Genomic DNA, 108308 nt, shown 5'->3' on the forward strand with positions numbered 1-108308 from the left:
CGTATGGAGAAGAAAACAAAGAAAAAAACAAGTTATTTCGGTTTCATGTGTTTTTTTATATGTCCACTCCAACTCCTTAAATAGGGATTATAATTCTTAACCCCAATCTTTGCCCATTATTCATTTTAGACTAATCTACCTTTGAACTATCTATCTAATACCCCTTAACCCACTCACACCCCAATTTTCCATTTACCCTTAGGTTGACTTACATCATCCCAAATCCATGTCAAAACCTAGAGGTCCAAAACTTACCACTATGAGTAACGGACCAACCAAAATTTTTAAGTGGAGGAAAGGCATAGTGCTGAGAGGAAGTAAGAACGTTCTATCTGAAAAACAACAGAGAAATATGAATATATAAAGATAAGTATAAGAAGATGCATTATTCCAAGCTATACTAAAACCCTTTAATACAAAGGAAAACCGTGTTCATTTAAAGGTGGCACAAGAGGCAAAGAGAGAGAAATCACCCATATAAAACCATGCAAGGGTGATGTCCACCTCATCCACTCAAAAAATGACGTCCCCATGCATGGTTCTAGAGAATTAATCCTTTTAATCTCTCACATGTGGGTCCCACTATATCCAACTCAAGGATCTTCTACAAATCATGAACCAATCAATCAATGAGACAAATTATCTCAAATTACTCAATCAAAGAAAGAAGATCAAAGTGAACAAGGAAAACAAGATTAATAATCAAAGGAAGAAGAAATGAATGATTGAACTCTATTTTGAATTGATTCTTGTAATTATGTAAAGACACTTAGGTTACAACTTGTAAGAGGAATTCCTTGTGATTTATATCTCCTTGAAGGTTTTTTTGAAAACTCATATAAACACTTGTAATTCTTCAACAATTCATTCAATACACATAAAAAATTCGTCCCTTGGCTCTCTCTCTCTTGGGTTTTGATCTTGAATGTCTTGAAACTCTTTGTTATGGTCTTGGGTTAAGTACATATGTTTTTCGCTCCTAACAAGTCGGTCTTTTGGGTAATATTGGCTAGGTGCTTAACATTTGGTATCAGAGCAGGCGCTACGTTGCGAGTTCGAATTCCCACGGCATGAGTCCTAAGCAAAGGGGGTGACCTAGCAGAAACTAGAGTGGGCCATCGCTAGAGTAGGCCGTCGCTAGCGTGTGGCCGCCGCTAGAGTGTGGCCTTGGCTCTCTCTCTCTCTCTTGGGTTTTGGTCTTGAATGTCTTGAAGCTCTCTCATTCTTGCACTCATTCAATCACCCATTCATGGAGGCTTAAATTTTCTCAATCCTGAGGAGGGTGATCTCATTCAAAAAAAGTAGGTACTCTTCCATTAATTCCATATCATATTCTTATATTATCATCTTTTTCATAAATATTGTCACTAAATTCTTCTTTTTTTCTTCTTGAATTCATCTTCTTCTTAGCACTTCAGTCAATTGTCATAGTTTTCTTACTTCCATCTCTTATTATAATCATCATGAGTACCAATGCTATCTCAATACATTCAAATCTGTCTCTCATGTCAATTACATCTATTGTGACACTCATTTCAATTAAATTCTCCTCCAACAACTATGTGTCATGGAGAAGTCAATGGATTCTGGTTTTGAAATCTCAACGCATCATGGGATTCATTGATGGATCTTTTACGTCACCATCACAATTTGCTAGGGATAATTCATCTATGATAAATCCATCATTTGAAGAATGATAGGTTAGAGACTAATTACTCATTAGTTGGTTCAGTGCTACAATAACTGAAGAAGCTCTTTGCCATTTGGTTGGACTCAAGACCGCAAGGCATGAATGGCAAAAATGTGAAATCATTTTTGCAAATCACTCAAAGGTACGAGAGATGCAACTCTGTCAAGCTCTACAAACAATGAAGAAGATAGAAGATCAAACTTTGAATGACTATGTCACCAAATTGCAAGGAATATGTAACGCTTTAGTAGCCATACAAAATCCTATTCCAGAGGAGGACAAATCTTTTTGGCTTCTCTATGGATTAAATGCCTTGTATGAATCGTTGGCCACAACAATGCTTGTTCGACCTCAATTGTCAACTTATGAAGAAATTCTACCGATACTCTAGAGCCATGACCTTCAGATAAGTTAAACACTTGGAAATTCATTTTTAGCCATGATTGTGAGCAAGGTTTTTGCCAACAAGTCATCAAAGGTAAAAAACAACAATCGATTTTTCAACAAAAAATTAGGTAGGTCCCCTAAACATAACATCTTGACCCAATCCAAAAATAATACTTCCAATCAATTCCACAAGAATAAATAACCATCATCCACTGCCACATCAAATGGGATTTGGTATCAAATTTTTCATAAACCCAATCACACTATTGATACATGTTGGCATCGATTCAATCAAAATTACCAAGATGAAAATATTCTCAGTGTTTTAGCAGCTCTCACCATCTCCGAACCGAAAGAGGGCTCACAGTGGTTTCCTGATACTGGTGCTACAATACGTATAACAAATAATCTGGGTATGTTCTCAAATTTATCCCCTTATAAATGATAAAAAAAGATTACAAGTAGGAGATGGTAATGCTCTCTCTATTGAAGGAAAATGACATATTCAACTACCATCCTCAACTGGTTCCTTTTACCTTAATAATGCTCTTTTAGTTTCACAAATAAAAAAAAAATCTCATTTCAGTTTCAAAGTTTACAAAAGACAATAATTGTTTTATGGAGTTTCATCCAAATTATTTTTATGTGAAGGACACACAAAATGGAATAATTCAGGCCAGTTAGACAATGTCTGATGATCTATACTACTTTCCTCAAGAAGAAAAAGTTTTTGCAGTCACAAAAAAATCACAATCTATGTTGTAACATAGAAGACTTGGTCATCCATCTTCAACATTGATTTCATCCTTAGTTAGAGAAAAACCACTCCCTAATTTAAGTTCTTTTTAGACACTTTTGTTAATTGTCAAATGGCAAAACAAACTAAATTGCCTTTTGATCATATTGAACATAAAGCTACTAAGCCACTTGAATTGGTTCATTCTGATTGTGGAGACCTTTACCATTAATTTCTAACTTTGGATTCAAATATTATATTTTTTTTATAATTATAGTAGATTTATGTGGATGTATCCTCTAAAGGATAAGAATGAAGCCTTTGGAACATTCGTTAAATTTTGAAATTTGGTGGAAATTCAAATTTTCTTGCAAGATCAAGGTATTTCATTTAAATGGAGGAGATGAGTACATAAACTCTCTTTTTAAAGATTATTTGATTCAATATGGAATCTTCATCATCTCTTTTGTCTTTATACTCCAAAAAAAAAATGGAATAGTCGAAAAAAAACATAAACACATAGTTGAAACGGGATTAACATTGTTATATGAAAGTAATGTTCTAACTAGTTTTTAGGTTGAATTTTTTCAAACTACATTATATCTGATTGATCGGCTTTCTACTGCTCCCTTACAAGGTAAAGCTCCTTGCCTTTTACTTCTAAATGCCTCTTCTACTTACAATCACATTCATGTTTTTGGTTGTCTGTGTTTTCCTTGTTTACAACCTTATAACAAAACCAAGTTTGAACCACGATCTATGCCCTATGTTTTTCTTGGATTTCATTGTTCTTATAAAGGTTATCAATGTTTTTGTCCATCTTTAAACAAGTCTTTATCACTAGTCATGTTGTTTTTAATGAGTCATGTTTCCTTTATTCATCACCAAAAAAATATAAAATTATGACTCCACTTACTCTTAGTGTAAATTTTTTTTTCGACAAATTACAAAAACCACCTACCACTTCACCTCCTCTTTCAACTTCTGATGACATTTAAGTTCAAAATCCTCCAAACTTATCCTTTGATTCTACCACAACACCTCCAACCTCATCTTTTACTTCCTCACAATCTTCCTAAGATAATGGTCAAATTGGAATTATTCCACCTACTCCCCCCATCCCATGATGACTAGAGCAAAGAGCAAGGCAACTGCCTCAACACTTCAAACTCATATGATCACACATATATATGAGCTTACTTCCTAAAAACTCTCTTATACTTCCTCAATGGTATGATAATATGCAAGATGAGTACACTATTTCTCAATGAAACAATACTTGGGAACTTGTCCATAAGAATTCTCTATGCATGTCGTAGGGTCTCGAAGGGGTTTTAGGACCAAGTTCAATACTGATGGATATGTCCAAAAATAAAAAACTCATCTTGTTGCTCATGGACATCGTCAACTTCATGGGATTGACTATGATTAAATTTTCCATCTTGTTGTCCAACCTCAAACAATTCGAGTAGTACTCACCGTAGCCCTTCACTATAATAGGACATTGCTTCAATTCTATGTTAATAATGTCTTTCTTCATGGATCTCTCAATTAGGAAGTGTTTATGAGACAAGCACCAGGTTTTGAAAATTTTGCTTTTACAAACCATGTATGTAGGCTCAAAAAAACTATCTATGGCCTCAAACAAGCCCCTTGTGGTTGGTATGTTAAATTTAATAACTTCCTACTTCATTTTGGTTTTCAAATCAGTAAAACGGATCTCTCACTATTTTATTATTATTCTTCATCTAACCATCTATACTTGCTTCTTTATGTGGATGATATTATTCTCACTAGGAATAACTCCTTGCTTCTTCAAACTTTTGAAACAACGCTAAGTGATACTTTCTCTTTAAAAAGTCTAGGCACTCTAGATATTTTCTTAGGCATTCATGTATGTAGAAGTCCCACTAATCTTTTTCTTTATCAAAGTCAATAACTAAACGATATATTAACTAGAGCAGGGATGAAATCTTGTACAACTGTGACAACTCCTCTTGCTACCAACACAACTTCATTTTCAAAGTTCCCCTTATACTAACCTTCTCACTATAGAAGAAGTCTTATAGGAGCCCTTCAATATTTAACATTAACACGACCTTATATATCTTACTCCATCAATCTTGTAGCCCAATATATGCACTCCCCCACTATTTTTTACTTTACACTAGTTAAAAGAATTCTTCGATATCTTAAAGGTACCATGGACTATGGTTTAGTCTTTTCAAAACCCTTATCACTAGATATCCTTGCCTTTTCCGATGCAAATTGGGGTGGTTGTTCACTACCAAGGCGATCTACCACTGATTATGTAGTCTTCCTAGGACCCAAGTTGTCTCTTGGTTTGCAATGAAACCACCCACTACATCTCGCTCCACTACTGAAATACAGAGCCATGACTTCTACATGTGGTGAAATCACTTGGCTTCAGTATCTTCTAAAAGATTTCCAACTTGACCTCCATCTCTTCTATGTGACAATTTAAGTGCTACTTACTTGGCTCACAAGCCTTTTTTTTTCACTCTCGCACTAATCATATTGGTATATACTATCATTTTGTTCGCAAGAAAGTTACAATGCAAAGTCGTCAAGTTCGCAAATTCCCTATGGGAAATATAAACATACAAAGACAAGTATAAGAAGATACATTATTCCAACTTATACCAAAACCCTTCACTACAAATGAAGACATGTTTATTTAAAGGTGGCACAAGAGACAAAGAGAGAAATCACCCATGCAAAACCATGCAAGGGTGATGTCCACGACATCCACACAAAAGAGGATGTCCCCATGCATGGTTCTAGAGAATTCAATCCCTTCAATCTCTCACATACGTGTCCCACTACATCCAACTAGAGGATCTTCTACAAATCATGATCAAATCAATTAAGGATACAAATTATCTCAAATTACTCAATAAAAGGAATAAGATCAAGGCAAAATCAAACAAGGAAATCAAGATCCAAAATCAAATGAAGAAGAAAGGAATGATTGAACTATATTTTGAATTGATTTATATAATTACGTAAAGACACTTATGGGGGGTTAGTCCACAATGAACTTGAATTGAAGTGAAATGAATTGATTCAACTTCAATTTATCTTTGGGTGTTAGTGTAGACGAGTGCAAGTGGTTGGAAAACAAATTCCAGTGTTAGTGCCCTCAAATGAAAAGTATGATATAAAGAAGAGAATGAGTAGCCTTTTATAATATACTAAATAAAACATATACCTAAACATATAATTAACCAAAATAAACGTGGTTACTGAACTTATAAGTGATTTACCGTGTAGTCCACAATATATTAATATCCTAATTAATGAAAAATTATATTATATTACTTAATGATTATATTTTATTATAAATTAAAACAATAATTACGTGTGACTAGAATAAATTATACAAAATTAATTAAAAAATTTAAAAATAACATAAGAGAATATAATAAATAAACCCAATGGTTTAACTAATTATAGCAATTGGATAATTTAACCAATTAATGATTACAATTTATTATAAATTAATATATTAATTACGTGTTACTAGAATAAATTATTTAAAATAAATAAAAAATTTAAAAATAACATAAGTGAATATAATAAAAAAATAAATTATTTTGTAATAACATCAGATATAGTTTAAAATTAAAATTCACTATTTTAATAAACAAATACATAAAAAATAAATAAATATATTAATTTATCAATAACATAATATATATTTTAAATATTATTAATTAATAATATATTCACACAAAATGAAAAAATAATGGTTAAATTATATGGATAATTAAACCAATTAATTATTTTTACTTATTAATAATTAATAAAATATTAACACAAAATGTAAAACCATTTGTTTAATTAATTATAGCAATTGGATAATTAAACCAATTAATTATTATAGTTTATTATAATTAATATACTAATTACGTGTGACTAGAATAAATTGTAAACACGTGAAAAAAACATATAAAATAACAAAAACGAATATAATTAACGTAAATTATTTTTAACAACGAGTTCGTGCGTTTAACAACATCAACTTACTAGTTTAGTACATACGAATGACAATATACATGTTCAAATACAATAAAGTACAACTACTAATAATCACTCCACATGCTAGTTGCTATGGCATCTCGAAATTATGCAACTCTTATGGATTTTAATGCACGATACCTCTTGCATTCCTATTTTTATCTTCCATGGAAACCTACAAATACAATCACCACAACCACAATGACGACTACAACAATAATTCTTGTTTCTTCTTAAATGTCATAAACACAAAAACATACCCTTATCTTCAATCACACCTATATAAAACCATCTCTAATCAAACACCGACAATATTCATCCACACAATAAGAACACAACAATCATGAAAACCCAAATCTTAACCATAATAACATTCATAATCTATCAATGATATGTCTTATAAAGTCATAATTAAAAAAATATAATTAAACTTCAAAACAATCATCCCAAAATACATAGTGTACTTAAAACTATTGACTACATTTCACCAACACAGTATTTAAGCCAAATAAGTCGCTCACCAAAATCTCCTCACCACATGACAAGAGCATTTCATAGCACTTCAAACATATTCGACAACATTGTAAAACATTTCAAAATTAATCGAACTAATTTCACTCCAGATGACTAGAACAATACAAAAACACACTCTTAAGTCCAAATTCACCGAATACCCTTGGTAGAGCCCCATATGACTTCACAGTCACTATGAACCGTACATCGTCAGTGATGGGGGTCGGGTTTCGTTGGCTAATGGACGCCTGTGTAGGCGACTCAGCCTTGTTTGAACTGGACCATGTGGTGGAAACCCTAAACTCCAAAATCTCATCACCACATGACAAGAGCATTCCATAGCACTTCAAACATATTCAACAACATTGTAAAACATTTCAAAATTAATCGAACTAATTTCACTGCAGATGACTAGAACAATGCAAAAACAAACCTTAAACACTAAACCCTAAACCCTAACCAAATTAAAATATTCCCTAAACCCTAGTCCTTAAAACCCCTAGCCCCAAACCCTAAACGCTAGTCCAAAAAACCCTAAAATTCCTAAACCCTAGACCTTAAAACCCCTAAAAGCCCCAAACCATAAACCCTAGACCTTAAAACCCCTAAAAGCCCCAAACACTAAACCCTATTTTTTTTTTAAAAAAAACATAAACCCTAATTTCAGACCTAAAGACTAAACCACCTTAAAACCCTAAAATTCCCAAACCCCAACTGTAATCCCAAAATTAAACCCTGTAAAGACGAAATTGAACCCTAAATCCCACAATTAGGCCACAATCAACATAAATTACACACAAAAATTAAAATTAAATCAAATAGAACACTAAATCAGTTTAAAAAAACTAGGGTTTCGGCTTATCTTCTGAAATTTGGGGCAAAAATCTAAGCCCAATCGAAGAAATCGACACCTAACTGTCGAAAATTGAAGGAAATTGAATGATATCGCAACCGGAATAGGTAAAATCGAAGGAAATTGGGGGAGAAGGTAAGGGAAGAGCAATAACGAGAAGGGAGAAGGACGTCGAGAGTGAGAAGAGAGGGAGGCCGAGAGGAAAAAGAGAGAGGGAGAAGGAAGAGTAAGGCCGAGAGAGAAACATAGTGGAGATGCATAGAAGAGAAGAAGAAGATGGGGCCAAAAAAATCGAGCGATGACGAGAGAAAGCAGAGGCACCAGAGAGAGCGAAGACGAGAGGAAGCAGATGGGGCGAAAAAATCATCGGGAGACAAAGGCCGAGGGAGAGGGAGAGGAGAAGAGAGCGAATGAGAAGAATTTTTTTGTTTCGGGGGGAGGCCGAGGGAGAAAGAAGAGATGTCGTCGTGCGTGGAAAGCGAATGAATCGCAAAATAGGGGGGAAACAACTTTCCCCCATTTTTGCCTGAATAAAGTGGTGTAATCTCACTTCAATTAATGTCATTCTATACTAACGCCATAAGTGGGATGAACTAGGTAATGCAGGGGGAATTCATTCCACTGGATTGTAGACTATCCCCCCCCCCCCCCCCCCTTAGATTACTACTTATCAAAGGAAGTCTTTGTGATTTATTTCTCATATATAAACCCTTGTAATCCTGTCATAAGAAGAATGATGGTTGGATATTTAAGTTTATTGATTTTGTTACCTGCCTCACCTAGTGGTTTCATGTCACTGATTTGAAGCTTTTAATGAGTCTAATATTTTTCAAGAAATTAAAAGTACTTTACAAAAAGTGTTATGTAGTGAAGCAAAAAGTCAAACACAGGCAAACTATTCAAAGACATTAATAGTAGGGTTAATTAGTTATGCAAATATGTATTTACCCTTAACATTCAAAATTCCATAAAATGCCTCCATTAATAAACCCTGTGCTTGTCTAGAGGTGGTTGGAGATGTGTTAAACGGTGAGAGCTGCTAAAGAAATCTCTCCTGGTCTCTATCCATTTGACTCACACGTAAGCTTTGTTTGATTCTTGACGACGAATTCCATCTCACATCACCTCATTTGTCTTAATTTGATTGTTCCCAGTCCAGATGTGCGTAACAGCACCAAGCAAATCACCACAGAAAATTTCCAATTTGAGGTTAATTCTACTTTTTAAGCAACTGTTCATGAGAAAAAGAAGAAAAAGAGGAAGTTTCTCTTGATCGAATTGCAATACAATCATGGAGGTGAGTCGTTAGCCAGAAAACAAAAAACTGAACACCAACCAGCCTTCACCAGCTATAATTATTCAGACGCGTCATGCGTACCTGAAATCCTTGTCGGTTTCCCAAAACCAAGATCGCGACGTTCATCTCCTCCTTCCTCCTTCCCTGACCTGCCGGAAAAAGCAAAAAAGAGGGTCCTCCCCCTCCAACCATCACATTCCCCAGTCTTGAATCCCCATTACTGTCGATGGTTTATTCATTATTGGGTCTCGATGATTTAAGTTTCTGAAATGCAGTTCAGTGTTCTGATCGTTTTAAAGGATCCTGAGAACCCCAGCTCGTTGCCAGCTGAGCTTTCTCTGGAGGAGAAAATTCGGTTCCGACTGATTTCCTGAAATCTTCGAATGTAAGGTGGTTCAGTCGATGACAACGAATCACAACTGGCCTCAATCTTGACCGCCTTAAATGAAGCCTTCCTGGGCTGTAAATACTCGTAGATTTCGTAAATGATCCGCAAATTGCTCCGAGTATTTTAATGGAGACAAGAATCTTTCGGGGCATTCCCCATACAAAATATTAAAAAACGAAAAATTTCACCGATGTTTTCTGGGTTACCGATCGGACAGAAATCTGGAACAAATAAGTATTCTAATCTATTCTCCGAGCGGTGAGAAGGAATAGATTGCTTTTTGTTTCTCGCAGATGGAATCAGAATACGATTTGGTCTAGAATTTAGTCGTGAAAGGTCATTAAGACAAAAATATACAAAAATCAAACGGCAAGGCACCTGAACATACAAAAATTAAAAAAACCGAGTAGAACGCACACAGATCAGAGTCCCTTTCCCTTCACGTCATTACATTGATTATCTCCTTAATTAACTATTCTATTAAAAGACAACCTCTCCTTTCGGCGATTTACTTTTCTTTTTTTTAACATAAATATCTATTTTCCTAAGAATAATCCTATCTTATACCTTTGTTAAAAGATAGTCTTAACGAGTATAAAGATTATATTTATTAGTTGACAGAATATCTTATATTTATTAGTTGACAGAAAAAATTTCTTGACAAATCATTTTAGGATAAAATCTTAGACCTAATTTAACAGAATAAAATTCTTATATTTGTACATCCACCTAAATTATCCACGTGCATCTATCCAAATTATCCATGTATCTACCCGTGATGAGAGTGGATCCACCCAAATTATCTACGTATCAGCACGTGAAAGCATCTATCCAAATTATCCTATGTGTTTACGCGTGTTGAGAGTGGATCCACCCAAATTATCTACGTGTCACCATGATAAAAGAAGTTTCCTAAGTTAAATCTTATTAATTAAAAAACCCTAAAACATTAAGGTTATTATTATTTATATTATATAAGGAACAAAGAATCGTGTGCTCGCCACATATTTACAGCCAAAAAAACCAAAATCCATTATTGGCGCGTGCGCTGGAGCCTCGTGCCGATGGTTTTGAGTTCAAACCGCTTGACGAGAGCCGCTGTGCCTCGCAGCGTCTGATCCAGGACGTAGGGTACGCCCTCGTAGGTGAGCTTCGTGGTGTTGATGAATTCGCTGCATGGGTCCCGCCTGTACGAGATCGTTCCATGATAGTGAAAGTACATGATCTGACGGTAAGTTTTGTGCTGGGTCCTACCTACTACGTTCTGGGACATGTGGACCCCCGTCGCGAATACTTTCCTTGGCTGAATCGCGTACTTGCGATCTCGCCGTATTCCTCGCTTCACGTCTCGGTATACCATCTTCTCCATCACCCACATCCTGCAAATTAAATCTCAACCGTTAAAATTGAATATCGCCATATTTCTACGAATTTATTGGTTTTAATTTATTTTTTCCCTTAGAGAAGCGAATTGAGGAAGGAAATCATTGGGAAATTTTCTTGAATTTGAGAGAGTTTACCTGGGAGTTCTTCCTTTGTCGTCGGCGGAACAGAGCTTGCCGGACATGGGCATCTGTTCGATGGTGAACTGGGAATAACTGGAGAGAGAAGAGACGACTGAATCGATGGTGCTCTTCCGGGGAACGTAAACGAACTCGTCCACATCGAAGAAGAACATCCATTTCGCTACGAATCTGTACCGATGCAAGCAGTCGTTCACCACCATGAACTGGTTGTGGTAGTACCCGTCGAACCTCTCCTGCTCCCTGATATCCTGCAGTGTCACGAACCCTTTCTCTATCCACGGCTGGAGAACCTCCATCACCTCCCGATGGACCCCCCCAGCATCGTGGATCACGAAGTGTGAACGCCGACCGAACAGCTTTACATGGTAGGCGATCCATTCCCGGATCCTCTGCGGGCTCAGGTTCCCGTACAGAGACGAGCCGCAGTAGAGGTAGTCGTAGGTCGGCTTGGAGGTGAAAATCGCCGGGTTTAAGCTTCCGGGCTTTTCTATAAGAGCTACTATCTCTTCTGTTCGGATGTCATCTGGGTGTTTCCCGCCGGAGGAGGCGATGAGAAGCAATTTCCCGCCGGAGCGGTCGGAGCCGACGTCTGTGGAGAAAGTGCAGTTAACCACCACGACGGTGTAGACGCGGCCGTAGCCCCAGTCGGGAAGGATACGGGTGCCGTTGGCGGAGGCGGTTGGGTGGGTGGTATTTTCCGGGACCCATTTGCACTCGAATAGCGGGCGGCCATAGACGTGCAATGGCTTAGAGGCTAAACCCGTAATGGCAAAGGTGTTGAGGCCGCCGCGGTAGGCGCCCATCTGGACGAAAAGATAAGCAGCGGCGCCGTACGGGATGAAGGCTCGTTTGATAACTCCCGTCTCGGTGACGGATTCTCTTTGCTGAGTGGTTGGCACAGGTAAGACCGGATCCTCCGTAGCAGAAGGCGCGGCGGCGACCGGAGAGGAGAGATTAGAAAGATTGGAGAGGCAGAGGCGGAGATTAAGGGGAGAGAGGGCGAGTCTGGAAGGGATGAACTGGAGGAGTGTGATGAGGGAGCAGACAAGGAAGAAGAAAGTGAGGAGGAACTTCATTTCCGCACAGTACCACACTACACCGACAAACATCTTTCTCTCCTTATCTCTCTCGGTCGCCATTGGAATTCCAATACGACGGAGGGAGCTTCAAAAGGGTAACAACGGCGATGCTTGCGTCGCGTCGCGTTCCGCCCTCTCCTTTTTCCTTTCTTTCGTTCCCAGCTTCTTCCAGTTTCCAGTCAGAGAAAACGAAGAAACAGAAAAACAAAAAGGGTGAAAAAGAAGAAGCAAGTAAGAGACACTGACAGAGGCAGGAAGAAGAACAGGGAAAGAAGAAAGAAGGGTATCTAACAACGAGGGGAACAAGCATTTCGGCTACTTTTGATGTTCTCCACGTGGCATTCAGGAAGATGCGTGTCCGGATCATCGCCTGCCATTAAGGACTGTGGGCCCCACTCACCGTCGTGAAACATAAATCACATTTAAACAAACTTTTTAGAAACTAATTATAAAATTTAACTCCGTGGGCCCATTCAGGGAAAAGGAGCCGTTTAAGTGGGCCCGCGTAGAAAGAAAGGCGGTGCTACGTGTCGACGTGAAAAAACATTTACGTAGAATTTAACTTTTGAAAGTAAAAAGAAAAAAGAAAAATGTAAAAAAGTAAAAATAAAAAAAGGGAGGTAAATAGTATTAACGTAACGGAAAAGTTGGGAGGAAATGTGAGTGACGCGAGAGTGGGCCCGCACACTCTTTTCCTTCTCTTTTCTGGACGAGTTATCGTAATCGCCGTTGACAAGCGGACCACCTGAGACGGGAGAGAGACAGGGAACATTAGGGAACACTCGCTTTAGCATATTGCCTTTTCCATCTTTGTCACGTAATAGCTCATCATTTTGTATAAATACATTAAGGAAGAAGCTGCCATGATTAGCAATGTAGAGTTTTTAGGGCTCCATATATTAAACTTGGGTAAAGAAGAGGAAGAGAGAAGAGTACACACGTTTGAGGAGAAAAGATACGGAAGAATAAGGTTATGGATGTCAAACGCCTAACCAATACAACCCAAAAGACCGGTATGTTAAATGCAAAAAGCCAAGTATCTAACCCAGGTGGACCGGAACCACCTAGATCTTACAATGGACGTAATCCAAACCCTCTCTCTTAAGCTTCATTTATAAATGTCAAAAGTATCAATATTATAATTATACTCTTTATTATAGTAAGAATGAAGAAAAGACAAAAAATATAAACTAATAACATTAATGACACTCTAACTTATTCATATCTTCTAATAAGAAACTTTTGTACAAACACATAATGATCAAAAGTAGTATTCTTGTAGTCTTTCTTCGTTATAACTGACTTAAATTTTTTATACCACTATTTAGGTTGGTGTTTCATTTACCACCAATTCATCGAGAAGGAAAGCAGTATTCACATCCATCTACTCAATCTCTAAGTTCATTAAGGCTGGTTGTTAAGCGAGAACTACACGAATTAAAAACATCTTCACAGTTGGAGAAAATATCTCATACAATTTAATGCCCTTTCTCTGACTAAAATCGATAACTAGTCCTTCATATCGTAGCAGTGAAGTGTGTTCTTCTTGATTTATCCTATAAACCCATAGGTTCTTCAATGCTCTTTTGCCTTTAGGCAATTTTACCAGTTCGACCTATTATGCCTTATGCTCATCTTCCATGACTTCTTTATAACACTTGAACTCTAGCCCATCAGTAAATAATATGTACTCTTGGAGAATATATTACTTAGAAGGTTGTAGTTCTCTAGGGCACCTCCTAAGTGTAGTAGGAAGTCCTTCTCTATGAGATCTATATGTATCTCTTGGTTGAATCTCTGGTGAGGGTAATTTGAACAAGAGACTCATATTTTGTATCAGTTTGTAAAAGAGTATCGACATCATTTGGGGCATGTTGGTTAACTTCTTCATCATGTTCAACATTGACAAGTCCCTAGGAGAAATTAGGTCTAAGTCAATTAAACCATTTGTATATCGAGTCATTGTTTTCTTTGTCTTCTCCATATCTTGAATGATTTAATCTTCCACAAACACAATATCTCGACTTCTCACAAGTTTTTTTTTCTCAATGGGATTACACAATCTATAGCCAAACTCATCTAGGTCATAGCCTAGAAAGATGTATTGTAAAGTTTTATATCGAGCTTAGACCTCTCATCTTTAGAGAAACATACAAATGCTTTACATAAAAAAAATATGTAAATGGTCATAAGAAATGTCCTTGCCAGTCCCAACTCTATCTGATACATCAAACGATAGAGGAACACATTGTGAGATTAAGAACATGTGCAACCGTACTCAAAACCTCACCCAAATTTTTTTGGTACCTGTGCCTATGAAAGTAAACATCTTACTCTCTCAACCAGTTTTTTATTCATCCTCTCAACTAAACTATTCTACTTAGGAGTCTTGGGAGGTGTTTTATTTTTTTTATGTTAAATACCCTATTTTCTATAGTAATCGTCAAAAGGACCAAAGCACTCTTCCCCATTATTTGTTCTAATAAAATTTAGTTTTTTTTTCTTTTGCTTTTCAACTAAAGCATGATTTTTTTTAAAACACATCTAATACCTGGTCTTTTTTTTTGGTATACACCCACAACTTTCTTAAATGATCATCAATGAAGGTAATAAAGCAAAGTGAGCAGCCAAGTGTTCTCGTTCTCGGATTGCATACTTCAAAATATATCGAATCAAATATTTTTGGCTTTCTTGAAAGAAGGGAACTCTTGAAAGAAAGCTTATTTTATTTACCTTCTAAAGAATGGGTACACTTGTTCAAGGTTGCACATTAATGATGCTTTTAGAGAGTTTTGCTTACAATATATATTAAGTTGAGAATTTCTTACCTCACTTTTAGTAAGCTTCCACCAACCATTCCTAAAAGTGTTGCAATACTCCTCATCATTTAGTTTACTTGTATAAATTAAATTGAAACAATGTCAGGAATGTATTTAAAATCTTTAAGAAGAAAATTAGTACCATTTTACCTATCTAAACATACATCTCCCACACCAATGATTTTGGCCAAAACATCATTGCCCATTTTTAGTGTCCCAAAGTTACCGACTGTATAAGATGTAATTCCATCTTCTCAAAATGCAGCGTGAATAAGCCACCACTATCAATTACCCAACTGGCCTCATGACATGTAACATTAATGACATCATCATCATAGACAATGAGTCGGGCCTAGAATCCCACTATCCCTTCATTTGGGCTTTGGCCCCACAAGCACTTCACTGAATTAGCGGTCTCTACTCTGCATGAATAAGTATAACTATAATGGAGTTAAGGAAATAGTCCCATGTCGGTTATTGAATATCGTCTCCTCTCTTTCAGTGATTAGGAAACAGCAGTAACGGCCCCAAATCTGAAGAACAAGTGCCTCGGTCTACTTTGGCATCCATTGATGCTACTCAACTTCCATGTCTTATCTGCTCATGTAAACTTGAAGGATTAGTTGTTTTCGGGGAGTATCATGAAGGATGTTCAAAGCCACTTATGATCATCCAACACGGACTACAAGGGTTTAACTTTTGTCGCCATTGTTGTCAAAAGTGATGAGAGCATTTCGAGTGTAGTGTAGCTCAAGTTTCGGATTGTTTGGTTGGATGACGAAGGAGAGGGAAGCAATAATGGTTGGAAGCAATAAGGATTGTTGTGGAAGACTCAAGGTTGGAGGCCACTACGTTAAAATTTACAGACGTGTTCAGAAAGTTTGGTCTTTATGCTCTTGAAAGAGACAAGAATTGGTTTCAACATTTTACGACTCGCTCTGAAAGGTAACTCCTATCAAGTTATTGGTATTTGCAGCTGATATCTATGCTTTAGTTAAGGAAGCTGGATTTAATCTATTGAAGCAAAAATAAGAAATCTTGATTGTCAAAAGTCTTCCTCCATTATAAGAATTTGACATCTTAAATATAATATATATTAGGTAGTGAGAGAGTTGTCCAAGTACTGGGGATTAAACTACCTCATGGTAGAGTAGTTCTTAAATATTTTTTTCCAGTCTCTTGTCCAAAGATTCAAGTTAAAAGTTGGCTCCAATGGAAATTTAAACTTCTGTTCAAAGAAGCTAAGAGCAACCTTCTTTAAAAGCAATACTCTTTGGAATGGCAATCAGCATAGTATGTTTAAACGTTAAATTCTAATGTTATTGAAAGAAAAGGAAGAAATATCCCTATTCAATCTGGTTTGATAATCAGAAAACGTCCTCAAGAGCTTATGGGCCTACACGTCTAAGAGGGTGAAAAGGTTTGCTTGGGAATGGATCATTGGCATTCTATACAGTGAATCTCTAGAATAAAATTTTTATTTAAATTATTTATTATTTTATGTCTGATTGGTAAAACAATTTAGGAAAAAGTATGTATTTATTAATATTTTGTGAGTTTATTATTATGGCTAAAAATTTTAAACTTCTAGAATGGGAAAATCTAAAAACTCACTGACACTAAAACCCAAACCGTTTGATGAAAAAATTTCAATAGATGATAGAAACAAATGGAATACTGGATAATAACTCTAAAATTGTTCTATGTAATTGTGATTGCTCCATTAGTTAGTAACACAAAGGACCATAACCAACAAGATAAAAGTGTTAAACATAAATATGAGAAAAATGATTATTGCTGTGGTCTTATTGTTGAACACAAAAGCAACAGTTTGTATGACTTATTTTCATGCTAAAAATGTGAAAACTTAGTAAGAAACTGAGCCTGGACAGAAGTTTTTCAAAAAAGAATATTTCAACCACACGATAGCAAATGGAAAATCAGTGATCAATCAAACACACATCAAAATATTGTTGTTAAGATTATGGGATTTAGTGAAATTATCACCTCTTCACGTAAACTTCTGTACTCAAATCGAAAGAAACAAAACCCGGTTCATGTTAATAATAAAAAAACTCATTATTCTAAACCCAGGATTAACCAAAATTTTACGAAACAAATTGCCTTAATCAGAGTTAGATTAGAACGTCTTAGGGTCAGCACTGCAGCCAGACACGTTGACCTTCGCCCATGCACCGTCGCCTGGTTAGGGCCCCTGTAGCTATCATTGATAGACGCACCACATTTATTATACAAACTTTAAAACGACGTCAGTCAAATTCAATCCTGCACAGAGATGATAACTCAGATACAGCAAAGTTTTGGGTATAAACAACGGAGATTATATGACATTTGAAGTTGTAAGAAATAGACCTAAATCACACAATTCGATTCGAGTCTCTGGGGTTCGTATAAAAAAAGAGTGTCTGCAAAATACTTCTACCAGTAGTCCGAAAATTCTCCACCTCGAGCTCTGATTCCAGAGCATGCTGGTAAGAACCATACAGACCTCATAGTTAGGGACCTCCCGTCCATATCTTGACTCAACCTTGCTCTTTTTCCCTCGTCTGCCCTCGAGCCCCTCGTACACCTCTTCCACGTCCACCGCGCTGGTAATACCAACATGAACCACACATCAGTTTAAATCCTCAATTATATATTTTACTTCTTTCTGAAGTCATATACTGAACATACTACAAGTTCCAATTACCAGATCAAAATTGCACAACGAATGACAAAAATAAACAAATGAAGCACTAGGAGCCAGCAATAATATGTAGAGCACGAACTCACCTTCACTAGTGTAGGAGCTCTCCCACGACCTCTTGCTGGAGTAGGAGTCGGTACTACTCCTGCTCCAGCTCGTCGAAGTAAAGCATTCTCTCTAGCTCTCTCGCCCAAGTTTACAATTCTCCTAACAGGTTGAAGTTCCTTATCCTCTGTTTCCTTCACAGGGCTTCTGGGAATGGACTGTTTCAGAGAAAGACTCTCTGAAACAACACTCGAGGATGCTCCCCCCCCACCACCAAAAGAAACTTGTTTGCTTTGCTGAGAAGACTTCAAGACAGAACTGTTGTGGTTATTGCTTGGTTTATCTTCACTGGGCTTATCTGTGCCTTCATCTGCCTCTTCAGTTGCCTCTCCATGCACATTCCTCTCAATTAGCACCACTTCGAGAGGTAGCATCTCAGCAGTAGAATCTTCTATAAGTGGTTCAACCAGGCTATCTCCAGCTTCCATGTCACCCAAACTACTGAAAGTATCACCGCCCTCTTGCTGCTCTGCTCCCTCAAAGACAAACTCACCCTCTTCCTTTTCACTCTCCACTTCTGCAGTAGAGTGCTGTGGATCTGGCACATCAGTGCCCTTAGGATCTCCACCAGGACACTCCTCTGCTTGTCCTGGCTGCTCTACTAATAATTCTTCCACTATTGACACAGAATCGCTTTCTAAGTCACCTTGATGTGACCCAGCTAATGGATCTTTCACATCCTCCATATCCGTTGACTCCTCCATTGCCTCATCTTTTGCAGCATCAGCTATCTCCTCATTTGAAGCTGGCATTATATCAGTAGTGGCTTCACCAGACTCATCTGCAGGTAAGGAGCTTTCACCAATTTTAGAAGACTGGATGTTCAATTGGTCCTCCATAAAAGCACCTTCTGAGGGCCCCTCCATACCTTTGGTCTTCTTTGCAACAGGTCCGCCATCAGTGCTCTCTTGCTCAGGAGTTCCTTCTCGAAATTCCGAGGCAGTGGAAGAGGCCTGGCGCTTACGTGCAGACGGAACATGGAGCAGAGCAGTAGGATCACTTTGTGCCTCTGGTTCATGAGATGGCCGAGGCTTTGTCTCCTCGACTGTGGTCTGCCCTTCTATCACAGGAGGGCCTTCCACTTCTGGCATCTCAACATCATTGCTTGGCTCTTGAGTACGTTCCAGATGAGGCCGGACTAACCTTCTTCCCATTTTCCGAGTTTCAGTACTAGGCTTTGACACAAGAGGCCGTTTCTCTCTTTCATCTATAGATTTAGCTTGCAAAGAACTTGTAGGTACTGCAGCTGGATTCTGGTTAATGAGATTTTGAGGGCCTTGATGACCTGCAGAAAAAAAAAACGAGGTTGATGTCTGTCCTTGGAAAAACCTTTTTTTTTCATGTTTCAGATACATGCTTTACATCATAAATACCCACAGGCACTGCTGCATTTATTCATTTGGTGTCTCAAAAAACCATCATTACTATTTGAAGGCTGCCAAAGTTCTCTATTGGTTTATATGTTTAATGAATTTTTTTATGTTAGTATATACTTAGTCGATAGGGTATTTGGCTTAGAAAGAACAAAGTTTCAAACCATTGTTGTTTTACCCCCTTGAAATGTTTATATTCAGGTCTTCACTTCAGAGACCTAACTAAAACTAAGAGATGATAGGTCCAATAATCAGGGCAACTCTGGACATCCTCTCTTTCCCTCTTTCCCTTTAGTGTGCTTCTATCCTCTTCCTACTTTCTTTTTCTTTTTTCATTCTCATTTTTTCTCCACTAACTAAATTCTGCATCTCCCACTTTTTTTTTCTAATTTATTTATCATGAGTAGCAAGTTATTATAACCCTGATTAATGATTTCAAATCCTTCCTATCGCTCCCAACTGCTTCCTAAAAGTATCTTATATATCTTTATTCCCTAGCATTCAACAGCACTGTGGATATACAGAAAAGAGAGATACAAATTAAGTGTAGCTGAAAAAATAGGACAACGATCAATATAACAAATAAAAAGTAAAAAGTGTAGCTGAAACAATAGGACAACAATTAATATAAAGGATACTTAAAACTACAATTGATATCTGATAAAAAAAGACATACCTGCAAGCCCTGCCGAGATATCCACAGGAGAAGCCACTGCAGCATCACTTAAAGCAGATTGTGCTGCTTCTTCCAAGTCATCTACAGCTGACATATATGCAGTTGCTTGCTCATTTAAGCCAATCTCAACAGGAAGCTCAGTTGCCAACGTTCCACTAGTCTGTGTGTTAAAAGTTAGCCAGATCAGAATTTCGGATTAAAAAATAGGCCAGTTTACAAGCAAAGATACACTTCATAGTAAGCTAGCTTGACAACCACTAAAAAGCATGTGAAAAGCCCAAAGAAATCTACAGGAATGAAAAATATGAATCTGATGATTACATAAAAATTTTACACAGCTTTTGCAAGAGAGATTAATGTGAGAAATAAAAGAAGAGAATAGGGTTTGGTACGATCATGTTGTATTAGGTTGTGTGCAATATTGATGGCTGATTTGTTGTCTCAATATATAGCCTCATTGGACCTTCCCACCTGACTTTCAGATCCTCCAAGATTATCGTTAGCCATAGCAGTTCACAAATCCCAAGGGCCATTGCTCTAAATTCAGTTTTTGCGGTGGACCTTGTAACCACATTTTTTTTTTTTTTTTTGCTTCTCCAAGTTACCAGATTGCCTCCTAAGAAAGTGCAATACCCCGAGGTCGATCTTCTATCAACTATGGAACCTGCATATCCCTTCTCCTTTCTTAAATAAGATTCCTCTGCCGGGTGTACCCTTTGAGTACTGCAGGATTCTATACACTGCTTTGAGATGTGACTCTCTAGAATTGTGCATAAATTGATTACGGCATAAGCTATATTAGGCCTGGTATGTGACAAATAAATTAGCTTCCACAAGTCTTTGATAAGAACCGTTATCCACCATCATCTCCTTTGAAGCATCACAAAGTTTGTGGTTCGACTCTATGGGTGTCTCTACTGGCATACATCCCAGCTTTGCCTGTATCAGCCAATAAGTCTTAGCACATATTTTGTTGGGGTATAAAAATCCTTCCAAAGGAACCACTTTTTGAGGGCGTCAATTTGATTGCAGATAGCAGTGGGGCAATGGAGGAAGGAAAGGTAGTAATTGAGGATGTCAACCAGGGAAGATTTGAGGAGAGTGAGCTGACCAGCCGAGGATAGGAAGCACCCCCTCCAAGTAGTCAGTCATCGTTCCAGTTTTTCAATAATTGGGTTCTAGAAATGATTTTGAGGGTGTCTGTCAAAGAGGAGGAGGGCCCAGGTGAGTCATGGGGAGCATGCCGATCTTGCTACCAAACTGAGACAGAGTGAGTTCTCAATGTGGTAGTCAATGATGGAGGTCTCACTCAATTAATTCTCTGACCAGATGTGATCTCAAAGAGGTCGACGAGGGCCTTCTAACGCTTCACTTCATCTAATAATCATGTCATCGGCAAATTGAAGCAAAGGAATGTCAAATTCTGGGGGGGGGGGGGAAGGGGGGGAGGATGTTGTAGCCAGCCTGATTCCTTGGCAGTATAGATGAGTCTTGAGAAATATTCAGAGATGATATTGAACAAAAGAAGTGAGAGCGGGTCTCCCTTACAAATGCCTTTAGCAGGAGCGAATATGATGTGGATGAGATGCAGTTGTGTGGATCCAAAAATGCCATCAGTATCTGAATCCTGTCTTTCCAAGGAGGTTGTCTAGAAGGGACCAGTTCACTCGATCAAATACTTTTTCCAAGTCCAATTTGAGAACAAAACAAGAATCATTAGCCTTCTTGAAATGGTCCAAGATTTCATGAGTGGCCATGGCCAAGTCATTGATATTGCGCTCTCGAATGAAAGCACACTACCTCGGGTGGATGACCATTGGAAGGGCCACCTTGAGACGATGAGCAAGGCAAGGGGCCAATATTTTGTAGGTGCTGGAGATGAGGCTAATAGGGCTGTACTCTCTTGGGTGTTCAGCCGAATTTCTCTTTGGAACAAGAATGATTAGGGTCATGCCCATGCTTTTGAAAGTAATACCTTGGTAAAAGAAAGAGTGAACCACAGCAGAGCTGTCTTTATTTAGGATTGGCCAACGTCGATTATAAAAGTCTCTATTGAATCCATTAGGGCCTGGGGCGCAATCAGCAGCGAGGCCCCAGGTGGCCCTCTCAATTTCTTTCTTCGAGAAAGGAAGCTCCAATAAAGTGCCCACTGAGGTGAGAATTTGGGAGAGGTCAATGTTGGAGCTTGGGTCAAGAGGAACATTCCTCTTTATAAATATCTGCAATAAAAAAGTAATTGATGACTTGTTTGAGGTCACAAACCCGTTGAGGCAAAGGGAATTGATTCGATTGGCTCTTCTTCTTTCATTGGCAATGGCATGGAAAATCTTGGTATTTCCATCATCCTTTGATAGCCACTTGAAACAAGCTCTTTGTTTCCACCGAATTTGATCAGAGTGGAAGAGGACATGATAGCAGGATTAGAGCGTAATCTTTCAGTGAACTCGGGTGTGGAGAGAAGGTCAGTCTCTTCTGTGGAATCAAGAGCAGCAATTTTGGCAAGAAGGGAAGTTTTCTCAATGTTGTCAGAGGCTGGTGATTTGATGTCCAAACTTTTAGATGAGGTGTCAAAGATTTGAGTTTCATACGGAGGTTCCAACCCGAGATATCCGAAGTGGGGAGGTTTGGCCAAAGACCACCAAAAAATTGATCAAAGTTCGATAGTTGGAGCCAAGCCCCTCAATTGCCTAGCTTGGTATCGAAAAGGATGGGCTAATAGTCAGAACAAACCCTATTGAAGATCCTACCAGTGGTCTAATGATAGATTTGCAGCCACTCACCATCAGCGAAAAATCTGTCTAATCTTGATAGGATCGGCCGGTGAGATTAGCCATTTGACCAAGTAAAGTTCTTTCTAGTGAGGGCAATCTCCTCCAATTTGCAGCTGCCTATGAAGTCAGCGAACCTTCTCATAGATGTTGTGAATAAGGGGGTGAACCTTCTCAAGGTGGTCGGAACTCTCCCCTTCACTTTCGTTAAATAACTCTCTTGGTTGCATGCACAATTACCCTTTCACATCAGCTGTGCTTGAGACGCTAAGTAGTTTAAGTGACCGAAATACCCTTATTGACACTACAGTGCTTCAAACAGAAAACTAATTCAACTTAAAAAATACAAAATGAACCATATGATAAAATACCTGTTGCTGGTTGTCTTTGGCTAGCTTATGCTTCTCAAGCTCTTCCATCACTCTCTCTCTCTCCTGCAAGTGCTAAGATGACTTTAAATACAGATAGGTGTTCATAGAATAAACATTGTCATTCCAATAGCATAAATCCACTAATTGTCTCTAGGAGTTTAGAACATTGAAACTCATATGTATCTATTAAACATGAAATATACCATTTTTATATCAACATTTAATAGAAAATAAATTAAAATTTGACTTGAAATAGAGACAACCTTCTGAACTTGAGTCACTTTAACGAAAACAACTTGCTCAACCTTCACCCGCCTTGCTTTTTCCCTTTCAAGGGTTTTCTCTAATATCTGTTGTGTAAGTGTCAGTGTAAAATATATGAGAAGTAAGACAAGTGACTGGGGACTTTGAGATAACAAGGTAAGAGTACCTGTATCCTGGTGTCCTTTTCTTTCATTGCTTGTTCACTGCTGGTATCTACAATGACCTTCTTACCTACACAGTTCACCTATTGTAAGAGCAAAGGACAGCATTGCTCCCGATATTATGCTACATAAAATCAGAAAGATGTATTACTTGATCGAGAATCCTCTAACTGTTTACTCAGAGATTGCTTCTCCTTGACTACATCCTCCATCTGTTTAAGCAACACTTGTTTTTCGTTCGTCAAATCCTCCAACTGTTTTGAAAGGGTTTGCTTCTCTTTGTTACCTTCTTCTTTTTCCTTTGCCAAGGCATCAGCTTTCTTCTGCACAAAAAAAGCATCTTTGATTCAGACGTTTTGAAATGTAACTGGATCAAATTAGTGTTTCAAAGAAGATTGCTTAGAGAGCGAGACAAGTTGCCTACACCAAGGTCGCCAAACTCAGGCAGGATGTGAGAATTCCATATACAGGACAAGTTTCATACTCAAAAGAATATCCGACAAAAAGAACAACAACAGGACAAGATTTCTTGGTATAAACATGCAAAAAAGAAACAAAACTAACTGGGCCTGGTATAAGTTTTAGTAGTAATATTAACCCTAATTCCAGGAATAAAAATTTTCCTTCTATAAAACTAACTACACTTCCAAAAAGATTTTTTATGCCCATTAAAATAAGGATATAAAAAACAAGCAACTTTTTCCTGAATTTCAGACTTTTATTACTAAACTTTTGTCTTCTCTTGCTGATACACCGAATGAGCTAATGTCATTTTGTAGGCAGTACACAAGATAGTGGGTCAGTTTTCGTAACAAAGGTCTCAATCCAGATCAGTCGATAAACTCAAGGATTTACTTGAACTAGTAAAAAGAAGTACTTCATAAGACGATAGTTTCGGATTCCTCACAGGACAAGTTTCATACGGAAAAAATATCCAGAGCAATAGAATAGCTAGGTGAGCATCCGGATTGGAATTTACTGGGTCTAGAATAAATTTCAGGAGTACGATGTTTTCTCTAATTCAAAGACTTAGATAAGATTAAATAAGAATTAAGTTTTCAATAAGAATGTTTATGCTCATTATGTTTTTTTAATACACTAAAATTTTGATTAAAGAGATAAATTACAATAAAACAGAAGGCAAAGAAACAGCCCAAAAGCAATAGTCATCCCGTATCTTAAGGGAATCAATCACCCAAAATAATATAATGCCAATCAACCCCCAATTGAGCTAAAAAATCTGCATTACAGTTCGCACTCCATAAAATGTGAATCCCAACAAACGTCATACCCATACATTATGTTAAGCCTGTAAATAAAAGGCAACATTTTACACTTTTCCTGGATTACAAACTTTTGTCATTTTTATTTTCTCTTGCTGATAGCCTAAAGAGCATGGTCATTCTATAGGAAAACACAAGCTCATGGACCAATTTTTATAACATCGGGCTCAATCAAGCCCCCAGATGAACAAAGCCGAGGATTCACTAATTTTTTAAAGGAATAAGGCAACGTTGGTTCAGGTTTGGAAAACGCCTAAGATCACTACTTGGGAAAATGCCTCCTAATTTGGGCTGGTGATTTTGGGATTAAACATGAACCCAACATAACATTTGGCCCAGTCAAAAAAATACTCAGTGCACCATGGTGATTCACTCAGCTCTAAATGGACTCCAGTTGGTCCTAACAGGCAAACTCATCTAAGTTGGTGATTTGTCATGTGGGTTTTTAGAACATCTAGTTGACACTATACAAACAGAAAATAAGACAAAGAAACTGTAGCAGTTTACAGACCATGAAGTTGGATATTATTCTCTACCGTTTTTCAAACATCTAATCTCATTGTTCAAACAGAAAATAAGAAAAAAAGACTGCAACAATTTGCAGACCTTGAAATTGGATATTATCCTTTTGTGCTTTTCAATTTCTGCTCTTAAAACTGCCTGAAAGCAAAAACAAAGATGATGATCATCCATACAATTGTCACTAACCTGTGTCAACATTTAATCAAGTAAAAAAATAAACATTAGTTGAAAATACAAAAAAAACCCACCTCAGCTTGGAGAGTATCATTTAGCCTCTTCTCTATCTCCAAAATTCTAGATTGGCTGCTCGCAAGGTCTTCCTCCAATTTAACTATCATTTCTTCTTTCTGATTAATAAGCTTCTTAGACTCTTCCACCTCGGCTTGTTGCTCTCCAAGTTTCAACTGAAAAATGTAATTTGACAAGCTCATGAAATATAAAGACCTTAAACCCCAAAACAAAACATACAATGAAATGCCAAAACAGAAAGAAAAAATAAAAAACCAAAAATACCTGAATGTTTTGATAGTTATCCTTCAATAGATTATAATCCTCCACATCAAAACCTTTGGTCTTCTCAAGTAACTTCAGTAAAGAACATATTAATTTTCTGGGAAGACAAATGAAAAGAACAAAACAAACAAACTGTTGACTCTAAGAAGCCATCCAAGGAATACCTCAGAAATCCTGTTCTCTAAGTTAGCCCTTTCTGCATTGAGCATCTCAGCTTTTTTTCTAGAAACATCTAACTGAGTGTCCTTCTCTTTCAGCAGGCTATTCAAGTGGTCAGCTTCTGCCTTAACCTTCTGAGCAGTTTCCCGTAGTTTCTAAGAAACAAAAAACAGTATTATCTGATGAGACAACAAGTTGCATTCACTGTGCAACACCAGAGATATACAAGATGAAATACTTCTAAAAAACACAAGAGTACATTTTTTTCTCCAACTAGAATAAACATTGGATACTAATTGCATTTCTTTTTTCCTAAAATTGCAACAAATATTTGGTGTCATACAAAACGAACCTGGCATTCTTCAAAGTTGTGTTTATTCTCCTCTCGGATTTGCATATTGCTTTCACGAAGCAAATTCAACTCATTTACCTGAAAATTTGTGTTTAAGAAGAGTAGAAGTTATTGACATGCATCAGCCAACTAAAACTGTTGCTGTCAAATTCAAATTTCTGCTTAATACTATGCTGATGTCATCCATAAAAAAGTAATAAATTAAAAGAAATAGAAAAGAAACAAAACTTTATGGAAGCTGAAAGAAGTTCTCTTGAAAAATAAAAAGAAAAGTATGTTAAAAAAAAAAGTAATATAGCTTGTCTTTACAATGAAAATAATGCAATTCATCAAGGAACCCCTGTCCAGGACCACTTGTGCCCCTTTTGCCAAACTTCTCCTGAAACAGCCACCCACATCCTGTAACACTGCAATTTTGCTCACACTGTTTGGACGGGCCTCCTCAACAAAATCGGTTCCAAACAGTGTGAAGCAAAATTGCAGCCTTCTATACATGTTACTTTTTTTTTTGTTGTTGTTGAGAAAGCGATCATTTTTATTAAGTAAGAAACAAACAACAAACAAGGCTAGGGGAGCACACCCTTTACATCAAGGGATTGGAGGGAGGTTCCCTGCTTAGCAAGAGAGTTGGTTACAGAATTAGCAAATCCAGGAACATGCGACCAAATACAAGTTACGTGGGGTAAAAGATCCATGATAGCATAAAATACATCCAAGTGTCGCCATGGTGGGGTGGAAGGTGAGGAAAACCAGCTAATAATCACTACACAGTCACCCTCAATATGGAGTGGGCTGGAGAGATCATCCTAGAAGACTTGAGGCCGTTGAGAAGGGCTTGAAGCTCAGCAAAAGTCGAGTCGGAGATACCCGTAGGGCTAGAATAGTGATCTGGTTGCCATCGGAGTCACGAAAGACACCACCAAATCCGCCCTTGTCGGGGTTACCAAGAGAGTTGCCATCAAAGTTGAGCTTGAGGTAGCCCGGCTGGGGGGGCTGCCACTCTTTAAATAGTGGAAGATCTAGCTAGGGAACCCATCTGAGTGAGAGCACACCAATTGTCTCTAAGGGGAAAGCCCATGAGAGAAGAAAACTCTTTGGTATGAAGCAGAGAGGAGACAAAGCCAATGATAGAGGAGGTGACCCTCTCTAAAGACAGAGCTTTGGCATTGAACCACCAATTGTTGCACTCCTTCTAGATACCCCAAGGGATGAAGGCAATGCAGGCAGAGATAAGTAGCTTACCCATCTTGGGGAAAGAGACCACAAGAAGCATGCGACAAACAAAAATGAGGTCCAGAGGCAAACCTAACTGAAGGCTCACCTGGCTAAGAATGTCCATCCAAATTGACCAGGAGAAAGGATAGGAGAGGAGAAGGTGGCTAACAGTCTCCTCAATACGGCAAAGGGGGCAAGAAGTGCACACATTATGGTTACCACGACACCTGAGATTGTCGGCAGTGAGAATCTTATTGAAACTGGCACTCGAAAGGAAGAACTTGGTCTGAAGGGGGGCGCAAAGGCACCAAACACGTCATGATCAACAAAGCACGAAGTCCATCCCTTGATGAGGGAGTAAGCAGAGGAGATCGAAAAGGCAATAGTTGTCTCCAACCACCAAATCATTGAATCAACCAAGGAATCTTTGGGTCTGGAAGGAGAAAGAGTCTCCAGGAGGCGAGAGGCAAGTAACACATCCAAGTCATTTAGGCTGCGCCAAAGGTGCAGGTCCCAAAAGCCAAATCTCAAAGTGTTAGCGACTGAGAGACTACTCTGAGTGGAGGCTTGCCAAATACTGCTGAAAGAAGCACGAAGCAATCCTCCCAAAACCAAACCAACTACTCGTTACCAACATGATATCGAATGCCCGAATTGAAGAATGAAAGGAGGTAGATTGCCCTCCAAATTGGAGAGAGTGCACATCGTCTACCACCCGAAGTCTACCAATGCCCATGCCAATGCAGCTTAGAGGTCATCAGCTTCCAAAGGTTGTTAGAAGTGGTGTTGAATTTCCAAATCCACTTGAGAAGCAAGGTCACATTCGTATCTTTAGTAAGCTGGATCCCCAAACCGCCCCGAGATCTGGGGAAGCACACATCAGACCAGCCAATGACATGAAATTTAAACTCCGATCTTGCAAAGCCAAAGGAACCTCTTCATAATTCTGTCAATATGATGGTGGGTAGAGACTGGACAAGGTAAGAAGGAGAGGTAATAGTTTGGAATTCCAGCTAGGCAAGATTTGAGGAGGACGAGCCTTCAAACCTTCGAAAGAAAACGACCATACCAAGTGGCCAGTCGGGTCTCAAGTTTCTCAATCACGGATTGCAAAGATCCTTGCCAAGGCACGAAGTGAAGACCAAGGTACGTAGTTGGGGGCGAGGATAGGTAGCATCCCAATATATCAGCCATAGATCGAAGGATATCCGAATTGATGTTGAAACCCAATAACATAGTCTTCTGCAAATTTACCTTCTGACCAGAAGCCAGCTCAAAAAGGCCAAGCAATGCATTAATCTTCATAGCATACTCAAGAGTCCCGTCGCCAAAGATGAGTGTGTCATCAATAAATTGAAGAAGTGGAATATCAAATGCAGCAATGTTGTTGATCGAACCCGGCCAACCAACTTCCCTTGCCTTGTAAATCATAGAGGAAAAGAATTCAACAACAATATTGAATTAGAACGGAGAGAGCGGATCGCCTTGCCTTATTCCCCGAGACCCTTTGTAGAAGCCACAAACAGTACCATTAATCATAAGAGAGAAACACATCGAGGAGATGCAACTTTTGATCCAAAGACGCCATCAGTCTCCAAACCCCATCTGACCCAACAAATTGCCCAACAATTCCCAATTCACCTTGTCAAAGGCCTTCTCAAAATCAAGCTTTAGGGCAAAGTGGGGGGCGCTAGAACAAGAGAAGTGATCAAAGAGCTCATGTGCCGCCATGGTGGAGTCTAAAATGTTCCTCCCACAAAGGAAAGTTCCTTGCCCGTGATGGATCACCAAGGGGAGGATAGCATGCAACCTGTGGGTCTGCAGCCTAGTGATGATCTTGTAGGAGCTGGATATGAGGCTAATAGGACAAAAGTCACCCAACTGTTCCACGTTAATCTTCTTTGGCACAAGAGGAATGAAACAAGGCCCCATACTTTTGAATGTGATACCCTTGTTGTAGAAGCCCATAACCATAGCAATCACATCCTACTAAATAATAGTCCATCATCCTCTACGATAAAAGTCACCATTAAATCCATCTAGGCCGGGGGCCGATCACAAGCCATGCCAAGCACTACAAGCTCAATCTCCATATTGGAGAAGGGAAGTTCCAAGAGGGAAGCAACGGTGGCAAAGATTTTGGCAAAGCAGAGATCCTGAAATTTGGGTCTACAAGGGCACTCCTAGGAGTAAAGATCTGCATAGAACTTAATCAACACATTAGTGATGGAGGATCTATCCGAAGTTACCTCATTATCAATGCATAATGAAGTAACTCAGTGAGTCCTCTGCCTTGCCAAGGCGACGACATGAAAAGATTTGGTGTCGGCGTTCCCCTTCGCCAACCACTAGAATCTGGCCCTTTGCTTCCAATGCACTTTTTCCTGATGGAAGATGGATTGAAGCTGAAGTTGAAAGGTCATCTAAGAGGAGAATTCAGCAGGTGAGAGAGACCTTTAGTCCTTGGTCAAGTCCAAGACCTCAATCTAGGGGAGGAGGGAATCTTTCTCAGCGGAGAGTGAGGAACAACGAGCAAGAGCCCAAGCCTTCAGCTTGGCCTTTTGGAGTTTGAGTTTCTGGGGAAAGAACCAATCAGCAATGCCATCAATAGAAAAATCCATCATTCAGCCAAAAGGCAATCAAATTCCTTGTCCAGCAACCATGAATTTTCAAAGTGAAATGGGGGAGGAACGCTTCTTCCAAATGAGGTGGATAACAGAATTGGCCAGTGGTCTGATCGCGCCCGATTGAGGACCTTGCCCAACGAGTTGTCGTAAAGGTGAAGCCAATCAGCACTAGCAAGGAAACGATCCAACTTTGATAGAATAGGCCGCCTTTGGCCATTCGACCAAGTGAAAATCTTCCCTGAAAATGGAATTTCCTCAAGCTCAGCCTCCAATGAATTCAGCTTTCCCTCAAAGGCGGGTGTAGGGGCAATGGATTGGGGGCCTTGACTCAACCAGGCGATGACTCAATCAATGTGAGTTATTGGAATTGAAGCCTGTTGAGTCAGGGGTTGTCATCCCTCTTGTCGGTGATCAGAGCAATCAACGGCGATTCATATTGTCAAAGACGATCTTCTTCCAGAAGAAATCCTCACCCATCGAGAGCTTGAGAAAGGTGTGTCCAGACCAATGCTTCGTCGAAATAATGAAGAGCTGGGCGACATCCATTCTGGATTGTCGAGAAGTGTTCCGCACCAGCTTAAGAGGTCATCCAAAAACAGCAGCAATACGATGGAGGGTGCAGTCTGACCACAGCTCCACCGGAATTCCCCAGACTAAGATTCATTGTCCGAAGTGATTTGTGGGAGTGGAGGGGTCCCATTCCGTAATTCTAGACAGAGGTGGCTGGTAAGAGGAGACAAAGCAACTTCCTTGTCAGTCTAGGATTGGAAAGAGACGAGCCAAGCGAGAGGTTCAAGATAGGGGTATAGTCCAACCAGAGTCGGGCACTGAACCAGGGGGCGAGGCTGGAGCTATTCCAGTTGGAATCGAGCATGATAACCAAGGCAGCAGAAGTGAGGAACTGTTAAGGAGTCAGAAGGGAGGTTAACGGCCAGGGAGGAAGGCAAGGGGAGATAGGGGAAGACAGTCCTAGACACATTCTAAATATGCTTCATATTTTTTATTCTTTGCAACAATACTTTATCTCATGTTTTGTTTTTCCCAGATTTGACCAATATTTCCATAAAGAATGACTCGTATTACCACCAGGAAAAGTATTTAACTATATATACTCAAGAGAGAAAACGATCTCAAGATTCCAAGACTCTCTCACTAGAAACACCAACCCCTCAATCCAAGATGTGACTCTCGATCCAGATCTTCCTATGACATAGAGCAATGAACTAATCCATCACCAAAAACTATCACAAAATTATTCTGGTCATCAATCATCCTTCATCTGTCATTTCCCAACTTCATTTTGTCCTGCTTATCATCCACTATACAAATGCTTTTTTGCTTTTATTGCTATCTTGAAATTGTCATGAAACATTTCTTTCAGTTAGGGTTCATAAGTAATAGTCCTCAGTAGGAGGATCTTTCTGCAATAGATTGACGAAGAATCATTAGCAGTTAAAATAACTCATAGAGATCAAAAAAATATAAAATAGTTGGAAACTCAAAAAGTGACCAGAATCTGAATCTTCTAGATTCGAAAATACAGAACTTGAGCAGAAAACAATTGATAACCAAATGTTCAGATCAGATCTGAGCTTCAATACCATGTGAGTTAAAAGAAAAGAAGAGAGAAGTTGAAAGAAGAGCAAGAAGTGACAGGAGAGAGAATGAAGACAAGGCTTCCAAACTTCTATTAGACTACATTTAGAGATTATATGGAATTCCCCTAGGTAAGTAAACAGATAAAAGATACAAGCTAAGAGACAAATTCAGTCTATTATAATCAACTCTATCCTTGGGCAATAGGGACATCTATACCCCTTTACGGTGGCAATGCTATGCAGACACTATTGTTTCAAAATAGATGTTATAATATCATGCAAAAAAATGAAAAAAAAAAAAGATGGGCATAATTAACATCTACAATTCAGCACCTTCGGCTTGAATAGAGAGTTAAACATCAACTGTTTCAACTAATCATTTAGCGCTTCCAATTGACTACTTAGTAGAGAATCAAAAAGTTGCTATCTATAGTAACTAAGCAATCTTACTTATGGATACATTGGCCATTGTTATTTCCATGCACTAATAAAAGCTAACTATAAATCAGCATCATTTCAAAAAAAAAAAAAAAAAAAAAGCTAACTATAAATCAGCATCATTTAAAGAAAAAAAAGAAAAAAAGCTAACTATCGTGACAGTTCACTGGATCAACTTCTTCACTCTTGTTTCCTCTATCTCGTTCCTATACTCATTAACCTCTTTCTCTTCATGTTAAATTAATAAGCCCTTACTCTCATAGCATCTGATGACTATTCAACATTTAAAGAGTACTTCATACTTTCCACAAAAGAAACCATTCAACAAGTGAATTAAAATAAACCACACAATTATGAAAAAATGCTAATTAGAGAGAGAGTTGCACCCCTACGAAAGAAACATACCTGAAGCTTAAGAGACTTGAACTCTTCATCTGTTAACAACATTTTTCGAGAATTTGCACGCTCAGTATGAAGTATGGCTTGGGCAGTGTCAGACGCTTTGAGTGCACTTTCAAGCTAAAATTGAGAGAAATCATTTTTTCAGTACATTCTTTCCATGCTCATATTCCCAAAAGAATGAAGAGAAAACAGATATACATGTTCGCAACTGACAAATGCCAATAACACGAAAGAGCAAAAACAATGACTATCAAACCAAGAGAGACAGGTTTACTTGAGATTGCAACCGCAGCTTTTCTTGTTTAAGCAATGACATCTCACTTTCTGCCTGCATTATAGACAGAAAAAACATTATATGTGGCAAAAAAACAGCATAAGACATGCAAGAAAAAAGTGACAAACAATCTTACTATCTCCTTTGATCTCCGAAGGTAACTAACAACAGTCTGCAGGCCATCACCCGCTTGCACATCCAGATCAGAGCTTGCAGAGGAAACTCCAGCAGAGATTCGCTCCTTCTCAGCCAATTTAATATGCAATGCTTCTAAGTGACTATGCAGAATCTTGTTCTGATAGGTGAGGCGTGATGCAGCAGGAGATGTCAAACATCATTAAAATGTAAAAACATACTAAAAAGTGGCAATTTTCTACACTTCTATAAGAGAGGCAGAGAAAGAAAGCAGATCCATAAATCCTAGAATATGAGTTGAATAACAAAGTTCTCATAAAGCAAAGGGAAAAACAACTAATAATAAATTGCAGTATCCGAATAAACATTGCCACACTAGCCAATCGAAGGAGGCACACCTGTTCATTTATCTCTTCGTACTTCTTCTCTGCCTCATACTTCAGTTTTTCTAATAAGGTCTTCTCTGTTTCCCATGTTGCTTTCAGTACATCCTGCAAGAAAGGTCTCATATATGCCAATTAAATCCAAAGAAAACTTTAAAATAAGTCATCAAATAAGATTCCCACTGTTATTATAGTTTCCTAAAGTAATTTAGTCCATAAGACACAGATGAGTCCTTAATAGCAAGGTGCCTCAATTCGATCATTTAGAACTTCATACTGAAGTAGATTGCCTCAGAGAAAAATGTGATGAAAAACCCATTTGATAGTCTCACTTAATAGTTGGATACTTCTAATTTTTCAATGTGGGACTTTTTCCCACTCAATAGACAACCATAGGTTGTGAATAGCTATTATCTATAATCGATTGTGACTGCAAAGAGACGACCAAAGGATGGCCAACTCTCCTTGGAATCATTTACATACACACTAGACTGTCAACCCCTATCCATTAAGCTGATCACGTGCTTTCAAAGCAGACCAAACAAAATGCATGATTTAAGAGAGGGACTGACCAAAGATACTTCAGCCACAACATAAGGAAGAAATTCAGAATCTATAAAAAAGATGCAACAGTAGTTCTATTGAATTATATAAATAGCGTATTATGGTCTTTTTACCTTCTGCATATTATCCCTCTTCCAATTCATGTAATAGTTAGTTTTTGGACTTCAGCTTTTTCTGCCATTTAATTAGAGAGTCAAGGTGTATCGAGTATCGAGGGGTAACATTGTCATTGTGCTGTAATTACAATTAATTGAGTCATAAAACAGGTTAAGAGGTAGTGTTTTGACCTCTGACGAGAGCTGCGTCTCACACAGCCTCCTTCCTCTGTCCCTTTTCTTCTCTCCCTCTCTCCTCTCTTCAATAATGATACCAGAGCAGAGGGATCCACTTGCTATGGAGCTTTTAATCTCAAGCCAGCAACCTGGGGTAAGTTTCAATTTTATCTGCTGATGAACCTTAAAGGTACCTCTATACTTGTGCCAGAGTCTTCGACGTGATGGCTTGTGCTGTAAATAGGCAACTTTATTTGTTTTTGTGGCCCAAGAGCATTTTCTAAGGTCAAGTCCTAGACCTCTGCCTGTACAACCTGTCTAGGTGTGCGTGACTATTTGTGCAATCATCCTGTTGCCTACATCATCATCTAGTTGGCTAAGATGAGTTTTTTAAGTTCAAGTTTTAATTATTTGGTGGCTGGTTCTTCTAGCGTGTTGCTGTTCTGAGTTAATTGTGCCCTAGTTGTGATACTGTGCAGGGCCCACTTGATGATGTTAGGTTACTCATATTCTACAAGTAGCTTCCAATTTTATAATTCATTGAATCTAAACCACCATGCTGTGTCAACCCAATGCAAAGTTGAAAAACGGATCCAAGATAAGACTTTTAAAGGAAACTCCTAACCTTAATTGACGTTGTGCTAGATGGCGACAGGTCATGTTTTAACTTCAGAAAGAATAATTATACATTCTTACAATGCTCCTATTCCTACCCTCAAGTTAAATCAACTCAATGCTGCAGAGTTCTTAATGACCATGAATCATGAATCAGGTAAAAAAGTTAACCAAACAAATAGAACACAAAAAATTTGACATTCCTGCCAATATAACAGGAACCTTTAATCAAATAACAGTACAGGAGAAATCAAAAGTACGCCCCTTCCTTAAATTCTTTAGTGACTGATTTTATTTTGAGAGGGGCGGAGAAGCACAACCTTATCCTGGAGGGGAGAAGCAAAAGAAGAAAATAAAATATAGAGAGGCAACTTAAGAATAACCCTGAAAATTCTAATGTTTTAATTAATTGTCGTCTTCCAGAAATGTAAAAACAATGACCCATGGCCGGAACACAACTTACAATTTCACTTTTTTGTGCATCTGCTAATTTGTGCAGCTTTGAGTTTTCATCTTGCAGTGCCGCTAGTGCCTGTGAAGTTTTTGTCAACTCTTGAATTGTCTCAGATTGGAGTGTAACCTGTAAATATACTAACATCCATGAGCTGGTTTATCCATTTCTTTTGCAAACCAGTCTATCCCCTAAAGATCAGAAAAATCTATGACATTCGTTTCATAATCAAAGCCTTATCCCTACTATGTATCTTTGTTATATCAGCATGCAGGCAATATTTAAATTTTATTTTTCATCTACGGAAGCCCTTCAAAAATAGAGATCCTAGTCAACATTCAAATTGTATTCTTCCTAGTTAAATAAATTCTTCTGTTGTAATAAAAAAACAGATGAAGGTAAAACATAAGACATGTATTGGAAGGAATGATGTTCTTAAAGCCGAAATTCAAGATCTTCTTCAGAGGGTCAGATTTTATGTTAAGCATTATACAGCTCCACTGTTTGTGGAAGGCCACTCATTTGTTGTTATATCATGGTTATTGGGATCCTCTATTCCTATAAAGTTAACGTGTTTTTCTCGAATCAACACCTCAAAATAAACTTCAGTTATTATGGCATCATCGTCATTGTTATGACAAAATTCTTCATTTACCGAATGGCTTTAGTGTTGCTTGGTACCATGTTTTACAATTAGCTAACCATTAGCTGATAGGTTAGCTAAGTCAGGTGTCTACAGATTTTATTTTTATTTTTTTGTAGAGGACTTTGTCCCCCCTAGGGTTTGAGGCTCTCTCCCCTTCTTGTTATATCATTTTAATAAAATCCAGCCATGTTCCAAAAAAAGACATGCTAAAATATACTGAAAGACAAATAGAGTTTGAACAATTAAATGACCTGTCTTTCATAGTTATCCTGAGCAGTGCGCCAACATTGGTGCTTCCTCTCCAACTCTTCCCTGAGAGATGAGATTTGCATTTCTAACTCCATAAGCTGGGATCTGAAGCAAGCATAACCATTAAGTGTCACCAAGGTCAGACATTTTCGGAAGAAAACTATTTTTAGAAATGATCATCATTACAGCAAATCCCATACATTTTCTTAGAATTTTCTTCTTTGAGCTGGTTGATTTCTGAAAATGCAGAATAGAGGTTTTCTTCTTTCTCTGAAATGGCCGAGGAGGCTTCTGCTGTCTTGGAAACAACATCTCTCTCAAGTTCAGAAACCCTTGTGTTAAGAGAAACAATTTCAGCCTCTAGTGAACTCTTCAGCCTTTCTGCCTGAGAAATATGGTAGCAAATAAAAAAATGTATTTACACATTCAACAAGCAGAAAACAAGAACCTTAAAAGTAAGTGTGATTTGATAAGCATACTTCAGACTTGAAATTTTCATGAGCAGACTCAATCTGTTTCAATGCAACCTCGTTCACTTGCACAATTTCTTTATACTGCAAAACATCTTACAGTTAACATCTCAAGCTTTATTGCTTATGCAAATTGCCTCCATAGCTTAGTTAAAAGCTACCTGAAGCATGTGATCCTTGTTAGATTGAGCTTCCTCTTTCATTCTTTCAATTTCTTCTTTTGCTTTCTGGAAATCTGCAGCAACCTAGTGCAATAAACAATTGATAAACTTCATATTTATCATGAAATATCTAAAGCAATCACATTAAAGATTCCAGAGCAACAACCATGTATATTTAATTTTGCTTCTCTTTAAAAGTTAACTATTTGTTGAGAAACATGAAGAGGCAGAGTAAAATTGTACTTAGATAATATAAGCAGTACTTATCTAAAGGTAGATTAGTCACTCTGTTTATAAGTTACAGGTTTGCAGTGGTAGATGAGACCACTAAAGTCTTTTGACTGTAACCAGTGTAATTAGTTAGATAAGGGTCGATGTCAAAGAGCCTAATCTCAGTTCTGGAAATAGAGCAACAGTTCTGTCTCCTCTCCCATTTCAGGTGACTTCTTTCTGTTCCCAAATCTCCAATTTCACATGGAATCAGAGCTCTGGGAGATTGAAACAGGTGCTGTCTGACCTTCCTTTGTCCTATATCTCTTCTTTCTCTTTTTCTCCTCTCTAGTTCATCTGCAATAACAAATAGCCAGGTACAGGTCTGTTAAAGACCTTCAAGATTCAATTTTTCCTGTTATATCACCCTTGGGTGATGGACTGAGTATCTTATTTCTCATTAGATGGTTATATCCTACTGCCTACCCTCTCTAGGAAAGATATGAGTGATGGACTGAGTATCTTATTTCCATCATTAGATGGTTATATCCTACCGCTGCCTGCACTAGTAATTTTGGATTGTTCCTCTAGATGGTTATATCCTACCGCTGCCTGCACTAGTAATTTTGGATTGTTCCTGCTGATTTTATCCGTTGTCTACAAGTGGTTGTTGCTGGAAATTGTGTTCTGATGTCTATCTTGGGTTTGAATTAAGTTGTGACTCTCAATTTCAGTATTTGCAATATCTCTGCATACAACTACTGTTGTTGTGAGTGATCTTACTCTCAGCTATTTGTGCTTATTACTCTGTTCCTAGTTGCTGTGTTGGCTGTTTTTCAATTGCATGGCGTGAAATTTTCTGCTGTGGTAGAGAATGGCTGATCAGCATAATGTTAAGCTACCCAAAGGTGAGAAAGAACAAAACATTTCTCAGATTACATCTGTAAACTAAACTCCAGCAACTATCTGGCGTGGGCTTTAGTGATGAAGGTTTTCTTAGGGTCGAAAAAGAAGCTCAAGTACATAACCTAAGATTCCATCAGACACTAAAACAGAAGAATGGCAGATCTATAAATACACAGTTGTCTTGGTTATTTAATAGTGTGGAGCCCCAGATTTTAAACTAAGTGATCTTTAACAAAACCACGAAACGAATCTGAACATCACTACAAAAGCATTTTCTGAAAAATGGGATATTTCTAAGGTTTATAACTTGTATCTCATAGGACTTTACCTTGCAGCAAGGATATAAGTCCTTAAAAAGAGTATCTTGGTGAGATGGATAGAGTATGGCAGGAGCTTCTTTTGTATCATCCACTTGTCCTTCATCAGAAAACATTGAAATTTGGAGATAAGAAAGGTGTTAGCTTATAGAGAGGTGTATTTTTTTAAGAAGTGTGTAAAGAGATTAAAAGAGAAGAGTAAGTACAAACAAACCAAGGTCGGAGGGTCTTCCTCCACAACAAGGTGTTAGAGTGAAATGCCTGCAAGGCCTGGGTGTCTCTGCCAAGTGATTGGCAAAGCGAGGAATGTGCTTCCAATTACAATTCAATGAGAAATTAAATTACATATTTCTGAATGCATATCCCAATAACGTTAGGGGGCCTGATGGATTTTGCACACCCAGTTGATGACCACCTTTGAGTCGCCTTCAATGCAGAGTGGACCTGAGAGATGATTTCAAAAAATTTTAATTCCATTTAGCAGTCCCAATAATTCAGCTATTGTGGAATCAGAGTTTCCAAGGGGGGCCACATAAGAGAAGAGGAGATCGCCATTTGCATTGTGTATAACTCCTCCGTAGCCCACAGAACCAGGGCAACCGAGAACACTCCCATCAAAGTTAAGCTTAAAGTGGCCCAATGGTGGTGGGATCCAAATAGCCATGACAGGTGGGCGAGAGGGCTGAGAGAGACCTGCAAACAACTGCCAATTTTCCATGAAGTTGGTGCCACTAAAGTTTTTGAATTGTTTTCGATTAAGGAGCCAAATAGATACTTGGCCCGATATTTGCTCAATCAAAACTTCAACTGGGGAGGATTTGAGTTTGAATTTCCTCATGTTTCTTTCTTTCCATAGTACCCATAGGATATGACCAATACAACATGATATAATCATCTTTCCTAACTTTGGGAGTCTGGAATCAATAAGTGAGAGGATAGTAGTTGATAGATTTGCAGCAGCACAGTTTTGGAGCCGAAGGAATAGCCTGGAAATGAACCCTTTCGAAGAAAGGGCGGACTAGCTGGCATTCAGAATATATATCTGCAAAAAAGTTCACCAATGACTCTGAAATAAGGGATCGATCCGAGGTAATCTCACCATTGACACTGAGCATAGTGATGCGATTGGCTCTTCTCAGTGCAGAGGCGACTGCATGGAAGAATTGTATAGGCATCCCCATCAGCGAGCCACTTAAATCTTGCACGCTGCTTCCAGTGCACGATCTCACTATGAGCGAAGGACTGCATTTGCCCCTGGAGGGCATATCTTTGGGTTACTTATGAGGAAGAGAGGCTTCTAGATTCCTCTTCAGAGTCGAGAGTGGCAATCTCGGTTGAGGAAGAGGCCCTTGTCGCAGAGGCCCAGGATCACAGCAACGGCTTCAACATCTTGAGCTTGGCTGGGAAATTCTACCCGCTCGGGCCAGCCACGACCATCCTCTCCCAGAAGGACTGGATAGAGACGTCCACCACTTACAGGTGTTTCTCTCTAACCTCGCGAGGAGCATCTCAAGTTGCAGCCCGAGAGGTTAGAAAGAAACACCTATAAGTGTGTGATTTCTCTTGTAAACTATTTCATCTTCATAGTGGATTACAGCAACGGCAGAAGACAGGACGTAGACTCACCTTGAGGCGAACCTGTATAAATCTTATTATGTTTTTCCGTGTTTGATTTTCCCTTCTTCCGTGTTTATTATTATTGCTCTCGTTAGTTTGGAATTAGGGCATCTAATTCCTAACAGATGTGGGTGAAGACACTCATCGCTGAATTTGGTTTTGTTAAAGAGGAACCAAAAATGTTTGTGATAATCAGGTTGTTACATTTATAGCTAGTAAACTTGTTTTCCCAAAGAAGGAGTTCATTATCATGTGTTACAAGCATGCATGATATCTATGCTCCAATTTGAGGGGGAGTCTTGAGAGATGTGAATAAGGGGGTAAAATAGTAATTAGTTAGATGTTATAACCTGGCACTTATCTAAGGGTAAGTTGGTCAATCTGTTTATAAATTTCTGGTTTGTAGTAAGCATTGTAAATAGATAGAGCCGGTCAATGTTTAAGACCGGCTCTATAACAGTTGGGTCTTCTCTCCCAACATTGTGTAACTTCTTTCTCTCCCAAAATCTCCAATTTCACACAACTATTCTAACCAAAGGAAAAGAACAGCTGAACATTATGGTCCTCAACAGCTATGTCTCAAAGATATTAACATACTTGAATTTTACCCACCTCATTTGTATAGTGCATTGAAAGATCAGATCCGCCATTGACATCCACAATCTAACAAGGAAAAATCATATGTAAACTTATGAAGTGTAGAAAAAAAAAATTCAGTATCAAAATATTTGCTAAAGGGATCTGATTTTTGTCTTCAGAGAAGTGAGCAGAACTTCAATTTGACATGCCCATGTTAACATGGGTGAACTTGAGATACTTTCAGGTGCAGAGGGAGAGACAGAAAAGACAAAAAGACTACCTTTCTCTCAGACGATTTTATGCTTGTTTCAAGGTTTGAGCAGCGAGCCTGCAATACCCAGTGATTTAGAAACGTGAATAATGTTTTATCTTTGAAACTTTACTGAAGGAAAAAAAAAAACCTCAGCAGCTGCTGCCCTGGCTTCAGCAGCAGTAACAGCATGTAGAGCATTTGCTAGTTCTTTTCCTTGTTGTTGAACTTCTCTCATAGCATCTTTAAGTGTTAGTTCCTTGTCATGTGTGAGAGTTCGAACTCGATCCCTTTCTTCTTGAAGCTCCTTTTTAGCTTCAGACCATTCTCTCTGCACAGAGGAAAAACATCACTATTTTCATCATGCCTCGAGGTAATCCAGAAAAAAAACAAAAACACTAAATCACAATATTTAGTATTTCCTTTTGTAGTAATCTCACAACTAGCAGGCAGACTTAATGATAAGGACAGAGCACAAATCATAAAGCCAGGTATAATCTTTCAGCATTGCATGTTATTAAACTATTTATTCAGAAAATCATCTGAAGCTCTTTCAGTTTAGTAAGTCTTTTAAAAATCTGCAAGGGCAAAAGGGAAATAAAACAGAGTACCCTTTTCAGCTTATACAGTTTTCAAAAACCGCCTTAAAACTTTTTCATTAATTGACTTTCTTTAAACCAAAGGACAAAAGGGTACTAACACACCCTACAAGCTGTTCACCAAAACACGGTCTGACCCACATCCAATGCAGGTAGGGGTGGGCCAGGAACCCAACCTGATTTAGGCAGGTACAGGTTTGACCCCTAATTCTGTGGGTAGGGGAACGGGAGAGGAGAAAAACCCTGTGCGGGTTCACTTTGGGTATGGGTTTCCCCCACATGACCAGTGAAACTTTATATCTTGTTATATATTTGTTTCAAATTTTTACCCTTTTTATAAGGTTATGTTAAAGATTGACTGACTTGTGGTCCAATGCAGGATGGGCTAGGTAAGTGGGGACATGCAGGTTGGAGTAGGGGAACAGGGCAGGAATGGGGTTGGATTTCCAATCCCATCAAAGATTTCCATGGGAATGGGTTTTAGGGTCAGGTTCACAGGAAGGGTTTGGATTTTCAAAAAAAACAACTCCAAACCCAAATATGCCGACCCCAAAGGGTTTTTCCTGACCATAGTCACAGGCTGCCTGGTAAAATTTCATCCTTGTACCCACTTAAAGCAGGGTGAAGCTGGAATATTTCACTATTCAACCCACCTAGTTTTGCCATCCCATCCAGAAACCTATAAGAACTAATAGTGAGAGGAAAAAAATCTAAAAGATTCAACAAACGAAAAAGTTACTTTTGTTCAAAATACTGGAGAACACTTAAACATGTAAATGCAGCTTTATTTCCACCATTTACCACCCTTTCTATCAGGCATCTCCTTGTTCAGTTTAGTACTCAAAGAAACTTACTTCAATCTGTTTTACATAGTCCTCATGCTTTCTCCTTTCCTTAGTTCTTGCTTCCTGCACCGTTGGTGTATCAGCAAAAAGCAGAAACGCTCAACAAAGAAAATACTGGAAATGAGACCACCACATGATAGGGAAAATGCAAACAGACCTCACGAACATCAGCTGCACTTTGGATTGTATCAAGACTTGCCTGCATATAGGAAGTGCAATTAAAATTACCAATGAAAACATACAAAATTTCTTTTCTCAATTTAATGCTGAAGAAACATTTAACTCATCTACATCATCATAACATAAACTTTTTTTACCTGAAGGTGGTGGACTTTCTCAGTCAAACTATAAACTTGATCCAAAGCTCTTTTTTCAGATGTTGCCAAAATATCCTTTTCATGTTTCAGAACAGACACCTGTTGGGTGAAATAAAATAAATAAGATGGAATCCAGCGCACAATTTCTGGTGGATAGTGTAACTTCAAGTTCCCATTTCCATTTAAATTTTCGGTTTTTTTTTCCAGTAATTCTTACCTCCATAGATAACTTTCTAGAAAGTTCCTCAGAGGCTAACAATGAATCAGCACTATCTCTGAGTTTCTTCTGATAATCAACTATTAATTGGGAGAACTCCACATTTCTAGCCCGAATTCCATTAGTTTCTTCTCTCTGGTACATAATATAAAATGCACATTAAAATTCAAGTGCACCAGCAAGGAACTAACCCTTTCAAACAACTACAACAGTCTCCAATTACGAGTAAAAACGACAACCCAAACATCTAAGTGCAGCACAAAACAAGCCTTCTCAATCTAACCGGACACTTAATACTACAAGAACATATTACTGAATCATTAATGAGATAGCTAGGATCAATATGTGGGGAAGAGAGGTGGCTCTCACCATATCATTTGAGACACCAAAGGTGTCAGCCAGGTACATGGTCAATATAACTAAGAAAAAGTCATAATGATCGAAGAAAAGAAAAACTCAGTATTATGTTAAAAAAAATGAGAAAGAAAAAGAACCTGGTGCTCTGATTCCTTCATAAACCTTTCCAACTGTTCACGTGCAAAATTTGCTTGCATAATCAATTTATCACGCTCCAAGCGCAATGAAATAGCTTCATTCCTAATCAGTTGTACAAACATGATGCAAACAGGATTCAATTGAAAGGCAGAAGTGCAACCTCAACATACAAGAAACGGAAACTGTGAACTATGAATTTCTTGAAAGCAATTGCTTCATACTTAAGACATCAACTGCAGAACTCCCACAACATAGTTAAAAGTTGATCAAGAACAACTAAAAAGTAATAAATAGCAAATAAGAAATTAAGAAAAGTGAATATTGTTGATTTTCAGGACTCCATGATTTAGGTCACGGAGAAAAATGAGAGAGACACCATTGGGAGAAAACTGGAGGTTATGGACTTTTTGAGGATTTTCCATGAACTGGCTCATAACTCCCACAGCAAATGAAATATCAGGCCTAGTAACTGTAGCATAGATCAGTTTACCTACTAACGTCGGTATTAAATTTTATCCTCGAGTGTAGGACCCTAGGTGTCATGTAGATTATGATTAACTTTCATGGGGGTGTATATAGGTTTAGCACCTAATAAACCATATTCCTGTAACATATCCAATATATATTTTCTCTGAAAAAGAACAATACCTCGCTTGCTACGAGCGACTTCAATGCCAAGGAAGTACTTGAGAGAGCCCAAATCCTTTGTCTGAAAATGTGTGGCCAGATATTGTTTAACTTTTGTAATACCATCAAGATCATCACCAGATAACACAATGTCATTCACATAGACAACCGAAATCACCACACCAATCTTCCTTTTAAGTAGGAACATAGAATGATCACAATGACTCCTATAGAACCCAAATTGTAGTACTACATCACTAAACTTTTCAAACCAGGCCCGTGGACTCTGTTAAGTCCATAAATAACCTTATGTAGCTTACACACCTTTTTTGTCTTCCCCTGAGCAACATACCCAGGAGGTTGCTCCATATACACTTCCTCATGTAGATCACCATATAAAAAGGCATTCTTCACATCGAGTTGAAAGAGAGACCAACTCTTATTAACAGCCACAGATATTAAGATACGTACTAAAGTCGGGCCACAGGAGAGAATGTCTCAAAGACATCAACTCCAAAAGTCTGCGTATACCCTTTTGCTACCAGCCGAGCTTTGTACCATTCAATAGAACCATCAACGTTATATTTGATAGTATAAACCCAACGACACCCCCACAATAGCTGCTCCTGCAGGTGGATCACATAGATTCCATGCTCCCCGAGACACCAAAGCACTCATCTCATCATCCATAGCTTGTTTCCATTCTAGAGAGCACAAGGCTTCTTGCACTGAACAAGGTATATGGGAAGTAGACAATGACATAACAAAGGACTTGAAGGATGGGGACAAAAAATCAAGTGACACATATTTAGATATCGGATGAGAAGTACAACATCATTTACCTTTTCGTAGACTAATAAGCAGGTCCAAATCAGAGACAACAGGATCTGCAAGCAATGAGGAAGTTGGTGGATCATGAGAAGAGAGCTCTGTAGAGGTATCTGTTGGAGGCACTGCAGGAGTACGAGAGCGACGGCTGTAAACACGAAGAGGCAATGAAGAACTCGATGACGCTGGTACATCCAAAATTGCAATAGGAACAAGACAGTCTGAAGGAGATTCAGGTGATACAAGAAGCTCAGTAGATGATTAAAAATATGGAGCTTGTTCAAAAAAGGTCACATCGGTTAACACATGTTTTCCGTCGAATAGGATCATAACATTTGTACCCTTTTTGTCGACGAGAATATCCCAAAAAAACACATTTGACAGACCGAGGTGACAATTTATCGACCGAAGTTCCAAGCATATGAACAAAACAGGTACATCCAAAAATACGAGGAACCACACCAAACAATTTACAATTGGGTTTTAAAACCTGAAGTGGAACTTGACCACTCAAAACAGTTGAGGGCATACGATTAACCAAGTAGCACGAAGTTCGGAACATTTATATGCAATAATAATGTCCTTGTAACCTCAAGAAGATGTCTATTTTTACGTTCAGCCACCCCATTTTGTTGTGATGTATAAGGGCAGGAAGTTTGATGGGTAATACCATGAGAATCACAAAATACTGAAAATTTATGGTTAAGATATTCCAAACCATTGTCAGTACGAAGTACATAAACACGTGCACCAAATTGATTTTTCATTTCACTGAAAAATTTGAGGAATAGATCAAATACTTCGGACTTCTCCCACAGGAGATACACCCAAGTGACTCTATTGAAATCATCAATGAATGACACAAAATACTAAAAACCAAATGGGCTAGGAACCCGACATGGACCCCATATATCAATTCTCATTATTTTGCCTTTTCCTGTCAAGTCTTTTCTCTAAATCTTTTCATGTAGCATGCTTTCCATTCGAGAAGAATCCCACCAACGGATTTATGTTGCGGGAGTGGAATAGTTGGTAAAGAGGTTTCCTAAGTTGGCTAGTCATTTTGGTATACGTGTCTGGGTCACGAGTTCTATGCTGGCTCCTCCCACAACTCGGCTATATTGGTCTATTATTTGACTCGGTTCTCGGTCTCCGATTGATTATTATCGTGGATTATTACCCGGATTTGGTGCAACTTCCTTATTTACTGATGGACTCGCTGCCAACTATTTCATGTGTCCTTATTATTCTTAAGGACCACTATTATTTACTGATTATCCGCTACTATACAACTGTACATATGGTGCATGGCATCTGGGCATTAACCCATTTCCGCTACTGCTATTGTGTCTCTTTGATTGAGATATTATTTTTGAAGAAGAACTCCTTGGTTGCTTGCCTTGGGTTCATTATTTGCTAACTGTAGTTGGCATTGGTTTGTTTGATGCAAATTTTGAATTTCGTAGATAGATAAAAAAATAAAAATAAAAAATAAAAAATAAATGCCTTGGTATCAGAGCAGGTACTCATATGTGGGCCTACACCTAAACTATCTACTTGTAGAGCCACAAAAAATGGCCTACACCTAAAACTATCCACTTGTAGAGCCACAAAAGGGGAGAATCGGATTGGTATTGGTCGCGCGCGGGCTGCCCCAGCTCCCAACTCATCTGGAGAATGAATTGGGCCCCTGTGTTGATGATCTACTAGTTGATTCAAGATCTGGGTGATTCACCCCATTTTACTAGTCCCGAAATCGGTCGGGAATCCGAAATGACGGCACAGGCCTACACCTAAACTGCCTACTCCTAAATTATCCACTTGTAGAGCCACAAAAGAGGGTCTACACGTGAAGGGGAGTGTTAAGGAATAGTCCCACATAGATTAGTGAGTACAAAGATCTTGAGTTTATTAGTTGGTAAAGAGGTTTCTTAAGGTTGGCTAGTTATTTCTTAAGGTCCTGGTCGACAAGACGGGAAGATCTCTCCTCACTGGAGATCTGGAGTTCCAAATCCACACACAGTACCACAGAGGGAAACTCGAGTGCTCCATCACGCAGCAGTGGGCAAAAAAAAACCATGGGTATGCTATTTCTTCACCAAAGCCCCACCTCCGACCTGGGATGAAAAAATTCCGCCTCTCGCTCCTACAAATCTTACAAAAACAGCCCCTAGCAACCACCATCACCGCCTTGTGGCAAGAAAAAGACGACTCTCCACCCCCCATCATCTCCCTCCAAAAAAAAACACACCTCAACCGCCGCTCATACTCCCTCTCCCTTCACAAAACCAAGAACCAAGCCCCACACTTCCGCCTCTACCCACACCACAAATTAGCCACCATGAGAGTCATGCCTCCCTGATACTTCCGAACCAAGCCCTAATCGAAGAACTAAGCGTTTGCCCACGTCAAAAGTAATTTCAGTCCACCCCAACTATAACTCAACCGAGTAGATTGGAGCCTAGATCTGGAGCAAAGTCGATGCTCTCAAGCTACAGGCCATCACCCGCATTCAGGGGAGAACATGGCTCATTGTTTTCGGATCAAAAGAAGATCGAAGTGCACTGCAAAGTATCCGGAGCGAAATGAACTCTCCAGTTCTGCACATGGAAAACTGGGCTCCCGGCCTCACAACCACTGACCACTGGGTGACTGCTCGAGGCATCCCTGCTCCGATGTCACCATACCCTGGAAAGTCTGGCGAACATCTTCGGCAAGCTCGCTTGGACAAAAGACCAACCGATCAACCTCCTCTGGGAAAGATTCTTCCTCAAACCTAAATCTCCAGTAAGTGGATCTCATCTAATTCAGCTTATTTCCGGAGGTTTTTCTGCCTGGATCATTCTGGAGTTCGAGGAGATGGTTGTTCTCCCCTCATGATTCTTGACTAGCAAGAACATGCACTAAGTCAAACTCAGTCTAGCTCAACTCTGGAGAATGCTAAGTCAATCCGAGACCAAGCCAACACTAAGTTAAGGAAGGAGCGAGTCCCCCCCCCCCCCCCTTGTCCTTTCTCTGCCAAGCCCACAAATTACTCCACCTCACATAAACCAATCATCCACTAACTTGACTAGTCAATCCCCTCGACTGACACGCCTTCCCTTACCTCGTGCAAAACATCATCCATATGCCCGCCATCAGGCCTACCGCCGACTCCTGCCCAAGCCCCGAAAATTATCCACCCTCATATTCCACCCCTTGAGATTTTCTCTACCCTTTCCTACCTTGAGCCTAGCGCCCAACAGCTCATCCCACCCATCCCCTCGCTAACACCAATCGGAAAAACCAGATACTCACCCCTCCGTCTGTCCAACCAGTCCAAAAAATCACTTTTCTATCCCCCCCACCCTCCACTGTCACCCATCAGCAACCTAATCCCAAGGGATCCTAACTCCCTCGTTTTTCCCACAACTCCCTTGGAAAGCGAAATTTTTGTGCCAACCAATACCTTTCCCTCCAAGTACAACAAGTCCACTCTCCAAGAATCATCTATCCCTATCAACCCCCAAAAATACATCCCAAAAATCAAATCCTCAAAAAAAGCCAACGTCAACTCAACCCCGCTTCGAAAATGTCCCTTATTTCGAAGGCTCCTATTATGATAGAATGGACTAGACCTCCTCCTGGACACTTTAAATTAAATTTTGATGGAAGTGCTTTCGGTTGTCCGGGCCCAGCCGGATTTGGTGGAGTAATTCACGATGATCAAGCAAATCTTCTCTACACTTATGCGGGTCCAATTGGAGTATCAGACTCTACTTGTGCGGAATTACATGGCTTGCTCAACGGGCTGAAACTCTTCAAACAAAAAAAGGACGGTGCTCTCTTGATTGAAGGGGATTCTCAAGTTATTATAAATTGGTGCTCCAAGCCTTCAAAACCTCCTTGGCGTCATTGGAAGATTTATGATGAAATCTGTAATTTAACTTCTGATTTATTATGTACTTGGAAACATGTACCAAGATCTGCTAATCATTTAGCCGATGTTCAAGCTAAAAAAGGCGTTACCCTCCAACATCTTGTTGTGGAGGAAATGTCTTTTTCGTTTTTTAGTTTGTATTTTATCTCTTTTGAATGCATTTACAACTCTTCTCAAAAAAAAAAACTCAACCCCGCTAACAACCCCCAATCCATCAAATCCCCCACCCATCCCTCTCGATCTATATCTACTAGAACCTTCTTTTCAGTCCCCCTAAAAAACACTTCTAAACTTGAGATCTTCAGAAAACCCACATCATCAAATCCTATGTCTTTTCAACCTCCCTGCCACACCTCTAAGTCGTCGTCCTTAAACTGTGAACCCTATAAATGATAGCCTATCTGATATGTCCCGAGAACTCTCAACCCCATCCCCAGAAAATCCAAAGCTTATAAAATGGCACAACACCCCTCCAAACAACCAATTATCTCCCTACCACACGCCATACCTACCATCCTCTGTCCAACCCCCTTGGCTTCAATGAATCCCACTTTCAACAAACCTCTAGTGACCTCCGATGTGGAGTCCTCCAACAGATCATCCATCACTCCCTTTCCCCTCACCTACTCCCGCAGAACGTCCAAAAAAACACCCTCCCGCTCAATTTTACTCACTTACTCTATAAGAAAGAAGAAAAATTAAGGAAAAGGACCTTGCCTCGGAACAATCCTGCACAACTCAGAACCTCCCCTCCCCTCCTAGACCCCAATGGCTAGATAGGTTCCCTATAATCTCTCGCAGGGAGTGGCTTGAAAATATGAAACATCATCACCTAGTCCATGCGGACAAATTCTCTCCACATGACATGGGAGTTCTTCAGATACTATCATGGCCTCTTTTGCTATTCGAAAGAAAATATTCTCACCATCACTCCGATGCACCAAGGTCACTCTCGTCCCTGAACTTCTACTCTGAAATCATTTAAATTTTGATCTTTCAAATCTTCTAAAGAATGAAACCATTCACTGGAAACAATAGGCCAGATTCCGTTGGCTGACCGATGGGGATGGAAATTCCAAATTCTTCCATTCCGTTGCCTCAGCCCGTAGGAGAGCCAATCGTATCTCCTCTCTTCGCAATGAAGACGAAGAGATCACGGATAGCATCTCCATTGCTAATGTTCTTGTGAAGTTTTTTTCAGATCTTTATACAAAGTCATTCAACCATCCTATTCTTCATCAGCTCGAGTTTAAGCGTATCTCAACCTTAGAAGCTGAATTATTGGAGCGTCCTTTCTCTCCAGAGAAAATTGATGCAGCTGTTCTTGGCCTGCCAAAGGACCAAGCCCCCGGCCCAGACAGGTTCAATGGTGAATTTTATCACAAATTTTGGGGGACAATCAGGACTGATGTCCATGCCTTTGTCAATAGCTTCCATCAAGTTGGCATCAACCACAAATCCATCAGGGTTTCCTTCATTGCCCTAATCCCAAAAAAGCCAACTCAGCCCTCCCCCAAGATTTTGACCTATCAGTCTTACCACCAGCGCATACAAAATCTTAGGCCGAATTCTTTCCAATCACCTAAGAACCATCCTCCGTGTTATTAACCCATGTCAAAGTGCCTTTATTCGAGGCTACAATATCCAGGACTCAGCAATGGCAGCCCACGAATTACTTCTCTTTCAAAAAATCAAGTCAACCAAGAGTTGTTCTCAAACTTGATTTCGAAAAAGCCTTTGACTGGGTTAACTGGAAGCGGATTGACCACGTTTTTGGTGAAATGGGTTTCGGCACCCAGTGGAGATTCTGGATAAGAAACTGCATTTTATTTTGTTCTTGTCAACGGTAGGCCATGTGGATACTTCAATGCAACTAGGGGAATCAGGCAGGGAGACCCGTTGTCACCTTTCATCTTCACCCTTGATGGCAAACATTTGTAGGCCATGGTTCGACTAGCCAAAAGATCGGGATGGCTCAGCCCCATATCCCTTGATCCTGCTCAGGACATCACCCTCCTACAATATGCGGATGACACCATCTTCTTCTGTGAAGGCTCTTTGAAACAAATCCATCACATTAAAGCCTTGCTCAATCTATTTGAAATCTCCTCCGATCAGAAAGTCAGTTGGTCAAAGTCATCTATTACTGGTTTTAATATTGAACCCCACCTATTGAATTCCATGGCCAGCTACCTTGGATGTAAAACTGAGATGACTCCATGCACGTATTTGGGCCTTCCCCTGACCCCTAGATTACCCTCCAGGTGCCCCTGGCACCCTGTTATTGAGCGCCTGGAGAGTCACTTGGCTTCATAGAGAGGAAAATTCCTCTCTAAAGTTGGTAAGTTGGTTCTCATAAAATCTTGTCTTCATGGAATCTCTGGTTACTTTCTGTCTATGTTTTGGTGCCCTGCCTCTATTAGAGATAGAATTGAGCTCATCAAAAGAAGATTTTTGTGGGGAGGTCCAAATGGTGAAAAAAAGTATCAATTGGTAAAATGGGAAGAGGTCTGCAAACCAAAATTCCTTGGTGGACTGGGTATCCGAGATACTGCCACTACAAATTTGGTTCTTCTCCAAAAATGGATCTAGAAATTCAATCTTTTCCCTGATCTAATTTGGAGAACTTTAGTAGCTGCCAAAGCCAACAAACATTTGGGTTGGTGGACTGAAGGGGGAAGGCACTACTGTTTGTCCCTGCCTGAGGGGGGAAAATATAGTCTTGCTACTCCCAAACTTCAAGAAAGATATTAATTGCTACGTTGCAATGGGACCTCCACAAAATTTTGGTCCGATTGATGGACTGGCCAATCCAGCCTCAACATTAGCTATGAGTCTATCTCAATCCTGGTAAGAAATATTGATGCCTCTATCTTAGATCTTTGATCAGAAACAGAGGGCTGGAATTTGAACCTTAGAAAAGATCTCTCGGATTTTGAAGCCATTATGGCATCTAATCTCCTCTCGAGCATCTCCACAGCCAAACCTAGAATTAACCCTAATACATTGATCTGGACACCTTATACAAAAGGTACTTTCTCAACTGCTTCAGCCTACAATTTCCTCAGTAACCCCATTTCAAATCAATCTAATCACCCTTCAGCCTCCACCTGGAACCTCCTAGTCCCACCTCGCACAAAAAAATAAATTTGGAGCGACTACAGAAATAAAACCTCACCTCAAACTCTTTAATTCGATGAGGAAACTCCGTCCTGGATCCCTATTGTCCTTTTTGCCAAAATGCCCCAAAAACAGCCAATCACATACTTTCTCTATTGTGATTCTCCAAGAGACGAAATATCAAAAGATGATAGATGCCATTCCCAGGGAGTTGTGGGCATGTCCTTCAATTAAGTGGGCGGTTTTCCATGCCATTGGTCACTCTGGTGGCATTCTTGTCGCCTGGGATTCTACTATTTTGGATGCCCTCAATGTTACTGAGGGTGTTTCCTCTCTAGGAATCTAGTTCTGAGATCACTCCTCAAGCAATATACGGTGTGTTAGTGGAATTTATGGCCCGACAAGATATCATGAGAGAAGATCTTTCTGGGATGAGCTTGTAAAGTTTTATCAGCCGTGGAATCTCCCCTAGCTATTTGCAGGAGATTTTAACGCTATCCAATTCTGCAACGAGAAGAAGCATCCGTCAAACTGTATATCTGCCTCAATGTTGGGGTTTTCAAATTTCATTGGCGGGTGTAGTCTTGACGAGATATCTCTCTCCGGGAAAAGTTATACCTGGTCTAATGGCCAGCAACAATCTATCCTCTCAAAATTGGACCGATTTTTGCCCCAGCCAGATTGGCTACAACTTTTCGGTAACGTCTCTGGTAGGGTGCTTAATAAGATGGGTTCTGACCATTGGTCTATCATGCTCTCTACCTCCTGTGATAAATGGGGGCCTACCCCATTCCGTTTTGAAACTCATGGCTCTCTAAACAAAGTTTTGAATCTCTTATTAATGGTTGGTGGGGAGAAGGTCCGAGCTTTGGCAAAAGGGAGTGGACTTTTCCTCTAGAATTGCGATTTTTAAAGGAAAAACTTAAGGAATGGGCCTCAAGTCGTCGTGCCTCTTCAGTTTCCGCGAAGACTTCTCTCCTCTCTCAGATTGCTGATATGGACCAGGTGGAGGAACAAAGGTACTTATCCCCTGCTGAGTTCTCTTCCCGAAATTCTCTGAATTCTGATTTAAATAAAATTTTGCATCAAGAGAGGACTCGATGGAAGCAAAGAGCAAGATTTAAATGGCTGAAGGAAGGTGATGTATATACTAAATTTTTCCATGTTGTCGCATCGGCAAGAAGGAGGTCCAACAGAATTACCTCACTATGTATTAATAATGAGGTAACATCATGTCGGACCTCGATAACTAATGTGTTGATTCAGTTTTTCACAGATCTATATTCGAAGGAATGTTCAAATAGGCCAAAAGTTTAACACATCAATTTCTCCCGTCTCTCCCCAATGGCCGCCTCCCTATTAGATTTTCCCTTCTCTGCTGCTGAAATCGAGCATGTCGTATTAGAAATCGAAAGTGATAGGGCCCCGGGCCCAGATGGGGTTAATGGGGATTTTTATAAAAAAATTCTGGCCACGCCTCAAAGAGGATATTTCTACTATGCTACATGGGTTTTTTTAAGAATGGTATCACCTTTCACAGCATTGGGGCATCTTTTATCACTTTGGTTCCGAAGAAGGCCTTTGTTGAAAAGCCAGAAGACTTCCGGCCTATCAGCCTGGTAACTAGTACATACAAAATCATTGCAAGAATTCTGGCCCATCGACTAAAAGCACTTCTCCCAATTGTCATCCACTGCGGACCATGCGTTTTTCTCAAGGGGAGAGAAATTCTTGATTCCACAATGGCAGCCCATGAAATCATTGATCGCTTTAGTCATAGCAAAGATCCAAGAATTGCCCTCAAACTTGATTTGGAAAAGGTTTTTGATCAAGTAAATTGGATTCTTCTAGATGAGCTTAAGGAGAAAATGGGTTTCGGTGCAAAATGGAGATTCTGGATTAAGAGTTGTGTGAGTTCGTCTTCCTACTATCTCATCCTTAATGGCTCTATATGCGGATATTTCAAAGGAACAAGGGGGATCAGACAGGGAGACCCGCTCTGTCCTGGTCCTGTGGAGGAGTTATCTCCTCATCTCCTTCGCAGGGCCACTTGGAGTCTCCGACTCCACAACAGCAGAACTCTCTGGATTGCTGAACAAAATTAAAGAATTTATTAGCCGACTCACGGGCCCCCTCTGCATCGAAGAGGACACAAAGACTGTCATTGACTAGAGTGCAAAATCTATCAGACCTCCATGGCATCATTGGGATAAGTATTCAGAAATCTGTAATTTAATTTCTTCTTTAAATTTTAATTGGAAGGACATTCCTCGCTCTACCAATCATTTGGCAGACAATCAAGCTAAGACGGGTATTTCACTCCAACACCTTATTGTGGAGGAAGGTCCTCCTAGCTAGGTTTGTTTGTACTCTTCACTTTATTTAATAGTTTATACACCTCCATTTGTACTCTCTTAATAAAATTCAGCATCATTTAAAAAAAAATAGTTTTTACACCTCATTACAAAAAAAAAAAAAAAAATAGCAACAGAATAGTATATCCACCTTAACTTAGCTAATTCCTCTTCAAGATTTCTAGCACGTTCGACAACTTGCTCATGAGCCTTTTTTGTTGCTTCCTAAAAAATTATCAACAACAGAATCAAAATCAATTATAGCATCAAGTTGGCATATTCAGAAAAAAAGTTGACCTCTGCATACTTACATGAGAATCCTCGAACAAAAGCATAAGATCCTTCTTCCCATCCTCTTCATAAATGATGAAAAGTAAGTAAAAAATAATAGAGGTAAAAAGGACAATAAGTTTAGATTTTCCACAAAAGAAAGCAAGAAAACCTCGCAAAGCAATACCAGAGATAGGTTTGGCAGACCGCATTTTAAGTTCTTCTTCATACAATCTTTTATACATTGCTACCTACTCAAGATAACAAGAAATTATTTAGCAGGTCCACAGGACGTTGAGCACCTCAAAGAAAAATTTTCTTTCTGAAGCAGACTTACAGAATTGTGAAGTGCTTCCACCATGCGTACTTGTTCCTCTGACCTCTGTAAAACAGCTGCGACTTTCTGTGTGGCTTCGTCATTATGCTTCCGAAGTTCATCTTCAAACTTCTCCTAAAAGCGCATAGTGCATCATCAAAAGCAGCTTAAGGAATCAAACCAGTGTTGACTTATTTGTACCTCTATATTGAAATAAACACACCATGCTAGAGCCTCAATTTTAAACCAAATGCAATCGATTAAACTCACTAGCTGAACCTACCCTTAATTCTGCATCTCTCTGGTCTCCCTGGTCAGAAAGACTGCGAACAAGGCTTCGCAGCTGGACATTCTGTTCAACTAGCCCATTTATATCTTTATATGTTAACTGTTTCAATAAGTAAAATCCAACTATAAGATCAAGGGTTTTGCTGACCTCCGGCACAAGATGAACATATAAAACAAAATAGAATAATTATTTTTTGAATGATTACATCAAGTAAGCATTCAGAAGAATTTACTTACAAGTTGCTCTGAAATTATCTTCTCCACATCAGAATCACCATCTATCTCCAGAGCATCACTAGTAAGACAATCTTCAGCACCAACTACGCTTGCACCTCCACAGCGAATTTGTATATCTTGACATTCTTTAAGTAGAAGTGTCACCTGCACACCCAATTAGCATATAATGTAAAGAACTAGTAAGCTGTAATATCAAATGGAGATTATCCCATAGAATACCATATCACTATCAAGTTCTTAATTGTAAGCAGTGTTTTTTTTTTTTTTTTTGATTTTTGAGAAAGTGATGAATTCATTTAACCAGAAACAAAAACAAGAATAGGCAGGCATCCCCCTTACAAGTTCTTAATTGTAAGCAGTGTAGAATTGTATGATTGAAGGATTAAAGGAAGAAAGATGGAGAGGAAGAGAAGTGAAGAACTGCCTTGAGAGATCGCAGTCTCAAAAGCTGCATTATTACTCAGTAAGTGATTTAACATACAATGAACAAAATACCAATCACCACTACAAGACTTGTCAGCTGATAATAGGCTGGAATAAGAGGGAAATTACAGACTATACCCTTCTAAGACATAATGTAAACTAAGAGGGATATCATAACATAAATACATAAGTTTGAAATGACTAATTATACCCTTAACTTTCTACCAACCAGTAACACCTTTCCCCAATATTAGAATAGGATAAAATACATAGTAGGAACTAGACAGATAATGAAAACATGGAATGGGAATAACAGTATAATTCATAATATCTGGTATAAAGCGAGCCCTCAGTGGTTAGCTTAGAATGTTAGGCTGGTGGGGTAGTATTAATCTGGGATTCTAATTTGGCTCTTGCCTCGGACTGTGCTCCTGGACCTGACAGATTCAATGGTGAATTTTTCAAGCTTTGTTGGCCCATCATCACGATATATCGAAGATGGTTCATTCTTTCTTCTCTCATGGTTTATCTTATATAAGTATGGGAGCCTCATTCATTGCTTTAATCCCCAAAAAGTAATCCTGCGAGCATCCAAGGTATTGCAGGCTGATCAGTCTTTCATTCAACCCCTACAAAATCACTGCAAGGATCCTTGCCAATCGCCTTAAAGTAGCCATGCCGATCTTCGTTCACCGTTGCCAATCAACTTTTATTCGAGGAAGAAACTTCTAACTCAGTCAGGGCCTCTCATGAAATGATGGTCCATCTCAGCCGACTGAGAAGGCCATGCTTTGCTCTAAAGCTTGACCTGGAAAAAGCTTTTGATCGAGTCTACTGGTCTCATATTGGGGTTCTCCTGCACAAAATGGGTTTCAGGCCCAAATGGCGGTACTGGATTCACATTAGCATCTCATATGCGAGCTACTCAACTCTGCTCAATGGCACCACTTATAGAAGCATTTGGCAGGGGGACCCGCTTTCTCACTTACTCTTCAATATTGTGGTGGAATACCTTGCTCGGTTAGTTTGGGCCGCTAAATCGGCTGGATGGCTCCCACCGATCTCCTCTCAGGCTGACCTTGACATCCCACTATTACAATTTGCGGATGACACCATTTTGTTTGGCATTGGCAAAATTGAAGAGGCGTAGCACATTAAATCCTTTCTTGGTCTTTTTGAGTTGACATCGGGTCAGAAAGTCAGTTGGAGCAAAACATCTTTATTTGGGTTCAACATTCAGGAAAGCACCGTTCATAGCATGGCTGATCTTCTCGGATGTCAAATTGGAGCTCTCCCCACCTCATTTGGGGCTCCCTCTTTTCATCAGCAAACCACTCAAGCAACTTTGGAACCCAATAATTGAAAAGCTGGAGTAGTGATTGGCTACATGGTGAGGCCGTTTCCTATCTTCTGCTGGGAGGCTTAACCCTCCTCCGGGCTGCTATTGATGGAATCCCTATTTTCTTCATGTCATTTCTCCGTTGCTCAATGGAAATCTGCAATCAAATTGATTGTTCCGTAGAAAAATCTTTTGGCATGGTTCAAGTGATGGCTTCATCGACCACCTAGTTGATGGGGTGGACGTCTGTCAACCCAAAGTTTTTGGGAGACTTAGTTTGCGCCTAACTAGAGATATGAACTCGGCCAGCCTCCTAAAGTGGTTTTGGCGTTTCAATGTCCACCCCAATGCAATTTGGAGACATATGGTGGCCAAGAATAGCAGCCTTGAGGGAAGATGGTGGATTAGAGGGGAGGAACCAGCAGCACCTTTTGCCTCTTTGGCCCTCTCTCTACCCGTTGACCATGTCATTTCATGCTGAGAAAAACTATTTTGCAGGCAATGGCGAAACTATTCGGTTTTGGACTAACCCCTGGTGCAACAGTTTGGAATTGAGCAAATCATACACTCCTCTCCTCCCCATTTGTTCCTCCCAGAATGCCATGGTTGCTGATTGTTGGACCTCTCCGGGGTGCTGGAATTTCTTTTTCCGACGGGGCCTTTCGGATTCAGAGTCTATAATTGCCTCCCAGCTCTTATTAGACTTGCAAGAAATTGATATTCAACTTACTACTCTGAACAAGCTCATCTGCGTACCCGACAGCAATGGAATTTTCTGTCTCATCTGCCTACTTGCTCATCACAAGCAAGCTCGAGCCCCAGCCTCCTCATATCAGCTCTATTGCCTGGAAGACTTTGGTCCATCCAACGATCCAATTCTTCTTATGGAGTGCCCTTCACGGAAAGATACTCACGTCTGATAATCTTAGGCAAAGAGGTATTGTCACCCCTTGCAAGCTCTGCCCCCTATGCTCTCAAGTAGAAGAAACCATCCAGCACCTGCTGCTTCATTGTTATTTCTCATAGCAAATCTGGACCCGGATCCTCCATCGAATTGGCATAACATTCTGTATGCCTCAACAACTATTGGAAGTTGGCCTATTTCTCCAGCACCTCCCCATGCCCAAGTTGGGTTGTATGATTGCGTCGGCTTGCCTTGGGTATATCCCCTAGCTGATTTGGTAGGAGAGGAATAATAGGCGATTCAATTCCAAGCTCCTCTCAATTGAGGTGATCACGGAACTGATAGTGGGTCAAATCTCGGTATGGCTTCACACCAAGACTGATTTCAGCACGTTTAGTGGTTCCTCTCTGCGAACCAACTGGCGATGCATATCGTAAATGTCTGAAAGCCAGCAGCCTCCTGCCTACATTCCATGGTCCCCCCTCCCCAAAGTGTTTTCAAACTAAATTTTGATGGTAGCGCTCGGGTAGCCCGGGGCTTGCTGGTTTTGGAGGGGTTATCAGGGATGCTTCGGGTCGTATTCTTTTCTCCTATGCTGGACCGATGGGAGTTTCAGATTCCACTGCTGCAGAGCTCCGAGCCTTATATCACGGTTTAGCCACCTTCAAAAATCATCTTCACGGCCCCCTAATTGCTGAAGGAGATTCCAGCATTATCATTCACTAGCGTTCTGCTATTTCTACCCCTCCTTGGAGACACTGGCCTCTTTATCATCGTGTTTTAGACATTGTTGTCAACCTTTCTTTTACTTGGTCACACGTTCCCCATTCCGCCAATTCTTTGGCTGACAGGCATGCTAAACATGGGACCTGCCTCCCCGCAATGGTTGTCACGGAAGGCCCCCTTTCTATGTAATTTTTCTCGGTTAATACATTATCACTTTTATCAAAAATAAAATAAAAAATTCCATGTGCAGCATTTCTAAGATCACAAATAAATGGCTTCATTTGGTGGGCAGTCTCTCATTATGGCCCACTCCCTACTTAGGTCAGGTATGATTTTAACATGGTTCGATTCCCATCTGAACAACTCAGTAGCACAAGCAGACTAAACTCAGCAATTTTAATGCAGATGATTCCCTGGTTGATGTCCTATTATCTGGTGGGTTATAGACCTGATCAGATGATAGAATCCATATATGGAACAAGTTAGGTCGTTCTAGCCTCTCAAGAGTGATTAAATCAGTTTCATACTAGTATTCTTGCGAGACCTGCATCGGATCATTGCCAAATTTTATTTGCAAAAAGATCCATTCATGGGGTCCATCTCCATTTAGATTTGATGTTCAGTGGATCAAAGAAAAATCTTTCATACAGTTGTTGGAACAGTGGTGGTCTAAATGTGCTGCTTCCGCTTCAGCTTCTATGAAACTTTCACGAAAGTTAAAATCCCTGAAAAGCAAAATAAAAGAACTGACCAGATCTACCAAAAACAGTCGTTACCCAAGGAGTGTATTGGAAGCAAAGAGCCAGGTTTAAACAGTTAAAATAAAGTGATGCCAAGACCATATTTTTCATGCAATAGCATCGCCTCACATACGATCTAATGCTCTCACTCATTATCTATTGCCAGAATCCAGACCACTAATCTGGAGATGATTACCCGTGCATATATTAACTTCTTCAAAATCTGTTTAAGGATGATAGTTTGGACAGACCATTTGGCTGACTATGTCTCTGCTCTGTTCTGAATTTCCCAGATTGTTTAACATCGTAAGTGTGAAATGATGAAATAAAGAACATTGAAAGGAGAAAGGAAGGTGATAAAAAGGGGAGAGGTCGCTGCTGTAAAAGAAAGCAAAGGGATAGCTCTCAATAGGGATCAGAACTCGATCAACAACCCTTCTTATTTACTTAGTGAAACATGTGTACAATGATAAATATACCCTCATAAACTTAAACTACATATAACTCCCACTCTACACCTCCAAATTACATGAAAATTGGACCACAGGGATACTTAAGCATAAGTGAATAAGATAGCACCCTCACTAGAAAATAAATATCATTTAAAATGGCCAAAGTGCCCCTTATACTGTTTTCTAACAGTAAGAGACAACAATATCTCTGTTCAGCAATCAGTGATGAAGAATTCATTTCCTGCAAGTTGTTGCTTCAACATTTAGAGCTCTTTTAGATTCAGAAATTTCAGAACTGAACAGACCTCGCCAACTCCTTTTTTTTTTTTTAAATGACGCTGATTTTTATTAGGCAAACTCCTTGACACTCTTTTTTATTCAGGGTCATGTGTCAGATCTTTCAATTTTGAGTTTGGAGGCCATGAATCTCTTTACTGCAGCTTCTTTTTATTTGTTTTTAGCTGGAACTTCAAATGACAGCAGCAGTACAAAGGTCTCTTAAGTTTGGAAGCTCAAGGCCTCTCCTAAAGTAATTTATTTGTTTTGGTTTGAAGCTCATAGTAAAAATTTTAACACCTGACATTGTTAACAGTCTTATGTACTTTTCGTGGAGTCATGGAAGAATGTGGAAGAATCAGCAAACCACATCAGGTTGCATTGCCCTTCTAGTCAGAATGTTTCAAGTTTCATATGTAGCAAGAAGTTTGATGTCCCTGTATGCTTCTCTTTCTCAATAGCAGACTTCACGTCATAGTTTTGTACAGCTCATTTTCTAAAAAAGGGACAAATTTTCTGGCAAATTTGAGAAAGAAAGGAATTCAATATCTTTCATGAGAAGTCAGCATTTGGTTGGAAATGTAATTGAGAAAGTGTTTCATTCTATCCTTCATGGATTTTCACTTTTGGGCTTTTTGCTTCTTATCAAAGATCAGTAGTCAAAAAAAATTGGACTAATTTAGCAGCTTTTCACAGTTGTTATCTGACCACTTTGGCTTATGTGCGAACCTCCTCCAACTGGACACTAAATTAAATTTTGATGGAAGCTGTCTAAGTAATCCTGATCCAAAAGAAATTAAGAAGGTCATTAAGGATCACAGTGCAATAAAATTATTTCTCTCAGGTCCTATTGGAAGGAAGAATGCAATTACAGCTGAGATTAGTGCTCTTTTACAAGGTGTCAGGTTCTATGTTCTGCAATTTACAGCTCCACTAATAGTTGAGGGAGACTCTTCTACCACTACATCTTAGATTTCAGGACCTTCAATCCCTGCTTGGCATCATAGGTTGTTATGCTGAAATTATTCATATATTGGCAGGCTTTGATGTCACATGGAATCATATTTTAAGATCAATTAATTTTCTAGCTGATGGTTAACAAAGTACGGTGTTTCAAGATCTTGTATTGCTGTTAGGACCCAGTTCCCCTTGGGACATGAGACCTTTCTTGTTGTAACTTGCCCTCAACAATGAAATTTCACCATTTTCAAAAAACAGCATTATCTTCTCCTATGCTAGGCCTGTGGACATTACAGATTCTACCACTACGGAGGTAAATGCTCTTTATCTTGGGTTGAAGATTTTCAAAGACGGACTTCAAGGGAAACTACTGATTGAGGGAGACTCTAAATTGGTCATAAGTGTTATCGTATTTTGGAGGACACTTCTTCTATTGATACTCCTATGGAGGTAAATGTCAAATACAGGAAAGATGAAGGGGACCTTCTAGATGACCCTACTCTCTATCGACGCCTGGTTGGGAGTCTCATCTACTTGACCACTACTCACCATGATATCTCCTATGTCGTTCATCAGGTCAATCAGTTTATGTCCTCTCCTCGTCATCTCCATATTGCTACTGTTCGACGCATCATCAGCTATCTTCGAGGTTCTCCTCCCCATGGGTTATTTTTTCCTACAGGCTCCTCTCTTCAACTTATTGCTTATAGTGATGTTGATTGGGTTGGGTGTCCGGATACACGTCGATCTACTACGGGTTGGTGTATGTTTTCAGGTGATGCATTAATTTATTGGAGATGTAAGAAACAAGATCATGTTTCTAAATCCTTTACTGAGGCTTGAGTATCGTGCCATGTCTACTGCTTGTTCTTAGATTGTATGGCTACGTGGTCTTCTTGCGGAGCTTGAGTTCCCTCAGACTACTTCTACCCCTTTTCATGCTGACAACACTAGTGCTATTCGGATTGCCACCAACCCTGTTTTCTATGAACGTACCAAGTACATTGAGTTTGATTATCATTCTATCCGAGATACCTTGGATAGTCGGGTGATATCTCTTCCTTACATTTCTTCGGATCTCCAAGTGGCCGATGTCTTCACCAAAACAATGACTCGGCAGCGGCATCAATTTTTGGTTAACAAATTGTTGTTGGTTGACTTACCAGCATCAATTTGAGGGAGGATGTTATCGTATATTATTGTAATTTTTGTATCATGAAAGGGCATTATTGTAATTTATGTATCTTATAACTTAAACTATGTATTGGGAAGAAATAAACGGATCGAAACACAGAAAATCAATCTCTTGATAAATCTTGGTTCGGAGAAATCCATTGAAAATAAGCTGGAACTTTAATTAAGCCTCTCCCCTTAGCGGCATTGGCCAATTACTTCTTCTATTGCAGATATTGTATCTTTCATTTATTGTACTTGGAATCACACTCCTAGGTCAGCCAATTTTGTACCTAATAGGCTAGCTAAATTTGGATCCTCCCAACAATCTCTCATTGTTTGGGACTGTTCCCCCTCCTTGTAATCTTACTCGTTTGAGCCTTTTAATATAACTCAACACTATTTCAAAAAAAAGGCAAACAATAAAATTTCCTTGGTATGTTCCACATTATTTTTTGGAAAAATGACACAATTTAATTCAAAAAGAGAAGAGAACAAAAGGGCAAATGCCCTAAGGGAATAGAATCCTCAACAAAAACACAAGGCTTTTTCAACCCCCAACTTTGCTTAACCATTAGCTCAATGATTAGCTGATCTAAATATAGGTCATCAAGGAACATCAATCACTTTGAATATGTGCAAAATCTCAACATAACAATGCCTATGTCTTCAAGCAGGGGTGACAAACCGAGAAAACCAAAAGAGAATCTTGAATGAATCTCCTCCAAAATTAGAGTTGTAAACTTCTGAACATGGAATTTGACACTATGCAAAAGGGCAGCAATCTCTGTTGAAAAACCATCACTTCTGCCAATAAGCCATGAATAACCAATTTAGTCACACCATCTTGAACTTGAAGAACTACTCCAATTCCTACAGGCTCAGGGTTACCAGCAGAGCTTCCATCAAAATTCAATTAATAATAATCACTTGGAGGGCACTCCCATGCGGCTATTTTGGAAGGGAAGGACTTGTAAAATAAGCTAAGTCAGCCCAATTATGTTAGACAACAGATCTCGGATTAAGTAAAGAATAGACCAAAAATGGAAGTCCTCAATAGAATAGAATCAGCCATCATCTCAATGATGCTTCCAATAGAAAGACGAACCCCCCAAAGGTTGAAGACTTCTCCTTTCCACAATCCCCAAAAAATACCAGGACCTAAAATGTGCCAAAAAGAACACCCATCTTAGAAAAATGGGCAGCAAAAAACTGATGAAATCCAAAGTTGAGAGAGAAAAACAGATAAGAAATCCCAAACTTCCTGCATATAAAACTCCAAATGCAAGCTGAGCGGGCAATGTAAAAGAACAGGATTGGAAGATTCCTCCACCTCACTGTACAACTAACACAAACTAGCAATAACAATCTGACCACTGGTTGTAAACTTATCATAGGTTAATATTTTTCCACGACAGCAGACCACATAAAAGGGATAACCTTATAAAGCACTTTACATTTCCAAACTGTTAAATTGGGTCCAATGCCCTATTCCCAAAATGACTAGCCAATATAGGAAACCTCTTTACCAAGTACTAAACTCGAGATCTTTGTACTCACTAATCTATGTGGGACTATTCCTTAACACTCCCCCTCACGTGTAGACCCTCTTTTGTAGCTCTACAAGTGGATAATTTAAGAGTAGGCAGTTTAGGTGTAGGCCCTCTTTTGTGGCTCTACAAGTGGATAGTTTTAGGTGTAGGCCTTTTTTTGTGGCTCTACAAGTAGATAGTTTAGGTGTAGGCCCACATATGAATACCTGCTCTGATACCATGTCAAACGCCTAGCCAATGCTCCCCAACAGACCGACCTCTACCTCTAATATTACCACCATGAAATTGACCGTCGGGCTTACCAATAGAAGATTGAAGGTTAAGAGCAGCTGCTTCTAAGAGGGCTCCACCTGACTCATTCTTATTTACAGTTGCACCTTCAGCTCGAATAACTCTGTTAAAAGTTTGCTCAAGAGTGGTCACATCCTCATTAACCAACAATTGGGCTCTAATAGCATCATACTCATGCCCCAAACCATCCAAAAACCGGGCTACTTGAATCTGATTTTCTTTCTTACGGATGTCTTCAACATTCATAGTAAAAGAATGAAATGTACTAATTTCCTGAAGTACTCCCCTCATCTCAGTGAAATAATTTGTTACTGATCTACCTCCACGCTTCATATTAAAGAACTTCACATATAACTCATAGATCCTTGATAAATTACTTTCATGAGACAAAATGAAAGCCAATGTAGTCCACATTGCCTTAGCAGTATTGCAACTCAAAATTTGATCACTAAATCTGGATTCCATACTATTGACCAACCAGGTCATTACTAAATTATCTTCTGCCACCCAATCTTCAGTAACAGGTACCGGGGGATCATCATTTATATATTTTGCCATTCTTCTGGCCCTCAAATACATCAAAACTAATCTAGACCAGTTTACATAATTCGATCCATTCAACCAAATCGTAGTTATCTGAATAGACTGAGAGAATTTCACATCTGAGCTCTCAGCAGTCCTTTGGACAGCACTAATCTATTTGGGACTATACAATGTGGGACTAATAAACTCAAGATCTTTGTACTCACTAGTCTATGTGGGACTATTCCTTAACACAAACAATAGAAACCTTTGGATAATGAGAAGTTATTGAAGATCCAGCAATATACTTATAAAAAGAAGCAGATGTGAAGGAACCTGAATGCTCCAATCTCTGTACAACAATATCAATACGTTAGCCTTTGATAAAAACAGGTTCCAAAAGCTGTAGAAGCCGTTGGAAAGTGCCCTAAAAAAATTAAAACACTAACTGGAAAAGCAGTCCCATCCATTGAGCTCTGAGTAGTTATATTCTTCACAAACTACATTGAAAAGCCATGGAAATTCATAACTAAGAGGTGTTCTTTTCAACAAAAAAAAAAAAAAAAAAAAAAAAAAACATCAAACCAGAATTTAATCAAAGAACCACTCAAAGCATGACATCTAATCCCTTTGGAAAGCCTCAAGATGCCGACAAATCCCTTTCCACAAATAAGAAATGGAAATTAAACACAATGAAATTGGTAACCAATAAGGATCATCATACAAATATTTAGAAGAGATTACTGTCCCCCAAAGAGTATCTTTTTCCATTATAAATCACCTTAACCACTTTGATAAGAAAGACTGACTGATCCAATTGATTTCCCTTATACCAAGACCCCCATCTGCCTCAAGTTCTAACAGACTGTGTCCCATTTGCCTAAAGAATATTTAAATTTTTTATCGACACCCCACCGCAAGAACCTCTGTTAAAGTTTTTCTACGCAAGCCACAACACTTAAAGAGCAATGGATAAGAAATAAGGAAAAAAATGGGAATACCAGATAGGACAGATTTGATGAGACTTGTATGGCCTGCAAAAAGAAAGAAAGCTCCCTTGCCAAAAAGAAAGTTGTTATTCTAACCACCCAATTAACATATTCTATAAACGCTTGAAGGCCTATCTGTAAATAAAGGAAGACCAAGATAAGCCGCTGGCAAATCAATTTTGCTACAGCCAAGAAGGGAAGCATAGTCTCAAAGATCCTCCTCTGCCATACTGATCCAAAAACTTCTGATTTTCTCCAATTTACTTTCAGTCCCAAGGCTGCTGGCTCTTTTTAGCTAGGTATTGTACTCTTTACTCTTTTAATAGCTCATACATCTTCATTAAAAAAAACAAAAAAGTATCCCAAGGCTGCTGAATGGATATGTAATAGAGATTTTATATTAAGAACATGATTCCTAGAACCATCACAGAAACAGAGGACCTAATCAGCAAATTGTAGCAATGGCATAGTTATGTGGTTGGGTCACCTGAAGATAAACCTGAAATCCAGTCAGCACTCACGACAATAAAGAGAAATTTTAGCCAAACCCTGACCCACAATAATTAAAGAGGGGAGATAGAGGATCCCCTTTACAAACTCCTGTAGTTCCTTTAAAATAACATTTTACTGTTCGTTCAAAAGCATGGAATGGTAAACAAATGACCGAAAGCTGAAAATCCAAACACGCCACCTTTGAAGAAATTCCATCTTACCCATAGTAGAATCCAAAATTTTCCAATTGACCCAATCAAAAGCTTTCTCCATAACTAGTTTAATAGCTACGCCTCTTTTTTTTTCTTTTATAGTCATCTATTAGCTCATGCACTATCAAAGAAGGATCTAAAATCAGACGCCTTTTGATTAAAGGGCTTTGGGTTTCACTTATGATAGACAGAAGAACTTTGGCAATTTTAGCAATCAACTTATAATGGCTTGCAATGAGACTGATTGGCCTATAGTCAGCTGGTGTGTCACCTTTGATGAATGGACTTTGGGTTCACTTATGACAGATTTCGCAAGTCTTAATGAAAGATTTTAGCAATCACCTTATAATGGCTCTCAATGAGACTGGTTGGCCTATAGTCAGCTGGTGTATTGGCTCCTAAATGCTTTGGAATCAGATCTATTAGAGAGCAACCCTCACTATTAGAAGTAATCCCATTTTCATAGAAAACCTCAAAACATGGACAGCACATCAGATCTAATAAAACTATTAACTTTCTTTATAAAATTCAACTCCTAGAGCCTTATCATTAGAACAGAGCTTCAAACCAGCTTCTATTTCATCCAAGCTAAATGGTTGAATCAGAAATGCTGCCTGACTACTTGAAAGAGTGGAAAGTACTATCATTATTGAATGCTACTAAAATCAGAAAACGGTATGTTCCACATTATTTACTACTATAAAACAAAGATGATTTCAGGTTCCCAATCCCAGTCATATTCATACATCGGAAAAGAAAACAATAAATAAATCTTACTATTTTACCTGCTTTTCGAGATCAGCTACCTCTTTCTGGGCAATATCATAATCTCGTTCGTGCCTCCTCAAGTCAGCCTGAAAAAAAAAAAGATCAGGAAACATAGTACTATTGATTATAAAACAAAGGGAACTTAAACAAGAATAGAAACAAACAAACCACAACAACAATAATAGTAATAACAAATTTCAAAGACTTTGTATCAACTCAATCAATATGGTAAGAGGCAAAGCAAAAGGGAAGGAAGCCCCCTCAGATCTTAAACCCACATAAGTAGTTCATAGAAAAACAGCTAGACAGAAAGTTCAAACATCAACAATAATTAGTGATTGCAAAAAGCCATCAATGACTTTATTGCAAACAATATCTAGTTGATATTCTCATAATGGTACAACATTTATTCAGTCTAAATGGTCAGGCCTTCACAATCATGTCCAAGCAGGGCCACCTGCCACATTCAAGCAGCTAGATCTTTTTTTTTTAATAGCAAGATGTTTGATTAATAAAAAAACTGTTACAAGAGACCAACATGACTATCCATGATATTTTGTTTAATGAAAAGTTTTGGAAAGCCAAAGTAAATAAGGTCAATTTTTCTGGGTAAGGAGAGATGGGTGAGGTGCAAGGAAAGACTAGCAAGAATCGATGCAGAGAGGTGAGAGGCAGGCAGGAAAGAGTGGGAATCCAATTGGTCAGACTTGTCTATATACTCGATTCGGAGTGCATAATCAATTTGAGAACAGCCATCAAGTTTGTTCGCATCAAGATCTACTTTTTTCAACATGGAATTGTCTGTGGTTATATTGACATTGTGGGTGGAGAAAAACCTTTTGACCTGAAGATTAAAGAAAGGTAGGAGCTGTGAAGAAGATTTGTTCGACTACTGACAAAAATTTTGTCGTCTGTCATCTCCATGTTTACCTCCTAGTTAAAAGATGATTAGCAAAAGTTTATCAACGATCTATTTGTTTCGGGAGTTTTAAATTTCAATTCCTGATAGAGCCGTGGACTGCATCACATATTTGCCCAATAGTAGAGAAGCATAACGCAGATTTTTGGTGGGAATAATTTCTGATCTCAGTACAGAAACTGCACTACATAGCAGGAAGTTTTGCACAACTTCCTTTACCACACAGCTTAAACACATCAGTAATAACAGCGAAAGATGAATAATGAAGGAGAGGACCTTGAAGCTTGACAGATTGTTGGATTGCCGTACTCAAAATGAATGGAATTTCACCAAATTGGAAAATTATATTGTTTCGAATTGGAGTATTAATGGTCTATTCCATTTATCTCTGTTTTTTTTATGAAATGTGATTTTATTAAAGAGGGCAAAGAGGAGGAGCTAACTCCTAACAATAAGAGATTGCAAGGAGGCACCTTGTTTGGTTGAAGCATCGACCACAGAATTTACTGATCTCAGAATGAGAGACCAAAAACAATCAAAAAGATTGACAATATCCAAAATTTCAAAAACGGCATCTCAATGGCACCACGGAAGCATAGAGACATTCTCACACCAACCGATCACCACCTTGGAGTCTCCCTCGATCAGGATGGGCCGGGAGCAATGGTCTCGAAAAACACAGACCTCATTAAGAAGGCTTTGAAGCTCGGCCATCGTGGAGTCCACAATACCGAGAGGGCCGGAGAAAGAGACGATCTGGTTCCCAAGGGAATCATGAATCACGCCGCCGAAACCCTTAAGCCAGAGTTACCAAAAGAAGAACCGTCAAAATTCAACTTAAGGACACTAGCAAGAGGCAGGGTCCACTCACAAATAACAGGGGGCTTCGAAGAAGTGTGAAGTTGGGCAAGACACCTCCAATTATCTCTGTTAGAGCTGAATGTTGGGTTGATTGAAGTGCATACAAGGTGGCTCGGGATCATATCTTGAATCTAAAAGACCAAATCCGTGGAGGCCTTTTTTTAAGCATTGTGTCTCGGGTTCCTGACTAAGGCACAATCACACGTTTATGAAATGAAATTTTTGGAATCCAATTTATTAATGGAAAAGGGAGGTTGTTACAAATCTGGCTGAAGTGATAGAAGTGCTGGAAGTGGACAATGAAACACTGTCTATGAAAAGGATGGACAGGCTCAAGTCAAAATTAAGCTGCGAAATTTGTTCCCGAGTTCGGTATGTCATAAGGAGCAATGTGGTAAAAAATACAATGGAAGCTAACCAGGGTTTCCAGTAAAATAGAGCTTGTTGGTGTTGGAGAAGACAAGCCCAAATTGTTCCAAACAGATGGTTGAATCCATAGTTGGAAGGGGTTCATACTATTCCAACAATCTTGGGAGAACATCAGACTGGAGATTCGATTCTAAATGCTAACAGTAATATCATCATTAATGGAGATGAGAATTTGAGTCCTGCTTTTCCCAGAGTACCTGAAAGGGGGAATTCATCAATTTTGGGTGCATTTTTTGCAATTACAGGATTCTCAAGTTACTGAACAGATGGCTATTAATGGTAGGGACTATCAGGAGAACGTTTGGATAGGGCAAATCAATGACAATTGGAAAAGAAAAGGTTAATGCTTCAATGGATTATGTGGGGCCACAAACTGAATATTCCAATTCTTTGTAGAAAGTCTAAAAAAGGGTTACATCATTCTGAGCCCACTTGCAAAGATGCTGTGACCATTCCGAATGAGGACTGATTTCAATGATAAACACAAACCAATTGGTTTGGCCATCAAGCATTCGATTAAGTGGTTAATCACACCTCCACATCAGCAATGTGCCCCAAACTTCTGTGAGACACTCTTTGCCAAGCCTGTGTTGGTGCTTTAACCATAGTTTACCATAAGTAGGACCCTGATGCAAGTCTCAAACACCATGTCTTCCGGTCATACTAGCTAAAAACATTTCAATAGCATGCCCATCCTGAAGTTGAAGCCTTTGAAACTAACCAACTCCTTCAATCTTTGGATAACCACTAAATAATTGAACTTGAAAATGACTAAATAATTTAGAAATGGAGCAGTCTGGGCCACCTTCCTTAGCATAACTTTATTGTATGTCTATATGCTGTGATGTTCTAGCTAAGCCTCCTTGCTCCTTGTCATGGAAAATCCACGCACCACTAAAGATCATTTATCCCTTAAACAGTGTTCCACATAAAGCAAGATCACTCTAAACAACACCCCCTTAGCCATCAAACACCATTAGACGAACGCTACAACAAGGTTAAATCAATGCACCAAAAATCACAGTATCACATGGCCCATGGTGGAGATTCACGGCAACGCCATATCAACCCAGATATCTTCCCTTTTAATCTCCCTTGGGCTTTGTAAATTGATCTTTTGAGCTTTTGTCTTAATAAAAATCAGCATCATTTAAAAAAAAAATCCCCCTTGGGCTTTATCATGCCTATATAATTCTAGGCTATTGTATCTTTTTTCCCATTTTTGTATAATATTACTCTTTGTGCCTTTCTACATGTTATTTTCTTTGTATTTTATATATAGACACCGAAAAACACATCCCTCTCTTCAAAAAAACAAAAAGGTGTTTACACATACCACCCTAGAATGTGCCAAATTATACTCATGGTTCAGAGCCAAACTTCCTTATCCTTTCATAACTATAATCATGATGTAACTCATAAGGCAAAGTCATCACGTCTCATCTAATGTGTGGACCTGTGACCCTATCAGTTCATTTTCGGAACCATTTAAATAAGTCTTACTGGTCAAGCTTCCGCACATTATAAATGGCTTTAACAGTATGATTCCTAATAACCATTCTTAATGTCGTAATACACCTTAAAATTAGTCCAATGTGGATCTTATTAAATAGATCTCACATACGGCATATAGGGCCACATTAAAAACTTGGCCAACCATTTAATATAAAGCGTGTTACATAAGTTCGTCAGATGCACAACCACCCAAAGGCCCAACATTACAATAGCAGGGTCAATGCTCCAATATTGGCCAACTTTTTCAATTTTGGCTGTACTAGGAGGATCAGAAGTCAAGAGATACATCCTCATTGAATGCATTAGCATGATATTTTATTTTAGTTTATCATTTGGTTCCGCTTCAGCTATAAAGGATATATAAAAAAAGAAAAGCTGGTAAAAGCTCTCCAAAAGGACCAGGATAGAACAAAGAGAAAAAGCCGAAACTCCATGAGAACAAAATAAAACAGCCGCTAAGTCTACTAATGAACGTCTAACAACAAGATGTTGTAGGGAGACTCACATCTTGCCAAATCATCAACTAAATTACTGATACTACATTTTTTTTTATAAAATGATGTAAAAAATTTTATAAAGGAGGGAGAGAAATATACAAACCTAACAAAGTGGGTCTTCCTCCACAACAAGGTGTTGAAGGGAAACGCCCTGTTTAGCTTGAGAATCTGCCAAGTGATTGGCAGACCTAGGGATGTGGGTCCAAGTACAATTCAAAGTAAATGTCCCAATGCCGCCGGGGAGGATTGTTTACCTTTGCGCACCACTCAACAACAATCTTGGAGTTGCCTTCGATAAGGAGGGGACCCACAAGATGGCCCTGGAAGACCTGAAGCCCATTGAATAATCCGGAGAGTCATACAGTGGTGGAGTCAAAGATTCCTAAAGGGGCGGCAAAGGCGTAAAGGAGATGGCTGTTTTCGTCATGGCCTACTCCAAAACCAGCAGGACCACGACAGCCAAAAGCGCTACCGTCGAAGTTCATCTTGTAGTGGCTCGCAGGTGCAAGAGTCCATATCGCAATTGTTGGAGAACAAGTAGGATACACCATCTCAACAATCAATCGTCAGTTCCCTCTGAGATTAGTGCCACTGAGGGAACTGAATTCCTTCCGAGTCAAGAGTCAGGTTGTTACTTGACCAACAATTTTATCTACCAGAACTTCAATTGTGGAAGATTTAAATTTGAATTTCCGGCTATTCCTTTCCTACCATAAGGCCCAAAGAATATATAGCTCACACAGCTAGATATGAGCAATTTTCCAATTTTGGGGAGTCTAGCACTTGTAATTGATAGGATAGTGGATGGCAAATTTTGGGAGATACAATACTGAAGTCCAATTTTATTAAGGAGGCTAACACAAACTGCATGGGCGAAGTGGTAGTGGAGAAGGACATGGGTGGCTGTTTCGGGAGTATTTAGGCAAAAGGGGCAAGAGGGGTCCTGGACAGAAGCGTCACACCTAATGAGAGAATCAGAGGTGAGAATTTTATCTCTACAAGCACACCAAATAAAAAAATTTCACACGAGGTGAGGCAAGTAAGGTCTAGGCAATGGCCGTAGGGTGGCGAGGTTGAGGGGAGTTGGGGTGGTAAAATTAGAGGTGAGAATTTTTATCCCAGAGGCTCAGCTATTATAACATATTTTAGCCCTCTCGGTGTTGCGGACACTACTGCTGAGCTCCCGGGCCTTCTTCACGACCTCCGCATTTTTCAGGCTCGCTTCAGAGGTCCGCTTACTGTGGAAGTAGCCTCCAAAGTTGTCATCGAATGGTGCTCCACCACCTCCTTCCCTTCGTAGAGTCACTGGCAGCTTTATCTTGATATTATGGAAATTGTATCCTCTATTACTTATACTTAGATCAACCAACACAGCTGCTGATTTGTGTGCTAAATTGGGTCCCTCCCTTCAATCTCTTGTTGTAAGGGGAGGTCTTCCTTGATGTATTTTCTTGCTTTGCTTTGAAACAAAATCATCTTGTTTCAAAAACAAATGTCTCAAAACAATTCACAGCAATAAACTGATACTGCCACCTAGCCGGTGGTTACGGTGCCTATCTCAAGATAGTCAAGGAGCGCGGCCACCCCTCTCGCCACTTATCAGAGGCGTCATAGAGCCCCTGCTTCTACTCCCCCTCATGGGGAATTTTTTGATATTCTACCTAGTTGGCATGATTAGGATCGCACCCCCCCCCCCCCCCCGAAGGAACGTTTGGAGCCGATCACTGCCACCATTCAGTCGGAGAGGCAGCAAGACATAGCAGCAGATAATGAACCTTGCCAAACTTATGGGAGTAGCCTACAAAGGTTATTTGCACGGTGATAAGGACCTAGGAGTGCACAAACCACCCCCAGAAATGATTGTGCTCTCCTAGAATGTTTGAGGAGTTGGCTCACCTAGGAAGTGTGCCGTTCTTAGCTGAGTTCTTGCATCCTGCAAGGCCCCGATTGTGATCCTTCAAGAGATGACGGGGCATGGCATGACTAACTTCATTGCGTGGGAAATGTGGTCCTGCCCTACCCAGGAGTGGCGTGCTATTGATACAGTGGGCCATTCCGTGGTCTAATGGTTCTCTGGAACTCTTTGCTTGGTCGACCTCACGGATCTATGCTTTGGTCAATTCTCGATTGAGCTAAAATTCATCGATTGCTGCCTAGGGTGCACTTCGGGGCTTGTTGGGGTTTATGGGCCCACTAGATACCGTCAACGTAGATCCTTTTTGGAGGAGCTTCACGCTCTTCTCGAGCTTTGGTCATTGTCTTGGCTCATTGCAGGAGATTTCAATGCGATCAAATTCTGCAACGAAAAATCCCCTCCTGCCACTCGTATTTCCTCTTCCATGAGGAGGTTCGCGGACTTTATCAGGGGTGCTAAGTTGGTGGAAATCCCTCTGTATGAGAAGACATTTACTTGGTCGAATGGGCAGAAACAACCCATTCTCTCCGAGCTAGACAGATTTCTTGTGAGTGGTGATTGGCTTCAGATTTATGATGATGCTTCAGGCAGGGTTCTCAATCAGGTAGGATCTGATCATTGGCCGATTCTCCTTTCCACATCTTTTGGTAGATGGGGCCCAGCCCCTTTCCGCTTTGAGAACTCTTGGTTACTTCATGCAGATTTTGATCAACTCATAACTGCCTGGTGGTCCAGTTTTACAGGTGGTCGTCGGATTGGATCTCCCTCAAAAACTTAAGCTACTCAAAGGTAAGCTGAAGTCTTGGGCTTCCAACCTGAAGTCCTCCCTTGGTGCCAAGAAAGCTTCTCTCACTTCCCAGGTAGGTGTTCTGGACCAAGCAGAAGAACAAAGGTGAGAGAAGAAGGGGCCAAGTGGTATAGGCAGTGGGGGGGTCTGGTTTTGCAGCGAAGCCAGGTGGGGGGGGTAGAGGGGTCAGGGTGGCAAGGGAAATTTTCTGGAGGTGGGTCAGGGTTTGAATTTGAAAGAAAGGGTAGGGGAGGTAACCGTAGGAAGAGTGGCGCTTAGAGGTAGCAGAAGAGGGGAGGGGGGGAGGGGATTCCAGGTTGGTAAATCGACTCACTGGAATGGCTGGGTTGCAAAAGTCACTGAATCGAGGTGGGGTTTCATCGTTGTTGCTGCCGCCAGTGGAGGTAACAATGTCGTTGACAAGGCCTTCAACAAAATGTTGAGCCAAAAGGAGGTTTGGCCAGTGCCAAGTCGCAAGAAGGACGTCCCAGATTGGACTCTGTTGGGATTGATGAAAATCCAGGCACGGTCGAACCTCCGGCGATCGACAATGCACTTGTCAAACCGGATGAGTGTACCGAAATGATTGGCAATGAGGTTGAAGACACACTCGCCCCGAAGGACCAACAGTTCAGTAGATGGGTAAGTACATTGATGCAGGGCTCACTTGGTGGACCAACCATTTCATTGTAGGATTGATTAGATGGTACAACAAACAAAAAAATCCGCTGGGGTATGGATACAATTTTGACAGCAACCAATGCCAGCTTCCAAGGGCTAGTATTGTAGATGGGTAGGTATATTGACAGAGGACTCACTTAGTGGGCCAACCATGTTACTGTATGGCTCATTCATAAACAAGCTAAATTTATGGGCACATTATTAAAACAAATTAACTGACTGTTTTCCCGTCAGAAACTTTTTAGGTTGGGACCACAAGCATTGAGCATGGTTAAAAAGAGCTATGGGCATTCACATTATAAAAAAGGCAAAATAACCCTTTAGCAAGGGTGCTCTTGCCTTGTTTACATTTTTTTTTTTTTTAAATGAACCTTGTTTACATTTTGAATAGAGGTTAACTCGCAAAATTCCAGAAGAATGGATGTACAAGATTAACCATAAAAGAGAGTTTATGATTTATTGTATCACATCAACTAGTGCACAATGAAATGGAGCAAGCAAAAGATAACCATCTGCCCCACCTGTAAAAAATAAAAAGCAGCCACAACAAATAATATCAAGAAATGATATTTCACGTTCTTCAGAGAAACAGGCGCATCCTAGAATTCTCTAATCATGTATCCTAAACAATTATTCAAGTGAAAATTGGGAAGGGGATATACCTTCAACTCACGGATGGTATTCTCAAGCTTAGCATCCTCAGTGTGTGACTGCTGAAGTTTCTGCTCCATTAATTTGTATGCTTCCACCATTCTCTCGTGCTCAGCTGCAATAATCCATAATAATAATTGTTAGCATTCCAAGAAAGCCTACAAATAAAATTAGATTCCCGAGCATGCCACCTTAGACTGACTGCAAATAAGATATTCAATGCAAGTACTCCAGAAGTTGTCCCCTGTATTATAGGGTCCCAGATCTCATAACAAAATCATCTTAGTACAAGTTCATAATAGCATTCACAATGCTTCTAATACCAAAGCAGCCGTCCAACTGGCAGTTAGACAGGTTCCACTACAGTCAGGTTTAACTTCTGGTTGGATCGGTATGACATTGTAATAAGAAACAAGTTAAAATATAGTAAAGGTATCCCTTGGATATTCAAAAACAAGATACCAATTTTTTGCTTTTTTTTATTTTGAAAAAAGTGCAACTTCATTCTAAAGCCAGAAGGCTGCAAATACATCAAGGAGGTTCCCTTACGACAATGGGATTAGAAGGCATACCCCCTCGTTAGCTAATGAGTCAACTCACCCATTAGCCGATTTAGGTATATAAGGCCAAGAGAAAACAATGTTAGAAGAAACATCCTGAATCTCATTAAAGCACATCTTGTTGCACCAAGAGGATTCTTCTTGCCGAAGCAACAACTTATGACGTTGCCAGAGTCACATTTATTCTCCCCTAGAACCGATTATGGAACCAAAACCCTTGAAGCTCAGCTCAAATAGAATTAAAAATGCCCAACGGACCCACATTGGAACATAAATCTCACTTTTGGGATGTTAGAACACTCCCAAACTTTGAAGGCCTAGGGTTGCCTCCAAACAGCACCAGCCACCAGCCGCTTGCCCCCACTAAGAGTAGCCACCACCTTCCAGCAATGACAAAGTGGGCCTCCCTTGATATCTTCAAATGCATCCAAAGTGCAGAGCCAAGCAATTATAGGGCAAAGAATGATATCAGCCACTGTCACCTAACGAGTTGACGACCCTCTTGATTGCGCCCTTCTAAGTTTGCCAAAGATTAAAGGTCAAGCAAGTGTTAAACATGATCTTTCCAAGCAAGGGTATGGGAAGACTGGATCCAATGTAGACAAAATCCTTGAATGAAGCCAGCAAGCAAACTGGGAGATTAAATAGACTGAGAAAGTAGTCCCATGTGTGCCAAGTGAAGTGACAGTGAAAAAGAAAATGATCAATTTTTCATCCGCCAGCCCAAAAGAGGACACGATGTGCAAGGCAACAGTGATCCTCGTCTGCAAAGATTGTCTCTGGTTAGGGTTTTCCTGTGAAGGCATCTCTGAATGAAGAACTCGGCAGTCCAGAAAGACCCAGGCAATAGCGACAGGTGAGGAAGAGTGTGTATCTACAACTAGTTTCTCACAGCAAGAAGATACAGAGAAGGTGTAGTCAGTGTTTGACACCAGATCATTTTGTTAGGTTAAGAAGGTTGAAATCATTTTAGTAGGTTCAGAGGGTTGAAGGTAGACCACGTCGAGCTCCTTCAGCAGCCTGCAGATACCAACAACGGCTTATGCATCATTGAATGTGCATATTGTAGTTAACCCCCTCAAAACTACCTTGAAGGAGACAACCTAGCAACCAGTTGTCTGGCTAGATTATAAAGGCTGAGTCAAACAATCTTGAATGAACCGTCTGAAACCCATAGATTTTACCAGAATTTAATTTTTTCTCCACCCCCAGCTGAGAAATGAATACACTCAAAGAATAGTTGGAACATCTATCGCCAAACTCGGAGAATACTTAGAAGTTACGTAATGCCATGTTGTGATGTATGAACCGCCAAACTGAAACACTCAAGAGGGGCTTAATGATCTACCTTCCTCAAGGTTGAGAGAGTCGATTTGCAGGTGAAGCAATTCCTTTTGAGCAGTGAGAGAGGCCTGGTTAGTTTGGACCAGGACTTCAGTTTGCTTGTAAGGAGTTTTAAACTTCATTGCAACAACTCCGGTCTTGGACAATTCACACTAAACTCATTCCATCAGATCTCCATCAGTCGAATAAGCTCCTTACTTTCCAGCCAATGATTGTCAAACTTGAACAGTTTTCTTCCCCAGGAAATAGACTTGGTATCCAATGGTTAGAGACTAGCTTCCCAAGTACCAAATCCATTGCCTCAATGTAGATTTGCAGCCAGCCTCTAGTGGCCAGGAACCGATCCAGACAACATACAGTAGGGTTGCATAGACAGTATCTCCATGTAAAAGACTACCTGAAGTTTGTGATCTCCTCAAGTTCACAAGCTCCAATAAAGTCACAGATCCTCTCATGGTGGATAAGACACTTGTAACTAGAGGGGATTTCTCATTGCAGAAGCGGACTAAGTTGAAATTCCCAGCTAGCAAGCACAAGTAATCCCAGTCAACAATTATCTGAGCTAGTTCCTCCCAAAACTCATTTCAAAATCTGTATCCACTAGCACGGTAAAGTCAGTTGAGTCACCAAGTCACCCCCGCCTCCCTGTCCAGAAATTTAACACTCCAATAGCGAAAGAACCAAGGTGACTATCTTGCAAAACAAGAATCACCTTGTCTCAAATTATAAGGATCCCCCACCAGAACTGCTAGCACCAAGCTACCAACCACCCTGGTTGCGGAATATGACAACGATCTCTGACAGACATGGCTTGCATCTTAGTCTCTTGGAGGAAGGTTACTTGAGCCATTTTCCCATCAATCAATTGCCTAATTGCAGCCCTCTTCCTAGAATTGCCAACTCCCCTAACATTTCATGAGATAAGAAACATTTCTTACCCCATTTTTCCTAGATAACTACTTGGTTTTGGCTGCCAGATTCGCCTTAGCTTCAAGCTTCGTGGCAAAGTCCATCACTTCCCCACTTGTATCATCATCAGACATGTCTTTTGACTCTAAATTAGTTCCACTCAAGATCTAGATGCAGACTTATTAGTATGTCCCTTCCTTTTCCCCTCACTTGAAGAGTCACCAGTATTTATCCCCTTTCCTTTGGATTGTCTGGGTAAGTTCTCTAGTTCCTATGCAGCAAAGTTATTCACCTATAGCCTCATTGAACATGCCTGATGAAGGATCGCTTGATCCACTTCATCAATCTTCAAGATCGGTTCTTCAATTTAGATGTCGGGAGATCCACCTCCCTCCCTCCCTCTCTCTCGCTCAGAAATATAGTCCCATCTCCAAATCCATGATAGAGAGAATATCATAAAGAAGATGAATAGTTTTGCACCATTGGGTATTCTACCCAGAGTTTTTAGCTCAGAACTTGTTTTCAGCCATAAATCAAATTGAACCTTCATTGGCTCAGGTAATATCTCCGTTGGCGGCCCAAATTTGATCCACCAATTGAAAACCCAATTAGGTAAAGGTAATGACCTTAAAGGCATCCTTGCTCCATTGGAAGAACCAGGAATGTCGATGAGTGGGATTCTGGTAATAAAAGACATCAGACCAGCATCAATATAATCCCAGTAATTGAATTCCTTATCATTAGGAAGCGCTATAGATTTTCCCCAACCAGACGGATGCATAAATTTCTGAATTGTACTTTTGTTGTACACTCTTGGGCTATCCCATTTAGCCACATTGGTCAATGTATGATGCACTGAGATAAAATTCACATGAACCAAAATGGATTCAAATGAATACCACTATTTTCCTGCACGGATGGGACAGTAAGCATCACCAAGCCATTTCTGCATCTTCTCCCAAGAATCCAGGGTACCATCTAATTCCTCCTTAGTGAGGATCAAAATAATTTCCTGATCAAGAAGAGTAATATACTCTGGTTCAGATTCCAGTGTCTATTTATAAGACACAGGGGTTCGTCCTTGATTATCACGGCCTCGGCCTCTTGATGATGAACCACTTCCTCTTATTGGGAGTGGGTTACCCCTGTAGGGGTTAACCATGATTGGAACCCTGAAGAAATTCACGGGTTAGAAAATCAGGTAAGGAGTTTAATTCTCCTTTGATATGTTCAATATAAATATCAAAGGCGCTTAATTCCGCCTGCCATTTGGCAAAGATTTGTTTGGATGTAAGATTTTTTACATCCTTTTTAAGAATAAATTTAGCAGTAGAGCAATCAACTCTTAAAAGAAATTTCTGATTTAATAAATCATCTTGAAATTTATGAATGCACTTAATAATAGCAAGAATTTCTTGTTTGACAATTACCAGAAGTAAAACGAATAAGTTCTTCCTTTTTACTAGCTGGATTAATTTGTTTCAATATGCCACCATAGCCAATATGAGAGGCATCAGTTTCAACAACCATCGGATATGAAGGATTAGTAAGGTTAAGGCAAGGAAGTCGTCTAACCTTTCTCTTAATTAATTGGACTGCAATAGTATGTTTATCAGTCCAGGACTCAAGATTCTTTCTGAGTCTTCTATGCAATATTGTTGAGTCTTGAGCAAGATTTGGATAATAATAAGCAATATAATTGAGACTCCCAAGAAATCTCTGAAGTTGAGTCTTTCCAAAATTTCATCAGGAAATTTGGAGGCAAACTCGATGCTTCGATCAATGGGAGCTATTTTTCCCTTATGGATATTATGACCTAAAAATCTAATAGAGATCTTAAACAATTTCATTTTTGGTGAAAATATCACCAACCCATGTTTTCGAATAAAATATTTGAAAACATTTAAATACTTAAAATGAGCATCAATAGATTCTGAATAAACCAAGATATCATCAATATAAACAATAGTAAATTCAGAATAATTTGCAAAAATATCATTCATGATATTCTGAAATTCAAAAGGAGCATTCTTCAAACCAAAAGGCATAACATTTCATTCAAAATGACCAAAAGGTACTGTGAATGCAGTTTTACATTTGTCCTTTACTTTGATTTGATTTTGCCAACAACCAGATTTCAAATCAAATTTGGAAAAGATTTTAGAAGAACACAGTCTGTCTAATAAATCTTTTTTGGTTAGGATTGGATATCTAATCCATTTCAAACAATCATTAAGTGGTTTATAATTAACCACTAATCGTGGAACACCTCGTTCCTTCTCTGCATTTTTATTGACATTAAAAGTAATACAACTCCATGGGGGGGTATGATTTTCAAATTAATTTTTTATCCAATAGGTTTTGGATTTCTTTCTTGCAAAGGTCTAGAAAAGTATGCTTCATTTGACTAGGCCAGGCTTTGGTGGGAATGGTTATTTCATTGAACCCATCAATATAAGTTAAGGACACAATATATTTGTATCTAGCCCAAAATGGTGTAGGAATGTCATTACAAATTTCTTTGGAAAATAATTTTTAAAGAAAACTAATTTCCTCTCTCTCTCTCTCTTTCTCTCTCAAAAATTGCATGGCAGATTCCCCAACTGGAGTTTCCCTTCATCACCTTGTTGAAAGCAACTCCTTCCCACTTTTTTTTTAAATGGGTGCTTTCATTAACCAACCCAAAGGCAAGCAGCTACACAGAGAGGGGACCCTTAACAATGAGGGATTGGTGGGAAACCCCCTCCCAAGTAAGGGAGCTAACAACACAATTTGCTGACCTCAAAACATGGTCCCAAGCAGTTACGTTTTCAGCTAGATCTAAGACCTCATAAATGAGCCCCCAAAGACACCAAGGAGGAGACTTCTTGTTGCACCAACTTATCACCTTCCACAATGAGGTGGCTATGAAGTTTCTCCTTGAGGTTTCTCAACCAGTGAACTGAGGCCGAGAGCTCAGTATCAGTGGAGTCGGTAACACGAAGAGGACTGGAGATGGAAAGAAGAGTGCTGCCATCGCTATCTCTGGAAACACCAACGAAGTCTAATGGCCCAAGGATAGCCAAGAGGAGTTTTGTCAAACTGGAGCTTCATGCAACCAAGCCCAGGTGGGATCCACTGCTGCAAAGGAGAGTGCTTAGGAAAGGATGGCCTGGAAAAATAGTCCCAGCTCTACTTCAAGTAACCGTCTTCAAATTGCTTGAACTCCTTGAGGGTGCATAGCCTAGAAATAATGTGTCCTAGATGCAAAGAGAAGTGGTAACCAAAGATGAGGACTGCCCTTGGAAGTGTCTCTGAGTTCGTTCCAGCCAGATCATTCGTGGCACAAAGGCAAGACAAGCTTCAGCATGAGCTTCTCATTGGCAGCGCAAGGCCAAGGCACTACACAAGGAGATCAAAAAAGGAAGCCAGGATACAAAAACTAAGACCAAAGAGGCTGAAGAAGTCGGACCGAATCCTCCAGGCAAAGGAGGAGCGAGGAAGCAATAGATGATCTACTGTTGCATCCCGACTAAGCCTAGAAGAAACACTGGGATTGAGGTTGCCTCTTCTCATAAGGTTATCTAGAGTGAGAATTTTGGTTTTTCGATTTTCCAAGCACTTCAGACAAAAAATTGGATTTTGGAGGCACAGATAGACTCCAGGCGAAAATGGAACAATTCCCACCAACAGGTGACCATTGAGGAGTCTAAAACAGGAAACCATTTGGCTCCAGGGCCCAAATAAGAAGGTCATTTGTTTGACCTCCTTCAGAATCTCAGCAGCCTTTATATTGACTCCTTCCCACTTGATGTAGGCTGATTTCTATCTTGGCTCATTTGTTAATCACCTTTTTTGCACTTTTTGTATCTTCTCACTCTCTTGTAATGAAATTCTCACCTTTTTCAAATAATCAAAAAATGAAAAGGCAGCATATATTATGCAAAAGAAGAAATGGACGAGAAATGAGTTTCATGTTTCTTGGATCTTTTAATTCACACAAAAAACTACCAAGAAAGATACCTCTTTCATCCAAAATGATCTCAGCTTTCTCCTCTATTTCATATAGAACCTGCACAAGATGATAGATGATTAATCAATCAGGTTGTCCAAAGTTATCATATAGGAATTTTTTATTTTTGAGAAAAATTAGAGATTCATTCAAAGAGAATAAACAAAAGAAAATACAAAAAGAGCAGATTGGTCCCCAAGGGTATCAAAGCCTGTAACCAAGGAGGAAGAATCGCTCACATTATAAAGAAACCCCAGACCATGCTAAAAAATCAGCTATAAGATTAGCACTTCGTACAACATGATTCCCAATAAACATGATGCAATCATAAAAATAAAACAGAATCAGCTATACGATTAGCACTTCTTACAACATGATTCCCAATATACATGATGCAATCATAAAAATAAAACATTTGCTCAACAGATGTGAACATAACTAGACAATTACCACAGCCCAAACAGATACCAAAGCTATTTTGGTTTGAAATATGCCATACATATTCTCTTCTTTTTTTTATGAAAGGTGATTTTATTAAAAGAAATAACCAAAGGAAACAAAAAGGGGGAGCTAACCCCTAACAACAAGAGATTGCAAGGAAGCTCCATGTTTGGCCAAACCATCAACCACATAATGTGTTGATCTCGGGATGTGAGACCAAAAACAAATAAAAAGGCTGACAATTTCCATAATCTCAAAAAAGTGTCCCAATGATGCCACAGTGGCACTGAGGATTGCTCACACGAACTGATACCACCATAGAATCTCCCTCGATGAGAATGGGGCCAGCGCAATGATCGCTGAAAACATAGAGCCCATTAAGGGGGTCGTGTAGCTTTGCCGTTGTGAAGTTCGCGATACCAAGAGGGCCGCAGAAGGAGACGATCTGGTTCCCTAGAGAGCCACGAACAACTCCACCAAATCGTACTAACCCAGGGTTGCTGAGAGAGAAGCCATCAAAGTTTAACTTAAGGACAACGGCCAACGACGGGGTCCACTCAAGAACAGTTGGGGGCTTTGAAGATGTAGTTTACGGTTACGAACCATTGGAGTTGTCTTGACCAGCTACATGCATATTCCCTTCTATTGATGAAATAATAAAGAAACAGTAGTTTACTGTTATCCTAGAACTCATCAAAAGGCATGAGGACTATTCCCAGAAGATACCAGAATGCTTCAAATTCTGACCTATTATGTGGCATCCTTGAGTAGTTGCAGGTTCAAGGGCCTAGTTTGCCCACCTTTTAACATCACTCGTTGAAATATTTGGCCCCTAATCTACCACCTAAATTCAAGCTGGAAACATAGGCCTCATTCAATTGGTAGCCTAAAATGTAGAGCAGTGTTCTCTTGTGTAGACAAACCAAATATGAAGAGATTTCAAGAGTTATAGTAAAATCATAGACAAAAAGGAGAAGTCCTTTTTTCGTCAAGTCACAGTCAAAAACACCAAGCTCTTGATATTTTGAAGGGTTCCACCCTGACCAAAATCTCTCTGTGAAGTTATTTGTTTTCCTGTTCTATAACTCTTGCACATGATTCTGCAGCTTAGCATTTTTGACTTTTTTCTAAAATATATTTCTGAATTTGAATTCTATTGCACAGCATATTAGATGAGGAAGCAAATGCACAACTGCATCCATGAAATAGTGGTAATATCCAGAAAAGGCATTGTCCTAACTATTAAAATCCCAGTTCAAGGGTATTTTGAACATTTCTTACATTATATTTTCTCTTATACAATGACTGTTAGATAGGCAATGTTTTATTTTATCTATGGTTCAATTTTCATTCAATTTATACATGTATTTTAGGTGTTGAGGGACATTTTGTCCTTTTGTAAAATATCACTTAAACCGTGATTAAAAAGAGCAAGGACGTGCTTTTTTGGTACGTTTTGCAAAACAGCAAGGCTACTCTTCCCCCAGATCTCCTTTTCTACTCTTTTCTCTTCAATTTTCTCCCCAAATCTCATACTTTTCACAGTATCAGAGCATTAACGCACATCTTGGGCTGATTTCTTTCAATTTTGTGGAACCTTTCCATTTTCAGAAATCTCCTTGAAGGATTATCACAGGCTTCTAGACTAGTAGGGTAAAATTTTCAATTTCCCCCTTTTTTTGCCTGTCTTGGCCTCTTGGCTAATGACTACTGCTTCTATTTAATTGATTAATGGGATTTATAAGTGTTTGATAATGCCAATTTGAAGAAAATTCTTCAAATCTGCCTGCATCACTAATCCTAATGCTTGCATCATCATTCATATGGCATATGTCATCCTGATTTCTTGCAATTAGGTCATTCTTTCCTCGATTTATGCTCTTAATTGCTGAAGTTGATCACTATTGCTTGGAAATTGAATGAATTGGGTGTTGAATTGCCCTAATTGACTTTGATGTGAGACCCACTAGACTGTGTAAGCATAGAAATTTTGGAAAAGTGTTTCTCTTTGGTTGATTGATGCTCTAGTGCACTAAATTGTAGTCATTTGTTATATTTAATGGCTAAATGCAGCACACAAGTTGTTGTTCAAGGGACTACTGAGAACTCATATGGATCAAATTACGTGAACGGATCTAGATTAGTTTTGATGTATTTGAGGGCCAGAAGAATGGCTAAATATATAATAGATGATTTCCATGTGCCTACTACTGAAGATTGGGAGGCAAAAAATAATTTAGTAATGACCTGGTTGATCAATAGTATAGAGTTCAGATTTAGTGACCAGATTTTGAGTTGCAGTACTGCTAAGGCAATGTGGACTACCTCGGCTTCTATTTTATCTCAAGAAAGTAATTTTTCAAGGATCTATGAGTTATATATGAAATATTTTAATATGAAACGTGGAGGTAGATCAATGATAGATTATTTCACTGAGATGAGAGGGGTACTACAGGAAATTAGTACATTCTATCCTTTTACTGCAAATATTGAAAGAAAATCAAATTCAAGTAACCCGATTTTTGGATAGTTTAGGGTCCGAGTATGATGCTTCAAGCCCAGTTGTTAGCCAATGAGGATATGACCACCCTTGAGCAAGCTTTAATAGAGTTCTTCAGGTTGAAGGTGCAGTAGTAGTAAATAAGAATGAGTCTGGTGGAGTTCTCTCAGAAACAGCTGCTCTTAACCTCCAATCTTCTACTGGTAAGCTTGATGGTAAGTTTTGTAGTGATAATAATAGAAGTAGAGGTCGCTCTTTCTCTATTTGTAGTCGTGGCTAGAATGATCAGGGGATCAGAAATGTGTTCATTGTGGTAAGACCAATCATATTTTGGATAAATGCAGGGAAAATTTTGGTAAGCCTACATGGGCCAACTCTATAGTCACAGATAAGGACGACTCCTCACACACTGGATCCTATGAAGAAATTCAGCAGTTGGTAAAGGAAATGGATGAGTTGACTGCTCCATCTATTGCTTCTCATACTATTGAGACTCCTCCTTCCTCAACGAGTACCACAATGGCTAGTACTAGTATGACTGCATAGAATGTGCCCCATTCCCCCTCTTGGATCATTGATTTTGGAACCTCTACACACATGTCAGGCGTGCCCTTCTTATTGCAGTCCATTAATCCATCTCATTCATATCGTCTAGTTACTTTAGCTGATGGATCCTCCTCTCCCATTCAAAGGCAGGGTACAGTTCACACCTCCACAAATGTCTTTAGATTTTGTCTTATTCGTACCAAAGTTTCCAATTAATCTCTTGTTTGTGAGTCATACTACTAAATCTATGAATTGTTCAATAACCTTTTATCCTACTTTCTGTGTTTTCCAAGACTTGCAAACGAAGAGGACGATTGGTCCGGGACATGAGAAGGGGGAGCTCTACATGTTGGATGATGTATCCGTTTCACAAGTTGTGGCACTCACTATTGTATATTCTTCTTATTTGTGGCATTTGAACTTGGGACATCCATCACCAGTTAAGCTACATCTGTTTTTTCCTTCCTTGCCAACCGATATTTCATTTGATTGTGAGTCATATCAACTAGGAAAACATCGTCACTCCGATTTCTCAATTAGTTTTAGTCGAAGCACCAAATTGTTTAAATTAGATCACTCTGATGTATGAGATCCATGTCGGATTCGTAGTCCACTTGGTTTTAAGTATTGTGTATCGTATATTGATGGTTTCAATAGACTAACTTGGGTATATCCCCCTATGGGAAAAGTCCGACGTATTTGATGTATTCCTCAATTTTTTCAATAAAATAAAGAATCAATTCGGTGTTTGTGTTCATATGCTTTGTACTGACAATCGTATGGAATATCTTAATCATAAATTTTCAGTATTTTGTGTTTCTGATTGTATTATCCATCAAACAGCCTGCCCTGATATACCACACAAAATGGGGTAACTGAACATAAAAATAGACATCTCCTTGAGGTTACAAGAACACTATCACTACATATGAATATTCTTAAATCCTTTAGGAGGGATGCAGTTTTAGCTTCGTGCAACTTGATTAATCGTATGCCCTCATCTGTTTTGAGTGATCAAGTTCCACTTCGTGTTTTAAAGACAAATTTTACATTGATGATGTGGTTCCTTGTGTTTTTGGATGTACTTGTTTTGTTCCTATGTTTGGAACGTCAGTTGATAAGTTGTCACCTCGGTCTGTCAAGTGTATTTTTCTAGGATATTCTCGTCAACAAAAAGGGTACAAATTTTATGATCCTATCCGATGGAAGACATCTGTCAGTTGATGTGACTTTTTTTTTAACATACTCGATATTTTGCATCTTCTACCGAGCTTCCTATCTCACCTGAGTCTCCTTCAAACAGTCCTACTCCTGTTGCAATTTTGAATATACCAGCTTCATTGAGTTCTTTATTGCCTATTTGTGTTTACAGTCGCCGTTCTCATGTTCCTATAGTGTCCCCCAACAATTACCTCTACAGAGCTCTTTTCTCATGATTCATCAACTTCCTCAATGCCTCAAGATCCTATTGTATCTGATTTGGACTTGCCCATTAGTCTATGGAAAGGTAAACAATCTTGAACTTCTCATCCGATATCCAACTATGTCACTTGATTTTTTGTCCCCATGCTTCAAGTTATTTGCTATGTGATTATCTACTTCCTATGTACCTCGTTCAGTGCAGAAAGCCTTATGCTCTCCACAACAGAAACAAGCAAAGGATGATGAAATGTGTGTTTTGGTGTCTCAGGGAACATAGCGTATATGTGATCTACCTGTACGAGCAGCTATTGTGGGGTCTCGTTGGGTTTATACTATCAAATGTAATGTTGATGGCCTCTACAAAGCACGAATGGGTGCAAAAGCGTATACACAAACTTTTGGAGTTGATGTTTTTGAGATATGCTCTATTATGGCCCAACTTACTTTGGTACGTACCTTAATCATTATGGTTGTTAATAAGGGTTGGTCTCTCTTTCAGCTTGATGTGAAGCATGTTTCTTTTATATGCTAATCTACATGAGGAAGTGCTTATGAAGCAACCACCCGGGTATGTTGTTCAAGGGGAGAAAAGAAAAGTGTGTAAGCTGCAAAGGCTATTTATGGACTTAAACAAAGTCCATGAGCCTGATTTGAAAAGTTTAGTGCTATGGTACTACAGTTTGAGTCCTATACGAGCCATTGTGAACATTTCATGTTTCTACTTAAAAGGAAGACCGACGTGGTAGTTTTGGTTGTCTATGTAGATGACATTGTATTACCTTGCGATGATCTTGATGGTATTACAAGAAGTTAAAACAATATATGGCCACACATTTCCAAACAAAGGATTTCGGCTCTCTCAAGTATTTCCTTGGCATTGAAGTTGCTTGTAGCAAGCAAGTTATTGTTCGTTCTCAGAGACAATGTATATTGGACATGTTACAGGAGTATAGTTTATTCGGTGCTAAACCCATAGACACCCCCATGGAAGATTTTTTTTCATAATCTGCATGACACCCAGCGTCCTACACTCGAGGATAAAACACAATATCGATGATTGGTAGGTAAACTGATCTATACAACAATTACCAAGCCAAATATCTCACTTGCCATGGGAATTGTGAGCCAATTCATGGAAAATCCTTAGAAAGTCCATTTAGAAGTTGCTCAAAGGATTTTAAAGTACTTGAAGGGTGCACCTAGAAAAGGTCTTCAATATACTCGGAATGAGAAAGTTGATGTACTTGAGTATTCTGATGTCGATTATGCTGGGTGTAAGATGGATAGACATTCTACGTCAAGCTACTATTGTTTTATTGGAGGCAACTTGGTAAGTTGGAAAAGTAAGAAACAAACAATTGTGGCTAGATCTACTACAGAAACCAAGTAACAAGAAATGGCTCACATAGTTTTTTTTTTTTTTTTTTTTTTTTTTGAAATGTAGTGTATAAACAATTAAAAGATAAAGTACAAACAAACCTAGCTAGGCGGGCCTTCCTCCACAACAAGGTGTTCTAGCGAAATACCCATCTTAGCCTGAATGTTTGCCAAATGCTTTGCAGAACGAAGAATGTGCTTCCAATTACAATTTAAAGAAGAAATTAAATTACAAATCTCTGAATACATATCCCAATGATGTCATGGAGATTTGATAGACTTTGCACACCAATCAATGACTATCTTTGAATCCCCTTCGATGCAGAAGAGGCCCATGAGCCGACTTGTAAATACTTGAATTCCGTTAAGCAATCCAGAGAGTTCTATTGTGGTGGAGTTGGAGACTCAAGTGGCCCCGCAATGGAGAAGAGGAGATAGCCGTTTGCATCGTGGATAACTCCTAAATAGCCTACAAGACCCAGGCAGCCAAAGGCGCTTCCATCGAAGTTTAGCTTGAAGTGACCCATTGGTGGAGGGGCCCAGATAGCCATTATCGGGGGGCGGGAAGGCTGAGACAGCCCAGCAACCAGCTGCCAATTTCCTCTAAGATTGGAGCTTCTGAATTCTTGTTGGGTCAGTAGCCAGATTGTTACATGGCCCGTAATGTTATCAATCAATATTTCAGAGGGGAAGATTTAAAATTGAATTTTTTTCCTATTTCTTTCCTTCCATAATCCCCATAGGATATGCCCTATGCAACATGAGAGAAGGATCTTTTGAAGCTTTGGGAGATTAGCAATGGTGATTGAGAGGATAGTAGATGACAGATTTTGTGAGGCACAGTATTGAAACCAATGGTTATGAATTGTGATAACCAGGCGGTCATTTTTATTGCCAACAACCCTGTATTCTATGAGAGGATGAAACAAATAGAGGTTGACTGCACTTCATTAGAACAGCAGTTAAGCAAGGGGAGGTGAGAACTCCTTATGTAAAATCTTCAAACCAATTGGGAGATATATTTACCAAGCCTTTGGGAAGACGTGAACATGTATCCATCAATAACAAGTTGGGGTTGTTTGATATCTACTCTCCTAGCTTGAGGGGGGAGTATTAAAATACCAGTACCAGGGTATTTTAGTGATTTCCTATATTACATTTGTTAAGTTGGGTCCAAGGCCCATCCCAAAATGACTAGCCACTAGGAAGCCTCTTTTCCAGGTAATAAACTCAAGATCTTTGTACTCAGTAATCCATGTGGGACTATTCCTTAACACTCCCCCTCACGTGTAGACCCTCTTTTGTGGCTCTACAAGTGGATAATTTAGGAATAGGCAGTTAGGTGTAGGCCTTCTTTTTTTTGACTCTACAAGTGGATAGTTTAGGTGTAGGCCCTCTTTTGTGGCTCTACAAGTAGATAGTTTTTAGGTGCAAGCCCACATATAAGTACCTGTTCTGATACCATGTTATGTTGGGTCCAAGGCCCATCCCAAAATGACTAACCACCTTAGGAAGCCTCTTTTTCAGCTAATAAACTCAAGATCTTTGTACTCAGTAATCCATGTGGGACTATCCCTTAACAACATTTTTCTCTTATAGTATGGTTGTCAAATAGACAATGTCTTATCTTATCTATGGTTTAATTTTAATTCAATTTAGACATTTATTTTAGGAGAAATGTAATTTTGAGTATTGGGGGGCATTTTTATCCTCTTGTAAAATATCACTTAAACCCTGATTAAAAAGAGGGAGGCATGCTTTTCTGGCATGTCCTTCAAGGCAGCAAGGCTGCTCTTCTCCTAGGTCTCCTTTTCTCCGCTTTTCTCTTCTATTTTCTCTCCAAAACTCATATTTTTCAATAACTACAAGGATAATTATTTTCAGGAAAATAAAACTACACAGATAGTTACCCTTTCCAACACAGCCTCTGAGTGCTTCCGACCCAATCTTTCATGTTGCAAGGCATCAACAGCTTCTTGATATTTCTCATACATTTTAACCAACTGAAAGCTCAAAATTTTGTTGTTTCAGCTATTGCAATAGGATCACAAGAAAGAGAAAAACCAAAAAAACAAAAGATTTTACTTACATTCCAACCATCACGCAAAAGAGACGTTGCCAAAGCAGTACCTGAAATACCTGTCGGTACCTTTGGTACAAGTAAGAGACAATCCTCTTTTTTACTTTTATCATTACATTCATGTTCACCAATCCATCTGCAAAATGAACAATAGAAGCAGTAATGGCGATAAATTTCTATCAAACATGGGACACCATTTCATGATGTAATTAAACAGCTAAGATATGAAGTAACTGATACTATTCCATGATGTTGGTAGGTTAAATTCCCACCATTCTGAGCATCAGAAGAAGAAAAAATTGCTAGAGAACATTCTCACATTGGTTCGTTTTTAGAAAGATCCAGGAAGAGGTCTCGTAACCATCAGCTAGTCACTTTGGAAGGTATCTCCTCCATTTGGTATGAGAGTGAATTCAATCCAGTAAGGTTCTGTTTAGTGGCCCATGCATGTATCTTCTCTTGCCCGGACATCCAGTGGTGCATGTATCTTATTGATAAGTATCGAGTACCCCAAAATCCGATATGTATCAGGGCGTATCGACTGATACACCCCCTTGCATCGGTCTGTATCGGCTGATACAGGGTGTCTCAGCTACCCCAAAATCCCAGACATATGGTGCAATATGTCTTTATAGGCAACCCTGTGTACATCTATGTTCTCTATATCTTGGTTAAAATGTATCTTTAACCGTAGAATGCAGGGGACTGTTGAGGGCAATGAGTCCCAGCTTTCTAGGAGTATGAAAAGTAAGGAAAGTGGTTGTTAGACAATAACATTTGTTGGGAGATCTAACTTCGGCCAGTCATTTGTCCAACTTCAGCATACATGTATGTTAGAACTTCTGACATTTTATAATATTTTCAAGTGAAAATCTCCTTTAGCAACAAGAATTGGATTGTCGTTTTTGAAAAAAAAAAAAATGGCCCCTCCTCTAGTTTTGTCTTCCAAAAACTTGCCAAAACCATTTTTGAAAAATGACTAAAGTCAGATTTTATAATCCAAGTTGTTTTATTTTACTAGAAAGGAACTGAAACTGGTGCATTTTTAACATCACTTGTATCCAAAGAACAAACTTATAGTACTGCAGTCAAGCAGTCATAGGATCAGTTACTTTGTTTTTATTTATTTCAAGCAATCTAACATTTTTCAAATTAAAAAAAAGGGGCACTAATGCACCCGTGTTATACTACATTTCCTTTCCTCCAACTTTGTAAGCCCTCCCCGGTTTTATTGCTTCTTTTACACATCAAATGTTACTCCTAAATCAGTTCTTCCATTATAATTTTTTTTTTTTTTTCTGAAAAGCCTTGTTCTTTTTTTTTAGTAAGGAAAAGTCTAGTTCTTGGGAAATGAAAGTTACTCCACGATAGTTAGTTCAAAGCATAATTGCCATTTCTATATACTTCCAAGACATCAATAAATTAAATTTTAGAACGGCATCAGATTTATGAAGCTACAACCCATCCAGGCAAGGTAATTCAAAAAACCAATAACAATAAAAATAACAATAACAATAATCACAACAATAATAAACAGACAATTTAGAATGAAGAACAAAGATCTAAAACTTGAATCACCGTTTTAGAGTTTTGGGCCATACCTGCCTGCCATAGTTGAAACATTTTCAAAGCTCGATATAGGAAGAAGACTCATTTCATTATCTTTTCTAGCATTCTCAATCTCTGCTTCACATTTTTCCAGTTTCGTCTTCAAGTCCAGAGCTTCCTAAAGGTGAACCATACCACATGACAAGAAGATCAAAATTATTCAAGTGACAAAAGAAACTGAAAGCACTAAATGCAGAATATTTGAACTTTGAAGAGAAAATACCCCCCCCCCCCAAAAAAAAAAAAGATGCGTATGGATTGAACAGCAGACCTTTTCCAAATCTTCCTTCACAGACACTTCTTTCTCAAGTTTTTCTCTGTAATCATTTTCCACCTGACTCAAATGTGTCTACACATGAATAATTGAAAAAATTAAAAAACTGAAAGGACTTTCAGTTAGTTAGAACACAAAAGAAGCTACGGCAGTTAAAGAAAATTCCTTACTTCCAGTGCTTTAATTACACCTTCAAGATCACCTGCCTTCCTAGACCATTCTTCAGCACTCTCTTTGTACAAATCAGCAAGTTTAGATACCTTTAGTTGTTAGTGAAAGAAAAGATCAATTAGTCTTTTTAAGAGGTGTCAGATACAGTAGTTCATAATCAGAAATCATTTAAAACATATTAACTAGCCGAATTTCCAATGCACTAGTCGTTAATATGATAGATTAGGCACAGTATCCCTCCTCAGCATTGTGTTGTTAGTGGTCTTATTACCATGACTTTGCTGTCGTCTTAGCTTTCACTGAATCAGATTGTTTCTTGCTCATGATCCAACAAATAAGAACGTGGAGTACATAACCCAGGTACTCTATGCCAAGTAATTTGTACCTTCTCTTTCTATGAAGAATACACGCTTCCAGAACTCAAAAACTACAATCTGCTAGAAAAAAAAAATGCCTCATACAAACAACAATCAGAAACAACTGGTTGCTCGCTGGCCCGCCGTTCTCTCCCGCCATTAAAGGCGCCATGAGGAAAACGACGCTGGTTTAATTTTTCCTAAATTAGGAAAAATTAAACCAGCGTCATAACTTCATTATATTTATTTTTTTAAATCATCCATATTTTGTTATTTATAAAATAATTATTTTTATTTATTCAGTATATTCATTTTGTAATTACTGTATTAAATTAGTGATTTAATAGTCGTAATTAAAATATTGTTAGTGTAAACATTTGATAAATTGTTTTGGTTTAATTATCCCATTGCTATAATTAATTAAACCAATGGTTTTAAATTTTGAAGCAATATATTATTAATTAATAATACGTAAAAATATATATTATGTATTTGATAAAATAATATATTTATTTATTTATTATATTTATTTATTATTTTTATTTTTATTACTGTATTAAATTAGTGCTTTTTAATTTTAAAATATATCTTATGTTATTAAAAATAATTTATTTATTTATTATATTCGCTTCTGTTATTTTTTACTTTATTTTTTTTTTTAAATTTATTCTAGTCACACATAATTATTATATTAATTTTTTGATAAATTGTAATCATTAAGTAATATAATAATATAGTCTTTCATTAATTAATAATACACATTAAATCACTTATAAGTGTAGTAACCATGTTTATTTTGGTTAATTATCTATTTAGGTATATGTTCTATTTAAGTATATTATAAAAAGTTACTCATTCTCTTGTTTATATCATATTTTTCATTTTGGGCACTAACACTGGAATCTGTTTTCTAGTATACTTGAACTCGTCTACACTAACACCCAAGGATGAGTTGGAGTTGAATCAATTCATTGAGTTGAATCGATTCATTTAAGATGACTTCGGAGGTTACATGAGACCCGCGAATTGGCGACTTCGGAGATTAAATGAGACCCGCAAAGGTCTCTTCCCTCCTGACCCGCACGCATCCTCTCGGGCAGGATCAACTTCATGAGCAAGCTAATTTTTCTTTCATGTGTTGGATAACCATTCTTCAGGATAATATTAAAGTTGCATCTTCAGCATCTACATTTATATGTTTTGTGCATATGATGACCTCTAAAGTTCATAAACTATTTATTTTCTATTTTCTGAAACAATGAAAAAATCATCATAATTAAAAGAAGAGAGGAAGTATTTTTTGTAGATTACTATCCATTTGCTTTTTCTTTTGGATGAACATCACCCATTAATTACAATTTCAAACTTGAATACAGATCTAGCAGTAATTACAAAGCAGTATGTGGCTATTATATAGCTGACAATGACAAAAACTGCGCTAGTAAAGATATCAAAACTATGAAAGCGGATCTTTTGAAAAGGTATTTTCAATTCACAAATAGTCCAACAAGACATTAGTACTACAAAAAAAAAAAAAAAAAAAAACTGAGTCATTGCAGTATTATTGGGAATAATCCAACAAAGGTAAGTTTGAAATATCATAAAGCTACTAGTTGGAAACATGTCTCTCCTACCTCCTCTGGTTGTTGTGGGAGGAACTAGCAAAGCTTTAACAAGGTATGAGAGCAAGGCATCTGCTCTATTGAGCATAGTTTATATTATCCACATCAAAGGCCAATCGTCTGTTTGCTTATCTCTAAACATGAGAAGTGTTAGTGGAAACAATCCCACGTAAGTTAAAATTTAAAAACAAAAAATGTTGTTATTAGTACAGAAAAGATTCTTTAACTTCAACTAGTAATTTGTGATGGACCTGAGCCCAATTTTAACAACATATCAAGGAAGATAGTTATTCTATTAGGTCCAAAACAATTCATTTGGAACACCAAAACTTCATATTAGTGACTTATGCATTTCATTGCACAAGTGCTCTGAAACAGCTTATTTTAGATCATCATGCAACAATGAAGATTACACCAATCAAAGAATAGAGATCTGAAATGAATCTAATACTACTAGAACTCACCGTTGCTACTTCTGCAGAAAAGCGCTCCTGATTAGTAGCAGCGGTGTCTTTAGTTGAACAGAGTTCCTACACTTATACAATAAATGTAATTATATTTCTTGCTTTTAACAAACAAAAAAGTCACAAGGTAAGATAAGGAAGAAGTAGGTATTGCATACAACGAGAATCTGAAAGTTCAGTTAGAGCAAACCAAACCTCTTGTACAGATGTCAATTTGTTTTCGAGTTCACGTAAACTCTCTTTGTACCAACTTAAGGAGTTCAAACATTCATTGTACTGTCTCTCAACCTAAGGAAACAAACCAGAAAAATTACTAGACTACCAGAAAACCAGTTCAATTTCTCATGTTTATGCTTCTCATTTTGTCACTTAAATGAACATTTAAAACAAAGGAAATAAGTATGTTACTGAAGAATGCAGGAGGAAGGAGGGAAACAAGAGACACACAGAAAAATGGACCAGTCAGATTCAGTCTTAATGACAAAACAGATGGTCCAGACTGGTCCCTCACGATATATGCCAGAGAAACTAGGCTATGTGATATAGAAGACGTAAATACAAGTAGTAGACTCACATCAGCTAATTTCGCAGACATATCCGACTCTAATTCAGTATGGCTTTTGCGAAGCTCAATGAAGCTATTAACTTTGGCAGTCAACTCATCATTAAGCCAAACATTGTGCCTCTCAATAAGTTCCTTCTCCTGTCATACAAGGAAATGACATCCAGAAGAAGTGCCAATATGTAAGCATTCAAGAGGTCTCAATAAGTCAAAGTAACACAAGCACATGACACTCAAGTGAATAATTAGGTAAAAAGCTAAAACAAAAGAATGGTATTATGAAACAAAAAGATGGAGGAACAAGAACAGCTTCTCAAATGAAAAATAGGAAAAAAATTCTGAGTTCGTAGATCTGTTAGTAGCAGGAAATAGTAAGACAAATACAGTGAACAATAGACAAAGAGAACAAGATCTCTCATGCACACAATTTGCTAATTTGTTCAGACAAGTATTATTCATAAGTTCAATCATAGTAGCTGGAATTTGATTCCCCAGTGGAGAAACCCATTTAGTTCGGTTGAAAGACAGTTAGAGAAAAATTATCTTCATGAACGAATCAATGGAAGCAGCAAACGCTTCCAGCTAACTGGAATGGACATTCACTACTTTCAATTGACACCTGCAGAATCAAAGAAGCTTAGCTACAAATTTACTCTGGTCATATTGAAGACTAGAGCCACTGAATGGATGCATCAGAAATGACCTTTTGATGGCTCTTCCATTCACCTTCATTTCTATTTTTTTCTTACGGCTTCATAGTGCAGATAAAAGAGTCAACACCACCATTGGAATTTTTTACAGTGTACTGCTTCAGGCACTTTACTAGCTCCTTTTTAAGTTATTTGAAAATTGAAACACAAGCAAATAAACCAAGTATTCAATATAGCTCAAGAAAAGATGAAGCACTCAGCTAAGAATAATAATCTATTGGCCTAAATGACATGTTAGACCAATTTGAAGAAGAAAACCAACTGCCGTCAGGAAAAAATTCCAAGAAATCACACATGGAAGGAATGTTCAGATTGCCAGTAAAAGAAAATACACACACCTGAGAGAGACGAGCACAGGCAGCATGACAACATGCAGATTCTGCCTCAATGTCATGTAACTTAGCCTCTTTTAAAGCGATCTCATCTGACAAGTGGACCTTCAGCGCAAAGCAAGAAATGTGAAACATCCTTGGTGTAACATAAACCCATATAAGAAGGATGGGAAACCTTAGAATTACATTTGGTGGCCTCCCAACGCGACCACTCCATACAAAAAAATAAATACAAGTGAAGCACCTGAAACTACACAGGACCATAGAGAACTTGAACTCTATGCTTCTTAAAGCACGACTCTCAAGAAGTATTAGATTACTCAACCCCTACCTCTCCTTAGTCCTTACAAGTTTTTCCTTGACATGGTATATTCACCAAAATTAATACGTCTCCAGGGAAGACTATTCCTAAATTTCATAAATGGCCTCCAGAAGCAATTTCGATGAGGTTTACATCAACCTATTACTGGTATCTGATGTCGAACCCTAGTCTCGTCCCAGAACGGAAGAAAACTTGGAGCCTTTCTATTGAACGAAACCAGAGACTATTCAATCGCTTCTATCAAGCTGCACAATATCAAAGCAGTAATTATTTTGACTTGGCAGGACGAAAGAGTAGCATTCGCAGACAGTGAAAACTAAACCACGGAGCAATTTGACTGCACACCGTGATTTCTAGCAAAGCAAGCCAATTTGGTTTGACGAACTCTGCATCACATTAGTAGCAATGGTGGCAGCATTCTTCCAGAACTAGTCTCAGTTTCTCTACCTGTTAAAAAGGTGACCGACAGAAGTTCGAACATCTTCTTCAGCAGGCATGTATTTTCGCCCCCTCGAAACTATAGAACCCTAACCCCTCGAAGAAGAAAAAACTGAAAAGAAAAGAAAAGCGCAAACAACAAAAAATCCAAAACAGAAAGGCGCGAAAGCGATGAAAGCCGAAAACAACTCACAATTTTGTCCAAATAGCTTTTTATGAGAGAATTTTTCTCTCCTATCTCCAAATCCTTCTGCTCCAACAGCTCCAACAACTGCCTCCTCGACTTATGCAGCTCCGAAACCTCGACTGATAACCTCTCAAGCTCTCCATCCTTCACAATCTGAAACGGGAACCAAATCATAATAACAAAAAGCATATATCAAGCACTAAGCACATCCTTTACGTGTCAATATAATATCTTACAGCTTTCAGGTGAGTCTGGTGCTTTTCCGCCTGGACCTCGGCGAGCTCAGACGCGCGTTTTTCTAGAGCGGAAGAGAGAGAAAGGTTCTCCGACTGAAGATTGGAGAAATCGAAAGAAAGAGATACGTACTTCTGTTCGAGGAGAGTGCAAGTTTGCTCGGCAGTAATCGACGAAGCATCGGATTTGGCTTTCGCGGTTTCAAGTTGAAGTATGAGATCGCGTATGTACAAGTCGGCCTTCACGGCCACCAGAGAAGCGTCGCCGGAGCACCGGCTAAATTCTTCTTCGGAGAGAAAAAGCGGCATTTATGAGAGGATGGAAGAAACTCTAAAGAGCGGGGAGCATAGATGCCAAAGAGAGGAGGACAAGGCACGATTCTGTCGGAGTAGGAGAACGAGAATGCACTGCGCGAGGGAGCCCTATATGACGGTTTCTAAGGGCGGTAACTCGAAACGCGAGTGATTCTAGTGGCTGCGATCAAGTTTGAGGGTCCCGGATTTTCAGATACGGCTGCCAAAGCGAGTGACGTTTCGGCCGTGGCGGGTCGCATAGTTTTAACTTCACAAGTTACGGTCTGATAAAAAAAAAATAATAATTAAGTTATCATAATGTAGTTCACCTCATTTGTTTCATAAACATAAATATTGTATTTATAAAAAAGATAAATACTTCGTTGACTTATTATAATAAGAGTACATGAACCTTTACTATTTATAATAGAGGAAGATAGTAAAATCCAATTATAATAAAACTACCATTAGAAGATTAACTCGAAATGTTAGCAAATTAGTAAAAAATGTGGAGTATTTTTTACTAATTTTTTTCTTATAGGGCATCTTATAGTTATATTTAGAAGATTATCAAGATAATCTATTTTTCTAAAAGGTTCCAGGGTGTCTGGCTCTGATACCAAATCTTCAGGGGGTACTCTTTTTCCTGGAGTATTCAGGTTCTAATCAGGATTATTTAATTCTGAGGAAATTACTCTTCTTAATATTTGTCTTCTAGGTTGTCTGGGAATTATAATAGGCCTAGGAGTCTCAAATACTCTAATATAATTATTTAAGGATAAAACAAAACAAATAAAACTAAAAATCACAAGATTACTAAAGATTAATACTAATGCAATATTAACAAAGAGCATATATTTTTTCTAAACACTTGATTATAATAGCAATAAATAAGAAAATATCAGATTCTAATAATTCTTCCAAACACTGAGGAATCCAAACAAAATATTCAAAAAGTCTTATACTAAGAATAAGTAAAAAAGATAAATACTTCGTTGACTTATTATAATAAGAGTACATGAACCTTTACTATTTATAATAGAGGAAGATAGTAAAATCCAATTATAATAAAACTACCATTAGAAGATTAACGTGACTAAACATCTTTAAACTAAAACACTTTTATGGGTCTATATCTTATGGGTTTGGGTCCATCCTCCAACATTTTTAGGTATGTGGGCATTCCTTTGTCGTGTGGAATTGAACCTATCTTTTGTGAATCCATATCTTATGGGCTTGGGTTATCTTCCAACATTTTTACATATGTGGGCCTTCCTTGATCGTTCGGGCCTATCTTTCAACAATAAAAAAATTCAAAATTTACTTATGAATAACAAACATTTCCGATATACTTGGTTTGTAATGTTTATTTTAAAGTTTGTTTGGATTAAGGGAAAACTCTAATTTTTTTAAGGAAAATAATAATAAGTGGCAAATTTATATTTACCATAAATCTATTATAATATATACGGATATTTAATATATATTTTTGAGGTAATCTATGTATAATATAAACTACTCTGATATGGGAAATAAATATAATTAAAGTGAATTTAATATCATAAAAATATTAATTTGATATTTTTACATATTAGTTTAATATTTCTTGGATATTTTATCTATCATATTAATATAAAATTTTATAAAATTGTTTTATTCACACTATGTAGTACAACAATTGCCAAAGCGAAATCTAAAGTTAAAATTGGCAAATAAGTAAAAAAATAATATCACTATGAATAATCAAAATTACATAATGAGTAGGTAAAGAATGTAGAGTTATGGTGTAGATCAAAAGTAGTGTCAAACAATTGATCTCTATTATAAGCATGTTGGGCATGTGGTCCATAAAATAGGTACTCATTTTCCAACACTAATTGATTCTATACCTTGTTGTGTATCCTTGCAAATGTACACCAACTGTGCTCACAACTAGAAGAAGAGTATTGTTGAATTTATGGAAAAGATAAACACTTCATTGACTTAATGTAATCAGAATACATGAACCTCTATTTATAATAGAGGAATGTAATAGAGTCCAATTACAATTAAACTATATTTGTCCCAATTACATATAAACTCTAACACTTAAAGATAAGTCATAACATAATTAAATAACCCGATATAAATAGAAGACTAACATGACTAAAACACCTTTAAATTGAAATTATTTTGTGATACCTACTTCCATAATAATTATGGCTTTGTAAGACTTCTTATTGTGTAAGACTCATCATGCCATCTCACGTGATCATGGTGGCTTCCACCAGATTGTGTGATCATGGTGGGTCATATCTTATGGATTTGGGCCCATCTTCCAATACTCTCGCATATGTAGGCCTTGGTCGTGTATGCTTGGACCCATTTCCCAACAAGTATATTTGCTTTAATATTCATTGTACATCAAACTTCAAATTAGGCATCAACCACCCATAATCCCTCCCACATATCAGTTGTAACATTGCATAGCAATTCTAGTTAGAGTATATTAAAACCGGATTTTCAAATTCAACATAAATAAAAGTTAAGAGACCTCACCTTGGAGTTTATCTAACATAAAGTTGTTCTCTTCTCTCTTAATTGAAAATTGTTGTTCATACATCTTAATATATTTATTCAAGACGATGCATATATCGTCTTTAGGTACTACCTGTTGAATATAATCTTGAAGGCCTACATTCCACTTTGCCTCCATTTTAAAGTCAATTGATCGAAGCAATGCCCTTGGTATCTACCAGATCCAATGGATGTTTAATCTTATTTTTCACCTCTTGTCATAAATCTCCCAAAATTTATGATAGAGCTTAGGGAAGAAAAAATGCATGAAATAGTGTAACATGTACATATCCAATCAATGGTTGTTCCTCATTATCTAGTGACTTGAAAACTTTTACATGTGTCCCATGAGAAGTATAGTTTTATAAAATTCCATTAGAAAACCATCACAAGAATCAACTGCTCCACCTTCTCCCCCCTCTTCTCGTCATCCTTTGTGAGGTAAGAAGCAAGAACTCCATGCAAGAATCAACTCCAACCACCACAAGTGTTGAAGATACCTTACCTTGATTCAAGCCTGTTGAAGATACCTCGCCGTGATTCAAGGCTCCACTTTTGTACACTTTCAGTTGAGGATAAGTAGCCCTGATTAAAAGCTAATTCTTTGTATATTTTCCATTTTAGTTTGATTTTTAATATTATGTATATGGCATTGTAAAGATTATAAATTCATCATCCTCACCACCTTCGAAGGGTGGTATCATGGTATCCAAGCCGTCGTTCTACCCTGTCTCTCAGAAGATTTGCCAAAATTTTTCTCACTGAGCTTCACTGCTCATTTATTTTTCTGCCACGATTTCTTTGTTCATTGCATCATTCGTTGTCTGTCATTTGTCGTAGCCGATTGTTGTCGGTAAATCCGGTCACTGATTGACGGATACCTTTCGGAGTTTGAGTCAGACGCGCATAACGCCGGAGAAATTTTATCTCATCTCTCGCGTTTTAAGTTCGTTGTTTGCCGCCACCTTCTAGAATCAGCATCGTTCGGCATCGCCGTTTGCCGGTTTCTTCTCCGTCAACTTCTTCTCAGCCTTCGGTGTTATCAAACCAGTTTTTCTCGCTTCCATATTTACAGAAGACTCTTGCTGCGCTTCTTTGAGCATCGTCTGCTCCATCGAGCAGATAGAGAAAAAAAAAAGGCAAAAAAAAAAGGTTTATGAATCTTCTCATCTTCTTCCTTTTAACACTCCAATCCATATGATCACTAACAAGTTTTCTTCCTCCAATTATCTTCTTTGGAAAAACCAATTTTTTCCTCTCCTTGAGAGTCAAAAATTGTTAGCCTACGTCGATGGTACTCTTGTTCCACCACCTCGTTTTGAACCAGCAACCTCTACCACACTCAACCCCAAATTTCTGGCACGGAAATCAACCGATCAACGACTTCTCAGTTTATTGCTCTCCTCTCTCATCGAGGAAGCCATGGCTGTTGTTGTTGGCCTCTCCACTGCCCGCAATGTCTGGGTCGCTTTGGAGAATACCTTCAGCCATCATTCGAAAGCTCGTGAATTGCGACTCAAGGATGATTTGTTGAGTACGATCATACCTTTAAAGCTCTTTGTGACCAGTTTCATGCCATTGGTAGACATGTCGAGGACATTAACAAAGTGCATTGGTTCCTTCGTGGCCTCGTCGCCGATTTTTCCAGTTTTTCTACCGCTCAGATGGCTCTCACTACTCTCCCCTATTTTATAGATTTAGTTTCTAAAGCAGAAAGTTTTGAGTTGTTCTAGCGGTCCCTCGAGCCTTCTGCCACCACTGCAGCCTTCACAACGACTAATCGTGGTCGTACCAATACCCATGGAACTTCCTCTGCTTCTCGTGGTAACCAGCGAGGTCGTTCTCACTCCCATGGTCGTAAATCTTCCAACCGTGGACGCCCCCACTCTGGTCAGGGTCGTTGTCCACCCCGCTGCCAAATTTGTCGCATGGAGGGCCATTATGCTGACCGCTGCAATCAGCAGTATACTTAGACTGATTCCTCGGCTAATCTTCCTGAAGCCTTTAACACCTCTTGTTCTCTCTCTGGATTCAAGGCTACTGACTGGTTTTGGGACACTGGGGCTTTGACCCATATGACCACCGATCCATCTACTTTGGATTAGTCCAAAAATTACACGGGTAAGGACTCTATGATCGTAGGAAATGGTGTATTTCTACCCATTACTCACACTGATACTTTTTTCTCCTGTTCGAAATATTAACTTATTAGATATCTTGGTTGTCCCTCATCTCACTAAAAATCTTATTTCAGTTAGTAAATTAATGTGTGATTTCCCTCTCTCCGTTACATTTAATAATACCTTTTTCACTATCCAGGTGCTGGAGCGCAGGAACTCTACCTTTCTTTTTGTACTTATAAATAAATCTCTACGTGCTTCATATGATTTATGGCATGCTCATCTTGGTCAGGTGAATCACTCTATTATTTCATTTTAAAATAAAAAATGATATCTTTCTCTTATGTCTTTATTGCCTTCTCCCTCGCTATGTAGTACCTGCCAACTTGCTAAAACTCATCGTTTGCCTTATTCTCGAAATGAACACGGGTCGACTCATGTATTAGATCTTATTCATTGCGATCTTTGGGGTCCTTCCCCTGTCAAATCAAATTCGGGTTTTATCTACTATGTAATTTTTATTGATGATTATTCCCGATTCACTTGGCTTTATCCTTTGCAATTTAAATATGATTTCCTAGATATTTTTCTTCAATTTCAAAAATTTGTGGAAATCCAACATTCCACTTGTATCAAGATTTTTCAAAGTGATGGTAGTGCCGAATTTACTAGCAATTGTTTCAAAGACTATCTACATTATTCTGGAATTCAACATCAACTCTCTTGCCCATATACACCTGCTCACAATGGCCGTGCTGAAAAAAAACATCGTTATGTGACTGAGACTAGCTTAGCACTTCCCTTCCACTCCCACCTTCCTCCTCATTTCTAGGTTGACACTTTCAGCACTGCAACTTATATCATCAACCGGTTACCCACTCCGCTTCATGGTGGTAAGTCCCCTTTTGAACTTTTATACGACTACTCTCCAAATTATGAGAACTTTCATCATTTCAGTTGTCATGTTTATCCTTGCTTGCGTGATTATATGCCTCATAAACTTTCTCCTTGCAATATTCCTTGCATTTTCTTGGGTTATAGTCCCTCTCACAAAGGGTTTCGTTGTCTTAATCCTCTCACCACTAGGCTATATATCACCCGCCATGCTCAATTTGATGAAACTCACTTTCCTACAATCCCTAGCTCCCAGGCCCAACCTATTTCTTCTCTTCACATTTCCAATTTCTTGGAATCGTGACTTCACCATATTGAGCCACACACCCCTTCACCCCCACCCCATTCCCCGCCTATTCCTCAATCCAGCGCCTCCCCATGTAATATTTGTTCTGACCCTTTGGATGAGTCTGTGCAAGTTGATAATCCTCTTGCAGGTGCTTCTTTGTCACCCTCGGCCTCTCGTCCACCTTCCATTGAGACCGCTGCTAATCCTCCTTCTCCCTTGCGCTCTCATCCTATGATCACCTGAGCTAAAGCTGGAATTTTCAAGCATCGTTATCCAGCGCATCTTGGTGTCTTGAGCTCCTCTGGACTTATTCCAGCTCTTCTTACTTCCACTGAGCCCAAAGGATTCAAATTTGCTGCTAAGAATCCTACTTGGCTTGCTGCCATGGATGAAGAAGTTCAAGCTTTACAACAAAATGACACTTCGATTTTGGTTCCTCGCCCTGCCAACACTAACATCGTGGGCTCTAAATGGGTGTTTCACACTAAATATTTGCAGGATGGTTTTGTCGAGCATCTCAAAGTTCATCTTGTTGCTAAAGGTTATACCCAAGTACTTGGTCTCCACTACACTGACACTTTTAGTCCAGTTATCAAAGCTACCACTGTTCGTGTTGTGCTTTCTCTTGCTGTTACCAATAAATTGCCTCTTCGGCAACTTGATGTCAATAATGCTTTCCTCGAAGGCACCCTTACCAAACATGTTTATATGGAACATCCTCTTGGGTATATTGATCCTCGCTTTTCTACTCATGTCTGTCTGTTAAAGATAGCTCTCTATGGCTTAAAACATGCTCCCCGTGCCTGGTTTCAGCATTTCAGCTCCTTTCTTCTCACACTTGGGTTTTCTTGCAGCCGTGCTGACACCTCTCTCTTTGTCTTTCATCAGCAATCTAGCCTTATTTATTTGCTTCGTTATGTTGATGACATTATTGTTACTGGCAACAATCCATCTCTACTTGACAACTTTACTCTTAAACTTCATTTTGAGTTTGCTACCAAGGATCTGGGCTCCCTTAATTATTTTCTTGGTCTTGAAGCATCTCTCACTCTTGATGGTCTATTTATCTATTAGTTAAAATATGCTCAGTATATCCTCACTCGCGGTCAGTTGCTCGACAACAAACCTGTTCACACCCCCATGGTTGTTTCCCAACACTTGTCTGTTGATGGTTCTCCCTTCTCTGATCCTACTCTCTATCGGTCTCTGGTTGGCACCCTTCAGTATTTGACCATTTCACGCCCAGATACTGCTCATGCAGTCAGCCAATTTCTGCACGCCCCTACTGTAGATCATTTTCTTGCTGTTAAGCGTATTCTTCGCTCCCTCCACTTTGGTCTTCTTTTTCGTCCATCCTTTGTTCCCAATGCGCTGGTAGCTTATTTGGATACTGACTGGGCTGGCTGTCCCGATACTTGTCGTTCCACATCAAGCTACTCCATTTATCTTGGTAACAATCTAGTTTCTTGGAGTGCAAAGAAGCCACCTACTGTCTCACGCTCTAGCTGTGAATCTGAGTATCGTGCCCTAGCAATGACCGTTGTTTAACTTCTTTGGCTTACGTATCTTCTGCATGATCTCAATGTCCCCATTCCATAGCATCCCCTGCTCTTATGCGACAACAAAAGTGCTATCTTCTTAAGCTCCAATCCTGTTTCCCAAAAGCGGGCCAAACATTTTGAATTAGATTACCATTTTCTTTGGGAACTCGTTGTCGCTGGCAAACTTCGCACCCAGTATGTGCCCTCTCACCTGCAGGTTTCTGACATCTTCACCAAAAGTGTTCCTTGACCTCTTTTTGAATTTTTCCGATCCAAGCTTCATGTTCGTTCCAATCTGATGCTCAGCTTGAGGGGGGGTGTTGTTGATACCTTGCCTTGATTCAAGGCTCCACTTTTTTATACTTTCAGTTGAGGATAATTAGCCCTGATTAAAGGCTAATTCTTTGTATATTTTTCGTTTCAGTTTGATTTGTAATATTCTGTATATGGTATTGTAAAGTTTATAAATTCATCATCCTCACCACCTTCAAAGCGTGGTGATTTTTATCAAATCGTCTCAATAGGAATCAATTACCAATAACTTTGGCATTGTAAAAGCAAATTCCATGCAATATGAAAAAGACTGATTTCGTAGGGACTCCTTCCATTATAATCTAATCAACATCTCTCAAATTATCATTCTAGAGAACAAGGCGGTCATGATGCCCTTGTGGACGCTTTTGATTACAACAACATTCTTCATTACCATGTCGTGTCATGGAGATTCACCTTCCAAAAATTCTATTTCAGGAAGCACTCTTAGCCTTCGTTGAGTTCGCTAATGGTGGGACGAGCTATGTATCTCTCAGTTGGATTAAAATTGTACCTCCAACTTGGTTATTTTTGTTGCAGCTCAATGGAACCACTACATCTATTACTGCTAATATTCAGTTCATATTTCTATCAAGTTAGAATCACAACTCGTGGAGGACTTCTAGTGGGAGGATAGAAGTAACACCAAGACATCCTTTCTAGTCCCACTTCAAGTAGGACTCAAATTACTAGTTCCTAGGTGTCTATATGAAGACACGTTGCTCCTGGTAAAAAGTCCAAATTTATGAAGAAGGTGCAAGAAATTGTCTTAAAGATGGATTAGGATTCTACTATAAAAGAGTTTCAGTTTAAAGGTGTTTTAGTCATTAGTCTTCTATTTATATTAGGTTATTTAATTATGCTTGGACTTATCTTTAAGTGTTAGACTTTGGGTGTAATTGGAACAAAAGTAGTTTAATTGTAATTGAACTCTACTGCCCTCCTCTATTATAAATAGAGGTTCATGTACTCTGATTATAAAAAGTCAATGAAGTAATTCTCTTTTCCATAAATTCAACACCATTCTTGAGTAGGAAGTTCGTAGAAAGGACTTCGGAGAATCGTCAACATCTAATTCTGCCTAAGTGTCGATACTAGGGCAGGAACTTCGAGAGGAATTCCAACAAGGGCAAGGATAGAAGCAAGTCCAAATTTGGAAGGAATGTGGAAAGCTAGAATTGTGGGAAGTCTGATTGCATAAAGAAGAACTGCAGAGCACTAAAGAAGGATGAAAATAAAAATGATGTTGCAAATACTGTGGCTGAAGAAGTACAAGATACTTTACTTTTGTCGAATGATAACCCTATTGACTCTTTAGAGTTGGTTTCAAGAACTTGTTTTTACACCAATGCGCATTGTGAGATCATGGATAATTATGTTGCTAGAGATCACAAGAAGGTGTATTATTTTTATGGAGCAACTTTGCAAATTGTCGGCATTGGTGATGTTAATTTGAAGATGTCAAATGGGTCAATGTGGAAAATTCAGAAGGTGAAATATGCACCAAAACTGATGTGTAATTTGACCTCAGAAGGGCAACTTGATGATGAAGGTCATAATGTGACTTTTAATGGTGTTATGGGAAAGTCACAAAAGGAGCCATGGTTGTTGCACGTGGAGTTAAAATTGGAACTCTATACATCACTTCTAGTTGCAAAGACACGGTTGCAGTCATTGATGCTGGAACGGATTCTGATTTGTGGCATTATAGGCTAGGTCACATGAGTAAGAAGGGAATGAAAGTGTTTCAGTCCAAAGGGAAGCTACCAGGGTTGAAAATTGTAAACATCAGTTTGTATGAAGGCTGTATTTTCGGCAAGCAGAAAAGGATTACCTTTTCTAAGGCTAGAAAGGAGCAAAAGACAACAAAATTGGAGTTGGTTCACACAAATGTGTGGGGGCCTTCAACTGTTACCTCCCTTGGTGGTTCTAATTACTATGTGACGTTTATTGATGATGCAAGCAAAAAGGTATGGGTTTATTTCCTGAAAAATAAATTTGATGTCTTTGATACCTTCAAGAGATGGAGAACAATGGTTGAGAATGAGACAGATTTGAAGGTGAAGTGCTTGTAGTCAAATAATGGGGGTGAATACATAGATGATAATTTCAAGTTGTATAGTGTTGATAGTGGAAGCAAGATGACGAAGATCATTCTTGGAAAACCTCAATAGAATGATGTGGCTGAAAGGATGAATATGACTTTGAATGAGCATGCTAGGAGCTTGGGATTACATGCGTGACTGCCAAAGATATTTTGGTCTGAGGCTATTTGTACCGCTGCCTATTTGATCAACTGTGTTCCTTCAACACCATCGGATTGCACAATACCAGAAGACATTTGGAGCAACAAAGAGGTAAAATTTTATTTCTTGAAATTTTTT

The 108308-nt window shown here is 39.0% G+C and overlaps 2 protein-coding genes across 4 annotated transcripts; both read right to left on the reverse strand.

The window, feature by feature from the left end:
* Window positions 1-10810: 10810 nt before the first annotated feature.
* LOC137953376 (galactan beta-1,4-galactosyltransferase GALS3-like) lies at window positions 10811-12746 on the reverse strand. The gene is made up of 2 exons (XM_068800744.1): window positions 11426-12746; window positions 10811-11284 (listed from the first exon to the last, which is right to left on the reverse strand). The coding sequence occupies exons 1-2, from the start codon at window positions 12568-12570 to the stop codon at window positions 10939-10941; spliced, it is 1491 nt and encodes a 496-aa protein (XP_068656845.1). The 5' UTR covers window positions 12571-12746; the 3' UTR covers window positions 10811-10938.
* Window positions 12747-17551: 4805 nt separating this feature from the next.
* LOC137952516 (nuclear-pore anchor) lies at window positions 17552-98294 on the reverse strand. 3 transcript variants are annotated; one of them, XR_011112296.1, is made up of 50 exons: window positions 97922-98294; window positions 97692-97838; window positions 96745-96843; window positions 95709-95837; window positions 95330-95422; window positions 95135-95200; window positions 92692-92781; window positions 92519-92596; window positions 92241-92365; window positions 90649-90775; window positions 90470-90562; window positions 82285-82333; window positions 75481-75584; window positions 67232-67300; window positions 55395-55538; window positions 55153-55257; window positions 54891-55004; window positions 54741-54804; window positions 54595-54638; window positions 54435-54508; window positions 43435-43537; window positions 42941-43075; window positions 42724-42822; window positions 42564-42605; window positions 42416-42469; window positions 41114-41293; window positions 40993-41040; window positions 40746-40796; window positions 37084-37167; window positions 36932-37006; window positions 36653-36837; window positions 36455-36557; window positions 35570-35686; window positions 33671-33763; window positions 33274-33432; window positions 33138-33191; window positions 32867-32980; window positions 26584-26661; window positions 26237-26386; window positions 26073-26144; window positions 25808-25963; window positions 25644-25697; window positions 23906-24077; window positions 23760-23824; window positions 23593-23679; window positions 23330-23392; window positions 20191-20350; window positions 18123-19426; window positions 17703-17938; window positions 17552-17615 (listed from the first exon to the last, which is right to left on the reverse strand). XR_011112296.1 is itself a non-coding variant. In XM_068799590.1 (50 exons), the coding sequence occupies exons 1-50, from the start codon at window positions 98225-98227 to the stop codon at window positions 17873-17875; spliced, it is 6156 nt and encodes a 2051-aa protein (XP_068655691.1). In that variant the 5' UTR covers window positions 98228-98294; the 3' UTR covers window positions 17552-17872. The 3 variants fall into 3 exon arrangements, 2 of the variants coding, with proteins under 2 accessions (XP_068655691.1, XP_068655690.1); XM_068799590.1 differs by having other exon boundaries at window positions 17552-17938; window positions 18123-18922; window positions 19010-19426; XM_068799589.1 differs by having other exon boundaries at window positions 17552-17938.
* Between the last annotated feature and the right edge of the window lie 10014 nt (window positions 98295-108308).

The sequence above is a fragment of the Aristolochia californica genome, unplaced genomic scaffold, assembly GCF_029961685.1.
Source record: "Aristolochia californica isolate CCGP_79_NKW_82.1479 unplaced genomic scaffold, dmAriCali1.0.hap1 SCAF_16, whole genome shotgun sequence".
NCBI lineage: Eukaryota > Viridiplantae > Streptophyta > Magnoliopsida > Piperales > Aristolochiaceae > Aristolochia > Aristolochia californica.

Coding starts and splice junctions, on each gene's coding strand:
- LOC137953376 (XM_068800744.1), bottom strand. CDS start 12,570: ATGGCGACCGAGAGAGATAAGGAGAGAAAGATGTTTGTCGGTGTAGTG. Junction 11,285..11,425: donor GACAAAGGAAGAACTCCCAG/GTAAACTCTCTC, acceptor TTTAATTTGCAG/GATGTGGGTGATGGAGAAGA.
- LOC137952516 (XM_068799589.1), bottom strand. CDS start 98,227: ATGCCGCTTTTTCTCTCCGAAGAAGAATTTAGCCGGTGCTCCGGCGAC. Junction 95,201..95,329: donor AATTGACATCTGTACAAGAG/GTTTGGTTTGCT, acceptor GTATAAGTGTAG/GAACTCTGTTCAACTAAAGA. Junction 23,393..23,592: donor AAGTGACTCAAGTTCAGAAG/GTTGTCTCTATT, acceptor TAGCACTTGCAG/GAGAGAGAGAGAGTGATGGA.